Source organism: Anas platyrhynchos, chromosome 3, assembly GCF_047663525.1.
Source record: "Anas platyrhynchos isolate ZD024472 breed Pekin duck chromosome 3, IASCAAS_PekinDuck_T2T, whole genome shotgun sequence".
In the NCBI taxonomy this organism is placed as follows: domain Eukaryota; kingdom Metazoa; phylum Chordata; class Aves; order Anseriformes; family Anatidae; genus Anas; species Anas platyrhynchos.
The window spans coordinates 84,307,788-84,441,563 of NC_092589.1; the positions used below are offsets into that span (position 1 = coordinate 84,307,788).

Genomic DNA, 133,776 nt, shown 5'->3' on the forward strand with positions numbered 1-133,776 from the left:
GAAGTACCTGCTCATATTGCCTTGTCCGAGCTCATTGTCTTTCGTAATTGCCATCATATGTTACTAAGTGCAATGTGACTGAAAGATAGCTTTATTTCCGCTTTGCTGTTTGCCTATTCTGCACCACAGCATATACACCAGGAGTCTCTCACAGTTGTACAAAAGTTGGGATCAAAGTGTCCATAAACAAGCACAATCAGTAGCCTGGACTCATTTTCACTATGTAGAGACTATTTTAGTTATGTGTTCTTGTGATGGAAAGTAGCTAAAATCTGCTCTATTTCCCGTGATATTAAACACAGTTTTTTCCGTGCTGTAATTGAACTTCTTTCTTTAACTGTAACTTGGTTAAAGCAAAAGCATACTTGGTTAAAGCAAAAGAACATTTTAAAAACCATTTATTTCCTTTTTTTTTTTTTTTTTCTCAAAGATAGAAAGAATATTAATTTAATATGGCAGAAAAATAACATTTTTTAATTCTTAAAAAGTTTAACATGAAATCCAATCTATGTACATAATTTGTCTCAGATTGTTTCACAATTTGCTGCCAATACCACTTCGCCATTTTCACGTTTGTTCATTTTGTTTTTAACAATCCCTAATCCCAAAATTGCCATGAGGAAAATTTCACAGTTCTATGTACTCAAGGAAATTTGACAATGTTAATTCACCAAAGACATTTCTGTTCGGAGGCTGAAATGGAGCAATTGTGAATGGATGCCAGGACTAAGTTATAAAATGAAAGACTGTTGCAAACTTCAAGGCACCATTGTAAATTGACATTTTTTCAGTCTTTGAGTCATGTGATCACCATGTTTCCCTATTTCATTAACAAATTAAGAATATTCATCAAACTAGAAATCTTTCCATTGATAGGGAAGATTGCCTACAGGCAGAGTAAATATGTATCCAGAAACACAATAGTATCAAGAACATCCTGTGCATTAACAGAGATTAAAAGTATCCTACAAAGTTTCATAATTTTACATAGCACCATGGAAGACTTACATAGCATAACTCACAGAAGAACAGTTCATTTAGCTGGGAGATTTAGAATTTCAGGTGCCATCAAAATGTTCACAGTGTCTGTGACCACATATATGGTTAATTATCACTAGAGCACTCTGTTACATAGAAATCTTCTCAGGTTAAACAATTCTGGTGGACTGGATCTGAGGGACTGGAGAAACACATCCATGCAAATCTCCATCTGCCTCTCCTGGTCACCACCTTCTAGATTTCAGCAGAACTGTGTTTTCTTTCTGCATCAAACCATCAAAGGAAGCCAAACATAGAAAGGGAATCCATTAGAAACCTCAAACTTTGGTCCAACCTGCTAAATATTTATTGAATTTGGAAAAAATGTGAGACAAATTTAGACTGACCTTGGGATGATTTATTGTGATTGGCAAAACATGGTTGTTTCGTATGATTATGACTGTCAAACCAGACAAAGCTAAGTGGTTTCATTTGAATGAAACCAAAGCTTAAATCAAAGTTGGAGAGGCATTACTGGAACAAAAGTTGTTGGGGTTTTTCTCTTTTTTTTCTTTTTTTTTTTTTCCTCAGGAACAAAATTTGTTTTGGTTTGGTTCTTTTTTCATCTTGAGCCAAACTCCATAAAATATTTTATCTGTGCCTTCAGTCTGCCTGCATATATACAAATAGAAAATCATGTTCTTCCTGATCTTTATCTACCTATGTTAGCCAGAATATAAGAAGTCTTCATAGTTTTATAAAGTGGGTATCTCCGCAACAAATAGATTCTTCCAGAATAAAGATCACTTTTTGCCTAAAATATGCAGAGACTGAACCAGAAGGAAAGAGAAACTCTCATGATTTCATTGGAGAGGTTAGAACAAATTACTATTCCAAATGTTAAATTACAGGCAATCGGCAAGTGAAAGCAACAATAAAATATCAACATTAAAAAAATGCAAGTCTAGTTTTGCTATTCTGGCATTCCTGCGCATTACAAAATTTATGGCACTTCCTTATATCATCATCATCATTGTTATTACTTGGAATCATCAAGTGGAGTGGTATTTTTTCCAGCCAGAAGAATTTTGGAGCATGTAAGTTGTAAACAGTTTCCTCATCGTTTCATTGATACTTTTAAGTAGACTTATTTTTTATCTATTGAAATAATCTATTTGAAAATATAGTAATATAATATATTCTTATCTTGAAGCTAATCCAGATACATGGACAACTTCTTTAAAAAAAAAAGGGGGGGGGGCAAACATTAAATAGCAAGTTGAGAGAACTAGAAGAACTTGGGCAGGTAGTACTACATTTTTTTCTCATATGGTTATAAAAAAACATTTCCTTTCAGGTTTGAATTATACAATTCACCAAAACAAGCAAAATTTTTGCTTTGAATTGCAGATGTCTTCCTTGACAGAAGAATGCATTTAATTGAATTTGCAATGCAGTCGATACAGAAATAAACATAGTAACAGTTGTACTGCAATTTGTCTAAAAACAGAATTAAAATACATGCAATAGTTTCATTCCTGGAGGCTAACAGAGAACATTTTGGTATCATTGTGGTCATGTAAAGGAGAATATGATGTAGCTATGAGTTCAGTTACACTGATACTCCAGCAACTGAAAGTAGAATCAGGGCACTTACTTTTGGGTGTCATTCAAGGAACTCTAGAGAAGGCATTCAAACCTCAACAAAATGCAAAATGAGGGCACAGAATACTTTAGCACAGGATATGAGTTAAGATAGGAAAGTAAGGTTTAAAATTAAATCTTTTTTTTTTTGTTATTATTATTTTTTTATTTTACACAGATAAGATACTGAGAAGTGCAAAGGGTAACTCTTAGGAAAGATGTGGTAAGAAACATGCACCTGGGAGCTTCATGTTGGGATGGTTTATCCTTTGAATGCTCAGGAAACAGAGCTCAGACCCTTGTAGGGCCATGCAAAAGCCAACAAAAAGAAAAACTGCACCATTTTCAGTGCAGCAGAAGTGAGCCACACTTCACAGCCTGGTCTTTTGGAGGGTTGCCCCCAATTCAGTGCTTGCATAAAATTCACCAGTAAGTTAAAGTGAAATTGTTTATGTTCTTCCACAAGCGCATCTAAAATAATACCCATTCCCACTGTGGCAGGAGGAAGAATCTAGCTTTCATTAAGCTGCTGAAGTATAGCAATTTCTTTCATTAAAAACAATTCTTTGCTTTAGCATGCAACACAAAACACCCACAGACCACAGGAAATCTCTGGACTAATTCTCCTGCCCTTTCACCTCTCACACATTCGAGCTTTCTGCTTTCTTCCTCCTGTCCATCTGCTTTAATCATTAGCAAAACCCTTGTGCAACAGCTCTCACAAGTGAAGTCAGCTGTCATCGGAGCATATTTAAACTCTGACTGTTAGTTTCCACTAAATCAGGCCTATGCCCACAGGCCTCATTAAACACAGGGAAGAGCAGTGGTGCAGGTCCCAGAGAGCTCGAGGGGGAGCCAACCTTTCCCACATGAAATTGTGGTCAGAACAGTCCTCAGAGCAGGTTTATCCTTTCCTGAGTTTTCAGGTAGCTTTGAAATGGAAATGCGATAGGCACAGAAAGCTGTCACCGTGTGACCTGAGCACTGGGGGTGGATCTGAGAATGGCGGTTCTGCACCGTAGGCATTTGAGTGCCAAAATACACTAACACTGGAAGGGAAAAATAAGTGTAGCTCTTGACAGTGGTCTATACAGTGAGTGCGGAGAGGACTGCAGTGCAAGACCTGGAGAGGGTTTGATTTTGCTTAGGAAATGAGCTCCCCTTTCAAAACATACTTGCCTTCCCACAGAGCAATGGCTGGAGGAGGAGAATGAAGGCAATGTTGGGGAATTTCTTGATGGCCAGCCAGGAGAGACTCATGGTCAAAGAGGCCTTGCAAAGCCACAGTCCTTGCCCCTGAAAGCATCAAGGGGATTCACAACAGAGCAAACAAAGTGGAGATCCAGTCTTGCATTGCAAAAAGCTTTACACTTGGATTACCTCTGCTGGAGAACAGCATATGAAATTCAGAGATGCAACTGAAACTAGCAAGTTAAGCCAAAAAACAATTGGTAGTGGGTTACTCAGCTGTGTGCTTAAGTGTCTTTCATCGTTGCTGCCTTCATTGTTCATATACTATCTGCTTTGTATGTATGTTATCCACCAGAGTATTAAATCAATCATTAGGTAGACCTAGAGACCAACACATCAATGGAATAAGTCAAGTGAAAAAATGAGGCTTTGGTCCTGCGTATTCATTTAAAATATACGGATAAGTACACATATTTGGATGAGATCCCCAACTGCTATGAATTTGTGTGCTAGAATTACAGAAAATACAGACTACCAGGACAATCATACATACACACAGCAGCTCCCATTCATGAGGAAAATATTTAGGTTAAGTGTCCTCAGCTTGGAAAAACAGAAGCATAATTGGCACTACAGAACAATCAACAGTATTGTAAGTAACATGGAAAAGAAGAATAGGAAATTATTATTTATTGTTTGGGGGTGGATGCACTGTCTTCAGATCTGTGCCTGGCATTGTCCACCCCATGAAATACAAAGATGCTTAAAATACCTGTGTGGAAGAACATTTTCACACAGCACGCAGCTAGGTTTTGCAAGCTAAAGAGAATCAGACAGATTTATGGAAGGTAGGTCTATTTCAGGATATTAATCATGGCAGATGTCAGTCATCACTAAACCACCAATTTCTAGAGGCTGGGAAGATGAACAAAGCTCTACACACCTTGCTCTAGTACTCTGTCGCTACATGTCTGCTATCAACCACTGTTAGCAACAAGACACAGGGTGTGAGTAATCTCCAGCTTTCCAAAATCACATGTTTATATTCTCCAGAGTGTAACAACTCATAGGATGTCTTGCCAGGTATTTGGTTCAAATGTTAAAGTCACAGACTGAAACACTACAAAGCAAACAAATCAATAAGCAGGGAAGACTCATGTTCGCATCACAGCATTGCCAAATTATCACCTGGTATCTTGAACAGTGCTTTTGATCTCCATTGTACTTTACTCATTAGCTGGTGGAAGGGTGGCAAGCCTGCAGACCCTGATCTTCAGAAAATAAGGTATGTTTCCTGTAGGGTAGCAACAGATTTGGGTTACCCTGAGTGTACAGTCTATGGATGGGTGTATTTAATGAAGTAAGTTTAAATGTTTCAACAAAGCTGAATCACTCGTATTAATACAAGCACAATTAAAGTTGTATCAGCACCTCTGCTTTGAAATTGCATCTCAGCAGGTCCCTTTCAAAAGTGTGTTTTGGACACAAGTTTCAGCAAGTGAAAAACTCTTTGCCAAGGATGGTCCTGCTGAGGTATTTGCAGAGGCTGCAGCTACGCTCAGAGCACCTGATGCTGGGCTCCAGGCTCCTGCTCGCCCCCTCCCTCCAGAGGAGCCTGGAGCCCTGGGTGGTTGGAGAACAAGGGAGTGCCTTGGGCTAGCCCCCGAGCCAAGGCACCCTTCCACATGTCTGCTGAAATGAATCTGGCTGTTTTCCGCCTTCTTACACCTCTCTAAATGGCCACATTTTAAAATACACGCACACACAGCACACACGAGAACATTTCACATTTGGTTTTTGCAATGTAATGGTTTTGCTTGCTTTGTTATGGTTTCTTGCACCAGATGTAGGAATGCTGAGACATATGGAAAACAAAATCAGCTAGCAAGAATGCGCTACCAGTTGCTATTGCAGGTTCCTCACAGATAGGTGAACAACATTAAAGGTAATGTCAACCAACTGCCAGAATGGCTTAGAGAACTGCTGATGTTTCCACCTTGCTTATCAACACTCTCAGCCCAAAACAGTGTAATGCTGGGCCATGCTTGCTCCATTCTTCAAAGGATGCAATTCCAGAAAAATCCTATGATGATAGTAATTAAATATCCCATTGTGAATGCTGCAAGATGACAGCAATTAAAAAAAGAAATTTAAGCTTCCCCGCAACCTAGTTTAGGCCTGTTCATCGAACAATTATATTAAAATGAGGGCTCCTGGGAGCACTCCAGACTTAGTGATATTACACAGGACAAACATCACAGGAGAAAGATTTAAAATGTCTCCATACTAAGTGAAATATTGGACATTGGACAGGCAGGCTGGTGAGGATCTGCTTACTCCTGGTTTACAACCCAGCACAGTTTCCTCCACTCTCCCCCAGCTCTGCCATGTGTCATCTCTTCCCTGACTGTCTGGGAGTTTCAGTGGGGACAACATGGACACATATGAACTAGCTTAAATCTCACCAGCCTGCAGAGCCACAGCTAGAGACCCACATTGGCAAGGTAATGCTTGGAGATAACCACGTACAGTGCAGAAAAGGCACACAGCAAGGCGTGCTGCCTGCCTGCACCTGTAGCCAGCCTCTGCTGGGTCTCACCGGCCTCCTCCCAGTACCTCAACCACCTTGTTTAAAACCTGTGTGTGTCTCCACCACACCATCCCTACTACACTGCAAGCAATCCTGGGTGCAGAGACAATCCCTTGCCTGGGTGGTTGTGCACAGCAAAACCTGCTTTGCAAAAGCAACTCTTCAAACCGGCTTTGGGATTGCTTGCAGAAGCATACAGCATACTTCGTTTGAGTGCTCAATGGCCTGTTTGTGTGTTTACCAACCAGAGGGGGGGTTGTAGCATGCAATTTTGCCAAGGCAAAAAAAGGTGTTCCAAGAAGAGCAGCAGCAGCTGTAAGCAAGCTCTGGGAATTAAATAATGGCATCTTATAAAACTTCACAAATTGAGCCAATAAGTACGCAATAAGTCAGTTTTGAAATTACTGTCTTATATCAAGTTTCTCTAATAAAAGTCAAATTTGTGCTTAGAAAAGCTTAAAGTCCATATGTAAGAAAACTTTATAACTCTAATGGGAGCCATGATAGAGCAGCATGTTAGTAAATACATGTGTAAGCAGCACAGTACAAAGAGAAAAGTAGCAATATGTTAATTATCTCCCTTCTGTATTATTTTTGGTTGTCACTGTGGATGCAGTTGCAGTGAAACACATGCATGTTCCTGACAGCTGTTCTGCTCCACGAGGAATAAAACGGCAGGAAGACTGGCAATGGGAAAGAGAGAAAACAGAGGCTTTTCTTCTATAAAAACAAATTATTTGTCCGTTCAAAGATAGAAATAACCTTTTTATGCTCTCAGTTACTGATTCAGAGGCAACTTTTCTAAAAGAGATATATGGGCTGGAAAAGAAAGCTGTCTGATGCTGGAGAGCTGTCTGTAGGGAAAGGCTCCTTATTAAGGTTCTCACTTACCTTGGAAGCATTGCAAACAACCATGCCAGCATTGACAGAGAGGTAGTCTCTCACATCCAGAAATCCCGTATGGCCTCTGGCAGTCGCACGAAGCAAGCGTGAAGCCAGCCTGGAATCTAGTTCTCCACCAGACGAAAGGTGAGCAAGGCTGCTGCCACTCTGCAGGTGTGAGAGTTGGACACTGTGCAGAAGACACATCCCATGGCTGGAGAGCTTCCATGGGTGAGTGCCCATGCATAGCACCACCAAATCATGACAAATCAGCCAACAGCTAACGGCCTGATTTGTTGCATACGCCAACAGAGCTAACTTTCCATTACCAAGGACAAAAACGGGCAAACTCTTTTTGCTTTCATTTGCCCTTAGCTGCAGTACAGAGCAGCACCGTTCTGTCCTGTCCAGATGAGGTAACCACTGCTCAGTCCTTTGAGGTATTAGTAATAAAAGCTCAGCTGAAATGAGCCAGGTAAGATCTTCAAGGACATTGGTCATCAAATTTGAGTATTTTTTGTAAAGAAAAAAAAAAAAAAAAAAGGTTTAGTAGAGCACCATAAATGAAGACCACCACAGGTCTTTTTCCACTCTAAGAGCATACTTTTAAATAGGGTATGCTTAAATAGGACAAGTGAAAAGACAAAAAAGCAGGCAGCATGACAAAGTGGTTTTACAGGTTGAGTAATCCAGTAGATTATGTGATAAAAAGAACACATTGTACATGCAGTCATCCCTGCATCCTCCAGACTTCACCTTGTCACCCAGAAGACATTAACCATAATGAGTTGAATAGAAATCCAGAGATTTCCAAAGGTATCAGAAATTACTTTATTTAATCCACAAAGGTGTGATTAGGTATCTTACCAGTTGCTACAATCATATTTTTTTTTTTCTAACAAGAAAACAGAAGAGACATCTAAAGCTTTGAGTCTGCAGTGGAAAAGAGTAAATATGATGGGTTTTTCCTTTGGGGACCATGGTTAATAAGCATGCATGAAGAACAAGCATGACTTAATAGCAATTACTTCTGAGGCAACATATTCGATGTGATGGGAGCCAATCAGTGCTGGGAGCCAATCTCAGCTCTGTCACAAGGGCAGTCAAATCTTCTCAGGCAGAGGAGAAAACTCAACTAGAGATGTTGCATAAAAAGGATTAAATAGTATCTAACTCCACAAGGGCATTCAAGACCTCAGGTCTCTATGTCCTCAAAGTCCAGCATAAGTAACCAATATGCTTGTCTCTTCACCTTTTCTTTTAGCTTAACTTATATGGTTCCAGTTTAGTCCATTGGGTTTTGTGGTTTGTATTCTTAGGCATTCTATACATGCACTGCACTGTACAAGCACCAACCCTAATGTCGTTATTAGATAATGTTTAAAACTTGGGCATTACAATGCATACCTCTTTTCATGGAGCTACACTTGGGCTTAATGTAGCAAACCAGGTCACCTGTTTTGGGGGGAGGTGAGTTATTTTTATTTTTTTATCATTTTGAGTTATTAGACAAAGTCACATCAAACAGTTTCCTTTGTCTTTGAGAAAAAATAAAAATGTAGCTGCTGTAACCTTTCCTTATCACCAAGTCTCCCTCAGACCTACTGTTCCTTAGATTGATTCATGCTGTGCTGTTAGAAATAGACAAATTATATCCTCTTCCTGTGATATGGTGACTAAAACTGTATAAACAAGTGTTTCAGATAGTGATGTGTAAACAACAAGCCAGGTCATCCCTGTGTGCAAGTATGACTGGAACACAAACTTTCCTGGGCCACAGTTAGGGTGTGAGGAAATATATAATGGCTCTGGACTTAGAGGTCAGAAAATGTGCTTTACCTATTGTACTCCACATAATTTCGATCATCATAAGAGTATGCAAGTACTTAAGTCTATTTTCTTAGTATGGTGTCTTCTATATATGGCTGGTTGCCTGAATAAGTCATGCATGTTGCAGAGGTTTTCTTTGTTTGGATTTTTCCTTCTGTGTTTTGCTTTTTGGGTTAACAGAGTTTTGTGTATTGCAGAGGATGGGTCATGGATGCATGTCATGCCCGTCTGAGAGTTGTAGATGGTCATAGATGATCCCTGCCTTCACGGTGAAGCCAGGCAGCTATTAGCAGTCTTTACCTCACACATCTCTTAGCCAGTGTCTTAGAAAGCCTGAGCTTTGGTCATGGCTTGTTTTGAAAACAAGACTCTAGACCTTAAACTTGATTCATAATTCAGGGGAAATCTAATTTTCCATTTTTAAGATCGAAGGGCTGCCTAGAGTTCCCAAGTCCATACTTCAGGCAGCCCAATTCCACTCAAATCCTTGTACTTAGGGTGTCCTGTGACTGGCTTGAGGCCTTCAGACATGCCTAGGGAATACAAAACACTAAACAAAGGGGTTTGGAGGATGACTGAGCCTAGGCCCATAAGTTTTCACTTCTAGAGGTTTTGTTTTTTTCCCACATTTTATTCTGCAGCATGCCCAAGATTGGCAGGAATTGTCCCAGTTATGAGAAACTACATGACAATCTACTGCAAACAGCCTGAACTAATGTCCCTGACTTTCAATAGGGCTTTCAGCTCCAGCACTCTCAATCCAGTTTCCAGTCTTCAATTCTGAGAGGAGAATCCAGATATACTTTTTTCAGATGTTCTAAGAAGGGCTAAGGTAGCTAAACAGAAGACACAAATCCGGTATATGAAATAGCAGATCTCAGCTGCACATTCACAGCATTTTACCTCTGATATTGCAGAATATCATCTTTTTGCTTTGTTGTGCATATGCATGTATACTGCAAAAGGGGGAAAGTTCTGGAGCAAATAGTACAATGCAGTTTCATATAATTATTCTGACAAATCCATAATGCTGTAGTAGAATTTAAATAACATTCTGTTAGTATAAAAAATAGTGTTTTTAAAAACATATGTGTTTTTCCATTAAAAGATTGCAATCTGTCCCTAGCTTATGAAGCTCTTTCGCTTTTGAGATAAGACTCTGTGAATGTATAACCAAAAGGTTTAGCCATTGTTTTTTCCCAGAATGTCACAACATGCTCTGCTCTTAAATTGGAAAATATTGCTGTCTCCATATTTCATGATATTCTGGGGAATACAAAGTGAGCTCTTTTATGGACTAGGACAGAGGGGCATTGGAACAGCATGTGCAGGAAGTCACAGTGCAACCACTGGGGATACAGAGAGATGCAAAAAAATTCACATTTCTACTTACAGTCCTATCTGGGAAGCAATTTCCCAATAATATAAGAAGATATATGGATAGTCTGACCTATTTTTTTTAGAGACTCACTGCAGCTGAGTATTTCCTGTACTGACCTGGATCCAATATCATAGAACCTAATAAATCAGTTAATATTTCAGGTAACTAAAATATTAAAAGATGCCTTAAAGATTTAAAATTTTTCCACACATCATACTCCAGTTTAACAAACAAAGGTAATGTAAAACATGTAAAAATTCTCCTCCTTTATTAATTTTTCTTTTTTTTTTCTTTTTCCTTGAAAGCTATCCAGCTAACAGAGGGGAAGCCATGACCTTAGAAGGCGCTTTTCTCTTTACCAGAGTGTTTGGAGACAATGTGTGTGGCACATTTAAGTGATACATAATCCCCAGTTCTTCCCCTCAGTCTCTGAGGAATACAGACAGAATCTCTTGTTGTGGGAAGAGCTATTCCCCAGAATGCAGACTTGATCTATTCAGTGCATCTAATGCTGTTCAGTTACTCAACAATTCTGTTCTGTTCTGATTTGTCCCCAAATATAGGATTTTCTTCTGTCATTTGACACAAGAATCCAAATCTTCATTTGTGTCACATAGGCCCCATGGCAATCACACAGTTCTTTGACAAACGGAGATTCTGTATCACTATGCCAGCAATCATTATACTCAGAATAGACCCAACTCCTTTCATTTTGTTGGGCTCTGCTGACAGTGATGTAACTGCACAGGCACAATCTGTTTAGCCCAGGAGAATCTTCCCATAAAAAAAAAAATGAAAGGAAAAAAGAGAAAGGAAGAAAAAGGAAAATAAAAGAAGAGAAAAAAGAAAGGAAGAGAAAGGAAGAGAAGAGAAGAGAAGAGAAGAGAAGAGAAGAGAAGAGAAGAGAAGAGAAGAGAAGAGAAGAGAAGAGAAGAGAAGAGAAGAGAAGAGAAGAGAAGAGAAGAGAAGAGAAGAGAAGAGAAGAGAAGAGAAGAGAAGAGAAGAGAAGAGAAGAGAAGAGAAGAAAAAAGAAAAGAAAAGAAAAGAAAAGAAAAGAAAAGAAAAGAAAAGAAAAGAAAAGAAAAGAAAAGAAAAGAAAAGAAAAGAAAAGAAAAGAAAAGAAAAGAAAAGAAAAGAAAAGAAAAGAAAAGAAAAGAAAAGAAAAGAAAAGAAAAGATCTTAAAGTGTTTCTATTGTTTTCCTAAAACAAAAAGGATTCCAGTTTCATAAAACCAAGGCTTTTATATTCATCAGAGAATCTGTTGATCTCTGCCAGCCAACACATTTCTTTGAAGCTTAAGGAGCTGAAACAGTTAATTCGCCATGATCTCTTAGAGGGACTCTAGTAGCAGAAAAGGGTTTGCTGAAGGCATTTTCCTGTACTCAGGGTTTTAGTTAATTTTATACACAACAACTAGGATGACACGCTATTATGGAAAAGGTCATAATTCATTCCAGTCCATTTGCAAGCCAGGAATTCTAGGATTTGTATAAGTCTTTTGTAAAATGGCCAATTTCATGTAGAGGCATGAAAACACTCAGAATTGCGACTGTCAGGAGACAAAATTCACTAACAGCCGAATGGAATTGAACTCAAAAATACTTGGGTTACTGTCTTGTATACTAGATAAACAGTAAACTAAATTTTACCTAAAAAGAAATGGTTGTGACACTGAAATAATATTTTGCCACCAATCCATAGGTATTAATTCAACCTAAAATGCATAAAACTCAAGGGTTTGCATTTTTCACAAATTTCCCATGGTTTCCAAGCTATCCTGACTCTCCCAGGCCTATAGTGGAACACATGCACTGACGGTCCTTGGCATACCCATAGTTAACACCCTACACACTGATTTCAGTTGTTTTTCTTATTTGCATATATCCCATGGACAGTGTGTGATCTGGCTGCTTATTTCCTGAATTTGATGTAGTTTCATAGCTGTGCTATGTAATTTCATAATGTGCTTCAACTTACAGGCTGGACACACAGGATTCATTGAAAGTATCCAGCAAAATCCATCTAAGATTTGAGCTAAAATTTCAGATTGTCACTAGTAGACAAAGATATATCTTTGTGTTTACATACTTAAATTTAACTACATAATGTCATTATGTTTATGTATATGGCTAATGCTAGAAGTTAAATATATAGTTAAGTTTGCTGCTGGATAAGGGACTTATTTCAGGAAGAACATTAAAGCTCTGTAGTATTCTGTTTTACTTTAGAATAAAGAATAAAAGGGTTGATTTTTTTTCTTTATTTACTTCTTTGATTCTTTTTTTAAAGTGTAATTGTGGACCTGAAAACATCAACATAGTTTATGAATACATTTGGCTTTTAAGAAATTGATTATAGCTTGGAAAACATTAAAAATAAATAAATAAAAGACCGCAGAAACATTTTATAATAAATATTTTTTATTTTTTTCATCTCCAAATATCCTTCCTTTTGTTAAAAAAAAAAAAAAAAAAAAAAAAAAAAAACCACCTGTTTTATGCTTGGGTTACTTGATTTTTGCCCCTGAACTGCAAGTAAATCATCCACCCCAGAAGAGCTTAACAGAAAGACAAAACAGTCACAAATTTCAGCCTGGGAGCAGTAGCAAGACAAAGCAGTTTCATGCGTATTTGGTGAAAGTGGCCCTTAAGCAGCTCCCCTGAGCATGGGAAAGCAGGAGCTCAGTCCCTTTCATCTCTCCTTACATTGGTCTGGCAATGGCTAAGGCATAGATTGAAATTAGGTAGCAGAAGCCAAGTGCCAGCAAGCCATCCTGTCCCAACACCTCTCCTGCAACCAAAGCACCTATTCCACACCATCATTGAAGGTTGACCAGTAGCAAACCAGCCCAAAGCTCAGCCTACCTTAGGGTGGACTGGGGCAGAAGCTGCCCACATGCTGGTGGTGGCTCCATCCCATAGGGAGGCAGCCCCATCGGCCGGCCAGAGCACAGGGCTGCTGGCAGGAACCATCTCAGCCATCCGATATTAATCCTCTGCTGCATGTGAGCCAGAGCCCGAAGAGTCCCCAGGGCAGAATTGCCATTTAATAGCAACCTTTCTCAGTACACTCTAAATTTGGCCAAGTCAAGCAGCTGCAGTCCTATGTTAGTCATTTGGCAGGCAGTTTGATCCTGCAATTTGTTGAGCACACATAGTAGTCCTTTAATGTAGTCCATTAAACAAGCCTCGGTGCATGCGAGTAGCCCTTGGATTCAGTGGGAATACTTCAGCAACCAAGCGGTTTTGGTTTCAGGAGTCCCATCCTGTTGAGTACATGGGAATTTTGCCATTGAATTCCACGGGTGGGGGGTTCTCCGGGATCAGGACTCTGTAGCAAAGTGGGGGGAAAAAAACACTTTTAGGCACCATGTGTGGTTAGCCTGGCATTGCTGTTCTGCTAAGGAAAAAGTTTCCATGTGCAAAATCTGCATTTTCACTTTGCAATGTTGCAACTACAGTCTTTGCAAGTGTCTGCTTCTTGACGGATGCAGACAGATAGTGAAGGTACAAATGGCCCAGTGCTGTTTTGGCAGTGTAGTGATGAAGACGCAGTTCTTCCCCATCAGTCTGTGACAAGCCTGTGGGGCACACCAGCTGCCATATGCCTTAACTGCCCTGACAATACTTCCAGAGCAAACCTAAAGCTGCTGTACACTAGGATCTACTGTGAAAGTGGCTCAATGGGGTAAAGTGGGAGTGACTTGAGCTAAATGTGTCGCATGCTTCCAAAGGCTTAAAATGCCTTTTTCTCCTAAGTCCATCCAACACACATCCTCCTGGTTAATCCCGGGAAGCCAGGGAACAAAAAGCCACTTCACACAGTCTGGTTCATTTGGATAACAAAATATCCAGAGGAATTAGGTCTGGGGAAATGCTCTGACTTGCAGTTGTTTGAAGGCCAGACAAGTTAATAGTGTCACTGCTGAAGATAATCCAAGGAATTTCAGAGATAAACAGGGGCCGAAATATTCCCTGTTTAATGGATATCTGATGTTACACCTTGTTATTTCTTTTGAGAAGTCTGCACTTATAAAGTCTGTCAACAGCAATGGATATGGTGGGCTTGAGGATCCTCATGACCACCAGACAACTCCGTTTTTACCAAACTACCACATATTCTTTGACTTGCAGCTACTTTTCCATCCACGCCGCCACATGTCAGTGCTGACCTACCCCAGCCTGGGTGCACGTGGCTATTGCCGCTCACACAGCACCAATAGCAGGCTGGAGGCTGTGCAGCCTAGCAGAAGGAAAGGTCACCACTGAAATAGCTTTCAAGGGAGAAGTGCTGTCTGCAGCGGCAGATGCATGTTCTCACACACACTCCTGGGTCCCCCCCCGAAGTCAGGGGGCTGCAGCAGGAGCAGACAGGCCTACCTGCAGGGAGCAGCAGAAAAAAGGTGCAGAAACACCCTGGATAGGAGAGAGGGTAGAGGGAAGAGGAAATAAAAGTGCAGCAGAATGAGCTTTGCTCATTCTAAGGGTTTGGAAGATGGTTCAGATGCCTTTTTTTTTTCCCCTCTGACCTGTAAATGCCTTTTGAAAAGACATACAAGCCATTTAGGATAAGCATATTTTAAGGATGTGGTTAAAAGAGAAGAATATGAAGGCAGAGGAGACTGTATTTATCAAAGTTGTTTTAATACCAGAAAAAACATAACTGTGTTTGTCAAGTAATTTCTTCCTGCTGAAGACGGCAAAAATATTAATTGAACAACTTGCTTGACAAAAAACTTCGGCTATTATTTAGTCAGCTGTACTTACAGACAAATTTATGTCTGTTTCCCTCCTCATTGTTATGAGAGCATCCCTTGGGAGCTAACAGTGTGAGATAGTAAAAAAAAATGCTTTTATTTTACATTATTTTATTACCTTCACACAAATGCTTGATAATGGTACTAGGTTTTCTCTACACAACAAGAGGAGGACATGCTGAGTGAGAACTGTAATAGTAAAAAGTGTTTAAGAAGCAAAAACCTTGTTTTCATCAATTCTCAACCTCATGCACACCAGCATATAACCAAAGTTACACAGAAAGAGGTATTTGTGATCCAGCCAGCACATAAACTGGCTTTAATGAGGTGATATAGTAACTAGTATTCAGCTTTCTCACACAAATCTTAAGGTCATTAAGGTGGGGTTACTTCCAAGCAGTCAAACTTGTCCTGTACCCACAGGACAGGCTCTAGGATCCACACTGCAGAGCATCCGTACAGCCCCCTCTTCACATGCGCGCTCCAGGCACACACTCCATTTTCACAATGCCCGGAAAAACAATCTCAGTGTGAAACGAAAAATGCAGCAAAACCAGCAGGTGTTTGGGGACACAGCAGCATTTCCTCCCTTTACTCTTTTGCTTTTTCCTTCTTTCATCCTCCCTCTCCTCCCAGCGCTCCCACATTCATGGCTGCCCTTGGCTGTATCACCGTTCGATCACAGCCCTCCTCCCATCCCCACACACACCAGCAGTGCCAGCAAAGATTCATGGGCTGGATGTGGCCTGCCCACCCAAAAGGAGAGCGAGCGACTGAAATATTCCCTTCAGGGTTTGCAAACACCAGCTCTAAGAGCCCGGGCTCTATGCTGTAGCCCAAACACAACTTAGTGTAATCCCTTGCTGCCTTCTGTGCTTATACAGTACAGATCTTCTTGAGTTACAAGACACTTTGAAGATCTCACCTTCTCCCATTACTCGTCTTTTACATAAAATGTCCACAGATGTGAGTCTGCTGGTGTGTCAGAGGACTGCGGTTAATAATTTATAAACCAATACTTCCTATTGGGCATATAGTGTAACGCACTGGGGTACGGGAGCAGGCTGCCTTGCTGCAGGAGCACCCTCTGCTGACGGGCAGCAGCCCTGAGGTGGGGTGATGGCCACTCTGGAGGCCTGTGGGGGACCGGCCCTTGGCCACAGGAACACTGCGTCTCAGCTTCTTCAGGGTGGTGGCTGGGTCATGACTGTTAAACCCCTCGCTCTGCAGCAAATGGCTTCATATCCCCAGCAAAGCACAAATGAATGGTACTCTGGTGGAAATATCCCTACGTGAAGTTCCTGGGAGCCCCATGCAATGCAACCCCAATTCGTGAAACATGGATCACAGGAAGCCCAGCGTTTCTGTGTGCATGCTCCAGCAATCACACTGAAAAGGCTCCTCTTGAGCCAAAGCCACAAGGAAATGGTCTAGACAGCTACACCTGAAAATAGGTCGTTGTGTGTGATGGCGTTTGCCCCGTACTTCTAATTCAGCCCAGGTCTGAGTGGAGCATGGGAGAGGATGTGGGCAGATAGATTTGCAGTGCGGAAGATAATTCTCTGCAGGTGGGACTGATGCTCTGGACCAGCAGTCCCAGCCTGGGAAGAAGGGTCCTCCCTAGGGGCATGCACTGGATGGATCTTCTTCAACTCCCTTCCCGTCTGTGACAGCTCTGGAGCTTAAAATTCCAGTAACAATGGTGAGAACAGTCCTAGAGCATTGTCCTGCAGGGATGCGTGTACTGTGTCATCATAAATAAACAATTTGGCATAGCTAGCAATGGCTGCTCCATAAAGAACCATTGTGTAGCTCTAGAGCACTGACGGCAAGTGCTTGTCCTTCCTTCTCTTAGCACATCTGTCTTTATGACCGTTACATCTATTTATTTTTTCACTTTATTTTAAATATTTTTACTGTTTATTAACACTTTTTAACTATTTAATTTGTATATTTAAATACACAAAGCTCAACCACTAATTGATAGGCTAACAGTTCTTCACATAATCAGAGATTCTAGAGAGATTTTAAATCAATTATTAATTTCAGATTCCCAAAATGCAGTAGACAGTATAAAAGTTATAGAAAAGCTTTCCAGGGCACTGTGCAATTTCAGCTTGTTTTGAATTTTACTTGTGCCTTTGGCCATTTTTCTTACCGGAAAAGTGATTACAAAACCAAAACGTTCATGGCTCTCTAGGCATACCTTTACTGACCTGAGGAAGAGTTTGTGTGCCGAAAGCTTGTCTGCTTTTTCAGACTAGTGTAATAAAAGATATTGCCTTCCCTAACAAACCTTTTTTCATTGACTGATCAAAATGCTGCAAATGTTATTTCCAGCAGTGCTTTATTATTCTGATCAGAAGGGCAGCTTTAAAAACCTGTGGTAGAGGGATGTCCTCATATAGCTGGAAACCAAAGTGACACTCTTTTCCTTGAAGCTTTTGGCTGCTGATGTCCAGTCTGTGGCCAGGGAGTCCATTTTTGCACCAGCTGGAAAGGCGGACAGCTCTGTTCTAGACACCCTTCATGCAGGATGGAAGCAGCTCCACATCCTTCCTCCTGCCCCAGCCGAGGCTCCAGCCATCCTCTCGCCACATGTCAATGCTGCTCGCTCCTCACTGTCACCCAAGCCCATGTTAATGCTTGTGAGCCCCAGACCGCCCTTTTTATGCGTTCCTCATCAGGGGGGCTGCTGGTTGATGAATAGCAGGGGGCATCACTGGGCAGCCTGGACAAATGGCGGGATGCTGGAAGCTGCTGTGCTGAGAGTCATGCATAGGAAGAGTCCATAGGAAGAGTCAGTCCTGCACATGCACAGCACACATCCTTGCCTGAGCTAATGACCACTCATCCTCACAGGCTGATGCACCTTCAGGAATGCCTCTGAAGACTGCCATTGCCAAGTGTCACTATACTCTTCTTTCTCATCATGCAACACAGAAATTGTCTTGCAAATCTGCTGTTAACAGGGCAGGAATAAAGGATGAGATGATGTGTAACATGGCATAAGTTGATTGAGTTTTTGTTCACTCACCCAGGGGCAACAATCACCTCCACAGAGGGTAGACATGAACCACCATGAGGACAGATGGTGAACCAAGACCAACTGCCATCAGAAATACCACATGTTATGCTGTCTTGGAGAAGCAATGTGTTGATCCCTGTTTCTGTGAATCAAGCCATTTCATATTTTTAAAGGAGGTCAAAAAATACAAAAAGCCTCCCTCTGCCAAAATGTACCTGTTAAGAGGCCTTGTGCTGTACTTAACCGGAACAATATCCTGATGGAACTGGCTTTTGGCTTGTACTGCCAATTCTTTTAGAGTTAGTGCATCAGTAATATGTGCACCATCTCTTTTCCCCAGCCATGTAAGCATCTCAGTTTCCTCTCAGTGATTTCCTTTTGTCTCTTCTCCTTTTCATACCTGTATTTTCCTCTTCAATGAGGAGGAGGAGTTTTCTCCAGTTAGTCATTCATAATGGAGTAAAGCTCCATTTTGACTCTGCAAAGTGCCAGCATAAAGCTAGTAGCTCTAATGTCACAGGATGAAATATGTTCCTATGAAAACACCAAGAGTTTGGAGTTCTAGTCAGATCTTCACTTGAATGCGACAACAGCAGAAAAAAAGCAACCATCAGTAGTGATCCTGGGCATCTTGAACGTTGCCCAGTTGCATGTGTCTGCACAAAACAACTTTCAGTTCTTGGTTGCTTTCAACACAGCCATGGGCCAAGGCAATCCTTGAACAAAATCACTAGAAAATAAGTGTTTCTTCCCAGGAAATGTCATGTGCTTCTACCACATATTGGGTTCAGTTTTGTCTTCTAGGTGCCTTCAACATTAGGTGTTCATCTTCTGTATTTTTACCAAATTTTAGATCAGCAACAACTTCCTGTTCTTTGTGTGCTTGACGTTCATTGTCATTGTGGATAGTCAGTCATAACGTAGGGATTAAGTACTGTTTTAATCATCTATTAATTTCCTAGGCTTGTTACAAAGTAGCATCTAAAAAGCTCCTCAGCTCAGTGGGTCAAGCATCCACAGAGAATAAGGTGCGTGCTGCCAGACAGAGCAACCCTTATAACAAGAGTAAGAGGATATGTTTTTGAAGGTCTTTTATTTAGGAAGAGGAGCAAAACGTTAAGTGCCAAGATTTTTCTTTTGTGTATAAATCCACTCACTTTTATTTCTGGGGTCATGCACCACTGAGGTATGTGGTAAGGAAATAGCATCTTGAACTTGCCTTATATTGAAAAATGAAACAGATCTTCAATATTCCATTGAGAAGAGGGTGTGCATCATTTCTTGAGAATAAGCCCTTTGTGTCTCTATTATTTTTACAATGCACTTTAATGACCTGAAAGCATGTGTGTGCCTTCTTAAATCATCACATACAAAACTACATTTTGACTGTAAAATATATTAAGAAACTTATAGAGGAAGTTATGCCATGTGTGTGTTTTTTTTTTCGTTTTTTTTTTTTTTCTCTGCTTTCAAAGATAGGATGAGTTTTGCCCATATTATAAGGACAAGCTCCCAAAAAAATGAAAAAATAAGGTGGGAAGGGGAAGGGGTTTTTTTGAAAAAGAATAAATCCTAGCCCTAGACTTCAGTGTTAGAAAAGTCACCCTCACCAGATGGCTAATACAGACAAGGGAAAATAGCCAACTTGATTTCAAATGTGAGAGTGATTTTTAAAACGAATGATAGAAACTACTTCAGATTCATTATTTTAAGCAGGGAAACTCATGTGTTTAGCTTACAGGTCTGGTTTGAATAAAACTTTGTCTTTCTTGAATAGAAATCATATGTGATTCCAGGCAGTGGCCTGGACCATTTGCTAATACTAATTGTTGCTGGTTGAAAGTAGGGTAGAAGATTGTTAAAGTCTTCCCTGGCAGTAACTTGATCTGTGGAAATGTACTTTACAGGAACTGTGATGAGGTTTGCAGCTGGCAGACGCTTGTGATAGGATGGCCACATGACTTTACATCTTCCTTTTAATAACAGCATAAAAGCCTGTGTGACACAATTTTGGTAGGATGGCAGAGATTGTATGAACAGAAATAGGGTTATATATTTTTATAAACGTTTCACATTTTGAATGATACTCGATGATGTGGCTATTTTGAAATAATATTATCACAATATGCTGAAGTAAATCTGGCAAGTTAGAAAACCACCAACAGAGGCCAGATGGGTTGTTGAAGTTCTCACATGAAGCATCAGTGGTAAATAAAAAAGTGTCAGGTTATAAGCATACCAGTTTACCCTCACCCAGTCTCAACAGAAACCTGGCCAATTGATAAATACTTCATTTGTTGATAACAAAGAGCTCTAACCTTAGTTAAATATATAAAATGTGATTTTTCTGGATAATTTATATGTTAGCACCAGGATCCTGGTAAATTTCAGAGTGAAACCTTATCTTCTGTTTCTGAAACACCAAGGCTACCCTATTTTCTACGTTCAGCCATAACCCCCTGTACAGTGTAGCTGTTTGCATTCACATCCAAGTGGGCAGCATTTCCCTGGTGTGCAAGACACCCAGGGCATGACTCAGCTGCCTAAAAATAGGTCTCCATGCCCTTCAGAATACCCTGATGTGTCTGAGACATCCCTGAGGGGCTGGCAGATGTGGTGCAAGACCCACCATACCCCATAACACGACCTATCTGGACATCCAAGCCCTCCAGAATAGCATTCAGCTGCCTGGGTAGACACCCCACAGCATAACTAAGAGTGGAAGGCACCAGAATTTGAGGTACTGAACAGAATCCCCTTTGTTGTATAAACCTGCTGAAACACTTTGGGATCAGTCTCTCCAGACTCCTATAGTTGTGGCTGTGGAACAGCTGTGGGTTTGATGCCACCTTTCTCCCAGGCTGCATGTCCATATCTTCTTCCCCATGTGGAGCGTTCCAGAGATATGAGAAAAGCTCAAATCCAGTTGAAGGGATGAGTGGCATTTGGATGGCATTAATAAAGATGACATGTCACTTGCAAGCTCATCCAGAAGAATTTCAGCGTGCAGTTCCAGTCCGAGCATCACACGTTTATTTTCATTGTGCATCCAATCAGTATCAATGTGTTTTCTGAAGATTTGTCATGCTCAGCTAGATGGAAAGTATTCTTTTCACTAATATTTGCATTGTTTCACATCTGGTTCATAATATTTCTCATGCTATTGTCAGTGGAATTGTTCTGCCATTTCCTTTCATGATGTGCTTGATGGCTGTTCTGGAAAATAGTTTTTTTACAGGTTCAAGAAGATGCCGTTGGGTATATTTTCCATTTGGCAAACTACAAAAGTAACATTTACAGTTATAAACACCTGTATAGACTAACATATGTTGTATAACTTTCTTCACAGAGAGGTATACAGCATAAATAACATGTAAACAGCTTTCTACAAGTTAAAATGAATGTAGGGAAAAAAAAAAAAAAAAAAAAAAAAAAAAAAAAACAACGCTGAGATTCTTAGGAAAATAAAAAATGGAAAAGAAAGCAACTTTTTAAAAAACTTTTCAGTTCCATTCCTCCCCAGTCCCACATTTTATCCAATGACTCTCTTTTGAAAGTAGTGAATATTGTGTACTCATTTTACATTCTATTGAAAAATATAACAACTTCACAGCCACTGGCTCTTTTTATTTATGATTTTACTTCTCTACCCATTTGTGGAGTGGCAGCTGGCTGTGGAAGTGGTCTGTGTTGTGTCCTATTCTGTGTGGTCCTGTAAGAAATTTCAATGTGATTTTCTCCAGGGAAACCTGAGCTCTTTAGCTGGGTCACATTGGCAGCCAAGGCTGGCATTAAGTCCTTTCACCCCTTTCTGGTTCTCACCTGAGCATACTTTGGCATTTTTAGGCAGCACAATGTCCTTGCCTTAAACCCTTGGCTCAGCTTGAGAGCAGACATGTCATTCTTAGCATTCATATTCTCAACACTAAAATGTGGACTTCAGTCGTGATGTTGCCCAGTCCAGCTCCTGCTTTTCTCTGACTGTTTGGAGGTTTTTGGCAATCTCTTGTGACAATGATGATAATCTGACAAGCATAACTTTGCTTTAGCAAACTCTGCTAATTTCTTCACAGTTGGCAGTTTCAAATAAAAGTAGTAGGGTAGGTTGTACAAGAAAGTGAACATTTGCATTGTGTTGTGCCTTGTTCTAAGCAGTATGTTGCAGCTTCAGGGATGTCTTTCATAGATGAGCAAACAGCTTTACCCATATAAATATTGTATTTGTATTTGCAATGGCCATTTGCATATAAAGATTGCAGCTTCCCTGACTATGGAGTTTCCAGAACAGTGTAAAACATCTGGGAGAAAGTCCAGCTCTTGCACTCACAAACCTGATACTTCAGGCTTAAATCTCCCTCTTGTCTCCATCTCTCTCAAGAGAAATGGAGATGGCTGTGGGACAGATCTTTGCTTCTTCGATTCAGAGAGCAATGCACTTCTCACCCACTTCCCTGGCACTTGTATTCCCAACAGAATGTGTGCTTTTTTCTCTGTTCTTCCTGTTATGTCCTTAAGTTTTCTTCCAGTGGAGGACATGAGGGAAATGGACACAAAAGGTGCAATAAAACTCACTTAGCTGCTTTGAGGACACGCAGCCTTACAACACTGTAGTCCTCATCTGCCTCTGCTCCTGTGCACTTCTAGCAGGTGCAAAATGGTTCCGGTGGTGTGGAGAAGCAAATCGGAGGACCAACAGTTCATAGCTGTTCGATAACATTCAAGGCCATAGAAGTTAAAATGCAGAAATGTATGAGAAACAACTGGCCTTCCCACTCCTGCTTGGACCTCGAGCAGGAGGAGCCAGAGAAACACCGAGCGACTCCAAAACCTTTAGGTGCAACCTTTAGGAGACCATTTCCTCACACAGCCTGTGGGCCATACTCCAAGTGGCCCCTCACAAACTCTGAGCAGTGGGGGGGGGGGGGTCTGTGGGGAGCACTGTGGACAAGGCTGCAGCACGGACTCTGGACAGGCTCTTGGAAAGGGTTGTTGTAACTTAACAGGGTCTCTATGGCTGCCAAGATTATGTAGAAGACCACGGAGACCACCGAAAAAGGAGGAATGGGATAGATTAAAGCCACCTGAGACCCAAACTTTCTAAGCTATGCCTCTTAGAGTTTCTGCACGTGTCAGCTTTTCACAAGCAGTTTGGTGAAAATGCTGATCAAATGTTGGCCTTTGCCAGGAGCATGCTTTCGAGAACTGTGTGGACAAAGGCTGAGAAAAGCCTCCACAAAAAGCATACAAAATAGGAATTACTGGAATCCCTTCTCCAGCTGTAATTCGCGTGTGTTTTAAATACTATTAACACAGACAAAAACAAATTCTCAGGTAGTTTCTGTAATAGCAAAAGTGGCTGCCGTTATAACAGGTTACGATTCAATGTTTCATTTTCTTTCATGCATTATAACTTACATACAGCCATCTTTTAGCTGGCTCTGTCACCAAGCTCCCTGTTGAAGCCTCAGCCTCCGACGCTCATAACTAAAGCAATGAGAACAAGTCCTTAAACTTATCCACTAAATGTGTTGTCTCTGAGAGCTTTTTCCAGAATTATGTCAACTCTCCACTTATCACTTATCTTCCTGGCTCCTGCAAATGCCCTATTCACAACACTCTGTACATAGCCTCAGACTTTCAGAGGCCATCATGAAACATATTAAAACCATTCTAATCTGCTGCTTCACACATAACCCCTCACTCGCAGCTCGTACTGATTCCAACCACCAGGCTCATAATCTTTGTAGCACATTAGCCAAAAGGAAAAAAAAATCCATTTTCATTCTATCTTATCCATAACATGTGCAAATATTACCTCATCCATCCTTGAGCTGGCTCCAGAGATTAACCCAAAGCTGACATGATAGACGTCTAATTTAAAAAATAGTCCATTTCCTGGCAGTTGGTTTTATTGTCAGGTTTGTTTTAAACTTCGACTTTGGGTGTGACATTGCTACCAGAATTCCATATTTTTAAACACTATTTTGCCCTCAAAGGCTGTAGCCAAGGATGATGTCATGTATTCTGGTAGCTTTACACATATCTGGAGTGGGAGCCTGAAGATTAAAAAGCAAGTTTTATTTGCTAAAATGACAGAGCAGGACACACAGGAAAAAAAAAAAAATAATAATAAAAAAAATTGTAAGAAACTGACACAACACCACATTTAACCTGCTGATTAGGTAAAGCATTACGTGAATCTTTTTAATTGAGGGAACGTCGCTCAGGCAGTTTACTAGGCAGGAAGTGGCCGCCGATGCCTAAAGCAAGCAGCCTCCATAAGGTTTGAAGCAGTGCCCTTTGAAGTGAATGGAAAGAGTTTTACTGAACTCAGCGGAGGTACTCTGCATTTGTACTAATGCAATTCCGAGCACAATTTGACCCACGGGGATGAAGGGCACCGGCTAAATGAAAAAATAGCATGAATCCTTTGTTTATTTTACAGAAAAGCTCATATTGTATGCAATATTACTAAGAAATAAAATATCCTTTGCAGTGAAACAGTTTGTTCTTCCTAATCCAGTATTATTGTTACGCATGTGTTAAATCATAGGATACACATGGTTGTAAAAGCTGATTTATTAACTAACTAGAAATCAGAGGCATCCACCCAAGCGCCACCCAGCATCTGCTCAGACTAATGTCCCTCAAAAACGTCCCATATGTCAAAGGAGAGCATAGGCTCAGAAAAACACTAATCCCAGCTGGTCAAAAGGAGCAAAAGAAAAACAGGTTTTGCTTTATAGACTACAGTATTTTGTTTGTTTTCATTAAACACTCTTACTGATTTTAAACATCTGTATTTGTTAACTTGTTTAGTTCTTCCAAACTTAAGAGTACAAACAGTGCCATATGTGCTCACTGATGGCATTTCTGTTCCTCCTGCTAACATTTGCCCGGAGGGCCAGGCTTATCTCTGACAACTCAGTAAACACAGCTCGCTAGGAAACCTGAACCGCCTGAGGTAGGCCACTGCCTACAGGGCAGAGCAGGCAGCAGGGACACGTGAAAATCTCTCTTCTACGGCTTCCAACACCCGACACAGCAATGCCAGCCCAGCTGAGGCAAAGCTGGCATATGGGGGAACCACATGTGGCCAGCTATATTGTGCCTGGTCGTTCACTTTCTCATCTTTTGTGCATGCTGGTGGGAGTCAGAACACACAGGTGGGACTGCAAAGCCCAGCCACTCGAACATCTAGCAGTTAAATTATCTTAGGTGCTATTTTAAAATGCTGAACAGAAACAAGTAGCTTCCCATAGTTTTATGAAGCAAGCCTAACTCACTTTGAGTCACAACTGGTCAAAAATAAGATTAAGAAGTGGTTTGGCTTCAGCCTGTTAGTGCTTCCACAGAGACAAAGTGGAGAACACTCTGGGACTTTTTAATCTAGCAGGGGATGGTCTAACAAGTTGGAGGCTCAAGCCAAACACATTTAAGTAATGAATTAGATGGGCTTTTAACAAAAGGATTAATCATTATTACTAATCGGAACCAGTTACTAGGGGAAGCAATGTCTTTGTGGCTGCTTTCCTAGAAGGCAGGTCATAGTCAAACCAGTTCCCAGTCCCAGTGCCACAATACTTCTGATTGACAGGGGATGAGACAACACAATGTGTTGTTCTTCACCCTGTGTGCTCGGGGAACCCACAGACCAGTGGGTACACCACTCCCACTCCACAGCAGCGCGGGAAGGTGATGGTGACGCTCGTTCCTTCATGACAGGACGTGAGGAGCTCCCACTCAGTTCTGTGAGGAGGAAGAGGAGTGCTTTCCCCGGCTGTTGAGTTACACGCTAGCACGAAACTTCAGCACTTCCCTGGTGTAAGTGTGGTGGAAAAACCTCTGGAGCACATTTGCAGAAGAGGATGGTAGAAATGCTTCACTTCTACAGTTACCAGATGAAAAAAATGTTAAGGTCTGTTAATTTCTGATAATTTGAGTGGCCATGCTCTAAAATGCTAGACCCATTTAAGGCACTTCCGATTGAGTGACCTAATTTTGAGTATTCTGACCACTTTTTACATCCATTAATACAATTTCAAGCTGATCCCTCTTTCAGAGTGCTTTGACTTCAACTTTTTTTTTTTTGTTGTTTCTCCTATGTTCCATTTGACATGTCTAATTCCAGATTCTAGCATATGCCCCCTTGGTAGGCATATGACCGTGGCAACTGGCCTGGAATCATCCAACCTAATTTTTGGCACCCAGGTTTCCTACAGAACAGTTAATAAAAGTGGGCACCTCTTAAACCATGATTCTTTGCTTCTGTTTCTCAAGTAGTCTGCTCCGTCACACAGAGAAGGCAGATACTGGCATACAATGTTGGCTGGTATTTAGAATTACAGAAACATAAACCTCTTCTGTCCTCAAACCCACCCTCCCCAAGACATATAGTTAATTCCCAGTCTTCTAAGGCTTTCCACCCAAACTGTCCTCCATGCTACAGAGCTACAACTCAGAGCTCACCTCTCCAGGTTCTCTCTCCATGAGTCAGTAAAGATGGCTCTCAGTAAAGAGTTACTCCTCCAGACAGGGGTGCATCTGTACACGAGTTAATGTGACTGCATGGATGTACAGTCATGCTCATGCACTCACTTTTCAAATACACCAGCAGCTCTGCCTGCCTCTCTCCACCAGGTAACATGGGAGATTCTGATACTATACAAAAGCTGAAGGAGTGCAGGCAGGGAGATGGTGTGGTAGGTGTATGTATTTCTTCACAGGAGAAGAGGAATGATTAATGGAACACACGAATATGTTTAAATGGGAAACGAGGGGGCAGAAGCAAAGGAATGACACAGTTTATTTGTTAAAGGCTACAGAAGGCACAAGGCATGGACAAACTGGGTCTGTAGATGGTCTCATGTAGAAGAACTAGGGCAGCTTCTGCTGTTTATGTGCAAGTGCAAATACACATTGGGGTAAGGGAGACTCGTGTTGTGAGTGGATGAAATCTTCTGATCCTCTCTGGGCACATCCTCTGTGAGCCTGACAGCAGCTGGGTGAGATAACCAACAGAAGATGAGGTTGGGCAAGAACTACTATGCAGACTTGGTTCATTTAACACTTCCTGAAGGATGAATATAGGAGAGTGTGCATTAGTGTCTTTCAGAAATCTAGTAAACAATTTGTCAGAGCCACTGCCTTTGCCACTGCTTCCAGAAACTTTCTGAAGAATGAGAGGGGATCTATTAACGTGTTTAAATACCTGAGGTGTGAGAGACAGAGGGATTTGGCCAACCTCTTTTCAGTGGTTTGTGGGGCAGGACAAGGAGTAATGGTCAAAAGATAGAGCACAGGAAGTTCTGCACCAACATGCGAAAGAATTTCTTCGTGGTGAGGGTGACGGAGCACTGGGACAGGCTGCCCGGGGAGGTTGTGGAGTCTCCTCTGGAGATATTTAAGGCCCGTCTGGACACCTACCTGGGCAGCCTGCTCTAGGGAACCTGCTTTGGCAGGGGGGTTGGACCCGATGATCTTTTGAGGTCCCTTCCAACCCCTTCAATTCTGTGATTGTGTGATTCTGTGAAGCTTCTCTCAGCAAGTTGCTCATGGTACAGTTCTTGGCATTTCACTGACAAAAGTATGAAATTGTCACTTCTGTCTTTGTACACTTCCCCATAGGAGGAACCAGCAATATGAGCTCTTCAGAGAACACAAAAGTTTCTACATGTGTGGCTTACACCTTTTGTTATACCTGCTTTCCCTGCAACATCACTTTCATTCCACTTAATTCTTTAATCTCTATCTTTCTCGGATTATTAACAATTGACCTCCAAGAGAGCTAACTCTTAGCACATCAGTAAGAATGTGTATGTTAATCTAATTAGACTCAAAGTCCCCTAGAAAGGCAAAGAAGCATCTGAGGGGATTATCAAAAGCTTCCAGGCAATGAAATATCTTAAGAAATCTGGCTTTACTCTTCTGGGTGTGTACTGTGGTTTGTATACATTGCTGAAATCAGCGGCAGGTGTCTTGGAATGCTACTGCAAAGAAAATACACAGTGGGGTCTAGTTCATATCACTTCACATCCCCTCCTGAATTTGCACCTCTTTCCATGTTCAACCACTGGATGTTTTTTATAGCTTATTACATTTTGAACTCGACACTGCGAAGATCAAATAAGCAGCCAGTCATCAATTAACTTTCCAAAGAGAATACTTCAATATTCACAACACATATGCGTTGCAGGCATAAATGTTGGTGTGTGTGTGTGTGCATGCAGAAGAAACCAGGGGAATGGACTGCTCATTTAACACACAAGTTTCCAAACATGTGAATTATGCACTCTTCTTGTACCTCTTTTCCCCACAACATCTCTTTCACTCCAGGCACACGCAGATACATATACACACACATGCTCACCTTTGATATAAAATTGTGGCTGACTCTTGCTGTGAATGTGATTTTCTTCTGCTCAGTGGCTCTCATACAATCCTCTGTAAGTGGTCCAAAGGGGCCACAAGGTAAGGAGAATTTTGGCCCACAATGTTTCAAACCTCATCACACATTAGGGCCAGGAGCAGCAATAGCTTCTCATTGTAAATTGTGCCTGTTATTGTAATTTATCAGGATCAAACAGTTGCTGGCAGCCCTTTCCATAAGATCCGGTTGCAGTGTCTATATCAGCATCAAGCAAAATCAAACATGGCTTGTGAACAGAGGTTTAGCGATAAATAAATCACTCAGGGAGCTTTAGAGAAACAAGTCTTCACACACACCAATGTTATGGTACTTGTCTTTATTTCTCTTCCAGCTTTCTTTTCTTTTCTTTCCTTTTTTTTTTTTCTTTTTTTTTTTTTTTTAATTTGATTCACAGTGTTCCTATGACATGTGTTTTGCCTTATTCAGCCATTTGGAATACAGGTGCATGACTGTGTTTTTGATGGAGTGTTGCTATTCTGGAGTGCTCCATCCAAAACACAATCCCACACATGTAATCCAAACTGCTGAAGATGAGTCAACCATCTTCCCGTTGCCATGATAATTAGACATATTTTCATTCAAAGTTGCATAGTCTTTATTATTAGTTGCAGATGCCAAGCTTAAACAGTATTGTTGAATCTTAAAAGCCTTTAGCACCGGGCTATTTCATCTCTCGGCATGGAGGAAATGAACAAAAAGCCCAAGCTTATCTAAACTTAAATTAAATCAAATCAAATATTATTACACGGCAAGAAAGCAGTGACACCTAAATACTTTTATTATACATGTAAAAATTGTAGCTTAATACACTATTAAGTAAACATAGCAGCTGAACGGAGAGGGCTTGTCATAATTAAAGGATTCACGTAACAGCAGCTTCCAGTCTTACTAATCCATGCAGGCCACACATCTAAATTTCTTTACTTTGAAAACATTTCAGTTTCTTATCACATTAAGAAAATGACCACTTCCCAAAAGCCTGAAACAACAAAAAACTTCACTAGGTTTTAAATCCTTAAGCTAGGTATTACTTTCAAGACTAATGCTTGGAAAAGGCAGTTTTCACAGGTCTTAATATACACTGCCTGAACCTTGGGGCTGGTAGTGTTTATTTCTGGTACCTTAGGAGCTAATAGGTGATTAGTGGGATAGATATGGAGAGGAAGAGAAGACATGGGAAGGCAGGTGTCATGGGCCTTTGAGGCTAAGCTTTAAGGCCTATTTTAGTAGATCGACAAGCTGATCTCTTGGTGGCATTTTTGGTACGAGGTGGGTGGCAGACAGACATCAGATGTTCAGCTGCTGAAAATCTCTAAGTAATGACAGGTCATATCCCTACCTAATGCCCTCTTGACAAAAAAATAAAAAATAAAATACAATAAAAAATCTTCCTGACTGCATTTAAGAGTTTCAGGGTACTGAGGCTTTCCTTTTTTTTTTTTTTTCCAGTAGCAACTATTTGTCTGGCTTCTGTTTTCTGTACACAGAAAATACGCATACATGTAGAACATCAGTTTAGATTATCTTTATTTCCAGGTATGAAAAAAATAAACTGAAAAGGAGGGCAAATGCTGACTCCAGAGAGGTTTCTTGGCCTGTGGAGTGCCAGATCCCCCTGTAGATCCTTTCCAGCACAGGGCGACAGGAGCAGTGGGCTCTATGTTTGCTGTAGGCAAGGTGTCCACCTCCAAACAAAACAACCCCAAGCAGTGCTGGGGATGCAATAGCAGCGGAGATGAACACGGGTCTCTTTGACTTCTCCATCCTTCGTATCCACACTTGCAGCATCGCTACAAGCAGCGTGGGGCCAGGGTTGATGGCTTTGTGCAAGAGGGGATGACTAGTGAGACAGCTCCATTGAAATGACACACATGCTCACTCTGCACAGAGAACAGACTTGTAGCAGGCAACCCCTTTTCCTCCCCATAGATGCTGGTTAACACATTGCAGGGTTTCTGCCATGTGAACCTGATTTCGGGGAGGGGGTGGATGTTACTCCTCCAGTGGCCAAAGGAAAAAGGGCCTCTTTCAGAAGCACTCATTGGCCTTTCCCATTCCTCAGGGGCAAAGAGCTCCCTACACATTCACTTTGGCTGCCCATGGACCAGGTGCTGGAGCAGAACTTTTTACCAGTAACGATTCCTTGCAAGGGTCTAACCTTGTCCCTTTAGCCTATAAGACCCAATACCAAATTCCCTGTGCAGGAATGGAAGACTGAGCCTCACAGCACAGCCTAAAGGAAAATAAAAAGGTGGAGTGGATTAATTTAGGATGCAATTATAATGAGAAAAAAGCTTGAGAAAGCAGGTAATTGGAATAAATTTTACACTTCATCTCTCCTCTCCAAAAGTACACTATAACTACTTCTAGCCTGCTGAAAACACCACAGAAACACCACTAAAAATCTCTTTGGTCCACAGGAATACTGTTTATAGCAGACACAAAGTCAGGAAAACTGTGGAATGCATTATTGGTTAAAAAGTTAAAACAAACTCCTGGCAAATAAATTAATGTTCGTTCCAAATTTTCTTTCTAAAAATGTAGGCTAGTATACAGCAAAGCAAGTGATCAAATAACAAAGTCATGACCTTCCAAGACAGAAGAGAATCTTGTCCAGTAACTCGCTGCTTAATGAAGTTATTACCTCAGTAGCATAATTACAGCAAGCCTTTTGCCAGAAACCAAAGTCCTGTAGACCTACTAGATTCAATGGTAAATGCATTAAGCTGCAGTGCTTACAGTACAAAAAGCCACACAAGCGTGCTGAAATCCTCAGCCCAGTGGTATGAAAGGCACTGCATATCCCGAGCTCTGCTTACAGCGAAATTCAGCCTTTAAAATAAGATGTTTCCTTTGTAGTATTATGAGAATAGTAGGAAGAACAAACCCAATCCCAAGGGCAATGCAACCGTGGCACCTGCTTTTTTTTGTGGCCAGGCACGGACCAGCTGCCATGCCGTCAGTGCAGATTTGTCAGGGCAGAACCACCAGCATCAGATGAGCATTAATTATTGTGCACGTACACACCTGCTGCTATGCTCCACGTCTGTTGGGGAAAGAGATCTGCAGTTATGGGAGACATGACAGCAAGTTTAGGAAGGTAAAGGACAGGCTGCAGCAAGCGTCCACAAATAACCACGCGCCTCAGTGCAGGCATTGCTGGTGCTGGCACACGTAGCTGCTGGTTTCAAGTAGGAAACGGTCCCAGCCTCTAATAGAGACAAATCTTACCATTGTGGTTGCACAAGGGTTTCAAAAAAAACTTTGAGTGATCTTCCTGAGAAGATGCACAAAGCTTTCTTTCTGTCTGTTCATTTCAGCAGACTCCGGCCTGAAATAACCATCCTGCACTGAAAGCAGGAAAAATATGTTCCTTGGCCAAGTGGGTGTTCCAGGTTCCCACCACTCTAATAACAGATCATTTCTAAATCGACCCCCAAAAACCTGAAGACCTCCCAGTGGCACTCAACACAACTGTTTGATCATTTTTTGGGCCAGTAGGGTAAAATATAATGTTATTGCTAGCTGTGTGTTGGTGAGAAATCTACTCCTGTAATGGTAAGGCTGCCTTACTTTCAAAGGAAAATTAAATTGCAAACCTTTCTCTTAAGATTTTGTCCTATTTCCGTACTGACAGATGTAATTGCACTTGCCATGCTGAGACTTTTTGGACACTTATTTGCAGAGAAATGATGCTCCCCTAAATAAGCTCTTTAAGATAAACACATATGCATGTGCTGTTTATTCTACTTTAAAAATACAAAAAAAAAAAAAAAAAAAGATAAATTTGAGCGCAGACAAAACTTTTCAAACTGCATTTGGAGAGTGACCTAAGATGTGGGAAAGTTGTCTATTGCTTATGTTATTTTTTCACCCACTTTTGAGTGCTTTGAGGCTACATTTCCCCTGAGTTATGACAGATATTGCCACCCACCTTAGTTCTTCCTGCCTCTGCCCTAACAGAACCTCTTTGTTGTTTTATCTAATCAGATTCAGAGGCCCTGCTAGAGTTGGCTCTTTCAGACTGTTCAAAGCGGTTATATTTCTTATTTCCCAGGCTTCAGAAGAACTAAAAATAACCAAGTGAAAACCTGAAATGCAAAGCTAATATTCTTGCCAGTGTGAAGAAGATATGTTGGCAGGATTAACAGGAGATTCTACAGGTCTGAATAATTTTAATAAATGAGCACACTTAATTTTTCCTTGCTGAGTTTTTGGAGCTTAATCTTTGCTAAGCCACTAAGAATTTTTTGTAAAAATATTTACCTTATTTTTTTTCTGAACCAAAGATATGTGGTGTGTCTTCATGCAAAAAGAAAAATTTATTATAGCTTTCTGTATACAGAGCAGAATATTCAAGACAGATTAGGGTTTGCAGTTCAAATAACTTTGGGGTGAAAGTTTTGTTTCCCCAGCCCCGTGGAAAGTAAGTCTTCGATGTGCCAAGCACTGAGGACTCTCACTAGCAAAGAAGGATATGCAAAAGGCATAGGATGGGATTGCCAGGCTTGTTCAAATGCGCTAGGGTTGGTCAAATCTATCGTGTTTGTATCTGTCTTTACACAGTAAACTTCCTAGGATCTGTCAAAAGTGAAAGCTCTTAATAGAAGGGATCTTGCTCCATGGGCTGGATTATGTAGTGTAGCAACATTTCCCAAAAAGTTTAGAAAGGATCAGGAAATGTCAGAAAAAGCAGTGTTAGGTGCTTAACTTCTAAGCTAAGAGAGTGAGAAGCAGCTATAATTACTGACTGCAAACTTTCATTCTCTTGAAGGCACTTTTAACTGCTTCTATTTGCTGGCGGTAGCACAGTTTTCTCCATGATGGAGAAAGGTTTACTCCTGCAGCTAGTTATTACGGAAACTTTGTGCTCCCCCTGAGGAGCTGAGACATTGGCAGGACAGGGCGCAGCATTAAGGCTATTCAGCATTTACAAAAACGAGGCAAAGGGAGGATTCATTTTCAAAAAAATCTGAGAAATGGTGCCATAGACCATGTCTGCAAACTTGCAGAAACCTTGAAATGACCAGCAACGTGACAGCCTAGCTTCCAACTTGCAGCTCAGTTCGAGGGACGCATGTACAAAGCAGAAATAAGGTTAGTGAATGGTTTAAGCTGCTGGAGCAATTTAAAACAATACACAGTTTATTTCTCAGCTTGTGGAGAAACTGCATGACGGAAAAGACCTGGGGGGTGAGATTCAAGCTAAGCTGAGTTCAGCCTAGCTACTGTAACACAGTCCACCGTAAATCTGGCCCTCGGGATTTGAGGACTATGGTTAATCAGCAATGGAGCAATGTCAGATCTGCAGTGACACAAAATAGAAAGCATTAAAATTATCTTTTAATATGAAATTTTATTTAGGTGAACTATTTTATAACTAATCCTAACTTAACAATGCTATTTATTTTTATTGGTTTTTTTTGTTTTTTTTTTTCTCACAAAAAATACAGTTCCACATAGGAGAACATAAGAATATAGAAGAATATAATTCTTCTGTTTTCTATGAAACTCTTGTTTTTAAGGACGGCTCCTTTTTTTATCTGATGCATATAGTGGAAAGGATTTTGATTGCATAGTCGTGTAAGGAAGTATTATCACAGTGGGCATGAAAAGAGAATGCAGTTTAAAGAAACTTCTTAATTCACCACTGTTTGTTTGCTTTTCATTCAGTATGAAACTGTTAACCTTTAAAAAAACATAACCAAGAATATGGCTAAATATTTATTATCATAATCTCATATTTCACATATTTGCAAGTTCAGTACTGAAATACTATCTAATGCAATGCCTCAGCCAAAGTGGATGTGGCAGACGTTTTGTTTCCTTTTTATTTGATGTCTTTTTCCTCATCGACATTTATGGATGATATTAATCTGAAATAAGGCATGCAAAAACAAAAGTATGGATATCTTATCCCTTTTAATTTTACCATTAATAATTTGAAATCGTTATACTAATATGCAAAGCCTTCCATTTTAGCAATCTGAAGTAAAAATGTCTAAGTGTACACATGCCACATTTAAAAGAGAAACCAGTGACTACAGTGGCAAGATCTGATTCCACACAAGTCAACATAAGCCTCCCACCAATGTCAGTAGAGCCAGAATTTTACCTTATAATTTGGGGCTCTATCCAGCAGGATCTATTTCAGAATTTGTGACCACACTTCAGCTTTATTAGCATCACCACGCTAATGGCCAAGTTCCTGAAATTCATGGCTGTCCCTGCTCTCAGTTTTTTTAAGCTTTGCTGTTAAGAGCTCTACAGAAAACTGCTCCAACTGGATGGCATTAGAAGGAAATGAAAATCTTTTAAGTGGCTATTGTGCATGTCACTTGAATGCACTGGATGACATTTCAACACCAGGCAATGCCTCCTCTCCACAACAGTCATCAAGAGTGGTTTGGTTTTTTTTCCCCCCCATATGGGCACTGAGGTTTCCAACAGCATTGATCCCTCTGCACATTTTTCTATACTTTGTACAAGCCTCTTTGAACATACTTCTGCAAGCAAAAAGGCTTCAATGTGCAACAGTTTTTTAGCAGCTTGCAGGACGACTGAGCCCTTGATGTGATTATTTGATTATATATGAAGTAACTCTCATGATCGATGAATGATGTCGCGGCTATCACTTTGAAGTTAATAGCAAAATTTGCACTGGCTTAAATGTGAACAGGATCAAGGCGCGCAGCATAAGACTGACATATCTTAATTAATTTCCATATTTCTCTTTAAATGCTCATGCCTCACTCCATGCCTCTTCATGACATATGAGAGAAAAGAGCAAATGCTGGAAACTGATGTTTCCACCAGCATTAGGCTGTCATGCCTAACAAATCGTTCCAGTGTATTAGTTTATATGGGCATCCTGTCCTTGATCAGCTCCCACGTTTCCCATAGACAGCAGCAGAAGTTGCACACAAAGACAAAACAAATGACCCATACTTTGCAAATGGAAATACAATACTCCATCTGCAGACAAAAGGCCTGATTGAAAGAAGTGCTGCAGCACCTTCAGCAGAGTAATTTCTACTGACTTCAATGGAAAAACGCACAGCCCATATTTCTTTGCTTCTTTGAATATAAACTGTAATTTATACTTGGATAAAACAATCTGGGATGTATAAAGGCCATATTGGAAGCACAGTCTTTATCTCTCAAACTAACAGGAAATGAGAGACAGTAATAGAATTTTAACTAGTTTCTCACTTGCAATGAGTACTCAATGCTGGCTGAAGAAAACTTCCTTTCAAAATCTTTTCATTCCGAGTCTGCTCGGCAGAGGACCCAAATGCGAGTGTGTGTGTGTGAACAATGTTCATTTGTATTCCTAAGTGAGCCTGCTTTATTTTGCCATTTACTAAACGCTGGCGTAAAAATTCCTGAAGCAACGTGACTCTCACAACAAACAGAGCTGACAGACCCTGGCTGGAGAGCACATGCAGGCACAGGCTGCAATTGTTCTGCGGTTATTTGAGAGACAGTGGTCAGGGGAGCGGGGGTCATTAATTCCCCTGCATATTTTAAACATTTCCAGAGATGTGCTAAAGCGCATTAGAAGCGTGGCAGCCAACATCCAAGGCAGAAACACGGGAAAAACTTCAGGAGGGGATTTTTGGGGAAGAGTGAGGAGAGATGCTTTGGGTTTGACCTTTTTGTTAGGGAAATAGATGTCATTTTTTACTCATTTTGTCTTGGTTTGGTGAGGCTGAAGGGGCACACCCCCCTGAAATTTTAGGGGATCGGTGAATGTGCAACTTTGAAGGGCTCGTTTGCCCCGAGCCCTGGTGCGAGCAGGCACAACGCTGCTCCTCGCCAAGCACCCGCCAGGCGGAAAAGCCCAATTCCGCGCTAATTTTGGGGAGAAAAAAGGAGGAAAAAAAAAAAAAAAAAGGCAGAGGAGGGACAGCAGGCTGCCGGGACTGGCAACAGGAGGCGGCGAGGCGCAGGTGCGTGGGCAGCTCCTGCGCTATCCTGCCGTGACCCCTCATGGTGGAAGCGCTCAGCGCCGCCCGCGCCTTCCTCCCCTCCCTCCTCCTCCTCCTCCTCCTCCTTCTCCTCCTCCCCCCCGCACCCCGCCGCGCGTCACGTGACCCTCCCACCCCCATAATGGCGGCCGGGCGCCACCTCCCCCCTCCGTCTCCCCGCCCTCCCTCCCGCCGGGCCGTACGGTGGCCGGCTCGGTTGCCATGGCAACGGCGGCCAAGCGCGGGCGGCCTAGGCCTAGGCCTAGGCCTCGGCTGTGGTTGCCCTCCCGGGCCTTCCCCACGCACTGGGGTCCCGGCACCTGCCCCAGCCCCAGCCCCGGGCTGCCCCGGCTTTTGCCTCAAAGTTTACGGTAACGTTTATTATATTTAAAGCTGACGGTAAAGTTTATTCGCGAAGGGTTGCGGGCGCGTGCGTTCCGTTGTGCAAACCGCCTGCCTCGTTCTCCTGTTGAAAAATGAACCTGGGGCGTCGCCAGCGTTCAGAGCCGCAGTTTTGTGGGTGACAGGAGCACAGGGGAGAACCGATCCGCTGCTCTAGCAAAACAAATTAACCGCTCTCCGCTCGTTTAAGTACTTGGCATTAACGGTTTAACAGTAAAGTGTTACAGCATCCACTGTGTGCAGTGCCCTTTGATGTAAAAATATAAAAGGATAATGGATTATGTGTGTCGTGAGAGGTTGCGTTCTTAATCTCCTTACCATCTTTTCGCAGATACTGTCCAAGTGCTTACATAAGGATATCTTATTTAATTCAAAGTCTGGGCGGCCTACTATAACTGGTTTGTGTTGAATTTATTTTATATTTTTTATTTTATTTTATTTATTTTATTTTATTTTTGTCAAAGCCAAAGTGTCGGGTGGTCTGCGGATGAATAAGGAGTGAAAGCAGGAAGCGGTTGTCACCACTCATCTGTCAGAACCCATTTAGTAGGTAGGTAACAGTCCTGTGTACTGAGAGGGCTCCATTTAAGAGAAATTTTATTTAATGGTAAAAGCATTTCTGCGAGTGTTGAGCCCTTTCATGTTTATGCAGCGCTTCTCTGCCTGGAGGATGCTAAAGTAGTTTAATACTGCAATGTGTGTGCAGTTTTGACGGTAGCCATATGTGTTGAGCATTGTGATATGCAAAAGCTTTGTAGCATTTTGAGTGTGGGGCATATTTTATACCTGAGAAATCAACAAGGACTTTTGGGAATGAGAGGAGGGCAAGTGCTTTTGGTTTTGTGTTTTGGGGCAGATCAAACTGAATGTCATCCTCTAATTTTGAAGGTTTTTATGTATTTGTTATTTACTGAGTCCTAAACACAGCAGAGACTATGAAGCAAAACTTACAATGCCAGATGTATCCGCTTTTAGGAATTAAAAGCCCTTAAAAGAGATGGGAAATATTAATGCCGTGGATTCTTGATTTATCATTGACAGAACTCTTAATTGTAGGTAGCAAAGAGAGATGTCATTTAAAGAATAATGTAAAGGTGGTGAAGAGACTTGTCATTTCTTTATCCTTCACAATAAATGCTGTGTAAATGCTGTAGCTGTTGTTCTGGAAATCAGTATTCTTATTATATGGAATCTGAGTAATGCAAATCTGTTTGCGTTGACTGTCTCATTAAGTTAATAATGTAGATTTGAGTTAGGAGTGGAGAACTCTGACATCTATCTGGAGTTTTTTTTGCTTATAGCCCTGTGAAAGCAGGAAATCTCTAGGCTACCCCTAATTTTAGAACGCTTTTAATTAACTTTTTTCTTATTGTTTAGAAGGTAACATCCAGTTGCAGATAATGGCTCATCGATTTTCAAAAGAAGAACTAGATGAGCAGTTTGAAGAGTTTCTGAAAGAGGTATGTCTCAGAGCAAGGTCACATCCATTTTCTCCATTAAAACACAGAAGAATAATTGAGTATGAAATAGAAGATGCAGCTGTGCTTCTGTCATATGATTCACGTAGGTGTTTTATGAGTGGGTCTTTGCAATGTCATAGCTCCCTTGCTAAACTGAATTCATACTACCCTGCTGTACTGAAATCAAGAGAACAGTTTTGTGATTAAATATGATTATTTTGTCACTGCTCGGTTATATCTTTAGAATAGAGCCAATGAGATCAAAACCTTCTGTATGTAGCTGCAAGGTACATTTTGAAACATGTCCTTATTTTTCCGTGTAATGCCTACTTTCATTGAACTATATTTAAGCACTCGTTTTAATTGTAACGAAATTAAATATGTTGTAGTGATTGGAAAAAAATAATTTGAATCTTTTTTTTGCTCATCCCACTTGATGTTTCTGCATATAGGCAAAATCTTGCACATCTGTGGGTTATGACTTCAGCTAGCAATTATTGGGCATGGTCAAAATGTCATAACTTGGTGTATTTTTTCATTGGAATAAGCTTTGCAATTTCAGAGTTTGCTTTCTGGTATATCAGACACACTATGGTAAGCCTAAGATACAAATACCACGCATGTAAGGCCTTTACTGGATGCTACGACAGTATGTATATAAGTGTAGCTAGCGATTGCAGAGAATTTTCTTGGGGTCTTTGTTGTAAGTAATGAATGCATAAAGTGTGTTTTTTGTACAATGTAATTACTTGTGAAAAGTTTTATAGAAGCTAGCACCTAAACTTTCACTTTCTACTGTGTAGTGGAAAACTGTAGTAATAGGAGGCTTCTTTTTCATGGAGATTTCAGCTTTTCCAAGTCCCTCTTTATGCCTTGAACATCATGCAGCTGCTTTTACAAACACAATATAGATGTTACTTAATCGAGCGATACAAAATTGAGAGAATAGAGAACCAATATGCTATCCGAATATTAAGATTCGCAAGGATCTTAAAGGTAAATTTTGGCCTTTAATTTCATGATGTAACTGACTTTCTTGAATTCATTGGAGGTACTAATTGAAGTAAAAATAGAAAAGTCGGATTTGCATTTCTGTCAAAAATGCTTCTTCTATTGTTATGAAGGCAGTTGCTCTGGGGAGGATAAGAGATTTATTTTATTTTGTGCATTTGACAAAAGCCTGTATATAACCATTTCTTGTATTTTATTCTTCATTTACATGTTCTTTTTACTCTTCAGTTATTGTCCATGTTGAGAACAGTTGAGTTAGAATAATTCAATACAGCTATTTTGTTGTGTTTTTTTTCTAAGTGGCATTTGGCATCGTTCAGAGAAAGCAACTTTTAACAGCTCATATCTTAAACTTTTTTTTATCGTTTCAAACTAAAACTGTTTTTAAGCAAGCTTAAACACTTTACACATATATACTGTCCATCCAGTCATTACAAGTATGTTTTATTTTATGTTTTGCTAGCTACGGACCCAAATAATGACATTATCTATGCTGTTACTTCATATGCGTGCATCTTCCACTCTGTTCTTCCCTTTGCTATTGTTTTTTTCATAAAAAGCGGGCAGCCTTTTAGTGTTAGAAAGATGAGAAACTGATGTGCTCCATTGTTTGAAACACATGGCTGTGTAGGTGATGTTTGTGTTGAGAGTATTAAGCAGGAGGAAGGGGTTGGGAAAGTTTCTTAGTAGTTGGAGGAAGACTTGCTATTGTTTAAGCAAATGTTTTAGTAAAGAAAGGAAGCAGGATGTTTTCCCCTTTTAAGTAACTCTTGGTTGCACTTAGTGAAAGTACTTTTATTTGGGGAGGATTGTAGACTGTATGCGTGTCTGAGATGAAAACAAAAAGTTAAAAGGAACATTGTGGATACAATTGGACAATGCAGATCTAGTATGTGAATTAAACTAAAGAAATCCTTTGACATACTCAGAACTTCAGAAACTCAATGAAGTGGATTTTCTAGACTTTTATCATTACACAGAAGGGAACAAACATACAGTAACAATTACTGCATGAGGAATTGGCCTTTTAAGAATTCCTCTGCCTGATAATACTTACTCCAATCTACTTATTTGTAGATACGTAGACTGCGAAGGCTGAAGAGAATTATGGATTCAACAAGCTGTTGTCATCCATAATTCTTCTCTTGCTCCTGTGTTGTCTATGTACCAGTGATCCTTCCCCTCGACTTCCACCAGCTTCAGTGTACTTCCCCTACTGTCAGTTTGATTTTCTTTAAGTATCACCTGTCATATTGGTATAGCTCGTGAGCTTTTTGAGTGTCAGCTGTGCAGTTCCCATGGGGCATGCTATGCAAGTTCTTTCTTATACACAGTGCTTCCATTATTTGCATTTTTTGATGATACTTCAAGCAAAGCAAAGTTAGAAAAAAGCTGTTATCTGCTTCTAGACTTATAGGTTGTTTTTTGTTCTACATAATACTCATTTACAGCTGAGAAGGAAGACTGGAAAGGCGATGTCATCTTAATTAGCAAATCTGTGGAGTACCACAGATTAGTAATATTTCACACTAAGCCATGTGAAATGTTTTGGAAAAGCATTTTTAATTTTTTATTAAAAGATCAAATATATTAAGGCATTATAATTTGGAGTGTCTTATTTTCTTGAAAAAAGACTTATTTCACAAAATAATTAGGGCAGTTGTTCATGAAAGTGTTCTTGATCCAATGCTGCATTTGCTTATCTACTTTCTTAAATTCCTTCTGTATAGGAGATGGTAAGCTGATTATGTGACATAGTGGTCCTAGGTCTTAAAAATGACTTGCTTTTATTTAAATTGAGATTAAACAACTTTTTTTTTTTTTTTTTTCCTTTTTCTTATTGTCTCTGTAACTGAAAGGCTGAGAGGCTATTTTGTAGGGGTTAGGAAAAAATTGGTACCACTTACTGGTACTGAAAATCCATTACCAGTCCAAAAAAAATTTTTTTTTTCTTTTAGCAACCAAACAAGAAAAATCTAAGTTTCACTGTTGAGGCTGCTGACCTGTTGGAAAAACACTAGCATTTTTGTGTCAGTATTTCTTCTCCAGCTGCTGCAACTTTACTGTCTGCAGTTGACAAGATGGCTGGACATAGAAAGTTTCCAGAACTTGAGAGTAACATCTGGGAGTTTCAGTTTCTTTAGTTACAATGCTCTAAGGAGTATGAGCATCACTGAAGCACTCTGTTTGCAGAGTAGACGATGCTGTTAGTCATAAAAGAAACAGCAAGTGACAACAAAGCCTGCATCGAGCACCTGTCAGTACTTGCAACCAAACCTTTCGGGACAATGGCACTAGTACTTGGTAGAGACTAGTGTAAGGAAGTTGTTATTTATAGGACATTTATTAAAAATGTAAGACACTTTTGCTCTTTGTCGCTGAGCCAACATAAAGTAATTGTAGTGCATCCTGTTGTCTAACAGTTCCATAATTTGCAAAAATTGTTTTTATTAAACTGCAAGACTTGGGGTACTTAAACTGTGACAGGCATTTAGTTTTTTAAGGTGCAATTGTAAACTCTGAAGATGTTATTGGTCAGAGATATTAGTAAGATATTTTTTTTTTCTTAAATTGTGCTTTGGGATGATTGGTGTTTTAAGAATGTTCCTGTTAGGCGTATATAAATTGAAGCGTAAGATATCAAGTAAAAGTAGCCTTTTATGGCAATGCTTTTTATACAATAGAAGTCAGGCAGTGGACTACAGAGGAATGTTTTAATAAAACATCCTGTTGCATTTTACATATTAAGCATGCATGATCCCGTTGCTTTCAGTATTCTGTTTGGACTGTCACGTTTTCTTATTTGTGACAAGTATAAAAGTGAAGCTTTTGAAATCTTCCTGTGTGATGCATTCCATATGTGAATTCTTTGCATCCTATGTTTCATGGCTTTTGCTAACACCATTACTGTGTTCTGTAAGTCACTTTAGGACAATTGATTGCAAAAACTAGGGCTAAAAAAAAAGAAAAAAGAAAAAGGATAAAAATAAACAGTATGCCACACCCCTTAACCCTCTGCTTACTGAATTTAAGCACAGGGACTATGTTACACATAAGCTGTCAGCGCACTTGCTTGCTTCTTTGAGCCTCTTTGGTGGTGTTAGTGTAGGTAGAGAACATGGGACTCTGTCAAGGAAGGAGAAAGACTGGAAATATCAGGTTTCTTGTGTAGTTCTTAATTGTTCTTAAGTTATATTTCTTACACGAATATATTTCCTTGTTCCATGTCTGGACAGCTAACTAACTGGGGCTCTGATACTGCCATAAGCCACAGAGAGCTGTACTAAAAGAGATTTTCTTTAACAAGTTGAATGGCTTAAGAAAAGTGCTGTTGTCTTATGAAGGGTTTGTAGGTCTTTTCCCATTACTGTTTCGTAACTAAATTCCTATGGTGTTGTAGCCTTTTCTTCTCCACTGAATTAAGCCATAAGTCAAATCAGTATAGATAACTAAAAAAATACGTACCAAAGCTTAATATGTGGAGTCAGATAGAAAGGGATTTGGTGTTTCTGTTCATTTCCATGAATACAAAGTACAAAGTGAATTTCTGAATTCTGTTTTGCTGGGAGCTAGAAAGTTACTTGTGAAGGTTCACTTTTAGAATATTGATAATGTTTTGCTTGGCCAGGCTTTTTACACAAAAACAGTTTCTATGCTACTTTTTTTTTTTTTTCTTTAATCTTTAGGGATGTAGGCAGGATTTTGTCAGGTTGTTATATGTTGTAACTAATTGAAAAAGGAGCTGATCATTCTGTTCTTTTGAACATAAACTCTACGAAGCAGTTAACTTTTAACACTTTAAATTCTGGCAGTGGTGTTACAATATAATCTCCAGTATTGCTCCACATGAATATAGTTATTGTCTGTTACTCATTCTTTTCATGCATATACAAAAAAAAAAAAAAAAACAGATGGGGGGAGTAAAGACAGGCATCTGAACGCAGTTCAAGAACTGAGTGGCTAAAATACAGTTAAACAATGTTAAACAGTTAATGAGAAAAAGTAAAAGCTGTCTTTAATCTTGTATATGATTTGATCCAGTCTCTTTCAGATGATTCACTTGGAAATTCAAAAAAAAAGTCCAGCATTCTTGAGACGTTGGGACAGCCCAGGAAAAAAGAAACGAAGAAAAAGGATTCAGTGCCATGGTGGATAACTGAGGAAGATTCAGATGACGGTGGTAAATAATGTTGTTCTGCAGTTTTTTGGCCACAGGGTGTCAGGCTAGTTCTTTCCCTTCACGCAGGCTTGATTTCAGATGATGTCCATGCAACTCAAGTACTTTAGAACATTACAATGCAAGTTTGCAAAGGATAAAACTCAAATGTAATTGTATTTTTTAAGAGAGATCATATTCAAGCTGTAAGCAAACTTTCTGCTGTGTTTTTTTTTTTGTGTAGTTTTCAAGTTACTAAAATTTGTAAAGAGTAAATACAGAGAGCAAGGTGATTAGAAAATGTAACTTATGAATTCTGCTGAAATATTTATAGGTATGTTTTGTAACCAACCTGTTCTTATACTGATGGTTTAACAACAGCACCTGATTCGAAAACGTCTGCTGTCAGTATTCTCAATATTTCCCTTGCCATAAAGCACGGCTCAAGGAGATAAGGGCCGTGATAACGCACTTATTAGTTCACTGTTTGGTCATGTAGTTATGGAAAGAAATATATTGCTTGCAAGCTTTCCACCTCTAGACTAATATTCCTTCATTGTTTCCCTGTTTGGTAGCAAACCCTAGGAGTAGTTAGTTTCCACAGGGTGATTGTCTCTTGTTCTTTTAATAATCAGTGGCCTCTTCTTTTCATGATTTGTGTAGCTTGTAACGGAGCTTAACAGAAAATCCCAGAAATCAGGTTTTCATATGATGAAATTAAAATCAGAGACTACCAGTAATACTTTAAGAATAGCTCTGTCCTGTGAGTGTTATAGTTCAGGTTAAATATTAGTCTGAAATTGTGCCATTTAGGCATAACCTTTAATGGATGTTGTCTGAACTTGCGATATGTCCTTGGCTTTTAAGATGTTGCTGGCAAACTCCAGTGGATATGAGAAAACTCCTATCAGGCGGTGCAGCTGCCTGTTAGGTAGTTATGAGACATTGTGATTTCCTTACTGCTTTCCCAAAAAATCCTGAAGAGCAGTGTGGGCATAGTATGAGAATTAAGCAGTTAGCATGGCCTCATTTCTCTGTTTTTTTTCAATTAAAATTTTCAGGGGTCTTTAGAAGTTCGTCATTCTTCCATGATGTTTCTGAGATGCTTGAGTCAACCCATAAAGGGCTTTGATGCTTCTCATGCTACTTCAACCAGAAATACTGGAATAGGTACCTAAAGGGCAGGCTAATTAGAACTTTTGGAGAACAGTTCTTACACGGGTTAAGTGCAAAGCAGAACCAGAAGTGATGTGATGGTGTCAAGTCGTTCCTGTTCAGACCAATTCAACGGCGTATATTTTTTAAGTTAAGAATGTCTTTTCAGCCATGCAGTTTAACTAGAGGAAAAGCTACGAGAACTGAAATGTGCTGGATCTTCAGTTTGTTGACATATGAAATACAAATAAATTTCTAGTAAACTTGTTAAGGTCCTGTATTGGGTTCATGTGGCAAGGTTTTGGTAGCAGCGGAGCTGCAGGGGTGGCATCTGTGAGAAGCACCCAGCAGCTGCCCCATGTCAGATCAGGGCCAGCTCCAAAATGGACCTGCCTCTGGCCAGAGGTGAGCCAGGGAATAACACTGGTTGGGTCTGGGGGGAGCTGCCACCCGTGGGGGCCCCGTGCTGGAGCAGTTTGCTCCTGGGGGATGGACCCCGTGGGACGGAGCCGTGTGGGAGCAGTGCTTGAGGAGATGCTGCCTGTGGGCAGCCCCTGCAGGCTCAGTTTAGGATGGGCATCCCGGAGCAGGGGCAGAGAGTGACTGTGAAGGAGCAGCAGAGACAGTGTCAGGGACTGACTGCAGCCCTGTTCACTTTTCCCCTGTGCTGCTCAGGGGCAGGAGGTAGAAGAGGGTGAATGGGGAGAAGGTGTTTTTAGTTTGTTTTTATTTTCTCACTGCTATAGCTTGTTAGTAGTAGGGAGATTAATATAATGTATTGCCTATGCTGAGTCTGTTTTGCCTGTGACGATGATTGCTGAGTGATCTCCTTGTCCTTATCTCAACCCCTGAGCTTTTTCCATCGTACTTCCTCCCACTTCTCCTTGGAGGAGGAGGAGTGAGAGTGGTTGTAGTGGAGCTTAGCTGCCCATCAGGGTAAAAGCATCATAGATACCTTAAAACAAACTTATCTTTTAATGTGAAAATATGTAGAAGGTAAATCTATCCAGTTTTGCAAGCATGGAATCAATTTACCCACGAAAGAAGCAAGACGGTTCATATTCATACTCTTCCTGAGTTACTGATATGGTTCTAGAACTGCTCATTTTTTTTCCTTTCTCTGTCTCTTTGTGTTGCACGCTTCTGTGCTTCCATCAAATACTATTTTGCTAGGTCTAATATTCTTCAGTAGATGTGTGTTATGTATTGTGTTGCTCAGGTGTATTAATAATGGATGAAGGTACAGCAGCATTGCAACGTAAGTTACTGCAAATGAGGAGAAGGTGATCTAGTTCTTAGCTTTTTGTAAGGTTATTAAATGTGCCGTACATAGCAGAATAATTGTCCTGCTGAAGAAATAGTAATATTGCTCTGTTGAAAACTATGGAAATTAAGCTGAGCTTAACTTTTGAGAAGTGTAAATTTAGCATTTTTCAAAACTTTGTGCAGATCCTTGTGAATTCTCATAAGCTTGAACCTCCATGTTGGTTTGCAGATAAGACTCTTATTAACAGGCTGTCAGGTAGTATAATTATTATTCTCAAAGTGTTTTGTTATCGTGATTTAACATTATGTAAATGTATGAATCTCACCTCCACCCCCAGTGCAGCATTACAAATACGTGAGCTAGCTCCGTATGAGTTGATGTGTTTGAGTGGCACCGTGGAGAGAGATTGTGATATTAATGAAGTGCAGAGTCTGGCTAATTAGCTTGAGCTATGCACCAAGGTGATAAACGGTTTCCAGTTTGGGGTTTTCATTTTGAGTTGCTTTTGTTTCTGTACCATGCTTTCCTGAAAGATGTAAGAGGTGTGACTGGAGGACTCCATATTTATGCATGTATTTGTTGTCTGATTGTTTTTTCCAAGGCGTCTCATTGCCAAAGTGTTGGGAAATAGGTAGCAATTTGCACTAATAACCTCTTTTCACTTGGTTTTGTAGGCTAATGGTAAACAGAGTAAACTACTTCTGTTCTTTTGGCTAAGCATAGTAAAGTACATTTTAAAATAACTCTGCTTATTATTCTAGGCACGTTTGAACTCTGTTCTTCAGCTTTAAGATGAAATGCGTAAATTATGATTCAAGATACAGTCTTACATATTTGACAGGTTAAAGACATATCTCTAACTAATATAATGTCTACTTGGTTTTTGCCATTTAAATGATAAAGAGAAATTGGGTAATAATAACTCCTGTCCTGTCTTGCTTGCCTATCTGTTCTTGCTGTTTGTCTTCCTTTTCAAGATTTTCAAACAAGATTTGTTAAAGTGAGAAAAGAGAAGAAAGGGATGGAAAGCCATGCTGAAGTAGTGGAAAATAGTGAAAAACAGATTCCACATTCAGATTCCCAGTCTGGTATTTGATTAAATATGTTTTGTTCAGTTTATTCAATATCAGCCTTACATTAGTAGTATATTTCCTGTAGAAAATCCTTTGTAGTAGTCCATTTGACCGTAGTTTTCTCATAAAAGCAAGCTGCCACTTAATTTGTTCGTCATTTCCAAAAGAAACTAACAAGTGTGTGAACTTGTGCTTAATTGTTGTTACATCATCGATCACTGTACCTAGCAATGTAGGCAGACAGTATTGAATGTAAGCAAGTGGGGGAGGAAAATAACCTTGAAAGTCATAACAAAGATCAGTATAGTTAGTAAACAGAAAATATCTTTTCTGTATTTCCTACTCAAGAAATATTAATATTCAGTGTTCTATTTGTCAAAGCTGAAAAACTCCAGTCAGATAATTATTATATTAATTTTCTATTGATATTATTTTCCCTCTGCTGTGCATGCTGCCTCTGAAATGGAAACAGTGCAGTTGGTATCGTAATGACAAATTGGGTTATTTAATCTGCGGGTTTATTTTAGTCAATGTAATTTCAGATTCATCCATTTATGTAAAGTTAACTATTAGTGCTATCTGAGAAGAAACTCCAAAGAATAATTAAGAGCTATAATTGCTACTGTACTTTACACAAATGTGTTTCATAGAGCAACAATTAACTTGAGATATATATATATAGAGAGATAAATAGATAGATAGACTAGGTTAAATGTGGCATTGGTGTTGAATTCAAACAGATTCAATAATATTTTGGAGAGCCATGACAAAGAAATATTTGGCAGTCAATCCTTTGTGACTACATAGTCTATAGATCATTTTCCTTAGGGTAGATTCCTAGTGTGTATGCCCTGTTTTCGTAAGCCTCCTTTGCGCAAAATAGCTATAAAGCATCTCGGTCTGGGTTATAAACATTAAAATTGACTGTCTCAAATTAGGCTTAACATTTGAAATGTGAGCAATAGAAGTTTGACAGTTATGTCAAATTACTGTTTTAAAAGGCACAGGTGTTTGCATTATTTACAACTGAAGGTATGCTGTCACCATTTTTGGTGTTTCTGTAAATGCGGGAGAATGAAGGTAGAGAAGTGATGCCTCATTAGTGGTCTTGGCCATCAGTCAGGGGAATAAAGGACCCATATATTGTATCAGGAAGGGTTTTAGAGCTTTTTCTTTTGACTTTAGCCTGCATCCGTCATATGTTTATCCATCTTTAGTCATCTTGCATATTTCTGAGTTCTACAAGCTTCTGGTCAGTTCTCCCCATAGTCCTCCCACTTGACCAGGTCCCCTAGGCTGCCCTTGCTCTCTCATGTGTCAAGGTAAATTTGAACAATCTTTAACTAAGAATTTTCTCTGAATTAGCCAGTTTAGGAGCACCCTACCACTCCTACAAAGCACATACACAAGCACACGTGCTTGATGGTTTGGACAAGTCTCATGCAGTGCATCTGTCTAGTCTAGGGTAATATAAAGAGCATAGTATGACTATCATCTGAGTCTCATGAGAGAGCACAGTTTTCAGCAGTGGTACTGTTATCTAAAACTTAATTAGTGGTAAAGTGAATAAGTGTTTGGTTTTATTGGTCGCTAAGCAAGTCCTCACAGGGGTATAAACAGACAATATGCAGTTCTTTTAACTACCAGTTATAGAGGCAGTAGTAATTCACATTTTACCTACCAGTGTTTTTATTCTTTTCTTTGAAGTGATCTAGATGCTTTCTTTCAAAACTTATTGTACAAAACATCTTTTATTGCTGAAGTAGTCTTGTTAGTTTTTTTTGGTTTTTTTGTTTGTTTGTTTGTTTTTCAGGTAATATATATTTTGAGCTCCTAGAACACTGTATTTGAACGCAAGGTATATGTGGAGTAAGAACTAACTAGTAATTTCTCTTTTAAAAATGAAAGAGGACAAAAAATATTTTTAGTTTCAAAATTCATACGTACTAACTTCTTAGTTTTTATTTATTTATAGCTGCAAAATTTTAGATAATTCAAAAAGAAAATGAATTACATTACTTTTTCAGAATTGGCAATATGAATACTCACACCTTATTTTTCTCTTTATTCCCTGTCCATTGTATATTAAAACTCCTAAATGTTTGTGTACACCTAAAAGTAGTTCCCCCTAAACCTTCTTCCAGTGCATCTCGGAGCAAGGCTTTGTCTAAATTCAAAATGCTGGAAAAATTTCATAAGGACAAGAAAGATTCATATTTAAACAAAGAAGAAGAAAGCATCGCTTCTGACAGTCCAGACAATTTGGAGGGTAACAAAATTACTGTGTTTCATATGATATCAAAAAGAAAATTGCTCAATTCTGTAAGTCGTGGCCATATTACAAATAACAGAAGTAAGTGTTTGTCATCATATCTAGGTTTGAGCCCTGCATATTTTTGTTCTTAAGGTTTTCTCTGCAGGTATGATAAAATATTTTTCTAAGTGAAATTCAGGTTCTTACTTTAATTTATTGTAAGGGGCAGTATACCACGTATCATGAGTCTTGCAAAATACTGCAAGAATCAACAGTGCAAGGCTCTGGGTAGTAAAATGAAACTGCTGCTCAAGAAATCATTTTCACAAGAAATAAAAGTGCCCTGCCATCACCCTTGCAAGTCCCTCAGAAATCAGTAGGACTATTCAAACAGTCAAAAAACACAGTGAAAATATAAACTTTGAAAACCATCCAAGTTGACGTTTTTTTCCAAGTTCAGTAGGCTTCTCAGAGTTCAGATTGTGTAGGGCTAGTAAAAAGATGTTCTTGCCTTCAGCAGCAACACTAGTATCCCCTTGTAATTTGGTGCACATATCTGGGAATTGGGAGTGGCTGAGTTATAAACCTCAGTGGCTGTAAAACAGTATTTGATTTTCAGATTATAGTTGGAAAGTGCTTTTTGAAAAGCTCAGGTCTAGTCTGAACTGGAAAATTATTTGAATATATCAGTTAACAAAAAACTCATGAAAACTTCAAGAGCAAAGTCTGTCAGTTTATTGAGCTTGAGATAATTAAAATAAAATTAAGGAAAATGTTTTTTAGCATTTTCTTTCATTAGAAGTTGAGATTACAGCTAATCTAAAGCTGTGCAAAACAATTTGTGATCTGGCTGAAAGCAGACTCCTATTTGCTGTCTTGATAGCTAGAACAAAGTGCCCATCTGGGTAAATCACTTTAAATTACTGCATTTAGCTATCAGGGAAATGGACTGTTCATGTTTTTCTGTACAGCACAATGAGTTTTTCACTTTATAGTTTTCAATGTAGTAGCAAATAGGTTTTGTTTAGTAGTAACTGTACAGAGGTGGAGCTAGTCTCCAACATCTATTTGTAGCATGCAAAGTAAGTCAGAGCTCTGTATCAGAGAGGGAACCAGTTAGGTACAGAAATTGAAGTTATTTGCAAGATGTAAAATTACATGCATTTAGCCTCCCAATAAAACATGTAAGGGAAATGTTTTTCCTTTGTCATTGCAACTCTAGGAATAATAGTGTACTACTGCTTAACAAGGAGGCTCTTAAAATCAGAACGCACATGCTAAGGGCTGGCCATTAGGGAAGGAAAAGGTGTTCAGACTTATTTTTTCCCCCCTTTTTCTCCCCTACCTCCCCTCTTTGCCTCACTCTGGTGTATTTTCAGTATTGAAGAGAGGGGGCCCTCCATTGTCATGATATAGGCAAGTATGGCATTTCTTTAAAGGAATTTGGACTTGTATATTAGAAGGACAGAGTAATAGCCTAGAGCTGACGTGCTTAAACGGCACATGGGAGACAGGTTTAGCGTTCTTGATGTGCAGGGTTGTTGAGGTATACATCTCCTGCAATCCCCTGCCAGCAGGAAATGAGGTTTTGTCAGTGTCTTCGCCCCTCCTGGTATGTTCAGTACAAGCACACAGCTACAACCTAAACATCCTTTGGCCAGACAGAATAATTTCTGAGTTTATTTTAATGACTGGAGATTCATGTTGGAAAAAACAGATGTGGTAACAATCCAAGCCTAAAAGTGGATGTTATAAGGGGAGGCAGAAGGGACTTGGTACAGCTCATTGAAGTAATAATTTACTGTAATATTTGGCTTTTAGTTTTCGGTAAGGAAGTAGGTACAGCAGTGTTCTGTTTGAGAGCAGAATATGCACATAAAGTTAGTGCAATGATGTTGAACCCTTGCAACAATTAAGTTACAGTAAGGAGAGAAACTGCCTATTGCAGTTGCAAAAACACAGAATGGAAGAACTATGTGTTTGTCAGCAACCTCCAAGTTTGGTTACTTTTTTTTTTTCCCCCAAAGCGCTTAATTTGCAACAAATGAAATGTAGCTGTTAAGCCAATGTCTACAAATTTTAGAAGTCTGGTGCTTTCTCCGGGATAGTTAATCAAACTTAATTAATAGACTTTCAACAAAGAAGTGCTAATTTCTCTGTTCATTTAACAACAACAACAACAAAATAGTTAATTGTTCTCCAATTGTTCTCCATGAGTAGTGTTGCAGGAAGTCGATAGCAGTTGTTACATACTGAGGCTTGGGCACAAATGTGTAGAATGGGAAGAAAATGTGTATAATAGGCCAGTTAACTCTAATTAAACAAGGTTTATACATGTATATCATAACAGAAACAGAAGTTAGAAAAACACAATTTGTAATACTGTAGATCTTTGCAGTTGCAACAAGATCAAAAAAAAAAAAAAAGGTGGTTCTGGAACACAACTGAAGCGTCATACGAACAGCTTCTAGGTGATAGTAATATTGCAACTTCCTTCCTAGGAATGCTTGGATCAAGTGGAAGAATTGTCAAGATACAGAACACTTTGCAGCTGATGGGAGGAACTGATGAGAATATGCACGCAGAAAAGATGCCTCTTCAGACGAGTAATGGGATCGCTGTCTCCTTAAGCAGAGACAGCCTGGAGACAAACGGTGAGAACTGAGAGTGCAACCACTTCATGAAGTTATCCAGATCTAAACCTAAATTATTATTACAAAATTTCCTCTAATTTATTGCAAGTTGGGATTCCTCACTTGTCAGCTGAAGCTTTGGGATTGAAAGCTCCTTATATTAATTTGTGATAATTTGATGCTGTTAATATTTTATGTCTGTCTACAGTTGTGGTTGACTGTTATGACTATTGTGTGTAGTCATAGAGTGCCAACACAATTCGTTTATTCTGTTTTCTCAAATCTAGATTCAGTGGTAGCTTCTGGGCTGAACCAAAGTATCACAGGAGTTGGATTGGATACCCTGGAAGAACAAGAAGAAAAAGAAATCTTTTTTGCCAAACTCGAACAGGAAGCTTCATCAACTATTGATTATTCAAGATTAAATAAAGAGCTGGATTCCAATGATTCCATAATACTAGCACCATTTGTTCGGTAACTTAGAGGGAAGAAAAGTTTAGAGGGAAGAAAAGTTGCAGACTATACTAGTGGGCACATACGACCTGGGCATCTGAATACCACATTTGGGTATCCATGAGACAAGATCCTATATGTTTTTCTGGGTGTGGGTGGGTTTTGGTTTTGGTATTGGTTTACTTTTTTTTTTTTAAAGACAAAGACAAGTGGGTTTAATAAATAAAGAAGTAATCTAAGTGCGTGGCTTGGTGATGACTGAGCATAGCTACATCATGTTTGTACTATGCAATAGTTATAAGTTGATTTAATGTTCTTAATTGTAAGGTGTAACTAAATGAGAAGAGTTAACAATTGATAATAACTAGGTAGTAGACCAAAAAATATTTTGTGTCCCCTTGGATGAATATGGAGAAAAGATAGACTAGGGAAATCCATTTGTAATCAGTAATGTGAAAACAAGTATCTGTGAGAATAATGGAGGACTGGGCAGTTCAGTCTGCGTTCATTAAAAATGTTAAGTGTAAACAGCCAATGTGAAAACAGCTGGAGAGAGTTCTGGAGAGTTTTAAACGAACAAAAAGTACTGGGAAAGGGGAAAGAGATGGTTTTTTTGTTCTGTTTTGTTAATGCAGAATGAAAAGGTCAGAACAGGAAGCAAACCTGATGATAAATTTTTGTATGAGAATCTGGTGTAGATGTTGGAGGGAATGCAGAAAAAAGGTGATTTTAAGAGTTAGACTGGGAATTTGAAGTATGGAGGTATACAATATGATGGAAATGAATATGATAAACATACATATTTATTTTAATAACTACTGACATTTACATGCCTTTCTTACCTATGATTTGATATGATGGAGAAATTCAGGTTTCTGGTACTTCTTACAATAAATGTGAATGTTTATGATTTAAAAAATATATTTATTTACTCTCCAAAAAGAGACAGTAAAATTTTCATTTTGTTTCTCAGAAATGAAGAAAGTAAAAAAGGAGAAGAGGAAGCTGCACATGAAGAGAAATCTGGTAATACTATCCAAGCTGTTCATTTGAAGATTTTTTTTATTATTATTTTTTTTAAACAGTGCATATGCTATGAATTGCAACAACCTCATTAGGCAATAACAGAAATAAATTTGTGGATTAATGCTCCTGTTCAAATGCAAAGACTTCGTAGCAGGGCATCAGAGGATGCCTTGTGCTTTTTATTTTGACTTGGATTTTTAATCTATTGTGACCAAAATGTATGAGACAGGAAGAAAAAAAAAAAAAAGAAAGAAAAAGGAAGAGAAAAAAAGGGGAAAAGAGAAAAAAAGGGGAAAAGAACTCTGCCTATCAGAAAACTGATAAGATCAGGGTCGGGTTTTGTTGTTGTTTTGAAATACCTCTTAACATTTGGGTTACTCCAATGTTTCCAGTGTCATTTTCTGTATTGTTGTTCAGTCTTTTCCTGCCTGAGCTTCATCTCTGTAATTTGCAGTATTACTTTTACCTGATCTTTTTTTTTTCTGAATTTCCATGCTATATTCCTTCCATACTTGTCCTTCATTATTTGTGTTTCATTTGCCTTCTTTATTTCACTCTTCATTCCTAATATATGATAAAGATTTAGCTGAAGTTTTGAGCAATACTGAACTTGAATTTCCCAAATATAAAGAGGCCATATTTGTAAATCACAGGAAATCTCTTCAGAAATATGATCAATCAATAGATCGCAGGAGATCATGGTAGGTGTTGTAGAAATACTATAGCAACTTTGTAGCTTTGCATCATTTCACCCTAAAGTGAGAGAAAAGGATTGAATAAAAATGGTCAATTCAAGTAGGCCACAAGGTGAAAGAGTTAATTTACATCTGTCATACAACAAACTTCATTTGTACTTGGAGATATTATGTGTGACTTTTACTGTAGTTTTTGTACTACACTTAGTATCAAAAACTTTCTGTTTTTGTGGAACAAGTAATAATGGCAGTAGCTGTTTCTAGCTGAGAAATTGGGACAGAGGAAATAGCTTTTCCTACGCTGCTTTATCTTTCCTGAATATTGCATTTGTTTGATGTTTATTTTACTCTTCAGGCAGCTACAGTGAAGATTTTGAAGAAGAAACGGATGCTAATCCTGGTTTTAAAACTGAAGGAAATCAGGTAAATCAAAATATGATGTCAGGAGTGTAAGTACTTGCGACAAATATAACTTAGCAAATGTTTATATTCTTTTCATGAACTGTAAAATCTCTGCAATGTGTAACTGTGAATATACTAAACCCTTGTATTATATGTACTGTCTGAAAGAATATAATGATTATATTGTTTTATTGAGGATATGCACTTCCCTGTGATGTATCACTAAAACACTAAGCTCTTCACAGGGTTGCCTGCCTATTCCTCCTTTGAATTAAGAGCTGTGGAAGAGTGCAGAAATCATGAGCTTTGCTTAAAGCCTCAGCCTCAGGACGGATAGTGATTAATTTCTCCCTTGGAGCTATTAAAGTGGTGTCTATGCTAGCAAGTGACACAGACCAAAAGAAGCAGATCTGTATGGAGAAACAGTTTGGACAGAGAAAGCAAAATCTACACAGCTTTGGGAATATTGCTATCAACCTGCTTTGTCAGGTCTTTTGAAGTGGAACGTGTGTGGCTGGACCACACCAGGTGCATTCCTGGAGCATGCCTTCTGGTCTCAATTTTTATGAAAGGAGTCTATAGAGCACTGTGTTCATCTATAGTAGATAATTTGTAGTACTTTTTAAGTTTATTGGAGTAATATTTCTAAGAAATGTTTGAAAAGAACAAATAGAATGGAACTGTAATATAGGAACTGTAATATACTTACTGCTACATTATTTTATACTCTGAAATTACAGTAAAAGACAACCAGGAAGGTGTAAATATCTTATTTCATTTATGCAGAGTATAATGTATATTATACTACTATATATATTATTATACTGCATATTATACTACTATACTACTATATATAGTAGTTCCTAGTCACTTACAAGAGAATTTTTAGAAGTGTTGAAAGAGGAGAGCTTTAGAAAAGTGCACATGCTTGGAACACTAAGAACTGCTTTAGTTCTTAGGTTTTGGTCCAGCTTTTAAAGTTTGTCCAGACTTTTTTTCATGAAATTCAAAAAGTAATATTTTTATTCGTTTGTTCTTCACAGGAACCAAACACTGGCATGCTGGCTAAAGGTAAAATACAAAATTTCATCAGTAGAAGAATATTAAATATACCTTTATGATAATTTTTCATCTGATTGTATTACTTTTTTTTTTTTTTTTTTTACTTAATTTGGTTGTATTCTACTGGAAGTCTGTTAGACTGAAATGATTAAAAATAAATCTATGTGAGCACTTCAAAGTAATTACTAATTTAATTTTTTATTTTACTAGACAGTATTTTCAATGGTTATATTTAGAGTTGCTAATATTAATGACATTATAATAATCTATATGTCTGCTTTTTTGGCACATTTAGAGCATCAGGATAAGCTTTGGTGTACTCCTAATTCCAGCGTAGATGGACTATGAATAAGAGAACTGTTTTCTTTAACGCTTATCTTCTTGGTTTTAGTTGTATTACTTGATTCACAAGATTCAACTACAGAACTTCAAAAAGCTGTTGAAACATCAGATGTAGCACTAGGTGAACATTATCTGCCTCAAGAAGTTAGTGGAATGGAAATGAAAGAAACAGGTAAAGCTTTTATTTATTTTAAGCAATCGGATGGTTCTGGAGTCTTCATTTGTTCTTAAGTTGTCAGTGAACATGAAGCCCTTGGCTTTTATTAATGTATCTTGAGAGGAGAAGGAATTATCTCAGTAAAAAGGTGTCTTTTTAGCATAAACACACCTTTTTACCCTTGGTTACTGTAAAGTTGGTTTTGACATTGCAGCCTGATTTAAATACAGTCTCTTTTAGTTATATGTGATAGCTAAAATTCTGCTTTGGCAGTGTTCAACAACAAAATACACTGTTGTACAAAGCTCTGTAAGAGATTGTACCCTGCTGATAACCAGAGTATGGCTCTGATGGCATCTATTAAAATTGTTTCACATATACTGTTAGCTTTAGTAATGAGACAATAGTGGAGGTAGGGCTGGGAAAGGTATGCAAACTGTAGATAAGGCTATTTAGCTCATACTAATTAACTTGGCGACTGTTTATTTTTGTAGCAGAAATGAGATGTACTTATTTTTTCAGTACTTGAAAACACTGTTCTCACCTGATAATAGTCCAAGCTTGTAACTGAAACATGGGTTGTGGTGATATGTTTCCCTCGCAGAAAGTCCTGTAGTGTCTCTTGAGAGCTTTTATTTTTCACAGGCACTTCCTATGGACAAACTAGCAGTGACATCGAAGCATTACACCAAGCATATCATCACATTGATCAGTCTTTGGAAGACACTGATGAGCAAAAAATACATGATTCTGCAATGGCAATCTCAAAGTGCTTATTGGAAAGTGTTTCACAAAATAATGATATCTATTCAAAAAATGTGTCAACCACTGAGTCAGGTAAATACCTTAAAGGGGAAGGCGTGTGTTGTACAAGCATGTAAGTGAACTAGTAATATCTTTAATATTCAATTCATGAAATATTTTTAAATGTTGTCCTTTTTACAAGTACATTTTCTATTCTTTTTAAAATATTTTTATTACTTTGCACCAATTAGACCTACCTACTGTGGAAGAATTAATGAGACCTATTAAAGGAGATTCGTATAATGCCAGAGGATTTGATTTGGAACCTGAAAGGTATTTATCTCAGAATGTGTTTTAAGAATTTAAATCCATTAACTATTTGTGAAAATCAGCTTACACATGATTCATCTGTCTTTTTCACTTTTTTCTAAGACTGAAATTTTACAGCTTTGTGTTGGCATTATGGCATAATGCTGTGAATTGTACAATGGTTATACAGTTAATTGGTTTAGACCAGGATGCCCAGACTTTAAGTGCCAGACAACATTTGCTGTGTCATTTGGATGAGTCTTCCTCATGCTGACAACTACTACAACTAGGATCTCTGCTTTTTGGGACTTCTGCTCATCATTCCCCTCCCCTGTACATGGCTTTCAGCCCACATCCTATCCTAGTTCTCTTATTTCCATGGTCTGGAAAGAGATTACATCTTCTTACACTGCTTATTCTTGTAATTCCTACTAACCTATGCTCCATACCTGCTTTTGTTCTACTCCAGCTGTTGTGTAGAGAAGAAAGCACAGGTCCTGGAGCTGTCAGAAATAGGTTTTGCTTAACAAATTAGTTTGAGGAGCTTAACACTTTGCAGAAATTATCATTTGTGGTTTTATTAACACTGACTGCATGCTTGCGGGTGTTTGTCTTATAGCCCGTTTGGTGCCTCCACAAAAGCAGTTACTGCTGGGAAATGTCTCTTGTTTCACTGTGTGGGAGTGAATCTTCAGCCTTAACTTTTTTTTTTTTTTATAACTAAATCTGCAAGATTGTTCTTATAAAGATCCTAGTGACTCTTTCAAGTTCAAGCAGTCTTTACAGATGCTATATAAAGAAAAAATGGCCCACTTCTTCCAGAGTCGCAGAAAGGTAAAGGGCAAAAATCTTATTATATTGTGACTTTATTTCTTTTTCTTTTAGTCCTGTGAAACAGACAGGCAGCACAGGAAATGAACTTGTCAATCACTTGCCCTTTAATGAGCACCAGAATAATACAGTTTGGGAGACAAACTTAATTGAAAAATCTAATGAAGACAAGAGCATCTTTCTGCAGATGGGTGCAAATAAAAGTAACCTTCAGAGGGTGACTGAACAAGAAATTCATACCAGTGAAGTTCAGCCTGATGTACTAAATGAGAAGATTGTAGAAGACTGTCTGCTTTCACGAGGCAACAGGACTAACCAGGTAAGTAGTGTCAAACAGATTTTTATTACGTGCAAATACATTCAAAATGTGTATGTCTTTAGACTGCCTGTTATTTGATTATTCTCCGATGTCTAGAAACTAAGAGTGTTGCTGTTTTTCTGAAACATGAAACCTTCATGTTCTGATTGCTATTGTTAGAAGTATCCACATCCAGTAGACTTTGGGACTGGTAGGACAGGAAGAATCTTAGCCCAATGCATTCAAGGCTGTTGCAGTTCCATATCCCCACCTTAAGCAAGTAGTGAGTCTGAGCATATATTCCCATTGAGGGAACATGTGTGAACAACTGGAGAGTGTTCCTACAGAGTGGATAGTTAGAAATACAGCTCATTAAGAGCGTAGATAAGACTGATCAAAAGTAGGGTATTTAATCAGACTAGCATGGTGACCAGCAAACCAGTCAGCTTCTCTAATCTTGTTTTCTATTTCCCACTCTTGTTTCTACCTAATCCGTATGAATCCTTCCCTTCACCTAATTTGTCATAACAAGATTTAGACAATCTCCAAATTCTGTCATCCCTGAATCCCCTAAATTAACCCCACTCTTGCCTTTATGCAATCACTCCTTCAGTCTGCAAGGCATTGAGGAGGGAGGTTGTTTAGTTGATTCATTCTGGTGGGCTTCCCACAGGGCCAGTAAGCTAATCTTTCCCATTTGCTGTTCCTGGGAGTCATGTGCTCTGTTTTTAATGATGAGTTTTAGGAGATTTTTCTGCCTGCCTCTGTTTCGCTTCCTTACTTGGTTTCTTTGTTCACTGTGATTTAGCCTTTAGTCAAATAACCTGACAGCTACATGTGTAGGTATGCTAAAGATCCTATAATATAATACAACTTCCCAGAACAATGAAACAGAACCAGTGCAAATACTTGTTTTATATAAACTTATGAAGTAGGAAAGCATAATAAATTCTGCAGGATGTCGTGCTATTCACTTGGCTAAAATTAAATCTTAAAATTAATTCCCTTGTGTTTTTTTCTTCCCCTCCCATTCAAGTAGTCTTATTGCTGTGTAATTCTTGTTGCTGATTCTATGGTTTTCTAGTAGCAAAAGTTGCCTTCAGATCACACTGAACCCTAAAACCTGTTTTAAATAAATATGCTTTGTCATAGGCTATTCAGTCTCATTCCACGAAGAATGAAAGATCAGAGTCAGTGACAACTAAGCAAATGTTGTACAAGAATAACAGAAGTGCAGCACCTTTACATAAAAAGAAGTCTTTGTATGGTCCTCAAGGAGTGGTTAGAAGTTCTGGGTATGGGAAATCCACTTCACACTCAAAACAGTCTTTTCCAGCTACTGAAAGGAAAACGCCAAGAGAAACTTTCAAGAAAAACACTGTGAAAGCCAGAAGTCCTTCAGACAGAGCCAAATCTAAAGGTAATTCTGTCTTAAGAGGTCTGAATTTTACTTTTAAGAGCCAGAGCACTTTGCTGTTCATGCTTCACATCCTCTTTCTTCCCTAGCTCCACCCTCCCTTCCAAAAAGAAGTTAACATTTCAAAATGGTGTAGAAGAATCCAAAACTAAATGCGTTAAATGTGATTAAGTACTGATTTTTTTTCTATATTTTTCTGTATATAAATCACCACTTTATTTAGGTTTTAGCTATTGTTCACCAGTAAGTCCAAAACAACACGAAGTTCAAAACAGCTGCTGTTCAAAAATGACTGTCTTTACATTACATTTTTAATTACAGTAAATGCAAAGATTTGCTAATAGACTAGCTTCTGCACGATACTGAATTTATATTCTCAGCTTCTTTTTTCATCTTTGTTTTTCTAGAGAACAAAACACTAAAATAAATAAATGAATGTCCTCTTTCCTGTTCATGTCTCCTGTTGTAGCACTAAGGAATGGATAATACCTATGTAGTCCTGTAAATGCTGAGCTGCAAGTAGAGGACTTTATTTTTTTGGTTTTGATGACTGACTTCTTGCTGGAAGGGTTTTCTGAGATAATTCAACTGGCCATCTTTTGCCAGGCCACATTTGCAGAGGCATGGAAAGATAACTTTCTGGATGCCGAGGTTTTAGCACACTTCTACCATGTAATGCTTTTGAAAACCCTGCAAGTAGTGTTGGGAAAACCAGCTGAGGATTAAATTGCCTGCCTTAAGGAGATGCTTCAGTGGCAGCTGTCAGACTAAGGAACCTTGTTTCTTAGAGCATTGCTGTAGAGCTGGAGGTGGTGCAAGTGTACAGACAGAGGTGACAGAAGTGAAAGACAAGTCCTAAGAAAAGAGGACACTAGTCTCACTCAGGCATGCTTTTCTCTCTTTGTCTAAACAGTTCTCCTACAACAATTTCATGTGTTCAGAAGTTGCTTTCAATAGAAGGTATTCTGCCTCTGGATCTAGGAAGAGAAAGCGCTGAAGCAAACAGTTCCCTAATAATCAGTGCTGAGGGAGCACCTTTGTGACAGGAGAGTGTGCAAAAACTGTAAAAAGTATTAAATTTGGAAAATGATAATTGCCTGTTTGTTTTTAGGTATAATATTCCTAAGGAGGAGCTCTTAGCTTAAATCACTAAAGGTAGAAATGAAGTGGCAATTGTAGTTAGTACTTGTATTTCAGAAGACCAAGTTGTTTGTAGTTCCATGTATGGTAGTTACTTTCTAGGGGGAGCTTCCGTGCTTTTTACTTTGTGGTCAGGTTGCTACTTGATGCAATAAATAGATATTGCATTTCTCTGTGTGCTACCTGCACTCCAAATTTTGAAAATCACTGTCTCTTATCTTCACTGTAGCTTTGAATACGTTTTATTTCTGTGTATATGTTTTATTGTTTTTATTGTCTTATATGTTTATTTCTGTAATATGTTTTATTTCTGTATGCACAAATAATTGGTCCCTTCCCGAGCAGAGAACTGAGATGAATCTTGTTTCATAAAGGATTTATTATCTAGCTATTCATCCTAGTTGATCTTGTGTTGTTTTTTTTTCGTTTGTTTGTTTTTTACCTTAAGTACAGAACCAATGCCTGCTGCATTTTCTGTAGTGTCTCATTGTTCTGAAGTTTCTATATTCAATTCAAAGTCAAAGTACAGGTTGTAGAATGCTTCAGTTGCATGCTTACAGGCTGGATCACATGAATAGATTCTTTTTTTTTTTTTTTTTTTTTTTTCCAAGGACTTCAAATTCTAAATTTTAATTTTGTTCTGTTTTCCTTTCTGCCTGATGAAGAAGTCTTATTTGCTACAAGGGTAATAAGATCTGCAACAAATGAACCAGTTTCTAAGGAAGATATTAACAAGGTTATGTCTGGACAATCAGTTGTTCATAACGTTGGGCACCAGGCTCTGGATTCTTGCAAACAACATCGGCATGTAAGTAGTAATTAGTGATGCTCCTAATTATAGCATGTACAGCTTGGTTTGCAAACCTATTTTGTCAAAACTTTTAATAATATTCACAAGATATTGAATAAATACTTTAATTTAGTCAAATGCTTGGTTTTGCTTTTAAAATCTGTAAGTATTCTGCTAAGGATCTTAAACAGTGCTTCTATTTGTTTTTCTACCCGAGTTACACTGTATATTTAGTATTATCTTTTGACTTCTCTAAGATGATTGAATTTGTAGTACCATGATGGATTTTCCTTCTTCCTTATAAACTGTATAAAAATGTATTTACTGAATGCCTAAATCATTACTGCTTTAAAAAAGAAAAAAAGTATAATGGAATAAATCCAGTGGCTGTGTAGTAGCTCTCATATGAAAGGTGTTTGCTTCTAGGTTTTTTTGTTTGTTTGTTTCTTTTGTTTTGTTTTGTTTTCCCATGCATTTTTAGGAAGTGAGAAAATAGCTCATTAAAGGAAAAATTTGTGGGATGTTTTGATACTAGAATGGTGTTTTATTTTCTCTTCAAGTATCCTATGTGGTTGCCAAGATCCAGAAAGCCAGTTAAATAAAATTGATGAGAGTAATTTTCTGTAAACAATCAATTCATTTTAATGGTTCCCTGGACTTCTCTCTTCAATAGCATTTGCCATTTTCTCCTGGCAAAAGTTGTGAGAGAGAACTGTATTTGCTAAGACGAGCACAAGTTGCTGAGGAGGACCTGAACAGAGCTCGTGATTTGATTCAACAGCTAACCAGCACAGTTTCACAAAAGGAGAAAGAAATGGAGACAAAGATACTAGAATTGAAAACACGGCATGAAAAAGAGCTTTCTCAGTGGGGACAGGAAAACTATGTTCTTCAGAGCAAGGTACTTTATCACTTTGTATCCTGCTAGTACAGAAAATGAGAAACATTACTTCTGAAAGTTGTTATTCTGAAAGCATGTTATTTTAGATGAGTTGTTAATGAGCAGAAAATCCACACATACAAACCGGTAGTGTATGTGTTCCAGTGCAGTATATGTTCACCCAGTGCTTAATTTATTACCTATAGGACATGATCTTTTTTTCTATAAACTATGTTGTCCTGAATTCACTTATTTTGCTATTTTGGAGATCTCTGCAGCAGTTTTTGTTTGTTTTTCAAAGATTTAACTTGGTCTTATGTGTTTAAAAAATAGGTAAGAGTAACAGATACCACTTGTTGAAAAGCAGAAAAGTATGATATGTTGAAATACTGTTTGTTTATTTGATGCACATTTCAATGTTGTGTTTTATCTTTAAGGCATATTTGCAGGGTTGTTTCACTATAACTTCCGGTCTAGGTATATAACAATAGAAAAGGGAGGGTATATTTAAAAAATAATAATAATAATTAAAAACTACTGAATTTTTTATACTTTGTTGCTGTTTTGTATTGCTTCTGTTAAACTCCAATTCATTGATCTACTTTTATATCTCAATGTGTAGTAACCTATGTATAATATAAATTGTAGCGTTGTAGAGGATTTCATATGGCTAACAAATATGCATCAAATCATTTCTATTTCTGTCTGAAAGCTGAGAAGCATGGAAGAGCTGTCTAAAGAAAAGAGGTGGATCCATCATGCAGCAACAGTTCCTGTCACTGAAGAAAAATTGTCACAAATACAGAAAGAAATTGAAGATCAAGAGGTCATTATTCAAGGTTATCAGCAGGTATACCACACAGCATTTCACGTTGTGTTCTGGCCAATTTCAGAAAGAAAACCATTTAATGGTTACTAATGTTCTGTTGAAAATAGTTACCTTTCTTTCTAAAAAGTGGATGGAATTTAGATGTGAAGGGCAGAGATATATTGCACGTTAAGTGTTTTATACATGTCTAGTTTAAACTAACTTCTTTGCCCCGAATGTAATAGAAAAAATATACTTCTAAGTAATATAGGAAGTCTGTTTTAAGATGTTTTTCACAGAATATGAGCAGCTGATTACAAGGAAACCTTGTAAGTGTGCCTGATTTATTACTTAGTCAAGCATATAAATAGATGATGCAAGCTTAATGATCCCTTTGAATACTTGCAGCTGTAAAATAAGTTAGTTTAACCAGCTTCCAGCTGGTGCTCAGCAGCATTTCTTAGTATATTTTGCATGCAATGTTTTCCCATTGTGGCTGTAGGTATGGCAAATCAGTGACTGGTTTTGTTCAAGGAGTATCAGCATAGGCAGGTTGAACTTTGACCAATCATCACTCACCCACTTATGTGCTTTTAGAATATAGTTGGGATAGCTTTGTGGCAGAGCTAACTCAGGAGGATTGGTACTCCAGAGTGAACAGACACTTGGGTGAGGTTTTAGAGGTCACTAAATACGACTTCAGTGTAAAGATAATGAAAGTAGATATCCCTTTTTGGAAATTTGTTAATAAACATTTGATGTTTGCTTCTGCTATTTCAGTGTTTCAGGAGGGAAACTGCAGAAGTCATAGATAATTGTTTTTGAACTGGGCAGAATGGTAATTTATAAACATTCTTTATCAACTAACATTAACTTTGTTTGTGTCATCTTAGGAAAATGAGAAGTTATACAAACAAATGAAGGAGCTGCAAATCGAAAACAAAAAAAATGAAGAACAAATGTTTAAGGAAAATCAGTGTTTAATGTCTGAGTTAATAGCACTAAGGTAGGTTTAATCAAACATCTTACCTAATGTCTCTAGATTTCTCAGGTGATTTTATTATTATTTATGAAGAATGACTGCAAAGTTTGTTAGATTCATGTTTTATGGATTTTGTTGGATTTGTGATTTTGGTGTTTTTCTTTTTGAGAAAATTTAGATTTATACTGATCATGGGCTGATCTTGCTGACGTATGGGAAGACTAGAGGCTTCATTTGTGGAATATTTCAATTCTAAAATTTTAATATTGTTATTCAAATCGGAATGTTTAACACATATACTGCACTTGTCCTGGCATTTCAGATCTGCTCAAATCTGAAAATGTTTTGATCTTGTTGTAAGATAGATCAGGAGTCACAAGGGATTCTGGTAGTGGAGGAAACAGATTCACTGCACTGTAGGCCCTGTAAGATTTGTGTCCTATGTACCTAACGAGGAGGAAACAAAGAAACAAAGAAACAAACAAAAAAAAAACTAGCAACTGTGTATATTCCTAATTTATAAATGTTTGCCTGGGAGAGGCCCATAGGTGAGTTTCATTGATGAAAATAGGTTTTCTTTCTTCCTCTCATGTAGCAGATTTCCCCACATACAGGTGAATATTTTTGGTATAAGGATGCACTGTAAAGTTGCTTTTTAATTTTATTTTATTTTTGAGCCTGCATGAATTGATGTTATATAGTACCATTTGGAGGGTTCTGTGTTTTGCTTTCAGTATGCCAAGTCATCATGTTGCAAAGTTGGCTTTTTTTTTTTTTTTTTAAGAGAAAAGATAGAAAAAATTAATATCCAGTCACGAATTGTGCAGGATTCTGAACCAGCCAGGAATCAAAGTTTCACAGAATTGATTTCAGAGCTTCGAGCAGCACGGGTAGGTATATGCCAAGCCTGTTTGTCACATGGGGGGGAAAAAAAATCAATATTGTAAACTAACAATATAAATGAAGAAGGTAGTTGAACCATGCTTCTCTTTTACACTGCTAATTATTTGCCATGCTTCTGAGAATTCATTTGATGATACATTTGTAATATACAAGTAATCCCTTTCTCATCAATGAGCTCTCACAAGCAGTCCCTTAAAACGCAGATTCACTGAAAGCGTGGTGTTTATGTTTATTGACAGTCCTGAAATACCTCGTGTGAGATGTTGCAGAAAGTAGCAACACTTCTCTAGATTTCACCTGAGACAAATCCAGAACAGTGTTTATCACTGCTCTCTACCACGAAGGTTTTAGAAAAGAACATTGGAGATAAAATAATGTTACAATTTGCTCACCTCACTCTTCTAGTACTCCACGTGCTTCTGTTTTTGAGAGAAAATGTTTTGTACACTTCACCCTAAAATGAAAGATTTTCCAAGAGCTTTTGTTGTTCTGCTTACTGCAAAACTGTTATAGTACATACTTGCTCTGATGATCAAGCAAGAAACTAAAAGGAGTTTTGTTTTGTTGTTGTGTTGTTATAAAATCGTTAAGTCAGTGATAAGGAAAGCTGGATCTAAAGAGTTTCACAACCAGTGGAATTGTTCCTGCTCTGGTACAGTTGATGTTGAGCTCTAGGGACTCCAAGGGCTCCTCTGGTTTCAATACAGCCATAGTGATTTAATCATTTTGTGGTGAAAACCATGTTCATGTTGATGTGTGTTCAGTTTTCATGTCTTACCTTTTTCTTTAAAACTCAGAAGGAAGAAAATAAATTACAAGAAGAGATAAAACGTCTTAAACAAGATAAACAAGCTCTTGAGGTAGACTTGGGGCAAGCAAAGAAAGAGAGAGATTTAGCAAAAGTCCAAATTGCATCCACATCAGGTAAAGCACCTTCATTTTATTGAGTAATTGTGCTTATTCTTTGCATGACTCCTAAAATATACAACTAAAATTTACTTCTTCATATAGTATGACTTTGAAAATGATCTGGATACATTTGACTAATATTGTCTAAACTTGCAATAAAAGTATACAGTGAAGGAGAGACCACAGTACCTTTGGCACTATTAGAAAGCCTTTTATTTTATCCAGCTAAACTCTTCATTGCTTATTAAGCTTGATTTCTTGCCTATCTCTCAGTGGACACGGAAAACATATGATTCCACTTTTATGACAACTCTATTCACAAGAAAAGATTGACCATGTTGCCTTATTCTAGTAGGTAGTGTGGAAGAGTAGATCCCATTGGGATTCTGTTTTCAATATCTTCTATGGCAAACTGTGAACTATTGACTACTACTATATATAAAATAATTATTATTGTATGGTTTGTTGTTTTTTTTACCTTTTTTTAAATATTGTTGCATTTAAAGACCTAATTTGCATCTGATTTTAAAACTTTACTGCAGCAACAGGATTGTCAAAATAGGAAATGTATGAAATGTGCTGAGAAGAATAGTATTGACTATCTAACACATTCAAATAACACTGAATTATGTATTCTTCAACACATAATTACTAATAAAACACTAATAAGGGTATTTTATTCGTGTAGGTGAGAAGTCTTACGAATTTAAAGTTATGGAAGAATCATACAAACAGGAAATTCTTCATTTAAAAAAAAGACTTCAGTGGTATGCAGAAAATCAGGATCTTCTAGATAAAGATGCAGCCCGTCTTAAAGATGCAAGAGAAGAAATTGAGAAACTAAAACTAGAGGTGATAAATATTTAGCTTTATTTAAAGTGCTGAAACTTAAAATTATTTCTACGGATGCATACAATGTAACTTTGTCCTTCATAATGCTCCCACCTTTTTGAAGAAAAACCACGGGAAACCTTCATAACCTTTAAATCAAATGTGGATGTCTTTATATTCAAAATATGAATTACTGCACATGCAGTCAGAATTGCAAGTGAATATTGCTTAAAACTGTTTCTGCTTGTGTTTGACACACTAATGATACTGCTAGAAACAAAAGGAATGTGGCTTAAGATTAGCAAATTTCTTGACTAAGAAAAACTGACCCTAAATTCATGTATTATAATGTAGTATGTTATATTATTTCATATTAACCAAGCCTGCGTACTGTGAGGATGGGAGGAAAGAAAGCAGATTTACTGGTTTGCAGTCAAGAATTGTCCCTAGAAGAAAAGTTTTTCTTCTAGATTTCTGTGTCTAGTTTCAGTTTTAGCTCCATGGATCTTAATTGTCTTCAAGAAGCTGTAACTTAGTTTAAAAACATAAAGGAACGATTAGTACAGGAATAACTACTAACAGTTCTTAAGTTGAATATTTCTATGATTGTTTTTATTTGAAATGCTTGCTTTTGTACTACAAGAAAACATCTCTGAATGTATATTTCAGTTTTTCTCATAAATTGGATAGGTCGAGAAGCTCAGAGCTGAAGCTGGAGACGAGTGTGTGCAACAGAAGAAACGTTTGAAAGACAGAGCAGCAGATGCTAAAAGAATTCAGGACCTTGAGCGACAAGTAAGCCATAATATAACTGTGTTTCACTTAACCTTTACTTTAGATAAGGTCACTTACAAGGCTTACTAGCCCTTTCATAAGGGTGAAGCACTGAATGAAGCCCTGTGACAAAGTAATTTTATACTGTAGAACACTCAACACAAAAAGCTGCAATTATTTAGTTACAAAGGGCTCTCCTGCCACTGCGTTCTAAGCCATTTACTGACAACCATTTAAAATCGTTTAATGTTAAATTACTGTTCAGAGTTTCTTGGAAAAGAGCAAGAGGGCAAAAGCACATGTAAGCTTCCTGTTTCTCTTCTGAGACTCCCTCTGAATTTAGTAAATCCTTAATATTTCAACCAAGTTGTTTCAAGAGAAGACATTGAAATTCCATTGAGTTCCTACAAAAGCCATGAAAACTGGGGAAATAGGGAACTTAAAATCCATGTTTCTACTGAGGAAAAAGTCAGAAGGAACTGCACCTTCCTCAGTTTTTGGAGGTGGCAGTTGGTTAGCATTTCACTCCAAAATCGTTCAATTTGCTGTGCTGGGGGAGAAGCAGGGATGCAGGAAAAATAGGAAAGAGCCTCTGCAGTATTCTAATACAAAGAATTCAGAAAGCACCTTATCCATAGATTTAAAAAACAAACAAACAAACAAAAAAAATTTATATTAGTCTTCCACACAAGGTTTTAGTTTATTTTGAAGTTTGCAATGAAATAAAAAATGACGTTACATCTGTTACTGAGAGAATTTCAATGCTGTCATGAAATCTCTCTATAGCAGTTGGAAAAGTAGAGTGGAACATGAACTTGTGAATGTGAAATCCAAAAGAAAAGCAACTATTTTAACGGCATTAAGAGCCTTATACAACTTAAGAGCTAATAAAGTAAATAAAAGGTCTATCTGACATAAGGCCATCTGATGACCAGAGCTATTCTGTTTAAATCTGTGATGTTGTATAAGAAGTCAGTAACTAAGAGATGTTTACAGACAAGCAAGACTTATCAATAACAAATGTAAACAATGCAAAAGAAATCATTATAACAAAAATTCTCAAAACACATCTCGTTCTTATCCCAGTTTAAATGGATCATGTTTGTCAATGTTCTGTCACTCATTTCAGTACATTTTTTCAATAGAACTTTCTTCTCTTTAACTTCTGACTTAATTTTCTGTTGGTAGATCAGAGAAATGGAAGGCATTCTGAAAAGAAGGTATCCAAATTCTTTGCCTGCTTTGATGTTCGCTGCTGCTGCTGCAGAGAAAACTAACGATCTTTCAGCTAAAACAAACACAATTGATTTTTTGGAGAGAAGAATAAAAAAGTTAGAAATGGAACTTGAGGGTAAAGATGATGAAGCTAAAAAAAGTCTCCGTGCTATGGAACAACAGTTTCAAAAAATAAAGGTAAAAGATGGAGGCTTGTTGAGCAGTCTGCTCCACAAGTTAGAGTCATAAGGCTATTGGGGTCTACCACAGACTAGTGGTGAAAACTGAAGGCCAAGACCACACTGAAAAAAATATTAAAAGAATTTATTGCTAGAACTTCAGCAATTTGGGCATCTAAAATGTAAAGAGCATTTAAAATTGTTAGAATAATATCAAAACTGAGAGGTCAAGTTTCTGGGGCATAATAACTTAGTCCTTACAAAGAGGGTGTGCGGATATCATTCTGTGGGGCAGAGCTGCTGCTCACTAACTTCCTTGCTGTATACACAGCAGGTTGTGGTTTCCTTCTGCAGGGAACACTAAAAATTCTATCCAAAGTCTATATGATAGCAACTTTTAAAGATTTGTGTTAGAAACACTGAAATTTGGCATTTTACTTCACAGAAAAGTAAGTTTCACAGGTTCTTAATTAGCAGGAAAGTTGTACTTCACATCTTAAAAATTGTGTTTGCAAGCATCGCAAACAATGGTAGATTTTAACAAAAATAATTTTTTTGATATATATCGTGATATTAATTTGTCCAAGTTGTTTACATCTGAACAGAACAAGATTACATGAAAAATGGTTTCTTGTCCATTTAATTTTCTTTCTAATAGCAACTCTATTCACTGTGAGTAGATGAATTTGTAGTAAGTGTCTTGAGTAATTCTGTTCTACATCAGACTTAGCTTTGCTTCACATTTTTTTCACTGATTCCTGAACTGTTTGGGTAGTGTTGTTAGTAACAGTGATGTGTATCCTGTCTTAAAAATATTGTGTCAGACACGAAACAACTTTAAAGAATAATAGAAGGAGCTATTCATAAATGTACAGTTAAAGAAACTGCTTTCCCCCTTCTCCCACTCCTACTCCAGATACAGTATGAGCAAAGACTTGCAGAGCTTGAGCAGCTGCTTGCCTACAAATTCATGAGTGAATTGCCAAAACCGAATTCTGAGAAAGCCAATTCTACCGAACTTGAAGAGGAGCTTCAGAGTCTGAAGAAGACCCATCAGATCACCGTTAAAAACCTCGAGACAGAAATTGAAAACCTCAAGAGTCAAAATTCCCAATTAAAACTCAGAAGTAAAAAGGATAACAAAGACTTAAAATTAACAGACTCTCAAATAAAAGAAAGTAACACAAAAGACAGACTGTTAAAACTAAATCAAGAACTGGTCACAAAAAATAAAGAAATAAGAGACCTTACAAAAACTGTAGAGAAACTTCAAAAAGAAAGGATGATGATGTTGTCTGATAATAATTTGAGAAATAAAACTGATAATAAGGAAAACTCTCAGATCTTGAAAAAGCATACCTTAGCAACAGATAAAAGGAATTCCAGCAACAGTGAACCCTTTCTGGGCATTTTTCATGATGACAGAATATACCAACCTCATACTTTTTCTGATCCTAGTATCTCAGAAGTTCTGCAAGAAAATGCACAGTTGAAAGAGGAGCTAGAAAAATTGTCTCTAGAAATGAACCAGCAGAGGGTGAAGTCTCAAGCAACGCTGGCTCATTCTGAAAATAATATACGAAGGTAAATGCTCAGCATGTTCCTGTAAAAAACTTGTTAATAATGGGTGATGCAGGATCAGAATGACACGTCAACCATGTGTGAAGCCAGGTTATACTTGACCATCATTCTCTGTAAATTTCATTTTTGCTGTTTCATTTTTTGGGGCAGTGTACAGATACAGTTATTCCTGCAGGAAAACCTATCTCAATCCTTTTTCAGTACTACAATTTGTCATGGTTCTGAGTAAAAAAAGATCTCAGTAGAAATCATTGTATCATAAATGCTTTGTGTTGCATAGTATTAATGTTTGGTACATATTTTGGCACTTTGCTTCAAACTGAGGCATGCTTTCAGTTTTAACCAACAGTAGAAACTTTACACTTCGCATTGTTTCCCTTAGCTCCCTTCATATTCAACGTAGAGGTAGTAAGTACGTTCAGATAGCAACCCATTTTATTCTAAAATAAATACCTGAAATAGCACAGCTAAATTGTGATTTAACAGCATCTATTTTCTCTACCTTGATTTTTATAAGAGGAGCCTAAAAAGGTGGTTTGGCTGAGTTTTCAGTATTCTAGTTGCCTCTCGTTAAATGGAACACATCTCCAACATTGTAGGATTCCCACCCACTCATCTCTCCAAAGTGGTGGAAGTACTGGTGGTCGTGTTTCTTGCAAAGTATTATGAAATATCTAAGATATACTATCTTTAACACTTTTTTCGTATTTTGTGTTCAAATGAGAAAATTCACTGCATTTTTGAAGAACCGTCTTGCTGCTTTACTACATGTTATGTTCTTCTCCTGTCCAGGATACAGGAAGACACAGCAGAATACATTGCATCTCTGAAAGCTTCCCATCAGAGAGAAGTAGAGAACATCCTTTGCCAGTACGCAAAGGAACATTCTGCTTCCAAAGTAGCTGAACTTAACAGCAGAATTTCAACGCAAGAGGTGAGATACAGTAGATACATTCATTACACGTAGCAATCTGGAAACAAATGATTTCAACAAGAATCTGTAACTTTTATTTTCCTTTTAAGTAGGATGTATTGTTTCAGAAATGGGCCTGTGCTACTGTATTCAGAGAATCAAAATGGCAGAGGCTGGAAGGGACTTCTAGAAGTCATCTGGTCTAATCTCCTGCTCAAGCAGGGACACCCAGGGCAGGTTGCCCAGGGCTATGTCCAGATGACTTTTGAAGATCTCCAAGGATGGAGATTCCACCACCTCTCTGGGCACCCTGTACCAGTGCTCGGTCACCTGCACACTAAAGAAGCCTTTCTTGACACTTAAAGGGAACCTCCTGTCTTTGAGGTTGTAGCCACTGCTTCTTGTCCTGCTACTGCGCACTGTTGTGCCAGAGCCTGGCTCTCTCTTCTGCACACCTTCCCTTCAGGTGTTTATATACATTGATAAGATGCTCTGAACCTCCTCTTCTCCAGGCTGAACAGTCCCAGCTCTCAGCTTTTCCTTATTACAGAGATGCTGCAGTCCCTTCATCATCTTTAGTTGCCCTTTGCAGGACTCTCCAGTCTGTCCAGGTCTCCCTTGCAGTGGGGAGCCCACAGCTGGATAAAGCATCCCAGGTGTGGCTTTACCAGTGCTGAGCAGAGGAGAGAGAATCACCTCCATTGACCTACTTACTGGCAACACTCCTAATGCCCTCCAGGGTATCATTAGTGTTTTATTTAACTTGGTGTCCACCAGGACCCCCAGGTGGTCCTGCAGACAGGACTGTGCATGTTCCTTCATGGAGGGTCCTCTTGGCCAGGTCACTCAGTGACAGCATAGCCATCAGCCACTCCCAGTTCTATGTCCTATCAGAAATCTTGTGGAAAATACACTCTGTTCCACCGTCCAGGTAACTGATGAAGACATTGAGCAGGATTGGACCCACTATTGATCCCAGAGATACTCCTTAGTTACTGGTCTCCAACTAGGCTTGATTCCACTAATTACTGCCCTCTGGGCCTAGCCATTCAGTCAGTTTTCAATCTACCTCACTGTCTGCTCATCCAGCCCTTACTTCATCAGCTTTTCTATGACAGTCTTATAGGAGGCAGTGTTGAAAGCCATACTGAAGTCAAGGTAGACAATATCCACAGTTCTCCCCTCAAGCTAGTTGTTTCATCATAGAGCATTATTGGGTTGGTCAAGCATGGCTTCCCATTTTTGAGTCTATGCTCACGACTAGCAATCACTTTCTTGTTTTTCACCTGCTTGCAAATGGCTTGCAGGATTAGTTGCTCTGTCACCTTCCCAGGGATCACGTTGTGAGGCTGACTGGCCTGTATTTCCCTGAGACTTCCTTCTTGCCCTTTTGAAGGAAGGAGTGATGTTTGCACTCAGCACTCATGGTAGCAACCCATCAGGGTCCATGGATTCCTGTATGTCCAGTTTGCATAATTATTCTCTAACCTGATCCTCTTCCACCAAGAGTACATCTTCCTTGCTCAGACTTGCCCCCTGGTCTCTGGAGCCTTGCATTCCTGAAGGCTAGTCTCACTAGGAAAGACAAAGGCAAAAAGTCACTCAGGACCTCAGCCTTTCCCTGTTCTGTATCACGAGGGTGCCTGCCCTGTTCAGCAGCAGGAACACACATTCGCTAGCCTTCTGTTTGCCACTTACATACTTAGCGAAGCTCTTTGTCTTTGTTCCTCTCACCAGTTTCAATTCCAGGTGGGCTTAGACTTCCTTGTTCACCTCTCTGCATACTTGGATAATGCCTCCATATTCCTCCAAAGTCACCAATCCCTGCTTCCACCTCCTGTGTGCTTCCTTTTTGCATTGAGTTAGGCAAGGAGCTACTTGTTTGTCCATGCAGACCTTCTGGCGTTTGACTTGCTGCTTGTTGGGATAGACTGTCCTCAAGCCTGGAGGAGGATCCTTGACTATCAACCAGTTTTCTTGGGTCCCCCTTCCCTCCAGGGCCCAATCCTTTAGACTCATGCGAGCACATCCCTTCAGAGGCCAAAGCCTGCTCTCGTGAAGTCCAGGATTGTTACCTTTCTTTTGACCTTCCCAGGTGGATCCTGAATTCCACCATCTCATGGCCATTGCAGCCAAGGTTGTATTTGACCTTCACATCCCCAGTCCTTCTTTGTGAGTTTGCTCAGCAGAGCATCTCTTCTAATTAGGTCCTCTCTCACCCGGGTCAAGAAGTTGTCACTGATGCTTTCCAGGCACCGTCTGGGTCACTAATGGTGTGAAGCAGATATTGGGGTGCATGTTGTCCAAGAGGATCTAGATCTCCAATTATATTTGTGCAATAAAATTTGGGGAGAAAATGCTTACAGTATGAAGGTAGGAAGCACTAATGGATTCAGATTGTCTCTCAACATTTTTTTAACTGAGGGAAGTAAACTGTAGAATGAAACTTGTTTTTACATACTATATACGTGTATGTACATGTGTGCTGTGTAACAACTCAGGTAATTTTAGAGTCAGTAGTAGATTTTAATATATGCATTGCTTGTAACTGCAGTACTGCAACACTGATTATATTTCTGGCATAGTTTTTCTGTATAGGTTTTCAAGTGTTGTCATGAGAATTTGTTAGTGATAACTATACTGAATCTTTTTTTTAGATATTAATAAAACATCTCCAAGAACAAATCAGCGAACACCAGAGACATCAGGAAGCCCTTCTAGTTTCACAGATGCGAGAGGAACTCCTACAAAAAGAGGTATATGTAAATTTGGATTTAGGGTACCTTACAAAATTGTTTTCTTTTTCATCCTTGTAATGAAATACCTCAAGTAATATGTAGTAAAATAAGCCTTAGAAACAGTATTTTTATCAGTATCTCCTACATCAGTTATATCTGAGAATATATATATTATTTTTTTTTTTTTGAAGAGGGTTAGTGCTGGGATATTGGATAAGGGGACTTGAGGGTTGTGATAAAAGACTGTGTAAAACTTTCACTTTAATTTACTCATTAGACATTAAGAAAGTGAACAAAAAACCTTAGTATGTTAAAAGAAAAAATATCAAGTTGAAAGAGGAAAAAAATGAGAATAAAACAATAGAGCTTTATAAGAAAACATACCTAAATTTCTGGAGGCTTTGGAAAATCAATTGCAAGTCATTGGTTGAGCTGATTTGACCTGCCAGTTATTAGACCAAAGGGGTTTGATCATGTGTGTTAGCAGCATGTTTTTTCTTAATCTTTTCCTAAGAAATGAGTTTCTCTGATGCATTTTATATGTGATCTTTATCCAGTGTGTATGAGGAGAAGAGAGTGTGAGAAAGTTTTAATCATATTATCTATTAAATTTTCAGTATGCTTAGAAGTATAAAAATTAACTGTGATTAATCATTTCGTGACTCATTACAAACAGGATTGGATTTATCAAAAAAGGACTAGACTTTCTTATCTTTAGGCCACTTCACACAAATGAAAGATAAAATCCCTGAGCCGCTATGTAAGCTTTCAAATAAAGGAGATTATTTCTCTTCTAAGTCTCCCCTTCTACAGCTTTTAAATAGTCATTAAACAACACAAATACATTTTGTAAGGCATCTGTTGTTATCACAGTGTTAAGTACTATATAAAATCTTCATCAGTTATCTGAAATTTTAGGTGGCAAAATTGTTGGAAGAACTGAGAGAGGCAAAGGAGAGCCAGAGTCCCGAAATGAAGCATTTCTTGTGTCTGGAAAAGAAAATCAAGCATATAGAAAACAGATATGCAGAAAGAGAACAAGAACTTCAAAAGGTACACCACAGCATATTCTGCATTTACTGCTCAAGGGCAATTTATTGTCAGAACTGTAACATTATGGTATGTGCACGGGCTCATTTACCCCATATTGGAGATGGGGACAAATATTTTTTGATACAGCCATGGTTTGGCCAGCTGATACAATTAATGTGGTGCTAGTCAGCAATTCCTTGCTTCAATTACACCATGAAAGCTGGCCGTTGAACATGTGACAAGAGTTTGTAATTTAGTTTATTAAGCTGTGATATATTCCTCGACTAAACTCTTAATTTTACTTTCTAGTCCTAGAAGTCCCCTTCAGGAAAGCTGCATATAAAAGTAGAGAAAGATCTTGCAGCTGTCTATTACATTTACTACCCTAAACAACAAAAAAAACACCTTTATCGTGTACACACTAAAAATTCTGTATAATAGTCTAATGTTTGTTTGACAGTTGGGTCTTTGACACAGCTCCTTGTGTCTGACATTTGTATCACCTGAATGGGCAAAACAGTTTTGCTTTTTGTTGTTGATTTTAGATTTTATATCATAGCCTCCAACCTGATCTCTCTATATGGGGAGCTGCTATCAGCTGGAGACTGTTTCCTAGTCCATATAAATTTTTCAACACTTCCATCATTTCAGTGTTTGAGTGCTTTATTTATTGTTTTAACTTTGACTTCATGTAATTAAGTAAAACCAAAGGACAGTTGGACTAGAAGACAATCAAACCTGTAGCAGATCATAGCTTGTGGAGTTTGTTCTACAGTTTTGAACCAGATCTCAAGGAACTCCCAGTTAGGTACAGAATTGTTCATGGTAGAAGAGTTTTCTCACACATTTCTACAACAGATCTTTAATTCCAAAAAAGAACTGTGCATAAAACAAGCCTGTAGATTAAAAACAAACTCTAGCAGCACTGATGACTTTTTTGTTTGTATTTTGTCATACTAAGGCAACTGTAATGCAATTACTTTTTTACACTATTCATTTGCTTTTGTATGCTGTGATAACTTCCTATCATTTCTGTAAAATACCAGCTGCTGTCTAGTTTGTGATCCATCTCTTCTGAAATCCTTACATGACCCATAATATTTACTGAAATGTTTTTAAATGTGTTATTTAAAAAAAACAACAACAAAACACAGAAATGATACAACATAATACAACTACTATGAAGTAAGTTCATCTTTTCTGCTGTTATTAGCCTTGCTATGCATGAAGCTTTAGGTTTTATTTGTTCTAGTTTTGTACCCTTAATCACACGCGGTGGGGGAGCCAAACAGTCTCCTCAGAACAAACGATAACAAACCTGAACCGAACAATGTATGGAAAAACTGATTGCTGAACAAGGCAGTAACGGGTTGTCCTTGGTACCAAACTACAAATGTCCTTTAAGTGATAGAGATTTCTTTTAAGAATCTATTAGAGCTTAATAGTGCTGGTTACTTTCTGATTTCCTGTGACACTTTATGTTGGGTAATCTAATAGGATTATGCCATAGATTCATGTGAAAATTAATTCAACTGTGTATCTGCAGCAGCTTCAGACCCTAGTCAGTGATATTTGCTGATAATTATATAACCACTGGCTTTGAAAAGCACAGCAGTAGCACAGAATATGTAATTCAGATTTTGTTTGTTTCTGCTGCGGTGTTCTTTAATTAACACATTTAAATGGCAATTCAAAAAGCTCATTTTGATTACAAAGGGCTCTACATTATGTGATCAATTTTGTCTAATATATTCAAACTTTTAATTGCTGCTTTGGAGAGGCTAAGTCAAATTCTCCCGAGGCTCATTAGTCAGTGATGGCTTGTACCCTTCTGTCATCAGTGCAAATATCTAAAGGCAGTATATTGCCATGAGAACAATTTTTTGTAACGTTTGGAACAACTTGTTCCCACTTAACATCAGCACTGGGCTTTGACACTGAGCATCAAATAAAATGAAGTGGTATATTTTTGTAAAGGAGCAGTGGTAACTGAGTATTTGACTAGAAAATCACAATGCTGACTTGCTTGTAATTTGCAGGCAACACAACACATTACTGAAGCAAGGCAAACCCATGAGGCTGAGAAGTGGAGAAAACTTGCACAACGGAAGAATCAAGAACTAGAGAAATTTCGAGTGGAATTGGATTCAATTTTAGATGTTTTACGAGAACTGCAGAAACAAGGCGTTGTTATTCCAGCACCTAATTCCAGTGGATTCAGCATAACAGATAACTGTTGGAAGACATGATCGGATAAAATTCTGCTTGTGTAATCACCTTGCAGTGTTCAGTTACATATATATGTAGGAAATGTTATGGGAAATCATTGATGTAATGCTTGTGCATTGTATTACATTGATCTGATCTGAAATCTTGCTGCTTCAAAGGGAGAGCATTAAGCTACACTGCAATCCAAGTGTATGTCATATTTTGTTAGTAATAAAGTTCATGCACTATTTTTTTTAAATGTGAGGAACTTTGAGGTTATTCTATTGAAAAATTCCATATTGACCTTTTCAGATGCAATTGAACATTCCTGAATATCCTTAATGCCTGTATTTTTACTGTATAGTGTTACCAGTAGTTACCATACAGTAGAGCATGGACTTCTCTTCCACCATTTTGCTTCTCCCCCTTTAATCTATAAAACTTTCTGATTTCTTTAAGATCCCTTTCAAGTTTTTAAATGCTTGAGGAGCAGGGCAGTCACTTTCCATTGCCATTCTGCTGAAGTGGTAGACAACACAGCAGGTAAGAAGCTGATTGTTACAGATACCACCACACCTCCTATCCTGTTGACGTGCACCCACCTAAGCATACTTACCCCCTGTAAAATAGGGGCTAGTGTAGGAGGCCTTCCTGCTGCATCACTGTTATGTAACGTGGGCTGCCCTGCTCCAGCAGGAAATGGGAAGGGAGGAAGAAAACAGCTGTTACAGCTGTCATCTGGAAAAAAACAAACTCTTATCTTGGTAAGAGGGTAGAAAAAGTAGAAGAAAATGAAAATATAGTAAAGAAAATTGAAGGTAGATATTTAGTAGCTGGAAGAATAGGTTTTTGAACAACAAAATCAGTCAATTACTAGTCTGACAATGTGACAATTCTTAACGCCTTAAGAATTACATAGGACATACTCTGAGGTTCGAGCTCAATCAATGATACTTAGAGCAAAGACAAGCTAAAAGCTAGAATGTACACCTGAGGTCCTCTTCTGTAATTGTGTTCATTCTACACTGTATTTTGTGTCATTGATTTTACCTTATGAAGCTAAGCTTCAAATCAAAAATGAAATTGTTCAGAGCTGTGTGTAAATATTTATATGTCACACTTCATTAGGGACCAGTGGTAAGCACGCATTTTGGCTTATACAAGCATGCAACAGTGCATAAAGCTCAAAATAGTACCACTTGCACCGTATAGGCACAGGCATCCTAGTTGCTGGAAACTTGTTCTTCCAACTGTTGCTTCCAATAATTTCTCAAAAATACAATCTCCAGGCTGTTGAGAGAATTATCTTCAGCATGTGTGCAGTTCATTCACGTATCTTTTAAAATTCTTGTGTTGGAATCCCAGCAAATGCTGTGTCTTTTATACTGTTTGAACTAAATTTCACATTAAGTTCTCCTTCAGCCAATTTTTACCTTTACAGACAGAACATGATTTATACTAGGTTCTCTTAGGTGTTTATGTAGTTGTGCATTCACTGAAGCTTATCTTTAAATTTGTAAGGCATTTACCATGAGGAAATCAAGCAGGCAGCTGGCTTTGGTGACTCAGTGACCTAGATTATAGATAAGACAGCTGGTTTGATAAAGGAGAACAGCATGTGCAGAAGAGTCACAGCAGAGGTGGCAGACACACAAGCGCTGTTCTCTTTCAAGTTCTCCAAAACACACCAAAATTACTCATGTAACAAATTAAATAGGTTATTGTCATGGATGAAGACTTTATCTGATAGTACATAATACATTTTCAACTCTGCCCCTCTCTCATCTTTAACCTATACTGGAAAAAGAATGAAAACCAGACTCCCATTACCACTAAATATTCAAGTTTTGCTTTACTCCAATTCTGCCTGGACTCTGAACAGTTATCTGTTAAATGTGAATCGTAATGTTTAGCTTTACATGCTGTTAACTGTATTCCTAATCAAGAGAGCACAGGCCTCCAACTCTTGCTGGAATAATGCATGGTGAAAGGCTGTGTGCTGTCCTTGGCTCTCAGTCCCTGAGGCTATAGCATGACTTCAGGGATCACCATGGCTCCAGGTGACCTGGCTTTATCACCTGTCATTGCCAGAAGGACAGAAGAGCACAGTTTAATTCCTTCTTTGCCACGGGCTTGTCAATGGTTGTATGGGGTTCTTTTCCTCACAGAATGACAAAAACGTCAGTATTAAAGAATTCAGGAGCTGCAGCTCAGATGTATAAATGCTAAATATTTTAAATCACAGAATCATAGAATCATAGAATATCCTGAGTTGGAAGGGACCCTTAAGGATCATCAAGTCCAACTCTTGACACCGCACAGGTCTACCCAAGTTCAGACCATGTGACTAAGTGCACAGTCCAATCTCTTCTTAAATTCAGTCAGGCTCGGTGCAGTGACCACTTCCCTGGGGAGCCTGTTCCAGTGTGCAACCACTCTCTCTGTGAAGAACCCCTTCCTGATGTCCAGCCTAAACTTCCCCTGCCTCAGCTTAACTCCGTTCCCGCGGGTCCTGTCGCTGGTGTTAATGGAGAAAAGGTCTCCTGCCTCTCGACACCCCCTTACGAGGAAGTTGTAGACTGCGATGAGGTCTCCCCTCAGCCTCCTCTTCTCCAGGCTGAACAGGCCCGGTGCCCTCAGCCGTTCCTCATACATCTTCCCCTCCAGGCCTTTCACCATCTTCGTAGCCCTCCTCTGGACACTCTCCAACAGTTTCATGTCCTTTTTATACTGTGGTGCCCAGAACTGCACACAGTACTCGAGGTGAGGCCGCACCAGCGCAGAGTAGAGCGGGACAATCACCTCCCTTGACCTACTAGCGATGCCGTGCTTGATGCACCCCAGGACACGGTTGGCCCTCCTGGCTGCCTGGGCACACTGCTGGCTCATATTCAACTTGCTGTCTACCACGACCCCCAGATCCCTCTCTTCTAGGCTGCTCTCCAGCGTCTCATCGCCCAGTCTGTACGTGCAGCCAGGGTTTCCCCGTCCCAGGTGCAGGACCCGGCACTTGCTCTTATTGAACTTCATGCGGTTGGTGATCGCCCAGCTCTCCAACCTATCCAGATCCCTCTGCAAGGCCTTTCCACCCTCATTCGAGTCCACAACTCCTCCAAGTTTGGTGTCATCAGCAAACTTGCTCAAAATGCCTTCTATTCCTACATCCAGATCATTTATAAAAATATTGAAAAGTACCGGCCCTAAAATGGAGCCTTGAGGGACCCCACTGGTGACCGCCCGCCAGCCTGACGCAGCCCCATTCACCATAACCCTTTGGGCCCTGCCCGTTAGCCAATTGCTCACCCATCGTATGATGTTTTTATTTAGCTGTATGGTGGACATTTTGTCCAGTAGGATCCTATGGGAAACCGTGTCAAAAGCCTTGCTGAAGTCCAAAAAAATCACATCAGCTGGTTTCCCTTGGTCCACCATACGGGTGATCTTATCATAAAAGGAAATCAGGTTAGTTAGGCAGGACCTACCCTTCACAAACCCATGCTGGCTGGGACCAATGACTGCTTTGTCCCCCAGGTGCGCCTCAATACGTTCGAGAACCATCTTCTCCATGATTTTACCAGGCACTGATGTGAGACTGACAGGCCTGTAATTGCTAGGGTCTTCTTTCTGACCCTTCTTGAAAATCGGCACAACATTTGCCAGCTTCCAGTCTACCGGGACCTCTCCAGACTCCCAGGATCGTTGAAAAATAATTGAGAGAGGTTCCGCGATGACGTCCGCCAGCTCCTTCAGCACCCGGGGATGAATCCCATACGGACCCATGGACTTGTAGGGATCCAGGTGGAGTAGCAGATCCCGCACACGTTCAGGGTCGGTTGGGAGTTTGTCATAGCCACCGTCCCGGTCCTCCAGCTCGGGGCACCCTGGGTCCCGAAGCCCATCATCGGCATTGAAGACAGATGTTCACATCACTTACTTTGCCTTTTAGCCTCACAGAGGGTACATCATTAGATTTCAGTAGAGAAATTCATGGTTTTACCTTCCCCTTTCTTTTCTCTATCAGCAGATGTCTCATGATTTCACTGTTATTTTTTTTTAAAGGTACATAATTAAAACTTCTTTATACACAGAAACAAATATTTACCTTTGAAAACTGGAATACATAACGTGCCATAGTAAAAATTGTTACACAATACATACTTAGGCTAACAGACATACGCAATTATCCCCGTGAAGTTAAGTCTATCACAGGCGCTGTACTTAGAGTAAATTTTGAGAATAGGCTATAAAATGGTCAGCCCAAGCAGTTAGAAAGCTTTCAATAATTCCATTTTCAGACATGAAGATGGGAAGACCATTAAATTCCAAGTATTCCTTTTGAACAATTACCCTGGTCAAAACACTTTTCATTTACTTTGCCTGATGCTGGCTTGCTGGGGAAGAATGCACTTTTCTTTAAAAAAAAACAAACAAACAAACAAACAAAAAAAAAAACATATAAACTTGATTATTATACCAGTCCCTTTTCTCATGAGACAAATCATCATGTCTAGTAGTTCTTAAGAAAGAAAAAGAAAATAAGACCAGTTTTAAAATAATTGCTTTTGAAGACCACAGAAAGTTTCTGTATTTGCCTTTGACTGTTCTAATGCACAAGCACAGCACAAGGCTGAACCGCATGGTTGCCATTGTGTTTCTCAAGCCACATCAGAGCTGCACAAAGTGCAGGCTGTATGGTTGTTTACCTGTCAAAAGGAGCTTGAAGGGCATGGTAAAAACACAAAGGAGACACAATGAAGAACAGAAGCAGGATCAAAATGTTTAATTACTCTTACAGGATTAATACATGCTTCCAAAGGACACTAAGAATACAATTCAAATGTGTAGCATGCCCAGTTGGTATTAGCCCTTGGTCATTTTATTAAATGCCTGTCATCTAGGAATTAAGTGTCACCATCTTCAATACACATGAACACTTTTCCCGTCTCCCCAAAAGCAGCAATTATGCTCCTAAACAAAAAGCTTGAAGATTTAAGGTGGGGGAAGAAAAGCTTAGACCACAGTGAATAGCAAGCTTTTCTTTTTCTAGAGCCCAGCCTTCATGATTTTGGTATCTAGCTTTCAAAATAAGCTTCCTTTCTCAATAGCAGAATAGATGGATAATTTCTTTTGCACAGGTTTTCCCCACTTAAGCAGCAATTTGTTTCCAAGATTGGCAAAGGGGGGAAGAAAAGATCAAATTTCACTGCAAGCAGCTCACTCGTCCAGAAAAAAAAGTTATAAAAGCCCCATTTAGAAGCAGCAGAGCTTGCTAGCAAGACCACTATTCTATCACATTCGAGCTTGAGCTCAGACAAAAACTTCCCATTAGACAGGTGAGATGCCTGAGCTCCCTCAGCAGGAAGCAGCTACCACATTCAGAGCACACCCTTTTCCACTCAGCTTGAACAGTTGAGCAAAGAGGAATTACACTCTGGAACCACCTAGGTTTTTTCTGCAGAGCAAGACGGTTGATTGCCCTAGCTAAGGTGATTTTGGCAAGGCATGTTTACACGCATACAGGCTACAATGTAAGTTTTAGTCCATTCTAAAACTGTATTTTAAAATGTGGGATTGAAAGAACTATACTCTGCAAACTTTCTGATGTCGCTGGAGAACACTTATTTAAGAACAGCTGTGAGAGACAGCTACATAGATTTTTGTCTATTTGTGCTGTCAAAAAATGTATTGACAGAGACACTTCCAGTTCCTGATGCTTTCTGGACACATGCAGTACCAACGCTAAGGAAAGGGACAGGAACTAATCTGGGAAGGAAAAAAAAGAAATGGAAGCCCACAAAAGCTACAGCCTCTGTGCTCATGGTTAAGTACTTACAGTGAAAGGAGGCCGTTCCTGCACTGTAAGATACGAGACACCTCTGTGGCAATCTACACAGCTGTACTCATTTAATACAGACTTCACTTCAGGCTTTTCCTGGGAAGTATTTCCAACAATAATCTGCCAGTTTGAAATAGCCCATGCTTTTAACCCCTACTTAATGTGCAAGGAAAAGGTGCAAGAAATTACATTTGAAATCAGGAAATGTAGGTGTCAGTGGTTTGCAGTAAAGGCAAGGGAGATGAAGAGAGAGGTTTCTTCCACTTCCTATATTCTTTAAATGCATAACCCATTCATTGCTTTTTTCCCCTCTATTTGTCATTTGAAAGGAAAAGAATGAATTCATCCGAATTTGCATCTCAGAAGATTATATCAGCAGGCCACTGCTACATGTTCATTTGGACAAAACCATGTTATATACAAAGCAGGTTACTTTCAAAAGAAAAAATAATCCAGTTAAGCTGGGATCTTGAGCCCCCTACTTTGATACACATGAAGAGCTTCCTACAAAGCACTGTTAACTCAAAATCCAGCAAACCTGGTTCTTCTGCCCTCCACACGCTTGCTCTAAAACCATTCAGTCACTAGCTAACCATCTCTTCAAGAAAGCTGACAAACAAAAAAAAAAACTGAGGTTCAGAACCTTAATTCTTTTCTAAAAATGAAACAAAGATTGAAATTACACCTACTTGTTTTCTTAACAAACCCTTACTGGGGAATAGTTGTGGTTACACCACCATCCCAACCAAGTACAGAAAGATGAAGCAAGTACAGCTCAGCTATGCTTCTGGAGCTGGCCCCCCTCAGAACAACTCAAAGCCTCCTAAGCCCTTCACTCGCTGTCTGGTCAAAAAAGGGCAGTTTCTAGAGCTTAAAAGCATAGGAAGGTTCAACTGATAAGCAAAGCATGAATTACATACAAAGTAGTAGTGGTATATTAACTCTGTTGGCAAAAGAAGAATATTTTTCATCTGATTTCCTGTGATCTAGCTACTGAATTCTGCATTACCCAACTGGCAGTTCATATCAACAACAAAAACCAAATTAATGTGTGTTGGATACTAATTCCAGGGCTGACAGAATGTAGCTCTGAGGTACCATAACTACAGGCACCAATTTGCTTCTACCAGGCAGCAGGTGGTGGCAGCAGTTTGTAAACACAGTAACAGAACCATTTAATATACAAGGTATTCCCTCTGGAAGCTTGTAAAATGGGTCTCACCTGCACCTAAAAGCAGTTAGGCATTAGAAGTACAAATTAATGCCATGCAGGTATCCATCGTGCTGCTGCTTCAGAAGTCCTTTTGGGGAGCGGCAGAAGCTGCAGAATCTCCCCAGCGGCTGCCTGCTTATTCCTTGCTTCAGCTGTAGTTTGAGTTCACACTTTCCTTGGCTGAGGAGTTCTCATACACCTCCCAGAGCCAGGTTCTGGTCTTCACAGTCCCCACAAGTCATGGTATCTTCAGAAGTTGGACATAAACAGTCATTTAAAACCAAACTGAACAAAAAACAAACAAAACCAACAGGGAGCAAACCCAACACTGGACAAAAGGCCTAGATGACAGAAGGCATTGGAGTAAGGCATTCAGTGTTTTACTTCTCATCTAAACTGTTCTGTCAGCACAGCCACTCTTGCATACAATTTTAAAGAGAAAAAAAAAAAAAACAGGGACCTGAAATACCTTCTTCCGAAAAAAAAAAAAAAAACAGAAGGATGAGAAGGGCTTCCAACTGGACAACACCAGATTTATTTTTTATTTTTACCTTAAAGTAAAAATTTTCAGTCAAGGATCCGATGGGAAGATTGCATGACCGATTTGCTTTCTAAAATGATAGGTGGCTCTGAGATAAGGAGATCATCCTCACCTAGCGAAGAGTTCTGCTCAGTGTTCACAAAGTTAGGAATATTAAATTTTGTGAGACAATTCAGGTCCTCCTCAAATGTTCCACTGCTCCTGGGAACTTCCTGAAAGTGGATATTACTTTCCAGACCTGGACCTTTCTGATTTGGTTTTGCTTTGTCTAAGCGTTCCACTTCATTAATGCAGAAATGGAAAAGTGACCGGGATTCTTCAGCTATCTGACGAGAAAAGACTCTCTCCGATTCTAAAGGTCTTCCAAAATCTGCCACAAAGCTATTCATCCGGAATCTTTTTTCAGAAGGTTCTGCATTGCTAGGGAAAATAAGAAAAAAAACAAGTGAGAGCACGAAAGTAGAATTATTGGTATTCTCACCATCAAATCAAGATTCAGCAGCCATTACAATCAGGAAGAAAGGAAACCCTATAGCTTATCTACAAGGGACTTAAAAGGCCAGCACTATTTATTTTCTGCTGAAGCTATTTCAAGTCTTGATTTGTAGTGGTAATTTTCCATGGGAGTAAGTTATCAATACCCATGCTCTTTAATGGCACTTCTAGCAAGCAGTATACTTTAATAACCAGTTCAGCTCACTGAATGAGCCTACAGAATTTCCCCTTAGGTAGCTAACAAGCAGTAGCAAGTTAAAAAAAAAAAAAGTTTCATAGAATGCTTTGAGAAAAATCTTTAATAGTGAAAACCTTTGAGAGACATTAGGTAACGCTGCTATCACTAAAGGAGTAATTGGGTGGTTGGTTGTCCAGACATCAAACCATCATTTGTACTGACCTCGGTCAATGTCATTCGGATTTCCAAATTTAAACAGACTACTATAAAGACTGGAAGGCTTAAAGAATCAGAAACGTAGCCCAGGAAGGAAAGACATCTTGACATTTCTCTTGGAGCTTTGTGTAAGTGTTAGCTCAGAACAGCTCCAGTCTACACAGATCTGTGCAGGAGCCACAAACAGCTGAAGGTGAGAAAAGCTCGACCCAGACAACAGTTAATCCTAGAAATCCCCGTTTTCCAAGTGCTAATTGACTTTTATGACATTATACAAGAATTAGAGCCTAACAAAGTCAGTTACGCTGGCCTTCAAATCAAACCAGTCCTCTAGTTTGTCAAAACAATATTGGCTCATTCTGCATTGCAAAGTGAAGCATGCAGAAGCTTGATGTTTAAACAGATGCAAGACACAGGATTAGCTAAATGATGATCTACTGGATACACAACAGGAGGCAAACACCCAATCACCAAATATCCTGAGTCAGAAGAGACCCACAAGGATTATTGATCGAAACAGACTGGAATAATGCCACGATAACCTTCAGAACAGGTGACTGACATTAACATAGTTGTAATGCAGCTGAAAGCACCCACTGAGCTGCGTACAGGGTTTTGCAAAATGAGTTCCTGTATGGTTTTGTGGCACAGAGTGGAGCTGGCAAGCACATTAAGAATAAACATTGTAAGCCTAGGAATCCAGTTTTAAAATGTATCCACTAGAGAAGCAAAACCAGCTTATAGGTGTGGAAAGTCCTTTATAACCCAGCAAGGTATGAAGGAGCAAAGGCTTAATGCAAAGAAGGGAACCCAGGACTGGCAACAGCAACCTAATCTAAATGGAGGAATAGAAGATGCAGAGAAATTTTACAACAGCCAAGTTTTTGAGGACTTATTACAGAGAACGATCCTGTTCTGAACAGGGAGCACATGATCTATCATACACTCATTGTCAGATTCTGAAATTCATGAACACTACCTTGCTGTATTTTGGGGAAGACTTTTAAACTAGACTAAAAACTTTTATATAGTCTTGCCCACAACAGTATCCAAGCATGCCTCAGTGTACATCTTTCCAGAAGACTGATAAAACAAGAGAAGCAGTTTCAGAAATCCCAGTTCCTTATTTGGAGAGCCATGGCAGAGACCACAACCTACTCCTATCACTGTATTTGGGCCAAGAGGATTCTGAGTCCCAGAAGCTGCCATTAAGAGCAGGATAGAGAACACCAGACACCTCGAGCATCACACTTAAAGAAAACCACTCAAACAAGTAGTCACCAGGGAACTAATGCAGGGAAACTAGGCTCCCTTCTGGGATTTTTCTGGCCAGTGGTACTGGGTTCTGGTTGCAGCACTGAGCTCTGGCCTCTGCCCAACAAATTCAAGTGTACCGTCAGGGTACAGACTGGTTTGCAGTATACCCTTCCACTAACTTAGGACTGTCACTTCAGATTCCTCTGTAGCTTAAGCAACACTTCTCCCAGCACCATGGAAAGGATAAGTAGCCAATCCTCCAAAACAAGCAGGGTTGGGCAGCCCAAAATGACCTTGTGGAATCTAAGCAGCTCCTTAGTATCAATCTTAGAAACGCTGCCCTGAATCTGAAAAACTTTCCTAAGTTTTCAGCAAATGTACAAAAACATCTACAGATGTTTTTGGTTCAGTGAATTGGTATTTCTCTGAGTGGATTCCCCCCCAGAAACCTTGCCCAAAAACAATTCATTTCTTGGGAAACAAAAAAAGTCATCTCACCCTCACTGCAACTAATTGTACAACCTGCCTCGATACCTCCATGAAGCCTTGTAATTACAAGGGCCAGACTGGTTACATGAGCAGACTTGCACGTTTGTTAGATAAACATGTTTTAAGGCCTTTTTTAAAAAGCATGAAGAAACACAGGATAGTGTCCTCTGAGTGATGAAGAAGAGTAAGGCAGAAGTTTCAGAAAATTTCAGGCAGAAATATGGAAAAAATAATTGATCTCTTTTTGGACAAGCTGATGTTCTACACCTACTAATACAAGTGAACAAAAGAAAAGTGCAAGAGGTATCATTTCCTTTACTAATTGCATTTCTGCCTCCTCATCCATGTCCTGAACCTCTCCTCTTGGGCTGAGGATGTACCCAAACCTGAACATCTTGTACAGTTTTAAAAAGAACATGCTATCATACCCCTTTATATTGAGCCAAGAAAAGCATATTACTAGAAAAATCAGAGCATTCTACTTTGGATCCATCCATCTGAACCCAGTTACACTTCTCTCTTGCGTTAATGGTACTTTAAAGAACAGCCAGAATGACTTCCTGAAGTCAGAGACACGTCCATCAACCAGGATGGCTTTCTCCCAAGACCTAGGGATCCCATTAACATCTATTTCTAAAGGACGGCTGTAAGACAGCCCACTAATGAAACTATGAGTCATGAAGAATCCAGTGAGCTGTAAAGACAAAATGCAGGCAAAATAAATCCACAGTCTACACTGTTTTTGCAAGTAGGTATTTATGTTCTCCAGTTTTTATATATACGCAGCAAAAATAAGATACATTAATAGTATTCGCTGCCCTTAGTGTATCTCTGGATGTTGTTTTTCCAGTACTGTACATGGTAAGTTATCAGATCTCAAAAAATAAGCATAGATTTGTTAAAGGCACCAACTCAGCATATGAAATAAGTGGACAAATATACAAGCACACAGCTCACTGAAGAAAAATAATATATTGAGATTTAGGATGGAGGAGACCCCTCAAGGTCCCTAGTCCAATGCCCTCATCAAGGCAAGACAAACCGTGAATTCAGGTCAGGTTGCTCGAGGCCTTATCTGGACATGGAAGTTGACCAAAGACAGAGGTTTCACAAACTCTCTAGACAGCCTGTTCCAAGAATATTGATGAAGAAAGCAGAAATGCAGTGGGATATATCAAGCAGCCCTCTGCTACTTCAATGTACGCTTTTACAAGCACACAAACATTTTGACAAATACCCATGTAAAATTCTCATTGTCATGTATTTGACTTCATCACTTCCTCCCCCACTTTGTATTATTCACATATGTACAGAGCTGGATGCTAAGCAAAGAAAAAAGATCCCCAGGGAAAAGAGACAACACACCAGTATTTGCAGAGATTTTAAATATATTTGGGAGCAGAGCGTGGCTTTTTTGTTTGTTTTGTTTTGACGATACGTAAGGGAGGCAAAAATCCCAGCTATGAAATTCAGCAAGTCAGTTCCGGGAAGCTGAATTCTTCTGCCTGCTTCCTTCTCAGAGAAGCAAAAACACAGGAGCAGAGCCAGGAGCTCACCGTACCCTCAGGTCCTCCCTAACACACGCCTGCCTCTGGAGAGAAGCTATTACAAGCTGTCAGATGCAGCCTTCACACGAGTAACCAGCACAGGGCCCTCGGAGGCAGAGACAGGCAGGCTGCGTCAGGAAGCAGTAACAGCAGACAATTGCCTTTCACAATCAGCTCCTCATCACTGCTACCCGCCTGTGATCCTTCTCACCCTCCAGAGAGCCTGTTGATTTCTTCTTGATGACAAGCAAACGTGGGAGGAGATGCGGGCTCAGACTTTCTCAGAGGGACACTGATAGCCTGCGTGCTGCACAACTGCATTAAGTGTCAGATTTGCAGATAAGTGGTTAAGCCAAGGCATGGTGTGCACATACAGATCAGCCAGAAGGAGGTGGAGAAAGGCTTCCTTTGTGATTAAGAGGACTCTAGTGCTAAGAAGTAAGGAGCTGATCGGGACTTCCCCATCCACTGCAATTTTTCAGCAGAAACTAAGACACCTGGAGGCTCGGTGAGCTACAGGGTTAAGAGAAGATCTTGCAAATATTACCAACATCTACGTTTTGGACTTACATGCAAACATGTAAAAACCCTCCACGCTTCAACATTCTTAAGTCAGTACCTGCATTGTATTTAATTTGTATCTACCCTGTCAATACTTCTGCCTTTTTCAAACACTTGGAACAAAAGAAATATTTTAGATACCCAACAGCCTTTCCTAAGAATGGAGTACAAAAAAATAAGTTGAACCAGTGCAACATCAGCACTGTCATTGGGCGTTCATGGGCTTCAGGACACCACACAGGCCACTAAGGCTATTTGTTATTCCAGTTTTTGGACTCACTCTTGATGTGGCGCTCCAGTCTTCGTCAGCAGAGTCAGGACAAAGAACATGAAGATGACAAAAACTGCAAGACCAACCCAAAATCCAATCACAATGGAGTCTGGTGAAAAAGAGAAAATAATATGATCAGCATTTCACCTGCACTTGCAGAAAGTTCCCTTCCACATACAGTATGAGACTACAGATCCCCAAAAACTTTGCATCTTATTCCTGGTTGGCAAAATGGGAAGAATGATAAGATTTATTTTTATTTTTGAATGGAAAGCTGACACTGAACCTCTCGTTTCTAGCCCAAATTTTATTCACATCCAGACAAACCAGAAACAAGCTGAAAGCGGGAAGGGACTGAATTCTCTGCTATTGAACTAAAAGCAGCTCCTTTTGTTATGCCTGGCCCACGTCCAAGCACTGCTTTGGAAACAATTCAATACTAGCACTCAGATAACAAGATTATTTGATTTTCAGCAAAAACCTCCATCCCTATATAGCACAGAATTCCTGCTACTTTGAATGATTTCTGCCTGACACCACTGGGGTTCCAGGTTTTGACAGATCTCTTTGGCACGACAGGCTTAGCTGTCTTTCAGTGGTACAAGTGGGACAAGTAGTCCCAAACAATTGGTAACCACAGCCCAGAGCTACAGAGCACCAAGTCAAAACATGACTTGGGCCAGGACCTGCAGTCTGCAGGTGGTTTTTCACCTGTCCTTGCAGTTGGTTATTTTTAGCCAATCCAGCAGGAACAGTGCAAAACATTTACCAGTACCTCAAACACTCAGTTTCCTATGGGACTGACTAAGGACACCAGAAAACAAGGAACCGGCACTCCTGCCTGGTACTTGGCCCCAGTGGTTCATCACACTCCCACTGCGAAACATCTTCCACGTTGAAGGCAGATCTGGAAACTAGAAATCAATTGTAACCATTTGCTCTTTCTGTGTGAAGAAAAAGTGCCTGCTGCAACTCGACATTTTCTCCCTGTAAAAATACTCAATCATAATCAAGTCACTCCTTAATCCCATTTTCTGGTAAACTAAGGAGGTTAAGTTTCAAGTCTCTCACTGCAAGCTTTTTTCCATCTCTCCTCAACATTCTTTAAAATAACCAAAGGTAGTTCAAGTATAGGTCTTCATGATAAGTAGAAAACGGGGGGAAAAAATCACCCCCTACTGATGCTCTGTAATCTTTCAAAAGCTCGGAATATTCCTTTTAGCTTCAGCCATACTGGTAAGAGTTTATTTTTGCAATTCTGTGTGTTGTGAGCCCTAAATTATTTTCAGAATCATTCTGTATGTATAGCCTGTACTCGGTGTTTCAAGATTCATCAGGCATTTCACCTTATTAATACAAGATAGTTCATGGTTATTTATCATCTTAGACTTTGCAGTACCTGCAAATTTGATCTGAAAAGAAATATCCCCATTAAGCAATTCACCACTTAACCAACTGCATTGGTGAGCAGAACAAAATATGATCAAATAGGATGCTTTAGAAATACATGCATAGATCATATTGATCAAGTTGAAAAAATGAATATATCGTACAATCTTGACTTTTCTTTATTGACAAATTACTACTTCCCACAAAAATCACATCTGCTGGCATTGTGTGCTCCCATAATTCATGATTAGCAAGCCTTCCTCAGGGTTTGTTTGGTGTTTTGCCCCCTGGAAGAGAACTCCTACGCTTACTGAGCATAAAGCTACATCTTGCTTCACTGTGGCTGTTGACACTTCTAACCCTCTGCTGCATCAATGACGTTCTTTGGGTTTCTTTAAAATTAAAGCAGCAGGCCAGAAATCTCTTTAGTATTTCATTTCAGTCTCACTCAATTATTCAAACCTATTAATTTCTAAACATTTATTCAACATAAATGGCACGTCAAACTACTCGTATTCAAAATACATGCTAAGACTACATTTACAATACCAGCCAAGTTCCAAACAGATTAGGAAAGCATCCCATCACCTTTCTAGCATTTAGTATCAGCCTTCCTAACACAAATTCATAATCCTCTGATCACTCCTACCTATTTTACCTCTCTCTGATGTTACCAAGGCTGCTTCTGTTCCAAATGCACAAAAAATTGTTTGTATCTCTGCCAGTCACAGATAACTCCTGGTTATCTTTGTCTATTTACTTTAGAAACTTTTAATTTATAAAACATCTGGTGCCTACTTTTCTGGATTTTCTGATTTCTAGTTTCTGCCTTCACTTCTGCTCAGGCAGAACGTGCTTTCAGCTTTTGAAACAGATTTTTTCATATTTGACAGGTCATTTGGCATTTAAACAGCCCCCCCCTTTTGTTTTTTTATTATTTTTTTTTTTTACTATTTTTTTATTATTAAATGATTTCTGTGTATTAGATTGTTTTCTAAGCATTTTTCTCTACAAATCACTTCACATAACTTTTTCTCTGCTTTCAGAGAACAGGCTTCTGAATTTCTTTTCCTGGTATGCTGAATTATTAGGAATCTCCATTTGACTGTAACTAAATCAACACTAAATCCAGAGCAGCCTCCGACTCTCTCTTGTAGAATTCATCTTACGTTATAGTCCAACATGGTGCTCCCTCACATTGGGTGAAATACCTTGGTACATCAGAAATTCAAAGAAATCACCTCTAAGTTTAAGAGGAGACAGATGTTTTACAGCTGGCAGTGTGCTGCTGCCAGCCTGCATCACCTGAACTGGAATCCACTCCAAGTTTTTAACGTAAGTTAAAATATAGACGTACGTGCCCTCTCCAGTTGGACTGACTTCTTTTCTTGTAGACTCATTTCTGGATTTTGGTGGAATTTATATTCATGCATATACCAGCATTCAAAGACTGTTGTACCATAAAGGTCCTTCCTGTTCTCAGTGCAGAGTAATAAGATGGACCATTCTCAGACACTTCTGTTTTTCAGTGCTCTAACCAGATGAGCAGGTGTTTTCCACATGGAGTGGCACCACAGACACTTTCTCCCTGCATCTCACACCTCCCCATCAACAGTTCAGGATGTTTATTCCTTTGCTTTTCTTACAGCTCCCTGTACAACATACAGATAAGCCAACAGCACCATTTTAACTTTACGTTGTAAACCAGATCACCAAAGCAGAGCCTCATTGCTTTCACATCAGTTCTTTTATCACTGATTTTGATTTTATCTTTACTACAAAAATCTTCAAATAGCAAAGCTGAGGAAGATGGAGTACTTCCAAGTGGGATTACACCTACAAAGCCCCAACCTCACCATTTATGATGCTTGCCTCTACAGAATTTAAAATTCTTTGTTAGCAAAAGCTGAAAATTAGTCGCATACATCTGTGCAAAAAAAAATAAATAAATAAAAAGGATTTAACATTTCTTACGTGGCTAAAAAAAAAAAAAAAAGAACAAAGAGAGCTAGCAAATAAAGTGAGGACTTGTCAAGTATTCAAGGTCTCCATGACAATGTTGCCCTAACATAACCTCCTCTCACACATTCAGATTGCAGTGACTAAACGTTTGACCACGTTGCCTCCACAATCTTCAACAGGCCCAACTCAGCTGGAGTTACCTAGAACAAGGTATTTATTGAAATATCATTGCATATGCAAAAGACATAGACTGTTCCTTTACTAGATTAAAATCAACCCACTGAAAATGCAGTAACACTAAAGTAAAGAGAGGCAACTCCAATCTATCAGTTAAAAAAGTGGGATAAAACACAAAAGGAGAAGGGACTTCCTAAGTAACTTATTTAATACTGCTATTAGCCCCTCTCTTTCACAGATACAGCAAGCTCCACCTGAAAAGGTGGTGTTTCCTCTGTCCCATTCACTAACAAGTGTCATCCTGAGCCCTCCTGCTCTACGAGCAGCACAGCCAGACAGCAAAGTCGAGGTTCCACACCCAGCATGGCAAGCAGCTCAATGGCAATCTGAGATTCGCTTTGCCACTAGCCCTCCAGCAGTTCAGAGGCAACTACCATTTATATTTGTTCTCCCATCACACTGACACACAGAGCTAAGAAGATGGTGAGCACACAAACAGCAGCTCATCTTCCTAATCAGTGATCTCTGTAATCAGGTTTGGTCTCTAAGTGGAAAAAAGGAATATAAATTGGAAACATGATAAAAACTAACCTACATTTTTCAAGTACCTAACATTTGTAAAAACACAGAATAATCAGCAGACTTCTGTTAAAAATAAATAAATAAATAAAGGAAAAGCACAATTCAGGCCAAACAGTAGCTTCTGGTCTAGCTTTTGTCTTTTAGAAGTTGTAGGAACGTCTGAGTTCTGATTCTCCCAGTGCCTCCCCAAAGCAAGAAGCAAAGCAGATCAGCCTTCCTGGGCTACTGATTGCCACTGCAAGCACTCCTCCTTCCCAGTCCAAATCCTCATTACAATGAATGAGCATGGATCCCACCCTGGACCAGCACCCCAGTACTGGATGGGGACCCTGCCTCACTACTTCAAAAACCAGTGCTCAAACATTTGCACAGAATATTCAGCTAAGAAACAGTGGCACAAGACGGCTTGCTTCTTTTTGTAAAAATGCTTGCAGAACACATCCCAGAGTTTCGAGTTAGTTTGTTCCTTTTTTAAAGAAAAACAAACAAAAAAAACTTCCCCTGTCTCTCCTTCACCCTCCTCCCCCCTGAAAAAAAATAAAAAATCTAGAAGTCAAAGTTACTGTAACCAAACTTATTGTCCAATAAATATTGGCCTGGTTGCACTAGCTTGTCCCAGCTAAATCTCCTCTTGGAGATAATTTTCTCTCTGATAATTTTTTCTCTCTGATCTCTACCCTCCACTTTCTACTTGTACTGTAATTAAACAGCTCCAGCATTATTACAATGCTACATTAACACAAGCATTCTAGGAAGAAAATCCTAATGATAAAAGTTTCTTCAAAAAAGAAAATTCTTCTTTCAAGTCTCTTGAAAGCTTTACACTCATTTTTATGAAAGAAAAACAAAAGCAGTAAGGCTGCCCACCAATGCCCTTTTCACATCACCGGGAACAAGAACAGAACATGGATTGCAGCAAGCAGGCACCAGAAGCAGCAGGGGCTGCACCTGCTGTTATAAACAGTTCTTAGTAGTCTGCTATTCCTTAGTACTGAGAAATTCCTACTACACTCAAGAAATCCATGGTGCTCCTACACATAATGAAAACAGCCAACAAAAAGACAGAAAAAGAAACAATTATAATAATTCAGTAAAGAGGCTAATAACTAATTGTTGAGTAATCAGAAAGTTCAGAGAGACTTTTGTAAAATAATCAGCTATAAGTGAAGGGCAGTGAATAAGATGGGGAAGCTCAGCTGAAATGAAATACATCTGTAGTGAACTTACATTTATGGGCCTTCAGGCCTTCAAACGACACTGGCCCGTACTCGTAGTACTCGTACTCCCAGGTGTAATCAGAGTTAGACATGGCCTGCTGGGAGGTTCTGTTAGAAATCAACCTCAGGGCAGACATCTTGCACTACAATAAATATGTCCCTGTGGATACAAAATGCGTTAGTACAGAATGTATTTTTCCAACACATTTTTTGATTTCACCCAGCATCTTTTCTTACTTGGGAGATTCTCTCTTGTCACTGTTCCCAAGATGAAACAACCGCTCACGCTTACAAAGATGTTCCCACCATTAAATCCAGTATCACTGCCCATCAGGTGAGGCTATCACAAGCCCTCTCACCCTTTCCTCAGTCTATGCTGGGCAGCCACCAGCCAGCACAGCTTGTCTTTAATGGAAAGAGAAAATACACGCTCACCTCCACAAAGATGCTTGTAAGCGTACAAAGTATTAAAACCAGGCTCCTCAAAATGGGGCTTTCATAGCTGAAAAAAATAGTAAATACTAAAGACCATCATCCTCAGCAGCTTAGGAGGAATGCAGCCATGAAAATCTGGGGACAGAACAAGCTAGAATGCCAGGCTCAAAGGGTTGGATCACTCAAAGTCCAACTGGCAGCTGGTTACCAGTGGTTACCAGTCCCTTTAGGTACTGATGCTGGACTAATACTGTTTTAAATCTTTCTTAAAGAGCTGGATAATGAGACAGAGTGCACTGGCAGCAAGTTCACAGATTAATGGGGAGGGGGAACAGTGCAAAGACTGGAGGGCAGATCCTGCTATTCAGGACCATGACAAGCTGGAGAATTCAGCTGATAGGAACCCAGCTGACTGCTGGGGAGCAGCTCAGCAGGAAAGGACCTGAGGGTGCCCCCACCAACACAAGTCACCAGCATGCCCTTGGGGTAAAGAAAGCCAACCATGCAGTGACCTGAATTAACAAGAGCGTAGCTAGCACATCAAGAGAAGCATTTCTTCTCTATTCAGTGCTGGTGAGATGGTGTCTGTGGTACCACATCTGGGTTTGGTGTCTTCACAAGAGGCTGAGGGAACTGGGTTTGTTCAGCCTGGAGAAGGCTCAGAGGTGACTGCAGATGGCTCTGAGGTCTAAGTTAGTCAGAGAGCATAGAGAAACTGGGCCAGACCCTTCTCAGAGGTGGACAACAACAGGACATTAGGCAACAGACACAAGTTGAGACATGGGAAATTTCAATTAGACGGACAAAAATACTTACGTGATCTAGCTGAACATGCTTTGAGCAGGAGGTTAGACCAGATGACCACCAGAGGTCTCTTCCAACCTAGATTTTTCTGTACTAAAAGTTTCAATATGCCACTGCAGGAGGAAAATAAGACAGGAGTGATTTTCCCCGCAGATCAACAAAACCTGTAGGGCAACATTACTGAGTATTAAAGTTAGCCTGATAGATATTCTGTCATTCCAACATCGCACTAGGGATTTGTGTTTTGCAGAGTAATTTTTCAGGATTAGACAATTCTACACACACCGAAAGAGAGCACATCTCTGCACAAAACATCTGCTGCAGCAACTGGAATCAGAACATCTAACCTGAGGTTTACTATGGAATAGCATTCCATAAGAAACTGTTCAGAGCTTTTCAAAAAGTAAATTGAACTTGGGTAATTCCATATTCAATTCAAACCCAGCAGGGTGAAGACTTCATGTGGTTTGCAAAACTATTGCAATTAGCTGTTCTTTGGACAATGAAACTTCTCATTGTACAAAGTCAAATCCAGGTAAAACTTATTGGAAGGAGGGGGGAAAGGACCCTAAGTAGCCATGTCACTCAAAATAGCTGAAACTTCACTCTTCTGTTAGATTCAGTAAGACCGTATGCAAGTATAGGACACTTCAAATGCTAGGGTGGCCATGCATAAAGACCAGGAAATCAAGCAAAGTGAGAAACACAAATTCACTCCAGAAGTACGACCAGCCTTTCAAGTTCATAAAAAAACAACATTACATTTCTGTAAAAAGTGATAAATCATTTAGAACAAGAAATGGATACATTTTTCAAACTCAAACCAGCTTAATTTTCAGGATTAGCCATTCACTCATGGTGGAGTGGAAGGCTGGAGAGGATGACATTTGCTTGAGTAAGGATAAGGTGCTTCATTACCCTCACCCTTCTTCATCCACTCACAAAGCTCCCAATTAGACTAAATAGCCTAAAGCACAGAAGGTGAGGAAAAAGATGCTTTAGGGTCTGGAATGTACAATTCAGTTCACAGCTCAGGATGTTTCCCATCCTCTACTTCCTTAAGGGTCTGAAGGAACACAACAGGAAAAAGTAATTTAAAAAGTGCTTGTGTTAATAGTAAAGTTCCTCCTCTGCTTTCTCAGGGACTTGAAAACTTTCCTTATTTCCTGGAATAAGAGAGAATGTCTAATTAAGCTTTAGACAGTTTTTCTTGTTTTCTAAAATCAACTGAGGTAACTGCTGCCTTCTGGAAAAAGCAAATGGCACAGAGGAAAAACTACAATTTTTGTCCTAGTTTGCTCCCACCAGCACAGCTCTGTCAGCTGTCTCTTACAAGCTTCTGCATTTCATTTTTATGACTGACCCCTGAGGGTTCCCATCACCTTTTTCCCTTCTCCTCAGTGTTTACTTGATGATGCATCTCCTGTCAGATTTTATCAGCATGTTCCTGTCTAATCCTGCTTTTCTCTTTTGCAGCCTTCTAGAGGAGCCTCTTAGATATTTCTTGTATGGCTTTAGTGTTCATTGTCACTGCCTCTTTTAGCATTATCGTAAATCCACAGGCAGAAAACTTCTGAATAAGATATATGAACAGTCCGAAAACTGTTTCTTCATCTACCTCAAATGCAAAGTGATAGAATCATAGAATATCCTGAGTTGGAAGGAACCCACAAGGATCATGGAGTCCAACTCCTGGTTCTGCACAGGACCACATAAAAAAAAAACAAACAAAAAAAAAACCAACAACAACAAATAAATAAAACTGTGTCTGAGCGCATTGTCCACAGGCTCAGTGCTGTGACCACTGCCCTGGGGAACCTATCCCAGTACCCAACCATGCTCTCAGTGAAGAACCTTTTCCTAATAACCAGCCTGACCCTCCCGTTTCAGATGCATGCTGTTAACTGGGTGTCATGCAGATCTCTCCCCGCAGCCTAGTCACTAGTGTCTACTTGTGACTCTTCTCCTCATAGGTCATAAGAGAATTTGTCCTGGTTTAGGTGTAGGTTCAGACTCAAAATTCCAGCCAGTGGTGATAGGCTACAAGCATTTCTACACTTACTTCAGTTGTGGATCAGTCACTATCAGAGGGACAGGTGCTTACTGAAACTTTGGCCACTGGCTCCTTGCCTGATCTGTTACTCAGGCTGTGCAGGACATAAAGCACGCCTTTACGTGATGCAGTAGAGCTAAGCATAAGCATTGTCCCAACCTAGCATGCACCTCACTTGTAAGCTGTCTGCCCAAATGTCTCTAAAACCTTGGCCTGAAACACATTAAAATAAGCCTTCTATTCTACTTGCCTGTTGACTCTGATGTATACGGCTCACACTGGCTCTTTTTCTTTCAGAAACAAGTAAATGAGCAGTAAAAAGCTTTATTTTGCTCATATTTATTATGCTCATATTTATTTTGCTCATATTATCATAAAGTAAAAAGCTTCATTTTGCAGTCAAGGAGACTCGACTGCAACTCCTGGAGCTGAATTACACCTTCATGAGAACTCATTCTTAACCTTTGTGAAAGTCTGTAGGGTCACAGCTGCCTACCAGTGGTACATGTGCAAGGCAGTTTGACTCTGCAGCACCGAGTCTGCACAAAATCCACGTCTCTGAATTGCAGCAGTGGGGTGCAGACACCACTACGGTTCGGCTATTTGAAACACTCTGGATGTCATCAGCACATTTGCTCTGCACAGCCACTTACCTCTCAGACTGCCACCCAGTTGCTCTAAGGGCAAAGCTGGGCACACGCCATATCTGAAGCACAGCTCTGCGGTTCACACTGCCACTGGGGCCACCAGGGCAAATCCGTTTTTGTGTGCATCTGGAACTGGTCTTGGATGTCACCAGCAACAGCCACCTCCAAATCTGATCTGCGTGCACAAGAGTAAATCCATGTGGACTGGTCAAAGTAGTGTTCATTTCTGAAGCAAGATAAACTACCAATACTGTAGATGCAAGCAAGGAGGTATGTTTTCAATCAAAAACTACATTAATTTTCCACTTTACCATTCTGCTTACTTCTGTAGAGATCAAACACTTTACAGACTTCATAGACCAAACAAATTGTTGGTCCCCTGCAAACAGTGAAGATCCCAAATGCCAGGCAGGAACAGAAATCAGCAGCATTTCAAACTGTGGTAAGTCTGAGAAAGCTTAGCACTGCATCCTGATGTATCAGCTCCACCGGCTACGCAGTACAATGAAACCAGAAGCACTGGCTACAAAAAGGTAACAAACTCAGGCTGTTTCTGTGCCCCCCTCAGTCCCCATACTACCAACAATATTCTGCTTGCTGGGGACAAGGGAAGCAGCCATCACACCACTGCATTGCTTTTTACTCCATCCTGAGGCAGTCACAGAGGAAGAAGTGAATGAGGAAAGCAAGCACAAATCTGTTTACTCTGCACTGCAGGAGCTAAAACGTAATAGAGATCTCATCTTTCTACAACCGTACCACACAGCTATTGCTTCGAACAAGCTGTGCCACTTCTGAGTACTGATGAGAAAGGAGTCTGCAGCAGATACTTAGCCCAATGGTCCTTGCTTCTTTCCAGTTCTCAAGATCCTAGATGTACGGGGTTTGAGATCCAGCTTGAGGTCTTGTACAGGGTATACCCAATCTTCTCACCTGCAATAATAGAGCAAATCAAGCAATATAAAAGCAAAATTTAGCAGGAAAAATAGCAAGATAATTGAAAACTGACCGTACAATTAGAATCAATCATACATGCTAACTTTGAGTACATAGCACCTGGGACTTTTCTTGGAAAGAAAAGAAAGTACCAATATTAGCAACTCAGAACAGCATCATCTGCATGAGCTATTGCACTACAACAAGAATAATTTTAGACTCATCACAAAAGGGCTTTATAACAATGGTACGGAAAAAACACTAAATTAGTCTAAGGGAACTAAGGACAAGAAATGAAAAATCACAGGCAGCTGTGCAGCATGCTCCTGTATTATACATCACGTAACATACATTTTAATATCCTTGCAAATGTAAACTAGACTCTAGCACCTGCTTATCCAACATGCATATGAATTCTCACGAAAACGTCTTATTTTCCACGAACTAGCACTTAATGTCTTATGCTGTTTTGCTGCAGCGTAGGTCTCCACACCATTATGTATAATTTTGCATGCTAATCGTATGGCTACTGCTTGTGCCTAGTTTAAAAGCAATAACTTCATGAATTTAAAGTCAAAATTAACAAGTAAAAGACCAAAATAATTTGCCAAGTACTTTCCTAAAATGTCAATCATATATACAAACACTGATGCCTGCTTAGTAGTTCAACTCAGATGGGGCCACCTGAAGCTTGGCAGAAACTAATAGGAAATCACATTGTACTATGAGTTCGCAGACAACTACATTGATTTGAAAAAAGACAAAGAAACACTGTGTATGCTCACTTTTAAGTCTTGTCTAAGAAGAAGGCTGAATTATACCTAATGGGACATCACAAAAGTTATATATTCCTTCAGAATAGAAGGAGTTTCAAACCTGAGCTGACAATAAAGGGACAGGGAACTGTCAATTAGTACAGAGCTACTGGAACTGGCTCCCAAAACACACACTGAAGCAACAAGCTTAGTTCAACTCCAGTATCAAAAGCCTTTAAAATTACAGGCAAAATATGCAGTCCTAAGACAGTATTAACTACAAACAATAGAGAGATACTAGACATAATTCCATTTGTTTTCTGCAGCTACAACAAAATTATGCAATCAATCTTCAGAGCTCAACTTTGAATCCTGAAAATATATCAGGTTTTGCCATCCCAAAAGTCCAAATGGAGTATTATGAGCATTCACACTTCCACCCAAATAATAAGTCTCTATAAAAAACACTCAATTTGACAGCTGATGTAGTCATCGGAGAGAACAAAACCAAACCTCCTCCTAAGCAAAGAGGAAATAAATGGAGAAAACTATATCTGAATAACAGGTTCTCATCTCTGGGCAGCTTTAAAGTGCAAAAGCTACCCTTTACTAGATGTTTTTTACTAGCTCTATTACCACAACAAGCTCAGTGCTGAAATGGAGATCTTTTGGATTCCTTGCTAACCCCAAAATCTGTTACTCCAATGCCTTATTCTGAGTAGGGAGAAAGGAAAGATTCCCCATTTTCCATATTCTTACTGATCAGCCCACCTCAGGTCAGCTGCAAGGAGCTAGAAAAAGCATTTTAAAAATAACTCTTATAGCTGTGTGTTATTATGCGAGAACTGATAATAATAAATTATAATAAGAAGGCAACTTCAGTAGTAGGGCTAGAACAAATGTTTTAATTTTTATAACCCAAAGATGACATTACATTTAACAGGAAAGAAAAAAATCTCTCTGTAAAGAGAATTTCTGTCAATGCACATAACCCTATTCATAGGGTTACTAGACTACAGATTTATTCTAATGGGCTAGTTTGCAAATCACAAGGAAACTGCAAACCTGATGCTGATTGTGGCCAAAGGAGCAACTGAATCCAAGAATAGAGGCATCAGGGAGGATTTCAAACAACCACATCTACCCTGACTGTTCTTAGCAGGGGTGAGGCTAAAAGCACTAACCGTTTTCGCATCACTGCATCAGGGAACTCAGCACTAATTAAGGGACTCGGCCCCTTTGCCGAGACACAGCACTGCTGCATGTAGGGCTGCACATCTAAGGAAACAGAAGTGTGCTCACCCCTCATTTTGCAGCTCTCTGTCAGCTTTGCAGCAATGGAAAAGCCAGAATACCGCAGCTGAGAAGCAGAGTGGAAACTGAGGCCATCCCCCCTCCTCCGTAACAAAACAAGCCCCCCTGACCTTCACACAGCACCCGTCGGGTGTGAAGCACAGCCATGCACTTCACTGCTCAGCTATTCTATCCACAGAAACAGATTTCCCCTGCACAGCTTCTGTCTGCCTTCAAGGCAGCAGAAGATAAACTGGCAGAGCCGAACCAAACAGGTATGATAAACCACTCGCTCAGAGTTGGAACCACTCTTGGATATCTCACAGCTGAGATTTGGCCGCACTGAGGTGGAAAAATGTCTATGGGTTAAGATCACACCCACAGGGTCTGTAAAATCATAATCTCTCTCACATGCGAAGTAATTCTTGAGCTTTTCAGTTTGAAGAGTCAGCTGTATATTATGTTTTCTCAAGAAAAAAATAAAACATACAGCTTTTCCTGAAAACTTCCACACTGCACGGATAAAGGATTTCTGAGCTCTTGCAGTTCATGTACAACACAATCAGTTCAGCAAAAAAACTTTGAATAGCTACTGAAATGGATCTTTACTAAAAAGCAAACTGGTTTAGGACTTTTCCAAAACAGAACTTTTTTTTTTTTTTTCCTGCCTTTAGATCTAATTCTCTATACTGCTGTGAAAGAAGCAAACAATTTATTTCAAATTTCTTCCCAGCAATACAATCGGACAGCAATACACTACTCATAAATGCACATCCGAACACTCTCATCCTTAATCCCTACCATGTCTCTGTGCTACACCAGGCAATAAACACGCAACAAGGGACCAAGGAAGCAGTGTTAACAACAGCACAACCAAACTGAAGCTCATTGGAGCAAGCACACAGAATAAAGCCCCATATGTACTAAAATTTTGCTCACACTATTGGCTTTAAGATTGGAAATTTGATTTAAACAGTTTAACAAGCTGCAAGAGCATCATCTGGGCTTCACCTTATAACCTTTTCCACCACAATGTGTACACGAACTGTGAAAGAATAAGCACAGCAATAAACAACTTTGACAGCTCTTAACACTCTGGATTTTATTTCTTCAGAAAATGAATTCTCTGGCAACAGCTTGATTCTAAACATCTTTTCTCCTGATTGATGCAGCCAGAATGTTTCATTATTTTAGGCAAGAAGGGAGCCAGACTGCCCTCAGTCAACAGGGAGTTACCATCTCACTGGCATCTCGCCAGGTATTTACTCCTATAGCAAGAACTTACCTTAACTCTCTGATTAAGAACCTGAATAGGAAATAGGCAAATGGACAAGAAAAACAAGCAGCATTTGAGGCAATTGCCTGATTATCTGAGAGCGGAAGCCAAAACATCTATTTATTTCCACACCGGTTACGCAAATCTGCATCTCTGAGGAGCTCGAAGGAGGAAAAACAGAAAAGCGCAGAGAGAAAAGTGGCAGGTTGGAGAACACAACTGGAAACAGAAGTGCCCTCATGTTGTGCCAAACAAGTTTGCCACACACCCTGTCACCCACACACCCAGCCACCACCCGGCACTGCGAGCACCTACTGTTGCGGACACGTCAGGACGAGCAAGGCAACCATGGGGGATCGGAGGGAAGCTCTGCCAGCTGGTCTCGGAGGGGATCAGCTCCAGCCAAGGGAAGGGCAGGCAGCTGAGCACAGGGACCTGATCCTGCCACCGCCAGCAGCCGCTGCTGGCCGGAGGGGCCACTGAGGGATGCTGAGGGATGGTGGAATTAAGCGCCAGGATCCTCTGGGGAGGGAGGAGGGCAAGGCTGAGAATGGGTAAAGCCATCCACTGCAGAGAGCCACACGTCACCTGGACAAAAAAAGAACAAGAAATATATATATATGTTGTTTGTTTTTTTTTTTTTGCAAGTGTTTTTAGGTTGGATTTTAAAGTTCGCTCAAACGCACAGCCCCGGGGAGGGAATAAAAAGTTTTAACGCCTTCTCGATGTGCCACAGCGGGGTGGTAAGGGCTGGCTGGGCTGCTTTGGGAGACTCGTGCCCCGGAGCACCAGAGGGAACCCCTCAGCTACACACCGAGACGAGCCACAAGCCCCCTTTCCGCAGGCACCACCTCCCCCAGCCCCTCAGCCCCGTTTACGAACAGCCCACGCGAGCCCCGCAGCCCCTCAGGGCGGGGCGGGGCAGCGCCAAGGTCCAACCGCCACAACCGCCACAACCGCCACAACCGCCGCCGCCCTTACCTGGCCGGGCGCCGCCCCGCCCGGCACAGCCCAGCACAGCCCGGCACAGCCCGGCACAGCCCAGCAGGGCACAGCGCAGCGCAGCGCAGCCAATGAATCAGCAGCAGCCGCGGCCCCCGCCACGGCCAATGGGCGGTGCGGGCGGGAGCGGCGGCGCCTGGCGGTGCTGCTGGTACTGCTAGTGGTGCTACTGCTGCCGCTGCTGCTGCTGGGGAGGCTCCGGCGCCGTGTGGGCGCTGAGGGGGCGGCGGCCATTTGCTGTTAGCCCAAAGGGGGGAGACCTCTGAGAAATCAGCGTGAACTCGATGCCTGCCCTCAGCTGCTTGTAGTTATCGGAGCAGTTTGTGCCCCTTCCCTCATAGCACAGAATCATCTAGGTTGGAAGAGACCTCCAAGATCACCAAGTCCGACCTCTGACCTAACACTAACCAGTCCTCCACTAAACCATATCCCTAAGCTCTACATCTAAACGTCTTTTGAAGACCCTGTCAGTGGATACCACTGAGGAGAATTAGCTCCCTAATTCCTCTACCAGGTGTTTATACACATGGGTGAGAAGCCTCTGAGCCTTCTCTACGCTAAGCAGCCTCAGCCTCTCCTCATACAACAGGTGCTCTAGTTCCTTCTCCATCACAGAATCACACAGAATTTCTAGGTTGGAAGAGACCTCAAGATCATTGAGTCCAACCTCTGACCTAACGCTAACAGTCCCCACTAAACCATATCCCTAAGCTCTACATCTAAACGTCTTTTAAAGACTTCCAGGGATGGTGACTCCACCACTTCCCTGGGCAGCCTGTTCCAGTGTCTAACATCTTTGTGGCTTTTATTCATCATGGCAATTGGGCAGTGTCCTTGAGCCGCCTCACACACCGATCCAACAAAGCTATTGGCCTGCTGTGCTACCTGCCCTCAAGTGTTACAGTGGGTCCTTGCTAGGACTCACTGGCATTTACCCTTTAGCATCGGATTTTCCATATAGTTCACATCTATTTGTCTTTTTCCACTTGAATACAGCTCATGTGCAAGTAAGGGCATCAGTGAAACCACTGTATTTCATCTGTCTCCCTTCAGGTGGGACTGTGATCTTGGACAGGGCTGTCTCTCTCCATAAACAGTTGTAAAAGCTCTCGATGTTGTCATCTGCATCTCAAAAGTATTAAACCAATGCTTATGTATCATCATAATTAGAAAATTCAATAAACACAATGGAAAGTCAGGAACCTGCCTTCTCCTGTTAATCCATTGATGCTGAAAGGGCAGCATGACTCAGACTTTTTGTTTTTATTTATTAGGCTTAAATAAAATTTAGTGCTCAAATTCCCTCTTAAAGAAGGAAACCTCATGTAGCTTCTACCTCATCTCCTATGCTTTCGTCCTTTAAGGAAAGATTAGAGCTGTCTTTGGTACCATATACAGCAGAGACCAAACAAAACAACATCATGGCTGGACTTGTGAATCAGAATTGTGTCTTCTCAAGACTCTTAATGTCAGTTTCTAACACTTACTGGTGAAAATGTAGAATTGGTGATTATGTAGTGCTCTTTCCAGGTAAGCTGTGGATCTCTGCAGGTGCACAAACTCCCAGTGAAGATAGAAGTGTGTAATATTTTTTTTTAAGGGTCTTTTCCCCATTGCTCCTGTCGTTTCATTTTGTCTCTTCATGCAAATCATTAGTATGTCTTCCTGCTTACAGAGCTAGTGGTGGGAATTTGTAAAAGGCAAAGGAATTGAGCTGAGGGTAGTCGTGAGCAGCATACATTTGCATTGCAGCTGACCACAGTGAGGATGGAGCTTCATCTGCAGCATCTGCTGTCTTCTGGCTCAGCAGCTGTGGTGTCAGCCCAGGATTTAGTGAAACACAGCTAGAGACTACATTTACAATTAAAGCACAAATTCTGCAGAGAGTCATTCTACCAGTCCTTCTTACTTGCCAGATCTTTAAATTTATGTATTCAGTAGCTGCCTGGGTTTTAGCAGCCAAATCAAAGCAACTGCAAGCAAACAAACAAAAAAAAAACTCTTCACTGTAGCTTAGTCATAATAGACCACCCTCCCACACACCCCAAAAAAATACAATTTTGAAAAGGAATATTATTACAGAGTTAAGAACCTTGCAGTTCTTACATATCTCAGGTGGTTTAAATGGTAGGCAACAGAGGGATTTGCCTGTACCACTTATGACAAGTAGGACTATGTTGCAAGAATAAAGTTGTTGGGTTACATTTGTACCTTAGTTATAAAGAAACAAACTTTGAACGTATTTACCATTTTTCCATACTACATTATCAAATTTCTCAAAGTTGTGGATCTGTAAAAAGGCTGCCCTAGTGAGCTTTCCAATGCTGTTGATGGACAAGCGTACTAACAAATTCAGGGTTCAATTTCACTTAAAAAAAATAAATTGCTTTTTCTCTCAAACAATGCTGAGCTCCACAATCTGTCATGTTTTAAAAGAAATGGTATTGTAAGGGAAAACATATTGTATCCACCTTACAACATGAAACTAAAGGTAAAATTTAAACATTCAAGAATAGAGAGTGAAGTTTTGACATAAGCCACCCATGCATGTTTGATTTCATTCATATTAGTAGAAATTAGATGTAAATCTACAGATAAATGTAACAATGAAAAAGTGGTTGAGTAATGAACTATATTTGTACCTTTTTAAAAAAAAAAAAATCACTTTCTTATTTGGTTATTTTTTAAATTAAATTAGTATTAAGTTGAGGTTGCAGGAAACTATTGGGAAGCAAGTGGAATAGCTTTCTGAGAGATACTTCTTGTCCACAGTAGCATTAGGAGAATCCACTTCCTCCACTGTAGCATGTTTCAGCACTCTTCTGCTCTACTGTTACTGAAAATGTTATCTCCCTTCCAGTTTGAGTTTGATGCTCTTAGTACCATTCCTCTGTTAGAATAAATAAATAAATAATTTTCATGGTATATTCTATTACAGTTGTGTATTTACAATTAACATTCTTTGGATAAGTTTTATTATCTTGAACATTGCATCTATTAGTGATGTTTTTCTTTCGGTAAAGGAAATTTCCTTCTTTTTAAAGGTAGATCAGAATTTAAGCATTATTCCAGCATCAACTACCTAAAAGTTAAATGTCATGTATCAACTGATCCTGAGTATTTCCCTTTTAAGGAAGGCATAGGGCTGATACAGCTCTTTCATAACATCAGTTATGTCCTTTACTGATAGTTTTGCCCTTTAAAACTTCTTCAAAATGACAAATTTCTAGCATATAGTCCTGTTTTCTTTGTGTGACCTTCACTCTGTGATCCTCTCTCTACAGCCTGAATGTTCTGAATTGCCTTTCAATAATTACAAAAAAAAAAAAATCAAGAAAGATCACGCCTATGCCAGTTTACTACCCATAGCTGTTTAAAATCTGAACTAGCTCAGGCCCCATCTAAATGCTTGTTGGCTTTTTAACATATTTTTCTTCACTGAACACAGTGTAGATACTACATGTAACTTGCCGTTATTTTTATTCACCAAACTTATAATCTAATTCTAAAAATTCATTATAGTTGTTAGACATGCCCTTATTCCCTTAAAAATACATTGTGATATTTAAGCTTGGAATACACTAATGCCTTTTTTTTTTTTTTTTTCCTGTGAGCAGTTAGAACATACAGCTCTCTTTGTAGCCATCAAATATCCGTAATCAAATTCTTGAACAGTTGTCCCGCCTCCAACACTTGCAGTTACCTCTCAGTCAATTTTAAATTCTGAAAAGAATAAATTGCCTCCAATACTTACAGTCTGTCCTTTAATTTGGTACCGGATTAATCTTGTGACAGCCTTTATGGTTTTTTGCACAGCTGTGGCAAGCTATGTAGCCTAGATTTTCTCATCTTGTCCTCTTGCTAATGTGATAGCACAGCATCGCTCTTCCTTGGTGTGTTGATCACAGAATAAAATCTTAACATCTGGCATGTTTCACCCTAATTTATGGAGCATCTTTCCTTGTTCCCAGCACAGTCCCTGTTTCCCAGAGGAGCAGAGTTGCAGAGTTATATAAATAAATAAATAAACAAAGCAAAACAAAACAAAACTCAAAGATTTGCAGTTTATTATTCTATACAAAACAAGGAAGGGAGGGACAAGTAGACTTCATTCCAAGAAATTCTGGGTATTGTTTTCTAAGTATGTTAGTTATGAGGCATCTTTATTCCAGCAAAACTATTCATAAATCACAGGCATTATATCCTAGTTTATTCTACAGATTACGATTCTATCATTTCTAGCAAAATACTCTGCAGCACTTGAATAGCACAGCATCCATAAGTAACAACACAGAAATGTGCTCCATGTCACTGAAATTTGATAAGCTACAGCATGTAGCTCAAAGCTTATCATCAGAACGTCATGTTCATCCCCTATACTTGATATGCCACAGCAACTGCTAGAAATCACAAGTATGACTAACTGCCCTAAGCAGTAGCTCTTCCAGCTTATGTATTGTTTATTTTGAAGACTAAGAAACAGATAAACACAGATATAATTTACTCTGACTGCACTGAATCTGCTGTGCTGTGCAGAGGACCAGTGTAGTGGAATTTGAGGCAGTTGTATTTTTCTGGGAACTCCATACTGAAAAGGAACCAGGAACCCTAACTTCAATTCTGCCTTTGGATGTCTACTCAGGCTCACAAGTGCTCACAGACCCTGCCACTGAAATTCAAGTATCCCTGAAGTTATCCATAAGGAACTGACTGGTGAAGCTGGAGGAAGGGTAATATTTCCACTGGAGGCATCACCACATGTCCAAGGGCAGTTCTCTTCTCCCTTCACAGATACTCTTCACTTTGATGGGAAGAGCTGCCTACCATATTAATATTGGCATGCCTTGCAGGTATTAAGACAGAGGTTTAGATAGTCTTTAGATAGTCTTCACCCAGTTCAGTCCATGTTCTGTCTCTTGGAACTGAAGTCATAGTTCAAGCAGGTCTGAGAGCGGTGCATTCTCTCCTGGGAAGATAAATGGGAATGTGATCAGATGTGGATGACTGCAAAGACAGGAGATGAAAATAATTCTTCAGTCTCAGACACTGCAGAGATGATGTTCAGTCATTCTTTTGTTGGTCTTATTAAGAAGCTGTCATCTTCTGATCGCTCCTTATTTAGAGTAGGTTGTGAAGCTTCACTCAAGCCTAGAATTTGTAGTATTCCCCTTCCTGTTGGCTCCTCCTTAGTAGAGGAGAACACATAACCTACAGCAGATATCACTCTGCCAGAAACGTGTTTGCTCATAGAAGATTCACAATAACATGATCACCACTGTACAGAGGATCTTTATGAACCAGGGCTGCACCTCCTGAGAAACAGCATAATTTAACTGCTACACATACAAAATTATTACAATACTTTCTGTGAGGCATCTTAAGCTGCACGAGAATTTCTTTTGTTAGATAAGCTGATATAATCAGAACAGGCAAAGTAACATGCACAAAGCACTTCTTCTGGTCTGAAATAGATGGAGGCTACATCAAAGCTAACTACAGGCTGAATGAGATTTTACCTTGACTGATGTTAATCAGTTAAATGGTTTGGAAGAAAACGTGGCTGATACCTGTGACATAGAGATGGATACTAGAAAGAGATAAAGTTGTAAGGTTGGTAGTTCTAAAAAAGCAATAGTAGTCAGTATCTGGTAGATCTATAAGCGATAAGCCAGGGGCAGGATATAGGCAGAAACAGTATATACCACAAAACCAGTGTTCTTTTGAGTCAGTGGTATTCAGTGTGCAGTAGAGTTATGAACTATACTCACCAGACTCATCTGGTTAAGGTAAATACCTTGAAGGTCATGGAAGAGGTGAAAGGAGCACTTCTTTGTGAAAATATTGACGGGATGAAAATAACCAGGTATTGTTCTGTACTGATTGCACGGTAGCAATTTGGTCCCTTTAAATTTCATACACAAACACAACCACTTCCATAAAAACAGCAACTGGCCAACATAACCAGTACAAAACAGTCATTGTAAAGACAACATTAATTTAAGAAGGAAATGCATCACATTTTGGGGAGTCCCTTAAATATAGTTTCCTCTACTGCAAAAACAGACCCTGTTTATAATACCTGTGCAATTGTCATCTAGAACTCTACTGGCAGGTGTGTGGACAATGATGCATTCAGAAGTGAATCACCACCTCCAGTGAAAGAAAAGATCCTTGAGGGGGAGAAATTGCCTACCTACCTCCAGGTGATTCATGTTTAGGATTCCTAAAATGTTAAGGGTTTCCATTTGTTTTAGACACTTAAATTACCAAATATAACTTTAGAACTCATATCTCATTTAACCTCCAATGAAAATGTTGCTTTTTAACAGGCTTGCTGTTTTTAAAAAAATCATTTTAAATCCCCAGTCAGTATAACACCACAGCTCACTGAATTCTGAATGTAACATTTTGTCTTTTAGCCACCTTCAGCTTTGAAGAAGTTTCCTTTGATAGAACTTTAGATATACTTCCACAACGATAGCTTTTTTTTAGCTTTAATCCTTCTGAGTCATGTCTCTTCAAAGAAATAGTCTTTCAGTTTGTACTACGATGGTTCTCAGAAATAGCTTTTAATATTTAAGTGCTATTTGAATAGCCAAGTACCTTTCATTTGAAAACTCAAACGTTCGGCCAGCTTCAAATCTGACTCTTGATTTCAGTAAAGTGTTTTTAAGCTGCTTACCCTGCCAGAGAGAAAACCACACTGTTTTATCTTCTGCATGATGAGAACCAGAGTGCCCCAGAGGCCAAACAATTTCAGCAGATGGAGAGCATGGAGAATAGGGATGATCAACGCAGGAATCCTGCTGGCCAGTAGAAGGGCAGGAAGTCAGAACATTTTACCAGTAACTAAGTGATAAGTATTCATTCCTGCTCCTGTGAAAAAGGCTGCTCCCATCATAGAGGGCTTGTTTCTAAATTGAAAATGCTGAATGTGCTAACCTGCAGGTCTTTCTCCACTGAGGTTTTGGCACTGGGATCATCCAACCGTACAAATACGATGTAAGAAAAAGTTCTGCCCTGCAGCACTGAAAACTTTGCTGTGCAACAGGTAGCATGATGACTTATTTCAGTTAAAGTACCTTTTAGGACAGAGACTCAGCAAGTACTCAATAAGATTTTGTGTCCATCCAACATCTTCCTTTGGTAGGGAAAGAAAGTTCATTTAGGTCAAAAACTCAGTCCACTGACTTTGCTGGAGCTAATAAAAGCAACACTTTTATGTTCCCAAGTCAGTAGTGTTTCTGAAGTGCTCACTGGCCACTTGTTCTAAACTGGAACTTAAATGGAACAGAAGAAAATGGACAGAAGGGGATGCTGCAAGGTTCAAGAACAATTCAGCCCTATATATATTCCAGACAAACACATCCATAACCCTTCCCAAGAAAAACAAAAACAACCACCACCACAAGAACATACTACAGTCAAGTGTATGGTTTAGAAAACAAAGCTAAAATGTGAATACCAGGTATGTTTAAACTGTTAGATATTAAAAAGCCCTCCTGTGAGAATAGGCTAATTCTTATGCTGGGTTGGTCTTCAAAAAGGGAGTGAAGTTCGAACTGCTTAAATAATATAAATAATAGGAAGCTTTATGGAATCATACCATATACCTTATTAATCAAAAGAAAATCAGGTTTCAGTACTTAAAGAGACATTATTGTCCTAAATTGGCATCAACTTGACAGGGATACAATTGTGAAACAATTCGCAGTGCTGGTTTTATGATTAGTGTGGGTGGAAATGATACGCCTGAATTCTCCTTGTGAGAGACACAATTAATGTTGAGGTGCTTCTCATCAGCAAGACCTCATTATTAACTTCTTCTCCCTTTTGCTTATCTTCAGGAAGAATAGTTTTTGAATTACACAAGAGGAATTGAAAACAAAACTGTTAACAGCACTAAGTCATTCTTACAACTCAAGTTCCTGGCATATGTAAAAAAGTAGTAAGTAATTACCTTTTTAATAAGTCTGTTATGATGATAATCAAAAGTGGTGGATGTACTCTGAGCTTGTAGAATACAACATTCAGAAAAAAGCTTGACATCCAAGAAAAGAAAGCCAAGATACTCCAAAAAAAAAAAGTTGAAGAACTTCTGTTCTTTATTTTCTTGTTCGGTTTTCTGTTTGCTTGTTTGTTTATTTTAATATAAGCCTTGGCAGTAGTTCCAGATTTTGAAGTTTCATTGTGTGAATGTACTATGAGTCCAAGCAATGGGGCATACCCTGTCCTGAAGTATGTAGAGATTAAATGGGGCAGGGGAAAAGTTATAGCATGATGCCCAAATAGAGAATGAGAAGGCCGAAGTTGAAAAATATAGTCACATTTTGTGTTCAGGGAAAGACAGACAGACACCCCAGCTATAAATCACAAAGGAGAAGTATGAAAATGTACTAAAAACCTGTTCCTAAACCTTACCTTGTGAGTATGATTAAGCCATCCATCATTAACAGTGAGAAAGTAAATTGATAGATGTATCCTGTCACAGATTAGTTTAAACTGAAGATACCAGAACAATCCCATGGTTAAGAACACCTCCCAGATTTTAGGGACAGATAGACTACCCTTTCTTTCTCTGTCATCTAAACCATGATATAGCTGCCTTTGCTGCAAGCCAAGCCTGATGTTGAGGAAGCATAACTACCTCAAACCTGAAGTCACAGACATTTACACCCCATGTCTGAAGCATCGTTTCAAGCTCACTTAAAAGTCTCTGCACTATGAAAACTTTGGCTAGTCTGTAAAATGCTGACTTGAAATTTCACTGCCAACATCACTGGATTGAAATGGCAGCTTCCACTTCAAATCAAGCTGTGTGAGTTTCTGAAGCACTGGCTGTACATGACAGATAAGTGGAGCAACTAGAAATAAAACAGAAGCTAACAAGGTTGATCCCAAGTTATAAGCCCTCCATCACTATGCTTACACTGCTCATAATAAGAATATTTCAGCTAGCACCACCTGAGCTGGTAAGTACACACAGCACTAGTTTCTATCCCCAAAACTGTGTCTGTGTAGCATTGAAGCTGATTCATTAGCCCTGTCTCTTATGTGGCTCATTATTCCTAACACAGAGCCATACAAGCATGGCTGCAACGTTTTACTGTCACAGAGGTTACTCATTCCACACGTACCTGTCAATATTCTCTGCAACATCTGATGGTACACTAACCCCTAGCATGTATAAATAGTGCAGCAGATCATAAAACCTGCCAATGACTCATCTAGGGTTGGATCTTACCAGTACAGGGATGGTAGAAAGCATCTGTCTTCAATAAAAATCATGGAGCTCATGAAAATGAACAGGCATGGGCACATATGCAGAGGTTTGGGTTCTAAACACAGCTGTAAACAGTGACCCTCAAAGCCCTGGTCTTCAAGTGCTAGCTGCTTTGGGATGACCAGTCTAAGGATGCCAACATGTAGGTCAGAGTCATGCAGGAAAGAATGTTTTCAAGTGCTGTTTTCTGTCTGTTTTCTGGCTTAGCCATGGACTACTTGGGTAAAGCACTTCAAATCTGCACCTCAGTTCCACATCACCCAGTGCTATGGTGGTGGAAGAGCTCCACAGGGAGGCTTAATATCAGGCTCAAATAACTGTACAGATTGTAACTACAAATCATTTTCTGCTGTGCTTTGAAGATGACTTGCCCAAATTGCATGCTGAATGAGGGAGGATAGCAAGATCTCTATCTTTTTTCCCAAGTCCAATGATAAATTTTCCCCCTATGGTTTCATTTTTAAATTAAGGCAATTTTAATCCATCAATTTCTCTCTTTCTATTTCATTTCCAGCCTCTTGGCATTTTCCTTTCATCCTTTTCTATCTTCTTCCAAATTTGTTATGGTTTTTACTGTCTGATTAAATTTATTTAGGGCTCCACCTATCACTTGTTTATTGTCTGACTCACTTGCTCTCTTCATTCTCCTATTACTTGATGCTTAGGTACACATTGTACTTCCCAGCTCCAACAATCTTTTCTCCATCTTTCGTGGCTATTGTCCAGTATTTTGCGTATGAATAGTTTTCATTCCATAAATTTTCCCAGTGTCATCCATTAGTGCTGGAAACATTTCAGTATGCTAAACTGGATAAGAAAACTGAAGAGTCATCATAGGATGGCTGATCAAATTGTCAGCCAAGAAAGGCTTTGTACCACCATTCCCCCAACTTTCGGTATGCCAGTTCAGCCACTACATTTGATTTTTTTCTGATACCAAATGCAAGATTTGAAGAGACTTTTCCCAAATACATATACGTATCTTAAAAAATGCAAGGAAAATAGGAATAGGTTCAAACCAGGTCTCAGTGCAAGAGTATTTTAGTGGATTATGTAACTGGCTGCATCCTTGCGTGGTGGTTTTACCCAGCTGGGGAGCTGAGCTCCACCACAACCACTCTCTCACTTCCCCTCCTCAAAGGGAAAAGGGGACAAAATAACCCCTTGGACCGGGGGCTCAAGGGTTGAGATAAGGACAGCAAAATCACTCAGCAATAATCGTCACAGGCAAAACAGACTCAGCATAGGAAGATTAATATAATTTATTACCTACTACTAACAAGCTAGAGAAGTGAGAAATAAACAAACAAACAAAGAACAACTTCCCCCCATCCATCCTCTTCCACCTCTTCCCCCAGAGTGGTGCAGGGGAACAGGGAACAGGGCCTGCGATCAGTCTATAGCACTTTATCTCTGTTGCTCCCTCACGGTCCCTCTCTGCCCCTGCTCCCCATGGGGTCCCTGCCACAGGATGCCATCCTTTCCAAACTGAGCCTGCAGGGGCTGCCAACAGGCAGCAGCTCCTCAAGCACTGCTCCCACACGGCTCCGTCCCACGGGGTCCATCCCCCAGGAGCAAACTGCTCCAGCACGGGGCCCCCACGGGTGGGGGCAGCTCCCCCCAGACCCCCTGCTCCTGCGTGGGCTCCTCTCCACGGGCTGCAGCTCCGGCCCGGGGCCTGCTCCTGCGGGGGCTCTCCATGGGCCGCAGCCTCCTCCAGGCCACATCCACCTGCTCCCCCGGGGGCTCCTCCACCCATGGGGGGGCTGCAGCGTGGAGATCTGCTCCATGTGGGACCCATGGGCTGCAGGGGGACAGCCTGCTCCACCAGGGGCCTCTCCCTGCACAGGCTGCAGGGGAACTGCTGCTGCCTGCCTGGAGCACCTCCTGCCCTCCTGCTGCACCGACCTTGGGGGCTGCAGGGCTGCTTCTCTCACATTTTCTCACTCCTCTCTCCCAGCTGCTGCTACACAGCAATATTTTCCCTTCTACTCTCCCAGAGACCCACCCATTGTCACTCTGTGGCTCAGCTCTGGCCAGTGGTGGGTCCCTTTTGGAGCCAGCTGGAGCTGGCTCTGATCTGACAGGGGGCTCTGTTGCTGGGCTCTGCTCACAGAGGCCACCTCTGCAGCCCCCCTGCTACCAAAACCCTGCCATGCAAACCCAGTACACGTTCGTGAATACAGTGTCTTGAGAACAGTGTCCTGGGGCGCAATAACCCCAAGCAGAACTACAGGCTGGGAGAGGAATGGTTGGAGAGCTGCCAGGCAGAGAAGGACCTGGGAGTGATGGTGGACAGTCGGCTGAATATGAGCCAGCAGTGTGCTCAGGTGGCCAAGAAGGCCAACGGCATCCTGGCTTGTATCAGAAACAGTGTGACCAGCAGGGCTAGGGAGGTGATCGTCCCCCTGTACTCGGCTCTGGTGAGGCCGCACCTCGAGTACTGTGTTCAGTTTTGGGCCCCTCGCTACAAGAAGGACATCGAGGTGCTTGAGCGGGTCCAAAGAAGGGCGACGAAGCTGGTGAGGGGCCTGGAGAGCAAGTCCTATGAGGAGCGGCTGAAGGAGCTGGGCCTGTTCAGCCTAGAGAAGAGGAGGCTCAGGGGTGACCTTATTGCTCTGTATAAGTACATTAAAGGAGGCTGTAGAGAGGTGGGGGTTGGCCTGTTCTCCCATGTGCCTGGTGACAGGACGAGGGGGAATGGGCTAAAGTTACGCCACGGGAGTTTTAGGTTAGATGTTAGGAAGAATTTCTTTACTGAAAGGGTTGTGAGGCACTGGAACGGGCTGCCCAGGGAGGTGGTGGAGTCACCATCCCTGGAAGTCTTCAAAAGACGTTTAGATGTAGAGCTTAGGGATATGGTTTAGTGGGGACTGTTAGTGTTAGGTTAGAGGTTGGACTCGATGATCTTGAGGTCTCTTCCAACCTAGAAATTCTGTGATTCTGAGAACTATGAGAAGTGGTTTCCTCTGCAGGGAAAGGGGAGGGGAAACACAGGATTTAATGCCTAGTGGAGATGTGTCCGCCTGCAATTGGGTGAAACATGCTCTGCAGGCACCATTTCCCATCCCTTGTCCTTTGACTCTAAGCCAAGATTACCTGAACACCCTGGAATTGGTTTCTAGATAGTTAAGGAAGATGAATCATGCCTCTCACCTTTCTGTCACCCCAGCTACCTATAAAGATGAAACACCTTTCCATTCCTCGGTGATTTACTCTGAAGGCAGAGCAACAATGGCAATCTACTGAAGGAAAAAAAAAAAAAAAAAAAAAAAAAGGATGCATGGGTGTGGGGAAATTCCCTTTCCTACATAGCTTAACTATGGGCATAGTCCTAGTTTTGGGGCACTCTTAATTAGAGTTTGAATAAAAAACTCAAGCTCACAAACCATGTGATAGCAAGCAGACTACATTGCTACACAACAGGTGAAGTGTTTCAGTTCATACTTCCCTTTTAATTTTTCTTAGCCAGAAGGGAAGAGTAGTATTAGATTTACTTCTGGATGAGGTGGAATTTTTTGGTTTGGTTGGTTGGTTGGCTTTTCCCCTTTGCTGTTAGGGATATCATAACACTCATAAAGGAACAGGGAATGTTGTACAGCTCACAGTTTTCCCCTCCCAGTGTGAGGGGAAAAAAAAAATCTTGAGATATAAGCTAAAAGAAGCTGCAGTTCTGTTAAATTACTGCTTTGTTAACAGCAAGAGCATCCTTTTTGCATACCTACTGATGCCAAGTTTAACTCACAGGTACTTAAATACACAAAGATATTCTGTCTAATTTAACAACAGATAGCTGTCATCCACTCATCTGCTTGTTGAATATGCTTTTTTTATTTATCAGCCAGGTTAATGGGTACTGGTGTAACCCAAGTGTCTGAGTACTGACTAACATATAGCAATGGCAGATTTGTAAATGTTAGTTTTTAGAAATAACTACAACATACAATTTATAATTAATCAGAAAAGTCTTGAAGTCAAAATCAGCTGATGAAAAGGTTGCGTGTGTCCTGGCGCTTAGCACATGTTCACTATTTCAGCCTTTCCTTGCCATCACCCCATCTCTTTGTCCAGACTCCTTTGCTGTGACCATTTTCACTCTGGAGAAGGTTGTTTCAATTACGGATGGGAAGGAAACATAGAAATCAAAATTGATAGCAGTAAATCCTAGGAAAACACTGACAGCTGAATATCTACCCCAAACTAAGGGTCGCCTCATCACTGAAAGCTCTGTGGGGTACAGTATTCAAGAACAGTTAGCTCCAGTTAGGCAAGACTTAATAAACACAATTTCAATAGTCTGCACTACGGGAAATGATCACTTTGGAAAAAAATATCTCATCTTGAAAGAGGACAGCTAAAAGGAAAACCTCTTGCATATTTCTTCAGCAGCAACCTACCACAGTTTGATTCACAGGAGTATCACACACTGCACAGTAGATGATAGCGATTTAAATATAAATATCAAGCTGTTGTTTCCTGAACAGCAATAATAGCAATTCAGCCAAATAGTTTTATTTACCAGATGCTTCAGAAAGTGTCTTGCACACCTAGTGAATAAAACCTACTATACGATGGTGAGAAGAGGTGCATAGTATCAGTGATAAAGCTGTGACAATAGAAGCAAAGAGCAACAATAAGCAGAGTCTTGACACATTCCACCTGTTAAGTACCTTACTGAGAGAAAGGAATGAAACAGAGTCATGTAGAGTAGTGGGAATAAATATAATACAGCTTTCTGGGAGGTGTGACTGCACCTCAGAAGAAAGACATTTGAAATCTAGGCTCTTGCAGAGGCACAGAGGCTATTAAATGAGAAAAAGAACAACTGTAGATGGACAGGTTGTACAAGATACACACCTTAAACTTCCAGGCCTTTTAATAGATCAGAGTTTCTTGACAGTCACTTTAAAAACAGAATGTCAATGAATAGATGTAAAGGTAAGGTAGAATCATACTACAGGAAGAAATCGTCCATCTCTCTGCCCAAGCATGCCTTAGCATTGGCTGTGCCTCTAGGTTGCTTACCGCCTTCTCCAGCTGAAATTTTTTTACTATGTTTTCAGTGCAATAGCGGAGACTCTGTTTTAGAAGATGATGTACACAGAAACTGCTTTCTGCACATACTGCATATACAGCTCAGATTGATGCACCTACCTGCACCAAAGCTGAAACAAAGGTCCCATACCCACTGCTCCCAGGGGTTCATGCAGATGGTTGTGTGTATGCTTGGAAATGCTTCTTGGGGTGAGAGAATTCACTTGCCACCAAAGAGCTGAATTCATTTAAGACATCCGTGCTTCCTAGGTGATGGGAATGCTTTTAATCATTTCTTCCTTTTCTTCCATGAGAAAAAGGACTTAAATTATACCATTCAAAGAGCATCTGTGGTAATTACATTTCTGCAATACAGATTATTTTCATAGACAAGGTAATTTTTATTAAAAACAGTTCTAATGTTTGTCTTCAAGAACAACCTGGACTTGAAAAAAACACCACGCTTAAAGAAGAAACAAGGAAGGTTTCAAACAAATTAGTAATTTTATTTAGTTCTTTCATGCCATTTTTTTTTTCCCAATGGGGAAAAGGGGGGAAGAAGACATGCATTTATTGTGTAGGTTCATCAAAACAGTCCTTTGCAGGCCCAGATGACAGCAAGAGAATGTGCATTCAGGGCCTGACATCAGGATTATAGAAGCTGAAGGAGAAAAGAAGCTAACATTTAGCACCTTGGCATCACCCCTGGATCTGTGCAGGCACATTATGGAATTACACGCCAATTTCATTTTGTTTTAAAAGCACTTCTTAGGGCATCACATTCCTATATTTAAACACCCTTGTGAATATGTCAGCAAAATAATACCCACTAGTCAAAACATTTGCATTCATTTCAGCTCTTTTCTCTGGTTATCAAGCTTGGCATTTTTTTCAAGAAATGTTCTGAGGCTCTGATTTCTGTTTTCAGACAGATACTGAAAAGCCTTAGTGAACTTCAGGTAAGTGCTCTGAAGCGTTCTTTGTTGTATCAGGCTAGTTTTAAGTACCAGCCAGGCTGGTAAGTACATTCAGTGCCAGCACAGACATATAGACAGTCAATAGTGTTTCTTCAAAAAGGATTCGCCAAGACTGGTGTGCTCAGTAGGAGATGAGCAAGTTGATAATGCCATAGATGCACATGAAGCCAGGCCCTCTCTAAAGGCGCTACACGAGGGAACACCACGTCCCCTGGGAGTCACAGCCATGATGCTTCACCTGAATTTAGTTCTCCGTGTCTATGCTAGCACAGTCCCAGGACAGAAGCCCTACTTGCACTGCTTTAAGCTCATGGGCTAGTCACTGCTGCTCTACAGCTCAGAGGTCACAAATGCTTTGAGAAACAGAATATTCTAACCCTGCTGCTCCACAAGCAGAAGAGACTGAAGATGTCCTGCATTTAAGGATGGTGCTCTACTCGCTAGTGGCTAATAGGTTTCTTACCCCATAGGAGTAGCATTTTCAGACTGAGCAGTGGCACAAGTACTAGGACAGACACTAACATAGGGCCAGCCAGAAGTAGTTTTCACCAGTGTCTAAGAGTGACACTCTAGTTGCCTGTGTTGCTACAACCATTTTCACTGGCTTGCCTCACACAAACCTGGGTTAGAAAGAAGAGTTCTCTCACTGAACCCTACTGCCAGGAGCATCCTTTTCAGTTTTGAAGGGATAGATGACTAGTGAACATAGAACTAGGCTAAGGCAATTATCACTCAATTTGCTCTTCCAAAAGTCTGAAACCAAAGCATCTGCTGAGGTACAAGAAACATAGGTTGCATTCTTATTTGGTCAGGATAATCCCTTTCTGAACACACTTCCGAAGGACCGTGGGTCAGCCTTATCTGCCCTCACATAGAGCAATGAGTTCAACAGCTGCTCTACAGAAGTCTTGATTAACACTTATCTACACTTATTTACTTATGAACACAGGGCTGTCCACTTTGCTGAGCAACAACTATCTTCTTTGGGCTAATAAAAACAATCTTTAAACCTTGGGGAATGAACACCTCTAAAACACAGCTGTCTTTGAGGACCTTCTTCCCCAGAGACAAGCCTCTCTTCTTTCTACTGAAGTCTTTGCCTGGCTCCAGGTTCCTAGGACGTTTGTGTAAGTTCACTGACAGGATAGTAAGTCCCACCCTGCATACTGTCAAAGGGCTCTCACATGCCAACTTACTCTTGGCATCCTGTCAAAGTCCCCCAGTGCCTGCTGCACAATTTTACACTGGATGATGAAGCAAGGATGTGGAGGCTGAGACATCTTCATTAAAAAAAAAAATCTCAGCCTAGCTTTAGGCTGAGTGTTGGATTTGTTCTTCATGTATGAAGCAGCACATTACAAGATACTCCCAGATAACCCCTCTTTTATGGGTCTAGTTCCAACAGCCCATTTCTTGTAGTGTTTATGTTGTGCGCATGTCCCTGTGCACAATTCACAAGTGTTGCTGCCATGTTTAGAATTAGATTAGCTCATAATGGCTTGTCCAAGAGGAGATTGCACTACATTCAAATATGTATTCAATCATTATTTATTGATTAAAATTTCACTCTGTGGGCTTCACTGTACACAACTTCAAAGAATAAAAATTCTGAATTTACCTTTCATGCATACTCCCTTGAGTAAATAAAATTTATTTGCACACATTGCCGCAATACCAGCCTATGTGGAAGAGAAAACAAAAGCAAACAAGCTTTTACTTAGGAAGTTGCTCAGACTGCCAAGAACACTGCATGTCATTAGCAATACAACTTTGGCCAGAATACAGACAAAAATTGCACTGCGTGCCTCTTTCTGTAGGAGTCTGCCCACCTGAGACATACTCTGGTCTTGGCAGTATCCCTCTCTATTGAGCACAACACACTTCTTATTCACAGCAAGAAGTATCTATCTAAAGCAAGTGTTGTTCTGGGTGGCAAACAAGCCACTCCTGGCACATTCCAGCTATATTTTCTCCTAAGGTGTCTTAAGACACCTTAAAACCAAAAACCTCTGGTTTGTACGGTCTGTCAGATAGGACCCCTCACCACTGTGCCCTGACACACCATTTGGCTTTCAATAGATCAACCTGTTTTACTGTGATCAAACCTGCCCAACTGCCTCAGATTATGGTGTAACAACTGCAGCTCAGAAAATCTCAACAAGGCTTTGTAGTAGTCAGTATTCATCAACAGCTTAATAACCAATGGAAAACTGAGTATTTCAAGCAGTTCAGTTATTTTTAATGATGCTTAGTTTACAGTGTAAAAATTTCACTTTTTTTTTTTTTATCTGCCTTGAAGAATGAACAAAATTAGAGTTTCTAATTGAAAAACAAGCAGCCATGCACAGGATTCGTGGGCTTTATTCACTTCCAACAAAGAATGAAAAGGGAAAGGAGATGCACTCAATTCTTTGCAGTTAATCTGAGCTACTCATAATAACAACAAGAAAGAGACTACATAAAAATTTGGTCTCCACTTACAAGTTTTGCTACCAAATCTTCATTAGTTATGAAAGTCTAAGAAGTCATTTTTGAAAGAAACAACATTGGCAAGAAGAGAAGAGCTCTTCTGTAGCCATAGATACACACTGACATTTTATTGCAATGTTTTTCTTATTTAACTGAGAGAATGCTACATGGATTTAAGTGCTTACCAAGATGTTTTATTTTCATTACAAGGTGTTATCAAGATAGAGACTGCCAAATGTGTTCCTTATACAGACAAGACACCACATTCTTGTTTTCAACATGTAATAAAGGGATGTTGTTTTTTTGTTGTTGTTGTTTTGTTGGCTTGGTTTGTTTTTGTTTTTTAAATCTTAACAAGGCGTGGTTTGCTGGGAGATTGCAGATATTTGACTACCAGACAAGGCCATCACTTGCCCTTACGCTACTGACCACCCTTCAGTAAACACAAGAGGAGGTGCAAGCATTTGGCAGGGTCCATCTTTATTGTATTCACCAAGTCCAGAGGTGGGTAGGTACCACTGCAGTAGCACCAGCATCCCTCACACTGAGAGCTCAAACAGAGCTAAAGCAACCCCCACAGAGCTGCATGGTTTCCAGAATGCAAGATTGGGATGGCTGACAAAATCCCTGGCTGTTACTGAAGAAGAGGACACAGCAGTAGCTTGCCAAATACTGTTTTTAACATGTAAACTCTGAAGCATTGATGGCAAGGTTTCTACAGCTTGTGAAAAGAACAACAGGGAAGATACTAAATTATTAAGCTTGCTTCACTGGTTTCAAAATATGTAGAGGAATTTCTGCATATAAGTCCTACTACCCAGGAAATCTATTATTCAAGGCTTCAGTATTCAATATTCTCTACAGGAAAATAATTTCCTAGGACTGTCTGCATAGAAAAAGAACACTGTTCATTTAGCAAGTGTACTGGAGACATCCTATTAATAGACATATTTGCCCTAAGAGAAATGGCACAGAATCTTGATAGGATTGTAGATGGATTTAAAATGTTATTTAAACACTTTTTTTCTACTTTAACATGCTACCTTATAGAATCTATTCTCTGTTTTTACTCATTCATCTTGCTGAAGAGCCAAAGGTGGTGGGTAGGGAAAGACCACCTTACATAAAACTACTAGTGGCTGTGGCATTTAGGAGAAAACCTCTCTCCTCCAAACAGTCTGAGCTACCAGAGGCATTAGATGCACTTCTGTCAAGTAGTTGAGCCTGCTATGGATGTAGGACATAGCTGTTCCTTTAGGCACAAATGGCAATTATGCAAGCCACTAGGCACTGAGGTGGGCACAGCTGCTCCTTGTTCCTCGTGGAGTTAGTTTTTATGCCCTCCATACTGAGACTGAGGCAACTACCTTCAGGTTCATAATTTTTAGAAATCTTGATCCCGAAATATAAAGCACAGTTACATTTTAGGTATCACTGTCCTACCAGTGATCTAAGGGCATCTGTGGAGGCCTTTAATCATTTACAGCATTAAAAAAAATGCATGAAGTGTTCAATGTAAAGGCTTTTTTCCATTTTTAAGTTCACATAAGTCCCTAATATTTTTTTCCTTTTCATCTCCCCAACATTTTACATTTAGAGCTGTTACTCTTATATCCCTCATTGCCAACTTGGAGTATGCATCTGAGCAGCCCCGTCTTGGCTTTTACTCGCAGTGGTCACCATTTGGGGTATAATTATCACAACTTGAACTGAAGCAGATGACTCCTTCCTAAAACGTTTTGTCTCTGCTTCATCTTTCTTGGGGCTGATGCTTGAAATTTCACTCCGTGTTCTCCTGTACTGCCCTGCAAGTCACGATGACAGAGCTAAAAGCAGGGGAAGCAGGACTGCTCCCCTCCTTCTGCCAGCCGTGAGCCGTGCAGTCAGTGTAGCAACTTTTTTGCCTCTTTAGAGGGAACAAGACAGGCACTTCTTCCGACTCCATGAGGAAAATGCTTTCATCATGCTGTGCTCCCAAAAATGTACCTGGTTTTAAATATACATTACCAAAAGCTTCTCTTGCATGACTAAGAGTCTAGTCACTTTGCACAGCATGCAGTTATTTCTCTGCTACAATTTGGACTGTCATTCCCCTCCCTCCTCCTTGCCTTTTCTCCCAGGTGTACATATACATCTCTCCACATTTTCCCACAGCTAAGTCAATCTTCTCATTTTACTTGCTTTTAAACTCCCTATGACTCTCAGCCCATTTTATATTTATTTGCTTCAAGGAGGAGAAAGCACCTCCAAAAGGACCTGGTTTTCACCCTGCAGATACGGACAGGATTGCCAGCACATATTTCAATTAGAAACATTTGCAAGCTGATTTCAAAAATAAAATAAAATAAAATAAAATAAAATCAAAATAGAATTTCCTCTTTAACTTCTACAAGCCCAGTCATCAATAACAGAATCAACAGATCTACTGAGTAGCTACAAAAGAGGACAGAGAGTGCTTTTCATGATTAAAAGCATAAGGATATGAAGCTGGAGCTTGGATGAATATTTGTCCCTTTTAAAGCTGAATACCAGCATCTGGATCCCAGGAAACTCTTCACTCCCTTCTGGGGCATCTGGCACTGGCTCCTATCAGAAGCAAGGTGGCAACTTCCCAGCCCCGCCAGCTCAGCACTTTTCTGCACCTACCTTAAATTCTTACCTGTGTTTCCACAGCAACTCAGCATGCTTGATTTGTTTGGAGATAGTAATCTGTTTCCATAGGAACAAAGCATCCAGGACTGCATTGAAACTTCAGCTTGTTAAAACATAAAATTCTGCTAATAAAAGGAAAACCAGAGAAAAAACTCCAAAGAGATGCATCCAGACTACAGCTGCACTTGCAAACATCTCTGCTTCAGTTCACACACTTCTAATCGGATATTTTTATTTTACATTACTAGTGATTAAAGACCTAAATAATGAGACAGGGTTTTTAATGATGCTGGAAATTTCACTTCCACACGTGGAGGATGGCCATACATCCAATTGTTTGTAGGTTCAGCAACAACTTACGAATGTTTTTGAAAAATTCTACTGTCAATGATAACAGAATATGGTGTGGAGGCTGGCAGTCCCCCCCATAAAAGGAGGCTGCCACATCCCTCCCTCATTAATGCTTAATCCTATTCAAACAAAGAGCAAAACCAAACCAAACCCCCAAGAAGCCAACCCACAACCCAGAACTGCTCGTGTTAGACTAAAAACCATGGAACTAGGAGTTGGTTATCTCATAAATGTGAGTAGCTCAGATTAGTGATCCAGTTATTCACAAATCCTGCATCACTGAGTTACAATACTGATCAATCTCTGATAACTGTTTGCATTCCCCATACAGAAGGGCTTTTATACACACACAGAGGAAAATAAAAGAGTTCTGGGGCAGCCAACTGAGCTTTAGATGTGTAGAAAACGTTGTCTGACAAGCATGACCTGAAGAAAAAAGAAAAAAACATCACAAAGCTTCCACTCCCCCAGAAAAAGCATCATGTATTAGATTACTGCTTGGGCTGGCAGCACAACTGTTTGACACTGAGGCAGCTCCAGAATAAGTCACCAAAATTTGGGTGTCTACGTTCCCACCATCTTCCACAGAGCAACCCAACTGATTCTGAAGACGACCCCTGCACAGCACAGGTGATGCTCAGTGCCTTTGTAGGCACCTGAAATACACCCCTGGCCTCCTGCAACCACCCCAGCAAGGCTTGAGGCCATCCAGCAGCCCTGCAAGGTATTTGTCAGTCCTTTATGCAGACCTGGGGCACCACACAGCATCCCAAGTGGCACTGGGGCTTCTGATCCCACACTCAACAGCTTCTGCTCTGAAACACACAGACTGTACTGATTTTACTGATTTGAGCTCCACTGGCTTCAGAAGCAGTTCAGAAACTTCACTCAACAACTGCGGACACCTCAGTTTAGGCATCTCAGTTTCAAGCTAAATCTTGCCCCATGGCAATTCTTGAAATACACAGCCAAAACCTCTGAACCATGGGGTATTTAAATTTTTTAATTTTTTCTTTTTTTTTTTTTTTTCTGCCACCCCCCAATTTTCCATGTAAATATTTAACATACAGTAACGTGTAGGAATAAAAGAATGGGACAATGCCTAACCTGGACAAAAACTGGCTATGGTACTTTCAACAAGAACCTAAAAAAATAACAAAAAATTGTTCCAACTTAATGCTTACATGGGTGAAGGTAATTGCTTCATGTGTAAAACATGGGTATTCATCTAACTGCAGAACACGTCACACAAACTTCATCAACTGGAGCATAAATAAGAGGCAGAACATGTGTTGCTTTTGTCTCTCTGCTACTTTTCTTGCTGTCTTTGGAATTAAAATGCCTGGGCTCATGCTGGATCAGCCAGAATTTGACTGCAGAATCTATGGCTGGGAAGACCTCAGACAAGCTGGGCATCTTGCCTAAAAATCAGCTTGCAAGACAAAAGGTTCAGTGTGAGCATAGGGTAACAAGAGCTACAAAGCTTCAGTTCTGAGTTGTAAGCATGAGAATCAAGTTCACTTTTAGTTAGAGTTGTGGCACAGCAGGGTGTGAGGGCTGTACCTAGGTGCACGCCCAGCATGCTAGGACTATGTAATTGAACCTTCACAATTAACTAATTGCCACAGGAGCTCGGCAGCTGGGAATCTGTGACAGGTTTTGAAATTCTCCCAAGCAATTCTGCTGTATTTCATCCAATTTGTGCTCATTAAGGTGTTAACACCCACTGTGATCCCTGCTACAGCACTGATCGAATTGTACACAGGTAAGGTTTTGTCAATAGCTAATAGAAATTGTTCCTGCAGGAGCAGTGACATAAGACCGAGGAACAATATTTTCTGCACAGGTAGAATATTGAAGGGATGTTTTGTATGTACTGGAAACATTCAATAGCAGTCCACTGTGCATGTTGTGAAGCATTCACACAGCACCGAGTGCCAGCTGGACTACCTCAACAGAGCAGAAACACTTTCCAGGGTCTCACTTGGTCTTGCTGACACCAGTACTGCAAAGCTCACTGCAGTGCAGGCTCCCGTCACCACCCAGTCAGCGACTGACTGTCCCAGTCAGGAGATCTGATGCCACACACAAGCTTCACTGTGGGCTGAGATGCCACACAAAGGAGCATCTGAGCTACAATCCCAGCTACAAACTCAGCCCTTCCCTTGCATCAGCCCTGGTATTCTGCTCACTCCTCTTGGCAAGTTCCATCAACTCAAACTGATGGAGAACTTATTTAGCTGGAGGAACAGATGAGAAAGCATCTGCTTGAGGAGCCAAATGACCTCCTGAAGGTGCTTCACAGAGCAGCATACCGCATTTTCCAGGAGAAGGCACAGGGGACAGCACCACCCGTTTCCACAGCACCCAGCTCAGCCACTTGACTAAACGGGGGCAGTTCAGCTGTTGCAGCTAATTGTCGTGGGTTCCTGCTAATCATCATCTTTAGTTTGACCTACTCATTAAATGTGCACACAATTTACCCTTCACTGCTTTTTCGGAGGAAAACTGTTGATTCCTGGGCCTTCACTAACTCGACTTTTCCCCCCTTATTTGTAACACATGAATACAGTTTCATGCAAATTAAGACATCTCTTTCCAGCTATACTATGTTTACTATTGGCTCTGTAGCTTTCCTCTGTAATCTCTAATCGCACAGTTCTAGTCTACTAGGATTTCCTTTTATAAACCCTTTCAGCAGTGTTTTGTAGTTTTCATGTATTCATATATCTACACTCTGTGACTTTCAACACAGAGAAAAATACTTACATTGTGAATTAAGAAAAAAAAATAATCACTGAATAATACTTCATACTTCACCTTCTATTAACTTTTCATTCAAAACATGATGGGCAGGTTACTACAATCTTTAACAACAGAATCCGCATGAAACTGAAATACAGATTAACAGGAATTGTTATCAAGGAAAAAGTAAGGTTTTAGAAACATTCACAGAATTAAAGATTGGTTTCGGTGTGAAGCAACCTGAGGCAGTCTCTGTCCAACCTGCTGCTAATAGCAGCATTAATTGAGATTAGACCAGGCTGCTCAGAGCTGCATGCAGACAGGTCTTGAAAGCCCCCAGGAGGATAGACTGCATGACGGGCTCTCCCATCCAAGATATTGGCAAAATCCTATTCAAGAACAGTGCTTGAAGCATTCACCTGAAGACAAGTGCTTTATTTTTCCAGTTTCTTTTCTAAAAGTCACAGAAGCCACTTGGCAATACGCTCAGTGAACAGGAGCTTTCCCAGTAAAGCAGAACACTTTCAGGAATGTGTCTGTTGGATCATATAACCAGCAATAAAGAAGTTTGATTACAGCAGCAAACCAGGCTGTAAGGAGCTCCATTTTAACAGCCACGTAAGGCTGTGATGCTACCTAGATACAAACAGGTAGACAATGAGCATCTCTGCCTTCAAAAAAAAAAAAAATTCATTTGTTAAGACAAATTAATCTTGATTTTAGACATTCAGACCAATGTTCATCACTTCAGAAAGTTATAAAATTTATAATCTGCAACAACCTTTTCAGGTATTTGAATGACAAAAGTAAAACTTAAAATTTCAGCTACTTCCAGCACTGTATCATGCCTAGATTAGAAAGGTAAGATAATGTCAAGTTGCCAAGTGTTGCTAAGCTACTCTGTGCAAAACACATTGTGAGTAATGTGAGCTCTATTCAGAACTACAAAGGAAATCAGAAGATTTTAGAAGTATGACGATTCATCCTAAACTACATCTTAAAAACCTTTAAAGTGCCTGAAGTCTTGCTTATCTGACCAGGAAGTCCACTGGCAAATGAATGTCCTTCCACTTAACTCCAGTGAAGATATTAAATTATGACTGCTCTCAACTGTATGCTAGGTTGTAATCTGGATTTCAATTGTTGCAGAAAGATGCTTAAATAGGTATTTTCCTAATTGGAAATTCAGATTGCCATGCTTAAAGAGGCCCTCCTGATGAGGCCCTCCTAGAAGGGCTACCATCACAGTAGGGATATTATCCTTGACAAGATCAGAGCAATGAAGACTGTAGGTGAAACTGAAACATCTGTAGATTGCTCTCCTTTTCACAAACTACCCAGCTTAAAGGACCACACATTACAGACCCACCTGCAAGAGAAGCACGAGAGCAGAAAATTGCATTCTTCTACAGCACTATTTTATGAAGTAGTGGGCTTGTAAAGAAAAGCTTCTGAAAATTCCCATTCAAATTCTGATCTAGTATGCAGCCTTTATGTCTGCACCTTCCACAAATTATTATTTTGTTGTTGTTTTTCAAAAGCTACAAAACCAGAATATAGTATTCTGATGTAGAGGGCAGATATATTTCCAGGATACTGGTGATATGCCTTCTAGAGTAGGAGAAACTGTCCAATTTAGAACAAACTGTTCATTTTAACATCTTGTAATGTGAGCCAGTGATGTTAAAAGGTCACTGATACAAAATATAAAATGTGTGTCTATCTTAAAATAAGGCAATTGCTGCACAATTTTATAATGCAGGAATTTTTCAAGAAAAGCAGCTAAGGGTTATTATGACAAAAGGTATACTTAAGCAGAGGCTTCTGTGGCTCCTCCAAAAAAATCAATTTTGCTCAGAAAAAAACGCATGGGAGGAGAAAACAGAGCAAATTTTTCTGCCTTACCAGAACCCGCTCCAGAACAGTAGGAACTACCGATGCTCTGAAATTAGCAAAACATAAATGCTATGTTTGTGCAGAATGTGCTTTTTTTTGTTGTTGTTAATGAAGAGCTACTGAATGATTGCATTCTTCAAATCCCTTATATTTTACTGGATGTTTTTTTAAGTATTTTTTTTATTATCATTTTTTATAAACACTTCTCTCCTAATGAACATACGAACATGTCTTTTAGCAGAAGCACAGAAATAATCAACTATGCCACTTCAGATTGGTTCTTCTGAGCCTGCTTTAATCAGCCCTAAAATACGGAAGTATTCCAGAACTAGAACTGATTTATACGCAAATCGGGTTTTCCTGTAAAAACTAAACAACAGTCTTCCTCACATGTATTAAATGCAACAAAAACCAAGCAGCTCAGTTTAAAATACAACTGACAAACAGTTTGTTACAGTTTGTCCTTTTCACTATCAATAGTATACAGCAGCTAACTATAAAACACAAGTATTAATGAATTCAACTGTGTAATTGGAATTTCAATCAGTATCTTCAACAACAAAATATGCTGTAAACTTCTTTCACACCTTCTTACACACCTTCTAGTGGGAGGTGTCCCTGCCCATTGCAGGGGGGTGGAATTAGTTGATCTTTAAGGTACCTTCCAACTCAAACCATTCTATGATTGTATAACATTAACTATTGTATTTTTCATGTTTTATGTGCAGTTGATCAAGTATTTTAAGTACAGTCTTGGCAGACTACTAATATATTACACTAGAGTATTTATTTCTTCAAGCTACTATTCTAATTAGGCAAAACATATTTACACCTGTAAATGAAACAAGAATTACATGAAGAGTCTAACCAAGAACATGTTCCAAACAAAGAGGTGGGAGACTGCAGAGGTCTATTTTTCCCCGTAAAAGATTTTCCAAATTAGTTCCTTTTTTGAGACTGACCACATAGTGACTAAGTCCATTCCTTTTGATAAATGTTTCAAAGTTTCTCTTGGTAAACTAAAACAGGTTTGTTTCTTGGTGAACTACCAACCAGAGGTGGCACTGAACAACATCAATTTCAGAGACTGTTTCTCTGACATTAACCAGGTCACTGATATAAAAACAGTATAGGAGAATACTTTTCTGATGTCACCTTCCATTTCTAGTCTTGTTTCCTAGGAAAATGTAGCTCTTCTCATCAATCTCTGTGAAGTACAGGAGAGCCTCTTCCCATCCAGTAATTCTGAATCTGCAGGTCAGCTTCAAAAGAAGCTGGGTAGTGTTATTTTGCTGAGCACAAACTTACTGTAAAAGTCAATTTAACCAACTGCAAGTTTGAAGTCTATTCTATGTCACAGCAAGTCATTTAAATCGTGCTAAAGGACTGAAAGTCCTATCAGTGTTGGACAAACCAAAAAAAATCCACCTTTCAGGAAATAAGCCTGTTGCAGTCCCAGAGATATACAAATTCTTAAAATTATGCCATACGGTGATGATCTAGCTAAGGAAATATTGGTTACAAATACTGTATTTATTTTATATACTGCAATAATTTATTGTTGAACTTACAGAAAATATCAAAGTACCGATCTCTTCCTCCGTAACACTCAGCCACAGAATACAACCATCTGAAGTTGCGAGATGGTACTTCAGGTGCTTTTTGAGAACCAGATGCCACCATAACACTACTGTAGTGCAGATGTTTGAAAAGCAAACAAAAAAAAAAACAACACTTCAAACAGATAAGAATAAATTAAGTTACCCACAATAGCTCAGTGACTGTAACTTGCGACAATTAAAATGCCAAAGTATGAAACTTTGCATAAGAATACTAGTTTTGTATTACTTAAAGCAAGTAATTTGACAGGTCTATTCATTCATCTCAAAAGAAAGCAGGAACACTCTCAGTATTTGATGCTCAACATGTCACACCTTGCAGGATTATCAGCCTTTTTCTCTTCTGCCGTGGAATGTGATCCCCTTTGTGCATTTGTCCAAACAGTAAAACCGATAACTTGATGTTTATTCATGATCTCACACAGGAATCTCCAGCCTCTCCCCTTCACTAGACCAGCTTTTGATATTCCATTCTTATCATGAACAGAAACACTTCTGAATTCAGAGCTTGACAGTGACTGCCAATGAATGAAGCATCAACTAACTACTGAAGGCAACCGTTCAAATGCTTTCCAAGGTAACAAGTTTGCATATTGAAACCTCCAAGGATGTCACAATATTTTTCTGCTCCTCATTAGTAACAGCAACCTCTGAATATTACTCAGCTTTGATTAATGATATTTCCAGGAAAAATACACTCTCAACAAGCCCTAAAATTAGACTCTTCTTTTTCATGTGGATAGAGGCAGCCCAAGACCCAGGAAATTTACCCCAGCCCCATGATCTGAGAGAGCCACCACAGCAGAGTAATTCCGCACTCAACCCCTTGGTGGATATGCAAGAGTAGCTACCAATTTGGTTCCTTTCCCTGCTTAATTATTACTGCAGCATTCAGATCCTATAAGCCAAGGGTAAATGCACGATAGCTCATTTCTTCGCATACAGCTGCTAAATGTGTGCAACAGCCCTCAGCAACAGGCTTTAAGCTTGCAAAGAAACCAGTTCTAGACAGTTTCCTAACACACACTGTACTAGGGCATAGTAACACTGGGACTTACATGTTCCCAAAATCTCTTTAGAAGCTTCCATATTCTAGCATTGACCTCTTCAGAATCTACTTCCTCATCCTTTCTGACAGCAGTGAAGTCTCCAAGAGCACAATTTCCTTTAAGAGGCAACTGTAAACAGCAATTCCCACTGGTACACCAGACTGGAAACAAGCTTTCAGAAACCACATACGGTAACTGCAGACTTCACAAGCTTCTAGACCTGCTCTGAAGTAGTTCCACATCTATGAACACTAGATGGACTGCATGAAGCCTTTGGGAAGTCATAGCCCGTGTACAAATACAGGTCCTAAGTCAAAAGATAGAAATCACTGAAGCACCAAGACACAACAGCTACTTATCCAAAATTTTGCCCTTTTGGATTAATGTGCATGCAGACAGTGAGAGCAGAACAGGCATCTTTTTGGCAAAGTAACCTGTTACAACCAGAAAGCCCAACAGAGAGGGAATTAATGAAGTCCTTTTACACAGGTGACAGAAAAGCTTCCTTTAGCACAGCGATCCCATCAGCTCTTGAGTGATGGGAACATCAGAAATCCTCAGCATGCTATGGAAGATGTAATTTTTAGTCATTAATACCAAAATGTAACTTTTGAAGTCACCACAGTAATCTTGTATCTGTGACAGAAAAAAAAAAAAAACAACACTATAAAATTCAATGTTATGAGCATTTTGTTTTTCCAACGTAGCACTGATGTTTCTGCTCGGAGGACAAGAATCCTGTTCAGAGTACTCGGGCTTTGTAATACAAATCTCCACAAATGCAAAACTATAGCTGAAAACGTTTAGATCCTTCTAGATGACAAAATAATGACGCTACTACTGACATAAGCTGAGACCT

General features: G+C 39.8%; 2 protein-coding genes across 22 annotated transcripts; one reads left to right on the top strand and one right to left on the bottom strand.

Annotated features, from left to right (window-relative positions):
* Positions 1–36,879: 36,879 nt before the first annotated feature.
* CEP162 (centrosomal protein 162) lies at positions 36,880–77,969 on the top strand. 7 transcript variants are annotated; one of them, XM_038177294.2, is made up of 29 exons: positions 36,880–37,051; positions 37,547–37,632; positions 38,460–38,542; positions 39,392–39,538; positions 43,595–43,733; positions 51,960–52,112; positions 52,379–52,565; positions 53,518–53,570; positions 54,621–54,688; positions 55,711–55,738; positions 56,121–56,243; positions 56,874–57,065; positions 57,224–57,305; positions 58,167–58,431; positions 59,563–59,830; positions 61,633–61,775; positions 62,431–62,658; positions 63,350–63,487; positions 64,339–64,451; positions 65,212–65,317; positions 66,128–66,254; positions 66,928–67,091; positions 67,761–67,865; positions 69,033–69,257; positions 70,155–70,822; positions 71,612–71,753; positions 74,390–74,488; positions 75,389–75,523; positions 77,542–77,969. In XM_038177294.2, the coding sequence occupies exons 3-29, from the start codon at positions 38,483–38,485 to the stop codon at positions 77,749–77,751; spliced, it is 4,368 nt and encodes a 1,455-aa protein (XP_038033222.1). In that variant the 5' UTR covers positions 36,880–37,051; positions 37,547–37,632; positions 38,460–38,482; the 3' UTR covers positions 77,752–77,969. The 7 variants fall into 7 exon arrangements, with proteins under 7 accessions (XP_038033222.1, XP_038033223.1, XP_038033226.1 ...); XM_038177295.2 differs by having other exon boundaries at positions 38,463–38,542; XM_038177296.2 differs by lacking the exon at positions 36,880–37,051 and adding an exon at positions 37,161–37,196.
* A 4,506-nt stretch (positions 77,970–82,475) lies between these two features.
* On the bottom strand, positions 82,476–104,998 carry MRAP2 (melanocortin 2 receptor accessory protein 2). Of its 15 annotated transcripts, none has more exons than XM_072036226.1 (9): positions 104,527–104,714; positions 104,156–104,428; positions 100,340–100,513; positions 99,587–99,755; positions 96,893–96,993; positions 96,077–96,143; positions 95,652–95,801; positions 90,324–90,423; positions 82,476–85,720 (listed from the first exon to the last, which is right to left on the bottom strand). In XM_072036226.1, exons 7-9 carry the CDS (start codon positions 95,776–95,778, stop codon positions 85,327–85,329), a joined length of 621 nt encoding a protein of 206 aa, XP_071892327.1. In that variant the 5' UTR covers positions 95,779–95,801; positions 96,077–96,143; positions 96,893–96,993; positions 99,587–99,755; positions 100,340–100,513; positions 104,156–104,428; positions 104,527–104,714; the 3' UTR covers positions 82,476–85,326. The 15 variants fall into 15 exon arrangements, with proteins under 15 accessions (XP_071892327.1, XP_071892326.1, XP_071892323.1 ...); XM_072036225.1 differs by having other exon boundaries at positions 96,893–97,044; XM_072036222.1 differs by lacking the exons at positions 96,077–96,143; positions 104,527–104,714 and adding an exon at positions 104,822–104,998 and having other exon boundaries at positions 96,893–97,044.
* Between the last annotated feature and the right edge of the window lie 28,778 nt (positions 104,999–133,776).

What these genes read in the sequence shown, in the direction of transcription:
- CEP162 (XM_038177294.2), top strand. Translation starts at nt 38,483, where the DNA reads ATGGCTCATCGATTTTCAAAAGAAGAACTAGATGAGCAGTTTGAAGAG. An exon ending in GATTCGCAAGGATCTTAAAG is followed by an intron (nt 39,539 to 43,594) that starts GTAAATTTTGGC and finishes GATTTGATCCAG; the next exon opens with TCTCTTTCAGATGATTCACT. An exon ending in TGTGTCAACCACTGAGTCAG is followed by an intron (nt 57,066 to 57,223) that starts GTAAATACCTTA and finishes TGCACCAATTAG; the next exon opens with ACCTACCTACTGTGGAAGAA.
- MRAP2 (XM_072036222.1), bottom strand. Translation starts at nt 95,778, where the DNA reads ATGTCTGCCCTGAGGTTGATTTCTAACAGAACCTCCCAGCAGGCCATG. An exon ending in AGGCCTGAAGGCCCATAAAT is followed by an intron (nt 90,424 to 95,651) that starts GTAAGTTCACTA and finishes CTTTTTCACCAG; the next exon opens with ACTCCATTGTGATTGGATTT. An exon ending in ACTGGAGCGCCACATCAAGA is followed by an intron (nt 85,721 to 90,323) that starts GTGAGTCCAAAA and finishes TATTTTCCCTAG; the next exon opens with CAATGCAGAACCTTCTGAAA.